At 39.6% G+C, this 108,891-nt stretch overlaps 4 protein-coding genes and 1 long non-coding RNA gene across 11 annotated transcripts; 3 read left to right on the plus strand and 2 right to left on the minus strand.

The window, feature by feature from the left end:
- Positions 1-945: 945 nt before the first annotated feature.
- dip2bb (disco-interacting protein 2 homolog Bb) lies at positions 946-52,849 on the plus strand. Of its 5 annotated transcripts, XM_017720039.2 has the most exons (41): positions 947-1,228; positions 23,121-23,192; positions 24,137-24,292; positions 24,598-24,723; positions 25,920-26,189; positions 27,363-27,380; positions 28,140-28,286; positions 28,862-28,879; positions 30,014-30,133; positions 30,267-30,464; positions 30,717-30,808; positions 31,484-31,594; positions 31,821-31,944; positions 32,322-32,431; positions 32,547-32,649; positions 32,810-32,874; positions 34,192-34,285; positions 34,378-34,497; positions 34,626-34,740; positions 36,054-36,193; positions 36,629-36,765; positions 38,458-38,538; positions 38,625-38,752; positions 38,988-39,102; positions 40,280-40,481; positions 40,945-41,057; positions 41,262-41,285; positions 41,527-41,607; positions 41,799-41,922; positions 42,059-42,180; positions 43,205-43,316; positions 43,479-43,588; positions 43,752-43,882; positions 44,309-44,477; positions 46,126-46,296; positions 46,423-46,484; positions 47,403-47,460; positions 47,563-47,637; positions 47,743-47,917; positions 49,074-49,197; positions 49,315-52,849. In XM_017720039.2, exons 1-41 carry the CDS (start codon positions 1,144-1,146, stop codon positions 49,565-49,567), a joined length of 4,851 nt encoding a protein of 1,616 aa, XP_017575528.1. In that variant the 5' UTR covers positions 947-1,143; the 3' UTR covers positions 49,568-52,849. The 5 variants fall into 5 exon arrangements, with proteins under 5 accessions (XP_017575556.1, XP_017575528.1, XP_017575537.1 ...); XM_017720067.2 differs by lacking the exon at positions 41,262-41,285 and having other exon boundaries at positions 946-1,228; XM_017720048.2 differs by lacking the exon at positions 28,862-28,879.
- A 228-nt stretch (positions 52,850-53,077) lies between these two features.
- atf1 (activating transcription factor 1) lies at positions 53,078-62,399 on the plus strand. Of its 3 annotated transcripts, none has more exons than XM_017720095.2 (8): positions 53,078-53,238; positions 54,941-55,044; positions 55,251-55,370; positions 56,262-56,359; positions 57,237-57,370; positions 58,814-58,990; positions 60,522-60,669; positions 60,789-60,933. In XM_017720095.2, the coding sequence occupies exons 2-8, from the start codon at positions 54,946-54,948 to the stop codon at positions 60,931-60,933; spliced, it is 921 nt and encodes a 306-aa protein (XP_017575584.1). In that variant the 5' UTR covers positions 53,078-53,238; positions 54,941-54,945. The 3 variants fall into 3 exon arrangements, with proteins under 3 accessions (XP_017575584.1, XP_017575588.1, XP_037390954.1); XM_017720099.2 differs by lacking the exon at positions 53,078-53,238 and adding an exon at positions 53,301-54,769; XM_037535057.1 differs by lacking the exon at positions 53,078-53,238 and having other exon boundaries at positions 54,946-55,044; positions 60,789-62,399.
- Positions 62,400-63,984: 1,585 nt separating this feature from the next.
- On the minus strand, positions 63,985-68,090 carry LOC108439999 (methyltransferase-like protein 7A). Its single transcript, XM_017718685.2, has 3 exons — positions 67,515-68,090; positions 65,233-65,318; positions 63,985-64,535 (listed from the first exon to the last, which is right to left on the minus strand). The coding sequence occupies exons 1-3, from the start codon at positions 68,007-68,009 to the stop codon at positions 64,388-64,390; spliced, it is 729 nt and encodes a 242-aa protein (XP_017574174.1). The 5' UTR covers positions 68,010-68,090; the 3' UTR covers positions 63,985-64,387.
- Positions 68,091-79,551: 11,461 nt separating this feature from the next.
- On the plus strand, positions 79,552-93,871 carry LOC108440006. Its single transcript, XR_001858803.2, has 5 exons — positions 79,552-79,687; positions 84,639-84,693; positions 86,075-86,137; positions 86,451-86,484; positions 93,169-93,871. It is a non-coding gene; the product is annotated as an uncharacterized LOC108440006 (long non-coding RNA).
- Positions 93,872-97,539: 3,668 nt separating this feature from the next.
- mettl7a (methyltransferase like 7A) lies at positions 97,540-102,361 on the minus strand. The gene is made up of 3 exons (XM_017720111.2): positions 101,804-102,361; positions 100,493-100,578; positions 97,540-98,753 (listed from the first exon to the last, which is right to left on the minus strand). The coding sequence occupies exons 1-3, from the start codon at positions 102,296-102,298 to the stop codon at positions 98,606-98,608; spliced, it is 729 nt and encodes a 242-aa protein (XP_017575600.1). The 5' UTR covers positions 102,299-102,361; the 3' UTR covers positions 97,540-98,605.
- Between the last annotated feature and the right edge of the window lie 6,530 nt (positions 102,362-108,891).

Genomic DNA, 108,891 nt, shown 5'->3' on the forward strand with positions numbered 1-108,891 from the left:
ACCTTCTCACCTTGTAGCCTATGTAGTTTCTTATGGTCATGAATTTGAATTTAGTCAGATCAACACATCAGACGAGGCCTTACAGCTTGATTTTTTTCTGTGTGTTGAATTTGAATATCATTAATCAAAAGGTTTGCTAATCTCTGTTTAAATGAAAAAATACTTGTTTTTTCTTCATGAAATCTTTTCTTTATGAAATCACAGTGCAAATTGCTTTACTGGATTTTCATTTTATTTTGAGGCACCAAATTGCATTTAAGAGTGGGAAATTTAAATTTAATTCACTGCCTATTTTACATCATAGATTTTCATTCGTAGTTTGCCTGTGATGTGCTTCCATTCCCAGCCTACGCCATGTGTTTATGTATGCCCTGAACAACACAGTAGCGCTGCTCTTGGGTTTACAACGAGTTCATAAACAACTCCTGAAAGTTTCCTAAAATGTTTCTAGCGTTATAAAGGCATTCTTAAAGATTAATAACTTTTCCTGCTTGACGGTATACACGAAAGTTCCTAAAAGGCCTTATTAAAGTTCCATAAATTACACATTCATAAATAATTAATAAACTGTTCGTAGAGGTTCATAAAGGGGACTCACAAAACGCCCTGTTAGACTTTCTGAAAGGATTCAAAAGGAGATCATGAATAGTACCCAATTATTCACAAAGGTCCGTATCGGGGTTTATAATGAGGTTCATAAACGTACGTCAAGCAATTTATAGAGGGGTTCTTAAAATGCCCCATCAAGATTCTTAGTCAGGGCTTTAAAATGAACTTGTGAGAGGGTTTATATAAACCTTACACAACGTTTATAAAGGTTTCCACTAAAGGAACCGGGTTTGTAAAGGGGTTCCTGTGGTGGTACACCCCAGACTCTGAATGCTGAAAGAAGCCCGTGACAGCAGAGGGAGCAGAAACGCTCCTGATGATCCTCAGCAGCGCTCCTCCGGGCTGCGGGTCACGTGACTCTCTCCATCGGTCTGGATCTCTGTCTCTCTCGGTATGGCGGAGATGGAGCGCTTCACTGATGGAGCTCGTCCTGCCGTGTAACAGCCGCTATCTATGCTCGCTGGAAGCGGGGGAGCTGCTGTAGTTCGTGGGGAACCGCTCTGCGCTGTGCTTTAGCCGCCTCTCCGCTCAGGCATGGCGGAGCGAGGTGTGGAGGTGTCCGCTCTGCCCGCGGAGGTCCGGGAGCAGCTCGCCGAGCTAGACCTGGAGCTGTCCGAGGGTAAGCTCACAACATTGACCCGAGGGCCGCAGGCGAGTGCAGGACAGGGACAGGTAGTGTGCGTATGTGTGTGAGAGAGAGAGAGTGGTAAGGTGTGTGAGAGCTCGTTTAACGGAACAGCTCAATGTTGTGTTGAGTCGCTCATGAGAGAGAGAGGGGGGTAGAGATGCTACAGTGCTAACGCTAACGCTGCTGTGAGGCCGAAACACACTGACCTCCTTTTCGTCGAGAATGATTTGTTTTGTGTGTGATATTTACCTCATGTTTTCTCATGTCATCCAGCTCTGCTCACTCACGGGCCACAGCAGAGCTCAGTGATTTATCACGACGCTCGGGTTAACGTGCAGTCGACGCTTACAGTGTGTAAGATAACGTTATAGGCCTATAGGCTGTGGGGATGAGACATTAATTAATTAATTTATTTATTGTGTCACATCACAGGCTACAAAGTTTCCATCAAGGTGGCTTTTTATCAGTTGCTGTTTGTTTTTCATTGGTCTGTTTTAATGCTAAACGTTTAGAAGAGCACGATGACGTAGCCATCACCTTAAACCGCGAGGCGCATTGACAGATGGATGTAGAGGATGATTGTCCTCTTCATCAGTAAGCCGACCAGCAGCGTGGGGGGCTGGTGTTTCTCCCCAGTAGATACTGCACACACACACACACACACACACACACACACACACGTATATCAGCTGGAAAAGCTGCTGTCCCCTGAAATGTAGACCCCTGGGTTGTCTGTCAAAGGGCTCATACCCTGTATTTTTCATATTTCATATATATTCATGCCTGTATATTTTTTACTATAAGGTCAGCTTATGAAGTTTGTGTGTTTTTATGATGATGCTGTTTCAGTCATGAATTATTTTATGACCATTTCCATCCATTCTTTATTTCTTAGAATAAGATTGATTGCTTCTGTTACTATGCCTTTAAGACAGATATATGTAAATGATCTCTGTTCTCATTCAAAAGCAGGTGGAAACAGAATTCTAGTTCTGTGCCTGCACATCTGCGAAATTGTGTGAGTGTCGTGTTCGTATAGGTCAGGGACATCCAGTCTTATCCACAAAGGGCTGGTGTGGGTGCAAGGTTTCATTCCAGACAAGAAGAGCACACCTGATTTCTCTTTTCGAATCAGTCAGTCTCAGTCTTTAAACACCTGAGCATGTGTGCTTCTGTTTTGTAGCAATGAAAACCTGCAGCCACACCGTCCCTTTGCGGACCAGATTGGACACCCCGGTATAGATGTCTGCCAACATGCTTGCACATAACTTGAACCTGTGCACTAGGGGGCACTATCCAAGCCAGACTATATAGAAAATAAAAGTCTAGTAAATAATTAATACTGACTGTACTGTTTTTGCAAAATTGCAAAGACGGGTCATATAAACGTTTTTAGTGCTGCACCTTTTCTACCAGTCGGTCTTTAAACTTCTCCATTTGGTTTTACGTGGGTTGTGTACTGTTCGGGTCTTATCCCCATCCCCAGTGCTACCAGTCAGCGTTTGCTTCAGATGTCCAATGATGTGTAGTTAAGATTTTGAAGGTGTGCACATTATTTCCTCTGCAAGCATCTGCAAGCTACGTTTACCCGAAAACCTCTTCTTTGCTTCTTGGCACAGATACCTTAATGTGCCTATGTGCAGAAGTGTAAATCAGCCTTAATTAGGGTTGAGTGATACAGCAAGAATATGACAATTCTTGTGATGTCCAGTATACAGTATTTTTAAAATACACCATTTGAATCTTAGTATTTAGGTTTTCTAAGGTTTGATAAAAGTGCATTGGGTTTTGTGTGACATTTCACGTGCTGCACTGTACTAAATCAAAGTAAACAGAGCTAAATTTGGTTTCTTCGCAATGAAACATAGGCCTACAGTTAATCAGTGTTCTGGAAAGGGAATTCCAATGATTTATCAAAAATTCCACAGAATTCTTACATCTTTAGGATGTAACCAGTCATGCAGAATGGTTTGATGTGAATTGGTTCACTGTAGAAAAAATTCATGGGTTCAGATTTATTTACAGTGTTGGTGACAGGAACCAGGAGTTGCAATTTAGCCATTTTATTTACTATTCCAAACAGCAGTGAACCTACACATGCATCCTGACTTTTTATATGTTTACAATGGTAAAATAGTGGGTAACCTGAAAAAAAAGTCATCTTTTGGTACTATTTTAGCACTTTCAACACACTGCATGTACCTCTCAACAGTGAATTAAAAATATATATTTTAGGCTGAAACTTCTCTCTGTTCTCAAAAGTAATTTAAATGTTTCAAGCATCACTTTCATTTTCCCGAAGATTTGTTTTCCTGAAGTAGCTTTTAGTGGCATTTAATGCTTCGGATACTGTGAACAGTTCTGACTCAGTCAGTTTCCCTAGAACAGAATATTTCATCAAACCACTGAATGACTTTTGTTTAAATCTACACAATTTTATATACTGACTTTCACTACAATATAATCCAAAAAGCGCGTTGTAGCATAATTTATCATGATAGCGATGTAATATTGTCATATTTCCCACTTCAACATCAACATGAACGAGCAGAGCTTAACTTCTTTAGGTTGAACAGGCCAATATTTATTTAAATGCATTGTTTTTTGTAATTAAAGGTTATCACAATTTCATGAGCAAACAAATTGGTCACTGGTCTGTATGGATTGAAGGCTGTGCTGTGCCCAAAGCAAGAGTGTGCTCATTTTTATGTGATCTGATTAACCACATTTGATCTGAGTATGCACGCTTGTGTGCGTTCATGTGTTCCTGTTATATAACTCTCCTCAGTTGTCTGACTCAAATGCGTCTGGGGTTGCATGTGCGTGTGTTTATGTTTGCATGAATTTTGTGCTGGAGGAATAAGAGGCATGTCTGCTTTCTTCTGTACCACACCACCACCGCATCGTCATAGCGCTTGTTCCATAGAACAGTTGGGTGAAAGCTGAACATTATACATAGCCAATGATGATACATCCCCAGCGGCTGATTTGATAATAATTTGGAGCATGGATTATGAATTATTTGCAGTGGTCTTCCAACCGTTACATGACAGAAATGTGAGTTGTATTGGGGAACTGGGTATGGCCTGTTGTTGGATATTATACAACATGCCTCTTTTACTCCTGGATGCTCTCATATCCTCTCTAACACCCACATATGTGTGTGTGAGTGTGTATGTGTGTTTGTTGTCTTCTAGTGGACTGTATAGGTGTATGTACAATGCTAGCCACACTGGCCATATGTCAGCATTAGTGTGTTGTGTTGCTGAGTTCAGAATGCAGTCCTGGCACTGTCCCCCTCTCCTCCTACAGTCATGATATTTATGGCCCTCAAACAGACGCCTGCAGCCTTTAGAACGCTGCCATCTCTCACCTCCACATTGAAATATATAATCCATTTATGTGTGTCTTTGATTTCTTTCGATGGGTGTTTGTCCTCTGTGTGTGTATGTGCTTAGGTAGGCGGTTCTAAAAGTCTGTTGCTTACACTGATGGCAGCTAACTGAATGAGAAATGTGAAAATATCCATGGCCATTGTGTTTTTCTGAAGAAGTGCTGTGGCTCTAGTGGGCTTGCTCTTTAAAAATCTAACTGGCAGTTTAACTTTTGTAACTGTACTATTTGGCAGTTTAAATTCTATAGGCTGGTTTCCCAGACCCAGATTAAGCCAAAGCATAGGCTCAAAGGAACTTCCAATGGTGATTCAACATTGACACTGCAGTTTAGTTAAAGATGGGGCTTAATCCATGTCCGGATAGGGAAATCGTCCCTACTATCAGGCTATTTCAGTTGATCTACCCTTCCATCCACAGATGCATTCTGGGAACACACTGCTCTTTAGAGACTTTAAAGAAGCATTTTAGCAGTCTGATATGAATGATTTACATCATTTACAAAATTACATATTTTTAGAGTTTGTCTAATCTGTCAACAACAGCTATGAAAGAAAAGAAGAATTTGAAAGAAGCTATGAAAGAAAAGATTTGTGGCCAGAGCAAGAATAAGTAAATCAAACATAACTGTCTAGCATGGCAAATCAAGATCCAGTTAATTCAGGTGCTGCTTCCTTTTCCCCTGGGGGACGGGTTTGGGTATCATTTGTCTCATGTGCTGTTTGTGGCTGGGGTTCATTGAAAGAACAGGTCTGGGTATGTTTATGCTGGTAAAAGAGTGCTCTTTTTTTGTGTAACGATGTGGAAAATAACCTAAAATGTAGGCCATAAAATAGGTGTCTTTTTCAGGAATGGTATCTGCCTGCTGTTCCAAGCTCATTCAACCAGCGCAGCTCAACAGCTGTGCTTCAACAAGAGTCTCATCTGTATTAGGTACAATGAACGTAGTATTAATGTAGGATACCACATCTCCCAGCACATTTAAAAGTTCACTTATATTAATGTTTGGGAATAGGAAATGAAATAGATACATAAATGACTGACCTATTTTTAACCAGTGTTAAGTGAATTTTTACCAACACTGGGGGCTGTTACCATGGTAACTTGGTTAACCGTCACTGAGTTCAGACCTATCTCTGGGGATAGTCAGGTTCCTCTCCCATGTTAATACAGTATGCTGGCCCACCTGACAGCTGCTGTTTATTCAGCTCATCAGTGTTAAACTGAGACCACACAAGCATCAATGTGTTCGTTCAAACTCCAGCACATACCTAAGAAGGTAGAATGTGTAGTAAAAACAGTGAATACAGTGAATACAGTGAATATGTTAAAATTCTGAATTTCTGTTGTTTTCCTGTACTGGATGGAATTATGGAATTGCGTTTACTGTTTAAATATGACCCTCTAATATTGTGTTTCATAATGAACTACATAAACATTTGATCTACATTGGTAAATATTGACAGGTTTGAGTCTGCACTCAAAAGTTTTATTTGTTTTGATGACAAAAATGAGAAAAGCACGTTCAAAACAAAGCATTTATCATTCATAAACAAGTCTGTATGCAATAACTGTGCAACTGAGTGCATGAAAGTCTTTCATAAACAGATTCAGATGATAATATGTTATCCCTTCTTCTACTTAACAAATATTATTCTACTCATTTAAGTGACCAACTAGTTAACAATGATTAATATAACATTACAACACTTAGCAATTCATGTAAATCAGTGCAGGTGATCGGGGCCTAACTTGTGGCATCAGTAACCCAATCAGGAAGGTTTCCATACATCAGCAATATCAGTAAAGTAATGAAACACTGTGATTTTCACACAAAGCAGAACATTACAATAAAAAGCCTGGAGTCAAGACACGATGTATGGAGTCAGTGCAATGTAAAGAAAATAACTGCAATGGCATATGGGACAATAATGTTCCTTAAATGAAGGTACTTAAGGTGTACCTGTGCGGGAACCACCCCAGTGAATGTTTGTCCCCTAAAAGGCACAGTTTTACAAGGTACAGTGTAACAAGATTGTATTTCAAGTCAGGGATGTATTCCAGGTTATTTAGACTTATTTGACTTGGTCCATTTCTCATGAAATGTTCACATAGTTCACGTAGTGCTGGCGATGTATCTACTGTGATGCTGCTTTTCAGTTTTAGCATTATGATTAATGATTAATTTGATAGATTATTCAAGACATAATGACAGTAAATGTGCTGCTGTTGCCAAGAGGTTTGTATTTAGTTCTATGTTGTGCACTTTCATAGTATCCAGGACCCAGTAGTTAACTGCAGTTTAACTGGCTGCTTAAGCTTCTTTTAAATGTAAGTAATAAATAGTTAGTTTATGGAAATGTGGTTTCTGTCTTTTTGATGTTTACGTTCACATCACTCTGTGTAAGACTGCCTTTGGTGAAGTTTAGCATAGTCACAGCACTCAGGAAGTATCAGCTCAATAACTTCATTAATGCGTAGTTAAATATCACCTGATAGTGGGATATCAGAAAATATCCTGAATTAATTTTCTCAATATTTGCTTAGCACTAGTTTACACAGAGAAAGGGGCAGTTGCGGTTTTCAAATGGTCTAAAAAATGATTATGTTAATATAACAGTGATATAATAAAGGGGGTATTGATTGTGATAGATATAGACAGAGTACTTCAGAGAAGTGAGGGGGTGACTGTGCAGGGACAAAGGCAGTTGCTATTAGCAGCTGCACTTTGGATAAAATGCCAGAGGACCATGACTTCACAATCATATGACACTCACTGGTTAAATATAGAAGTGATAATTAACACTGAGTCTAATGAAGGGACCTTATTGAAAGCCTGAGAGAGTATTAACCAGCTGCTACTACAATTCCCACAATCCTCTTGGCCCTTTATTAGGACTTACTGTCATTTTGTCCTGTCCTGAAGAGGGGGTTCCCATAGAGACTGCACAATCAGCACATTCAGGGTGTGCGTGTGTGTGTTCTCACCCACTCTCTCTCTCTATCACACACACACACACACACACACACACACACACACACACACACACACACACACACACACACACAATGAGTTCCATTGAGAGTGTGAGGGCCGAGCTGTCAGGATCTCTGCTGGAATTCAGAGTACACGCCCGCCACCTTTATGCACTTAAGTTTATCAAATGTTTGTGAGAGCGCATGTGTGAGTGTGTGTGTGTGTGTGTGTGTGTGTGTGTGTGTGTGTGTGTGTGTGTGTGTGTGTGATTTGTAACTGGAGAGGCTGGGAGGGTTAGTGTTGTTGAGTGTTTTTGTGTGTAGGGAGATCCTCTGTGGTTTGGTTTTCTTCTTAGTTTGTGGGAGGAGAAGAACGTTTATACAGTGGAGAGAGAGGGGGGAGAAAAAAGAGAGAAAGAAAGAAAGAAAAAGAAGCAGTATGGAGGAGAAGGAGGTAAAGAGGACAGAAAGGGAGAGAAAGGAAGAAATGGGAAGAAAGAAACAGAAACATTGAGGGAGTATGAGGGAAGTAGAGAGAAGACAGAGAGATAGAGAGACAATATCACTGAGAAGGGAGAGAGAGAAGAAAAAAGGAGAGAGACAAACAGAGAGAGAGAGAGAGAGATTACTCTAATCTAGGTCACAGAGCATCAGGAAGCAACATGTTCATTTACCCATGATTCTCAGCGAGCTCACTCTCTTTTATTTTCATCCTTCATTCCTTTTGCTGTTTCTCTTATGTGTGTACTCAGAGTGTGTTTACCATCTCAGCCCTTGAAGGAGTCTTTCCCTTCTTGTCCTCCCTCCATCTCTCTCTTTCTCCCTCCGTCCCACTTCTCTCTCTTCTCTTTCCTCCCTCTCTTGTTCTTTCCTCCTTACTCTCACATCCCTCTCTCTCTCTTTCTTGCTGCCACTTTTATTTTCCTTTTATCTTTCCTGGTTTTCCACTCTGTTCTGTCTCTCTCCCTCTTTGTCTCACACACACACACATGGTGGGACATGTGAATAAGTAATGTCCCCTGCAGTGTGGAATGAGTGCCTCAGAGACTGAATTATTCACCTCTCTCACTCTTTTTATCTCACTCTCTCTGTAAGTGAATGAGAAAAATAGAAAGACTGTGAAAGGGAGAGAGAGAGATACAGTGACCAATTCAGACCATTAGACTTAGTGGCTGTTCATTCAGTGCTGCAGAAATTTCCACCTTCACTTTCTTTCTGTTTCGCTTGTTACTATTTTTTATTCTCTTCCTCCTCTTTCTATCTCTCTTCTCTTCATCTCTCTCTCTCACTCTCTCTCTCTCTCTCTCTCTCTCTCTCTCTCTCTCTCTCTCTCTCTCTCTCTCTCTCTCTCTCTCTCTCTCTCTCTCTCTCTCTCTCTCTCTGGCTCTCTCTCTCAGGTGACTGGGGGAATAGATATGAATAATGGAGTGGTTTGCTTTGTCACTGGAGCGTCTCTCTCTTTAGCTGAGTTGTGCTCTTCCAGGACGCTGACTCGTGAATTCCAGAGGAAGCCCTTAGCGTTTGGAAACACGATCAACAGGCTACAGTGATGGAAATATTTATTCTTTAAGATCCAGCATGTCCCACAGGGATATGTGTGGTGAGGTTTCAGTAAACAGTGCACACTCATACTTTTGAAGATGGTTATACCCATCTCACAATGACAACCGCATCTCGCGGCATCATCAAATTCAGTGGAATACTTGAACTTTAAAACTTGAAAACACATTTAGAACTCGAAAACACATTATTATCCATTCCTACAGTGTCTCTTTAATAGTATCTCTTTTTGTTGCATTCAGAAACTTTCTTTAACTGATCAAAGTCTGCTGCTAGAGTAGTACTGATAAATCAATGTTATGATCAGTTATTAATCTCAGTCTTACTGAATTCCTAAGCGTTGATCAAACTGAACTGTACTCAGTAGTGTTTACGAGTGATAAGCTGAACATCAGTGTCATACTGAACTTGTGCATTCAATTTGTGGCAAGCTACATTAACTGAAAATAGCATACCTTCCCAGTTAATAGCCAAATTTGAAAGATTTTGTTATTGCAACACGTCAAATTGTTTGCTTAGTTTCGGAGATGGGACTGGGATTATTGGTAGCAGCAGTGGACTGAAGCAGGTGATGAGAGCCAAAATACTTTGGAGAATTTTGTAATGAATAATTAATTTCACAAAAGCAGGTGCAGTAGTCTGCATGTCCACTCTGGATATATCAAAATGGATCAGTATGTGGAATTGGAGTGTCCTCTGTGTTTTCTATGACCATATGAAAGAAGCACCTTGAATCTTCATTACTGTTCATTACTCACAGGTTATTTAAATTGCTGGTACAAAATGAGTTCTCAGTGCTTGGTCTCGCTTCCCCAGCATAGAATAGCTGATTTTGGTTTGGTGCCACAAGCCCACACTCTTTATTCAGCATCATTGGCTCAATATGGACAGTGTCTACACAGTTTGTAAAGCTCAGAAATCTAGAGTCATTACTGCCATTTTACTATACATAAAAATAACCAATTACTTTTACACAATAAATGACACTAACATTTATTTTGCATTCTGTGTCAATAAAGTCTTTAAAAAGTATATAAAAAATAAAAGAAGGAAATTGTACACACAGCAATAGTCAAATAAAATGTCTCATCATCTGCTTTCCAGCACAAATGTTAAATTGATTTAAATTGATTAAAAGTAGAATCTGCATTTCTGATGAAATTTCTGTACTTGTTTCAGTGAGTTATGAGTGAGAAACAATTCATAAGAATGCAAAAAGAGGTTTTTCCAAGCCAGTGTTGCAGGTAATGTGGTACAAAATACAAGTACAAAAATACAAAGTAACGTGTTACAGTAATGGTATTTTTTCACTGTAACAAAGTGGTATAATACAGTTTAAATTCTAGTAATCACATCACAGTTAATATTAATTACATGCGATGCAATTACAACATAAATTTCCTCTGTATAGATCCATGCCAGTCCTGGATGCATGCACATGCTACCTGTGTCTGTTTACTGTGTGATTTGACTGCGAATGTGACCAACACAGAGTGAGCATTGAATACAACTTTCTATTGTTGTAAACTTGGCAAGCAATCTGTCAGAGCATCTCATCACGCTAATGTAACTCTAATAGATAAAGATCCCAAGCTGAAGAAGAGAGAGCCCCATAATCAGTTGAGCAGGCCAGACTCTTCCAGGAATCTTCCTTTTCAGAGATGTTTACAGTGATAGACTGTTTCTTTCTGAATAAATTACTGAAATTAGTTTTCCTAATTGTTCAAGTTGGTACAGATGTGTACTGGTTTTAGTAACATAGAAACAGTAAGTAGTGAAATGACAGAAGTAATATTAAAGTAATCCCATTACAGTTTGAGAGACGTAATTGTAGTAGATTACTTTTTTGAGTGACTTCCCCAGCACTGTTCAATGTGTATACCTAGGAGGGTAAGGGGACCTAGCAGGGTTAATGTTTTTGTCTCACACCCATGTAAGTATTATAAGCTGTACTTCATAATAAAGAAAGGAGCGCAGTTGGTGAATCAGGTGTTGCAGGATAGTTAATTTTAAAGAGCAAGCATTTGACAATTGACAAGTGCGGTTTGACTGAGCTCTGTCGAGAAATGCACCAGTATATACTACGCTGCAGCAGACAAAACATTCTGTGTGAATCAAGATGCTTATTAGGAGGGCCAGAACAAGCAACAGCACTTCCACTGAACAGCTGAAGGCAGTGTGCTGCATCATTCACTCACTGTATACACTCACCATCCACTTTATTAGAAACACTTACCTTGGACTATCGTTCGCTGGCCACTTTATGAGCTCCACCACTTTATCCGTCACTATATTATAGGCTGTTGTCCATTTGCAGTCATGCACAATTTGTCAACCACTCTTTATTTGTCATTGGTCATTTTGTGACCACAGGATCACTGTTGTCCCCATTTTATTATTTGGGTGGTGAACCACGCTCAACACAACAGTGACACTGACATGATAATGTGCCTTAGACCTGGGTGATATCTAAAAAGAATTATCACAGTATTTTCTATTTAAAGAAATGTTTATTGATTATATTGATCCCCCTTGCCCCCACCCCAACAAATACATGCAGCCTAGACCTATTTTCTATTCTATTTTTAGTGTATATGCATTTTTCGACATGAACTGTTTTAATGAAAATAAAGCCAGATATTAAATAATACAGTACTGAGTTACCCAGCATCTTTTAAAATCTGCATTCCCTGTTGTTTTAATGTTGTTTAATGGTGTTACTGCAAACGTGTATTCATGAGCTTTTTCTGGTGTAGATTCATGATGACTTGGATACTAATATCATCATTCGCTGGAGAAACTTTACACTGAAATTGATTTCCAACGCCACATCAATGTGCTTTACGTAAAAAACAAGGAACTTTCCATCATTACAGTAGAATTTTCATAATTCAGTTAACCACTGAAATGTGTAAACTGCAAAAATACTGCAAATTTTATTCAGTAAATCACATACAGCAGAGATAGTGGGGAATTTATTCTACTGTAGCCTTATAAAGCCTTTTAAAATAATACCCTAAAGTTTCAACAATAAAAGTAAATAAAACATTATGTATTATATAAAATGATTTGCTACCTTTTTCTGATCCTGTTTCCTGGTTGTAGATGAGAATCAGAAGAACTTTCTCTCCGGGTTAGAGCTAGCTGCACTAGGGCAATACTCAGTCAGTTTAGTATAGTTCTTGTACTGCAGCAAGTTGCGCTGAAATTCCAGAGCATGTTGCTATTTATTTTCATTTCCAAATTTCCATATAAATTTTCTTTCGTTATTACTTGAGTGAATAGTGTTTAATTACAGGTCTAGCTGGGAAGCAACATTGCAGGGCAGCATATTGCTATAAATGTTTTGATATCCAGCATTAAACAGTTCTTTGCAGTTTTCTATGACATGATGTTTATTTCGTAGACATTTTTATTTCAGATAGACTTACTTATATGAGCAGTATCATTAGATGACGAACTGCTATCTATCTGTAAAAATAGACAAAAGTACATTGCATAGCTAAAAACAGCAGCAGCCATCTTAAAGCCTGTATTTGTTCTGTAGTTTTATGAGTTTGCATACAGAGTTGTGCAGAATACTTTAAAAAAGTAATTGCTGAATACTGAATACACTGTACTAAATGTATTCAGTATCATATTACAATGCATAAAAATGAACATATTCAAAATACATTTAGAATACATATTAACAAGGCACATAGGGAAAGCACTGCTGTTGTAATTTTTATTTAATACACACACTCGCTCATACTCGTTGGCGGTTTTGTTCATGTGATTCTCCTGTTAATGTTTTGTGAAATTAATTATTCATTACAAAATTCTCCAAAGTATTTTGGCTCTCATCACCTGCTTCAGTCCACTGTTGCTACCAATAATCCCAGTCCCATCTCCGAAACTAAGCAAACAATTTGACGTGTTGCAATAACAAAATCTTTCAAATTTGGCTATTAACTGGGAAGGTATGCTATTTTCAGTTAATGTAGCTTGCCACAAATTGAATGCAGTATGTCCAGTATGACACTGATGTTCATCTTATCACTCGTAAACATGTCCACTACTGAGTACAGTTCAGTTTGATCAACGCTTAGGAGTTCAGTAAGACTGAGATTAATAACTGATCATAACATTGATTTATCAGTCTACTCAAGCTTTAGCAGAACTCAGTAACTCAGATAAATAACTGATCATAACAATGATTTATTAGTCTACTAAGGCTTAAGCAGAGCTCACTAACACTGAGATTAATAACTGAATGCCACATTGATACACAGACAGCTGTAGTGATGAGTGGCTGTGTGTTGTAAGTGGTTGTACCTGTTTTCAGTATAAACATAGAGAAGTAATTAGAAGGGGCGAGTTTTACTCTCACCTGAATGTTAACATGTTGAGGTGTGTTTTCTGTGTTGTTTTTTTAAAGTGTATGAATGAAGTGTACAATGTTCAGTGGAGCTGCATGTTGCCACCTGCACTGCACCTTTATTCAAACTCCTGTTATCATGACGACAGTGGGACTGGTGGGGTGGTGGAGTGTTAAAGGCGTGTGTGTTTGTGTTTAGTGGCTCTGGCGTCTAGTTAGAGTTCTGTGTGTGTGTGTGTGTGTGCGTGTGTGTGCAGCTTTATGTTCTCTCAGCAGCACAGGAAACCATGTCAAAGGACAGACGGGCAAGCAGTGGAGAAAATTACATCATCCACAGGGAGAGGAAGAGTGTGTGTGTGTGTGTTGTGTGCTTTCATACATTTTCAGGTCAAAAATGTTCTGACTATGCAGGAAAAACAGAAAAATGGGCTGACCTAGGCTTAGATAATTCTTTGTCCAAAAAGAAACTGTATCTACAAAACAGTGACTATTCTTAACTTTTAATGTAAGGTAATGTGATGCATTTCTGTTGGTCCATTCACCACAAACCATTCACACAGTGTAAAGGACAGCTTTGGTGTTTTAATAATGCAGAAAAATCTTTTCTTTTTTTTTTTGGAAAGTTACAATATATGGATCATTGTACCAAGCAAGTACAAAGTTTGAAACACATTTTGGATTTTAAGCTGACTTGGACTAAAACCCTTTGCTTTGAGTGATCTTGTACCTTAATTATGTTTATTTTTGTAAAACAAATGACTAAACTTTAAATTTTTAGATTGAATTTTGTCACTACCAACAGAATAACAACGGTACTGAATCTTTACCAAATGTTTGACTGTATCGGTAGTGACAGTTTTAGGTCTTTAGATCTTTAGATTTAGATCTTTAAATCAAAATCTGAATCTGAACAGCTGGACACACATACAGTCGGAGTATTTTATTGAAACAGAAAAAAGTTTCCTTAGTTGCAGAAATTATGTGTTTTTCTGACTTTAGGACACATTTACTTGAAAACAATGAGATATAACTGCTCACCATGTGGCCATTAGGGACAGGGATGCAGTCTTGCTTCCTGCTCTAAAATACAGGGATGTGGCTAAAATAAGGCTCAGCTTATGGGCTAAAAATGTTTGTATTTCAGTTGTGAAAACATTTGACAGGACGTTTTTTGATTTAAAGCAAAATACCAATACAAAAAAACTAATACAAAAAATGTGTTATTTTTGCAAGTTGAAATTTACTGGTTAGGGTTTTGGATTGCCACCTCTCAGTAGAAACTCCCTATAAATGATCATTTTGTATGTATTTAGCTTATTACCTTATTATCTCAGTTAATACTTCGGTTTTAAATAGATCATAACATCTGTTTAATCCCTTTAAATGTCTAAGGTCTGAATACTTACTGTAATTCCATAGTTTGAAGTAGTTCAGTAGAATGGTCCATCTATAACACATGAAATATGTGCTTGACCTTATGTTCTGACACTGCATAAAATGAGTGAATTTGTGTGTGAAAGGGAGAGGGAAGGAGAGTGAATGAGAGAGCAGTAAGGTAGAGGAATGAAAGAAGACTTTGTAGTGTGAAATGGTGTTGATGGTTACAGAATGGTGAGTCACTGTTTTGTTGGGGCCAGCTGAGGTACTGCTGTGTGTGTGTGTGTCTGTAACAGTGGAAACATTTCAAGATTGCTGTATTTTGTTTTCCTGAGAGACAGTAAGAAATAAGTATTCTCTTAGGTACAGCGTGTGGTGTGGGCAGAGAGAAAGAGAGAGAGAGAGAGAGAGAGAGAGAGAGAATGAGCACAAGAGAGAAAGTGGCTGTGAGAGAGAAAGTGACTGTGTGTGAGAGAGAGAGATTAGAGTAAACCAAAAGCTTGTAACTTGTTTAGAGGTAGTATAAGTAATGTTTCTTTAGCTGTGTACGCAATGTTGTTTTAAGCATGTATGTATGTATGTATGTATGAAATCATGAATCACAATCATATTTATGACAATTAATTGTCAGTTAAAATATGATCGTGTCCATCTTAATTGTCAGTTTTTTGTGTATTTTTGCTCGTCTCATGGAAAACGAGCAGAATATCATTTGTACACATTTGTAATGACAAATGAACTACTATTCTGATTGTCTTAGCTAGCGTGAAAATTCCACTCAGAGCTGATCTAGAACAGCAGGACACAGCATATTTATTTTTATCTGAATATTTTTTTAAATATTTGAAAAAGGTTAATGTGTTTTCTTGCAAACCTTCGTCTGTGAGCAATTTAGCCAAAAGTGTACAGGTGTTGCAGTTTACTCCATAGATGGGGTTTATTGGAACAGATTGAGGGGCTAGTTGGAACAGTCGCTAGAAAGGATAAATTGATGCACTGTTAACACAATCAATTCAATACAAATCCATGTAATTTCCTCCAAATAAGCTTTCTAACCTAAAGACTTCAAATATATATTCAGCAACATAAATATCACTTATAAAAAGAGACTGTGTCAAACATGGTAAACTTATTTTGGACCACAAAGTAACAGCAGAATATAAGCATGATAAAACATATGTAGTATAGTTTGATAAATCTGTAATAAATAAATATGTGTGCGTGCGTGTGTGTGTGTGTGTGTGTGTGTGTGTGTGTGTGTGTGTGTGTGTTATGTATAAATATGTACACCACGACCCTATCTGGACAAAGTGGTTAACGACGATGATGATTTATACAGAGTGAATATTGTGTACTTTAAGAGTTTTAGTTGTAACACTGTCAAAAACAGTTACAGCCACAGAGAAAGTGATTAAAATGATACATGTGTGAATTCTATAACTTGGACATAAAACTTACTTTTGCTACTATTGCATTTAGTTTCTTTCATGGTGCAAAAATAGTAGATGTGCTTCCCTAGTGGTCTGTCATTGGAATGGATAAAACTTGAGGTTACATGTATGACATATCTGTGAGTGTGTGAGTGTGTGTGTGTGTGTGTGTGTGTGTGTGTGTGTGTTGATATGAGGTCAGTTTGGTTAGTTTTAGTGTGCCAGACCTCCCAGCCATGGTCACATTAGAGGGAGGTTCAGCCTCTAAGTCCACTTTTGCTAATCTATCTCCAGTGTTCCTCTGTCCAGTTATTATCAGCCACATCTATGTTGTACAGTCAGTTACCGTTGACAGTAATTTCAATATTTATACTGTAATTAATACTGTATATAGTAAAAGAATACTGTCCATTTCCTCGGTTCCTCTCCTTTCCTCTCTACTCCCTCTGTTCCTTACCCCTCCTTCATCTTCTTCTTCTTCACTATCTTCTCTCCTCTCACTTCCTCACCCAGCCCTCTAAAATCATATCAGTCTGTGAACAAGGCCAAGGAAATCCCCATGTGGCCATGTGTGTGTAATGGAAAGAGTGCTGAGAGAAAGATAAGAGAGGAGATGGAGAAATGAAAGGCAGGGAGAAAGGGAAAAAGATGGACACAGAAAAGGAGTTAGTTAAAGCGAAATAATGTGAAGTTAGAGAAAAAAGGGTGGAAAGATGTTAGGTAAAAAGATGAAAAAAATAAAAGAAAAAGAGTAGATTGGACAGATTGTAGAATTTCCTTACACAGCGAAAATTGAAATTTTTAAATCTTCTATTTTCTTTGAAGATATTTCATTAAAGCCGGATTGTTCAACTGATTGTAATTAGGGCTGAAATGAATGAAAATGTGTGCAGATTAAGATTAAGGGTTGCTGGTGAAGTGGGATTATTGTTTAGGAGTTAAATGGAGTAACGACTAATGGGATAGTAGTACAACTTAACCTTTTACATTGGGCTTCAATGTTTGGGGTATGTGAGACCAGTATGGGTGTCATGATACACATTGTCAGTTCATTTTTGATGCTGAGGTGAAGATTTGATTTGATATTCAGTAGCAAAATAAGCCCCATAAATGACAAAATTTGAACATTTCTTTATAAGCTTTTGTCTTCACTGTGGTCATATTATATGAGTCTGCAGAACATAAAACTACCAATATCCATTTAAAATTCTTTACAAGGGGCAGGCCATCTTCACTGAATATGGCACATTTCAGTTTTTAAAGCTTCTTCTAGGTAAATCTTGGCTAAGCCAATTTAAAATCATTAAGAAAAAAATGTGAGATGTAAATTTCTACATTTTGTGCCTTGATGACACATGGAAAAATGCACAGCTTCAAAAAACAACATACTTAGATGCATGTCCAGAGAGATGACCCTGTTTATCTATACATGGTGGTACATTCCAAACTAAATGTAGTGGTGCTGGTGTGGCTGGGGTTGTGTTCTTGTAATTCTTATGGGAGCTTGCTCTGTGCTGCTTTTACCCCCTTTCTTTATCAGAGAAAAGGCTAGATGTATCAAGCAGCAGCCCCTTTTCTCAGATGAATGTAGGCTTTCTCATGGAGACAGCGCTATCATGTTCTACGTCACAACCTGCAAGTCTCCACTTGGCTTTTTGTTAGGCCTTTGTTGTTACTGATGTTTCTCAAAAGACTATAACCAGGTAACTTAGCTTTTTGAACTGTTCAAAAAATGTCATAGTTTGCGAGACAAATTTCAACCTGTGTTTTTAGTGAGCTGTACTCCATGGAGTGAAAACATGTAATGCTGTATGGGCTAATGTGAGAGTATATGCTTGAATAACTGTACATATAGCTGCAAAAGTCAGTTTATGTATTTGCCCTAGTCTGTTTGTTTGACTTGTTTGTTTGTGTGTAATCTGGTGAGCTTTTGCAGGCTGCCTTCTATCATGATACCAGCAGATTAAAAGTGGCTGAGCACAAAAGCTCATTTGTAATAAAATATCCCTGGCTTCTAACAGTGGTAACAGGTGTCCTAGGTTCTCTGTGAATTAGATCATGCTTGACACTGGCAGTGTTTGGGCTGCAGTTGCCTGCCATTTTCTCTTCTGATATGGTGTGAAAGCGTGTCTTGTTTTTGTCCTTGTGAAGAAGATCTTGTTTGACACGTCATGACTGGCTGTGAGTTGCTGATTTGGTGATCATTGTGCTGTGTGCTGCTGTCCTTTGCTATAAGGACATATTAGACAGTACAGTAAGAAGAGACTCAGGGTGCATGTGGCAAGGCTTGCAGGCCACTACAAACTTTGAAGGCATTATACGTGGACTTTTCTCTGCTGATTGATCCTTACTAGAGTAGCTGAGACCTTTTTTTCCCCACCCTTAGGATCTAACACAGAACCTCTTTTATCAGTGACTTTAAAATGTGTAAAGTTCTAATGCTTAAAAATACAGAGATGTTGTCATTTTGCTATACAATTTACTTGTACTTACTAGGAATGCACCGGTCCAGGAATTGTGTGCCAGTATCCCATATTTTTCATATACTTTCATACACATTTAATATGTGTAAAAATGTAGCATTTTCTTATCATTACAGCGAAATACAACAAGCAGAGTTAAGAAAAAAATGCAGATGATGTAGACCAGTAGCCCTTCAGCTCTTTTCTGCTCTTGCAGAATATAGATGCTACTTCATGAAGAATTGTTTTACCATTTAAATCTAAGCATCTCTCTGATGGCGATATTTTTTGTAGCATACTGATACCAGTATGATTCTGATATCATGCCGACATAACTGTGATATGACACGTATACCATAAAAATACAGTACTGGCCAAAATAAAGAAAAGAACTTGATTCATTTAATTTCCAATCAAAATGGCCATCATTACTTAAAGCTTTCTTTGAGAAATCAAGCTCTGCTTTGGCTTCAGATCTGAAAAAATCACTTCATCATCACATCATGAGTTTGCAAATCATACCACTGTAACTGAACTGGTTTAAGGTGGATAATCTAATATTTTAGTCCTGTAAAAACAACCTGGACATGTCAATATCACTAAAGAACCCATGGCATACTTCAGCAGACCCAGAAGGAGTAATGTCTAATGATCACTAGTGCAGTAAGAAAAGTGGGGAAGGAAGGAATTACATAGACTTTTACAGCAGCACAGATTCTCAACAGCTGCGTTTAAACAAACTAGTGTGTTCACTGGCAAGCGGTGCCACACTTACTAGGGCTAAGACACAGCCTACCAGGATCCAACATTTTCTGTCCCACTTGTTCAGAACAGCCAATTACTCAGTGTAGTTTGCACACTGTACTTTAAATGTGTATATTTATTAATATACTTATTGTTTTGCTTTTATTTTTAGTTTTTCTTATTATCTGTATTATGTGGAACCTATTGTGTTGTACTGAGTATGTCAGAGAGGTTGACGCAACTAAGCATATGTATTTACACGTACAAGAAATGACTCAACTCTTTTTTTTTAAAGACACCAGCATTACAGGTTGAAGAACTTGCTGTTGGTGTTGTTGCTGCGTCTGTTCTCATCATCGCCTCCAGGGTTAGACATGAAAACAGAAACAGTATTAGTGTTTCCCACACGTAGGCTTCATTTGGGCGGGCCGCCAGGGTTTATTAATGGCTGCCTGAGTGTATTTGGGGGAACCATTTTAACAATTTTCTGTTTTCTGAGAGAGAGAGAGAGAGAGAGAGAGAGAGAGGGAAAGAGAATGAATGAGAGAGAGAGCAACTGAGTGAATAATAGTGAATGAGTGAGAGAGAAAATGAATGAGTGAGAGACAGAAGATTCACTGGCAGACAGTAAGTTGTTCTGTGGAAGAAACTGGTGGTGGAAGTGATGCATAATGTTATTGGAATCATGTTAATTTCAGCAGATATTCTCTGAAATATTATTGTTTGAGAGTCTGCCATAGATTTGACTGATATATCAGGTTGATATTTGAAGACGTATCTTACTCTAAAGACTGCTGTGCTGCATTTTATCACTTTATGTATAATCCTATGCTAATCCAGGTAGATATAGTCACATTTAAAGATGTTTACATATTGGCATCGGCTGATATATGTGTGAAAAATGTTGGATGTCTACATTGCCCCAGAATTCTCATATTGGTCACCCCGTTACTGATGCTAACACAGCAAAGTTGGGGCAGGTGGTTAGATATTTGGATTTGTTTACACCTCAGGGTGTCATAGTTAGAAAGTGAGATATTGTGAATATTGAGCTAAATATTGTAAATATTGTAAAATATGTATTTGTATATTTCATTAGAATAGTTCACTGTAGATGGTCACAAAATGTATGTTGCAGTGGTTCCCAGCACTGATTCTGCAGGCCCCCCTGCCTCACACATTTTGGTGTTTTTCCTGTTCCCAACAAAGCTCATCCAAGCAATTGGCTAATAAACAAGCCTTTTCTGGGTTGAAGTGGCTGTATTAGAGCAGATAATTGCTAAAATGTGTGGGGCAGGGGGCACTCCAGGACCAAGGTTGGGAGCCACTCATCAATTAAGTCCGGTGTAACTTTTTCTTAACACTAAATCTGACACTCAGTAACTTTAAACCAAACCTAAGTCCAAAACCTAAACCTAGCCCAACTTTAACCCTACTTCTAAGTCTCACATTGTCAATGAACTCACATTTTCCAGTTTTGTTAAAAAAAATTAAGCGTCTTGCTGTATAGAAAAGCCAAAGACGACCGGTCATCAAAATAAAAATAAAATAAAGCTTAAAAATAACTCTTGTCTTTTCTACTGTCTTCTGCAGTGCTACCCATGTTTATTTTTGGTGATTATAATTATTTTCTAGATGACGAAAGTAAGTGTAAATGTGAGATCGGTGTGTGAATGTATAAAGGAACAGGAGCTGCTGCGCTGCACTCAGACTGCAGTTTTGAATATTTCACAGAATTTCTAATGAATTTTCAGACAGAACACTCACTCCAGACTTCTCACCCTCAAAGGCTTTATAGAGATGGTTAGACTGTATGTGAGTGTGTGTGTGTGTGTGGATATGTGTGCATGTGTGTTTCGAACTGCACATCCTGTTCAAAGTGAATATATACATTTGAAATGCAGCTACGAGCTTGCAAGGCCTAACACCTTTTTGTAATTGCTGAAATAGCACCATGGCAGTCTTACACTGACTCTGAGAGATCACAGTTCAAATTGCTGTTCATACTGTACATTTTAGGGAAATCTGTCTTGTAGTGCTGGTGCTTGTCAAAGGGTTTTTTTAGGTTTTTTGGGCAAAGCTTCTAAAGTGGGTGCTGATTGTAGCTTTAATAAACTATAAGTGTGTGAGATAAAACTGATTGCTTTTTAAGGGACTGTCAGCATATCTGTTGCTTTAAGCTATAATATTCTACAATAATGTACTATTGATTCCCAAAACAAAGAACAATATTCATAATTTTTATTGAGAGATTTTTGCCCTTTTGTGTTTTCTTGTTGTTGGCAGACACCAACATCAAGTGTTGTCTCGAAACGGTCATAATTAGGATAGGCGTGTTGTCAGTGGCTCCTTACCACACACTCTCTTTGGGTGCCTGACCAACTAGCAGAGAACGAGCTAGAATGGATGCAGTTTAGGACCACTCTTAACTGTGGTAAAATGACTGTAATACACTCCTCCTTAAAAGGTTATAAGTTGCACATCTCTGTTTCTGGAAAGTAGCTTCTTGATAGAGCTCTCCCTTCCTTTCTTTACTCCTTGTGCTACTGGATGCCTGAGTTGCTGGGTGAAGTGTGAATATTAAGTGTATGATTTAATGTTTGTCTGATTTAACTTAGCTGATGATATATGCAAATATTAATTTCTTTGTTCAGATTGCACAAAAGAGACTGCTATGATGTTGGATGTTACAGGGGATGTGATGAATGCAGATGCAATCCCACTAATTGCATAAAGTAAACCTTTTCTTTTACTTAGATTTTATGAGTATGCTGGTGTGTTTTTATACTATGACCATTTTCCTAAAATTAGATTTAAAAGATTGCAAAATTTCTTACTTACAGTGTCACAATAGATCAAAGTGTATTGAATCATGATCCCTGTATCATGATACATATCGTCTCGCCAGGTTCTTGCAGTCTGACACGGTGCAGTGCAATGTTGTCTTAAGTGAAGGCAAATGGAATTTGGATGATTGACCAAATTCCTGCTTATATTAGGCACATTCACCACATAGTCATTCCTGTTTAAGCATGACTTCACACACAGATTCAAAGTCTGCCAGAAAATAAAAAAGAGCTAAAAAAGAGAAGACAATGCCTGCTCTTGTGGAGTTCATTTTGCCTTTGCTACAGCCCTGTCAGTCAGTCAAGAAAGAGTTTTTATTACTTTTCACTCTGTTTGAAATATTGTTTAAGATGTACTCTACTGGGCAAAAAATGGGCCAAGCCCAAAATGCTAAAACAATAGGCTTTTAATTGTCTTAACGAATCATTTAAACCAATAGATACAGGAACTTAAAATTGAACACCCTTTTCCTTTGATTTCTTTAAAGTTTGAATTTTTGTGTGTAAATTTGCAGACAACATTTTACAGAAAGAAGAGTCAGATTTTTCAATGGCTTCAAATGGTCGCTGAGCGAGTGTGTGGTTAATGTGAGACCAAATGCTCTCTATAGGGTTTAAATATGAGCTCTGACCAGGCCAAAACCTGATGTTAAATAACAAAATATTTTGGGTTTGGCCATGAATTTATATAGATGGTAACTGCATATGTATTAACCATATTGTTTTCCATTTGTAGGTGACATCACGCAAAAAGGATATGAGAAGAAGAGGGCTAAGCTACTTGCTCCTTACATCATCCAAGCACAAAGTATGACACTGAGGATATTTTCTCTCTCCCTTTTCCATTTTCTCATCTTGCTCCTTCTTTTCTCTGTGGCCTGTGCTATTTTGGTTTGTGCTTTGTGCTTGTGTGTTCCTCTGCTGTCCCCTGACTCATATGATGATATGGTTATGAAACATCCCTTTAGCATATTCCTTTCCACTCGTGCTCATCAGGGGAGCCAGGCCAAATTCTCACTCCATGCTTCCCTCTAGTGGTCAAAGTACTTGCTGCATGACTTTCCTTGGTCATTGCTAAACTCAGTAAAATATTAAAGGAATAGTTCTAAAAAAAACAAATTTACTGTTTTCTGCTTCCCTTAAGGTAGTCCAGTCAGCCAAGACAAGTTTGGTGTCCAGTGTTTGGATAATGCAACTAACTAGTAAAGGCTATCCCCACCATTTAACATTGTGCACACTGCATATCTAGATCAGATGCTTTTGACAATTTTTAGATAACAGCATATCACACAGTATCAGAGGTGGGGTATAGGGTTCCATTAATTAGACGTTACATTATTTTTGTACTGAAGCTGTGTGGTTAAAGAAATAAACTTCAGATACCAAACATATCTTGGCTGATTGACTACAATTTGAGCAAGGGGACAATAGGCACATTTGCACTTAAGTCTTCCTTTAAACTGATACCAAATATCAGTTTACGTTTGACTTCTATATAGAATTCTATATACATTTGACTTACATATAGACTTCTATATAATATGACTTATATAGTAGTGGTTTTCTAATCACAGATAGATTATATTGTGTCCCATTCATCCCATATCAAAGGGAATTTCTACCTGAAAATATTGCGTTTTTAGAGCTGAATGAAATGAATCAGCATGACTTTGCTTGATCCCTGCCTGTCATGTCTTTCCTCCTCTGTACTTAGTTGTGGTTTTTTTTGTCACTCATTTTTATATTTTACAGATTTGGCTCCGCCCCCACAGCAGGATGGACAGGAGCCTGGCCCAAGCTCTGCCACTGCACCTAGTAACGCTTCCTCAAGCTCCTCATCCTCTCGCCATCGCCGCACACGCCGACCGCACCGCAGTGGTGGAACCAGAGATGAACGCTATAGATCAGGTAATGAAGTGGAGTAGGCAATCAGATGATAATGTTTGAAGTCCAATAATGGATCATGAGGACATTGCAGCTGCACTGCATAATGTTTTCACCTTGTTACCTTCATTACAGTGAGTTAAAGCGCTCCTGTAAGGATCTGTTATCTGAAGAGTAACCAATGACGTCAGAATTCAGCTGGAGCGTTACAAAAGATCAAGATGATGATTGAAAAGATAGGAATCTTTTGGCTGTATATTGTTTTGATGCAAATTGTCTCTCTTTCTCTTTCCCCTTCTTTCTCTCTCTTTCACTTTCTCTATCCTTAGATATCCATACTGAGGCTGTACAGGCTGCCTTAGCCAAACATAAAGAGGAGAAGATGGCGCTGCCTATGCCGACCAAACGGCGCTCAACATATGTGCAGTCACCCATCGACAACTGCACCCCACCAGGTACACACACATTTCCATTATCACAGATTAAGCACAGGTTCTGTTGTTGCACATGGCCACAACTTGACAATTGGTAGAAAAAAACATGACAATCAGAGTTAGGCCTTCAGTTCAGTGTAATATCCAAAAATACCCAGCCATAAATATCAAAAATGTCACGAACAAAGAGGAAACACCTACAATAATTACAATTTATGCTAGCACACATTTGAGATTTCATTAATTTGTTAGCATTAAGGTCACGGTGATTCATGTGAATATTTTTGTGTTCTAGATTAAACACAAAGGTTGTAAAAGACATTCCACATTTTATTTGAAGCTTGTAGCAGACATATTAACATATATTTTACCCTGGAGCAGTTCTACAGTGACTCTTTCAGAGCCTCTGACTGAAGTGCACTGTTCAGGCTACCACTTATACTGGCAGTCAGTGACATATCTAGGACTTAAATGACTTATTTTCTCCCAAAATTGGTCCCCACCCATTGGAAATCAAAACATGACTAGTCTAATTATATTACATGTAAAGACTTCAGTTCATCTTCTGAAGTTTTACTGAAGTGGAGAGCTCACTTGACTGTATACCAAGATATATAATGCAGAGAAAACAAGTCCAAACTAGATAAAATTTCCTTTCAGCATTTGAAAAATTTAACTGTTTTGTGGTGAACCAAAGACTGGCATGAAATATTATTATGAAATAAGAGAATTATATAACAATAACTAATAATAATTAATAATAACAACTATAATGATAAGCAAAAATGACAACAGACATATATTTTTTATGTCATAGAAACCATTAGGCTTTTTCTAAAGACCACTGAATATGGCCAGCTGTTAGAGCCCACATTTGTATTTAGAGCCTTTTGTAGTACTAGCTGTATGCACTACTTTTATGGTTCTGAGTATCTATTAATGTGTTCTAACTCACGGAGGTGGGGCATGCTGAAGATCTGGACATGAACTAATCTGTAGCATTTTATTATTAAGATTGCATGTCATAAGCAGCTGAGTGCCTGTAGTTATATTAAGTCAGTGTAGCATGTGATCACTCTTTGATTAACCGCATTCAGGCACTCAATTAGGGATCATTACACCCACTGGCAATTCTCATAATTGGCTGGAAAATACTAGCGTAAGGACATCAATTTTTCATCCTCCCCCACTCTCTTTTCTTTCACTGTTCCTTTTAGACTCCTCCTCTTCCTCGGATGATGAAGGTGGGGTGAGTGGTGAAAGTGGCGAACAGCAGCAGTCTCCTGACTCCTGGATGAACAGCTCCATCCATGGCTCGTCCACTTCCTCATCCTCAGCCTCCTCCACAATGTCCCATGGCGAGTCTCGCCCACCGCAAGCCCCGCAGCCCCAGAGCCAGCAGCAGCTTCCCCCACAGTACCCCCCACCACCCCACTCACACTCACAGCCCTCTGCCCTTGCCGAGGCCTTCGCTCACGCACGCATCGGTGAGTACAGGCAAACAGCCATACACAAATACTGGTGGATGGAGAATAGGAAAGCCCTAATTCCAAGTTTCCTAAAGAGACACAGGCCCACAAAGATTGTGCCTTTTTGTAGAGATTATTAATAAAAACATTTTTATTCATAAAATAATAACAAATTTTTTTTTATATATACAGTGCCAACAGCACTGTAGGGCTGCCTTCTGTCACCCCTACAATACCCTTCTGTTCTGTGTAAACATTCAGTGGTTTAGCCTGGTGACAGTTTGTTAGAAGAAAGAGACATTTGTTTCTTTAATTCAAATAAAGATGCCACCAAAGGAATCTGGTGTCAAAAACAGCTGGAAAAAATGAGATCGGGACCCTCAATAATGGGGCATAACAATTTCAACATTACAAATTCAGCCAGTTACATGGAGTAAAGTTTTAATGGATCCAAATGTTCCTTCTGATGCCTCTGAGTCCTATTTTAGATGACTGTGAGTTTGATCCATAGCTATGTCACAACCATCAGTAGCCGGGAGTCGATATAACTGGCCTTGCTCTTCTCTCTCCCCTCATCACTCAGCATGATGCTGGACAACATGGGCATCTGTTAACTGATGTAACAGAATTGACAGTTAGCGCTGTTCAATGAGGTTGTGGTGGCAGCAGATCAAACAGATGCAGTGGCGGGTTTCACATGTCTCAGAGGAAACATGCGCTGGTCCTCCCAGCTTGATATTATCATTTTTTACGTTAATGGCATTTGGCTGACGCTCTTATCCAGAGCGACTTACAGTTTGATCATTTTACACAAGTAGGCGAAGGTAGTGTTAGGAATCTTGCCCAAGGTCTCTTATTGGTATAGTGTAGGGTGCTTACCTTAGTCTACAGTGTAGAAGGCAGAGGTGTTAACCACTACACTACACCAACCACTTTTCATCATATGACTGGGGGAGACCTAGCTAGCAGATGGAACCAGCAGTGACTAAACTGGGGGAAAAGGGGGGAAAAAGAAGTCTTGTTTGGAGTTCATGTAGTTTCTAAATGATTATGAATGATGAAATTTTTTTGTACATCAGCTTCTTTTCATGTCTGTGAATTTCATGCTGGTATTTTGGGGGTTTTTTTTGTGTTGTTTGTTTGCTTCTCATTTGTTCTCTTTTTTATCATTTATCTGTATTAAACTCTCAGTGACAAGAACAGGACGAGGTAAACTCATAAATTTGCATACCTAAATGTGTGTTTACAGTAGTTTGCTGTGTGTTTGAGTTTGTTGTAGTTTCTTTAATCCCAACAGAGACAGTCCATGAACACTGAATTGCATATATCTGTAAAATCCACAGACACACCTCTTTAGAGTCACATGATTGATTGAGCCAGATCTTCACACAGATTGTGACTGTACAACCGTTTAGTGGCAATCTGAGAATGTGAAATGAATAAAGGCAAGGACGACTACAGTCATTTCTGTGTGAAAGTAGAAATGTTTTTGTTCTTATTCATTTGATCATTCATTGGGCTTTAATACACACTTGTTCCAAGTCTGTTTGTGATGGAATTGTATATTTCACCTTTATATCACCCTCTGACCACTTCACTGTGTACATTTTGAGGGTTTGGTTAAATAGCTTAGTAAATTACAGTCTTCCTGTTTACTTTTGCGGTTAACAATTTGCACATTTGGTTGTAGCTATGATCAGTGCCTTGACTTTTGTTAAAGGTAGTTTGCAGCTTGGTTACCTTAAAAAGTAAAAACTAACTATTCAAAACAGAGCAAGTATTTTACCTTAAATTTTACCCTTAATTATTCAGTAACTACAATGAGGCTAATATGGGCCCCATATGGGCTTCTAGAGTTTAAGGGGTTAAGTCATATTTGTATCTATGTCTCTCTTCAGTGTACTTTTGAGCCTACACAAGTGTATATGGTAGGCACAGCTGACTTTGAGTCTGGTGTTTGTGTGTTAGATCCTCCAGCAGGTGCTCTGGGGCCTGATGGCGCTCCACAGGCTCAAGCCAGGGCGAGAGGCTCGCGTGTGGACCTGCCTTCCAACGTTGTGGTGAGAGGAATGAGCCGCGGACAGAGCAGATCAAGCATGATGGAGACTGCTGACGGTACTGATAGAGAGAGAGAGAGAGAGAGAGAGAGAGAGAGCGAGAGAGAGAGAGAAAGAGAGAGAGAGAGAGAGAGAGAGAGAGAGAGAGAGAGACTGGACAAACTAACTAAAATTAAATTTTTAAATTTTGAATGTAAAAAAGTTTCCTTTGAGCCCCAGCCTTCCTAAAACGTTTGTGCACGGGCCTGGCATGTAAATGTAGGAGTTAATACTGGAGGCCACTCAGAGTCTGTTGAGTGAGTGTGTGTGTGTGTGTGTGTGTGTTGGTTTTTCATGTTGATGTGGCAGAGGGAGTGAATGAAGAGAGTGAATGAGAGAACCTATTTGTAAAAGTATGTGTATACTAAGTATGTGTATATGTATTACATTTTAAGCTGTAAATCCAGAAAGCAATACATTACTTCCACATGTTCAAAATGATGCAAATGATTAATTGATTTAATCATGACTAAATGTTTATTTTAATTTGTTTGCTTTATTAATCAAATCCAATTTCTTTTTTGCTTTTTTGTTTTTCCTTTCCACTTTTTCTCCACGTGTGTTGTGTTGCTTTTCATTGCTTTTCTCTGTTAGTGAGAAGAGTGGGGAAAGGTAACGATTAGCTCTAGAAATGCCCTACAGTTAAGCTGTACCCCCTGGCCCACTGTGTGTGTGTGTGTGTGTGTGTGTGTGTGTGTGTACAGATGTATGGTGAAACCTTCCACACCTGTACAGTCAGTCACTTGCTGTTAAATACTATTCAGGTGGAATTAGTTTTACATGGGGAATTGGGGTAATGTATTTGTGTGAGGGTATGGGATATGAAATGTATGTCATTTTAATGCAGGTTGTCTGTAATGTTTATTACCGGAGTAAGAAATATCGATATAAATATCAGAAATGTAATTGGCGACTTCCTTCGCCTTTACTCCACAAAAGAATAGAAAACATGGCAAAACATTTAATTTAGCCCTTATTTTAGCAAAGTGTCCTTATTGTCATTAGCTTGGGAATTTAAAGCGAACATCATCTCCACATAAAATATTTTCATAATTATAAAAGCTTTTGTTCAGTCAAACACAAAGTAGGACAATGCTTTTTTAAGGTAATCAAATACAAGGCAACTGTGCATTAATAATTGCAGGAAATATTTTTTTAGTTGTTTGCTGCAGAGGTTGCGTTTGTTTCTTTTCACTTCAGAAATCAACAAACTATGCAGTTTGAAGAGGGGTGCCTAAACGTATCTATACAATTGTACACATTGGTTCCATTAGCGGCACAGGAAATCCAAGAAAATGCTTCTTTGAGTGCCTCCATACCTAAAAAGTACCCGAAAACCTTTCTACCGGTTGTAATAGCATTTTTACCGACATGCCAATTCACTCAGGATTAATATTACCACAACTCCCCATGTAAAACTAAAGCTGTGTGATTAGTATCTCTGTTAGTGTTAGTCTGTTAGTGTTCTCATAGACAGTTTACTGTTCCCTTCATCTCTACTTACAGTTGTTTACTTCTTAGTCCTGGTCTCCAGCTCTCTAGACACTTGTGTGAATTTGACAAATATATTTTTTTAATATGTGGGCACCTCTTGACCAGGACTGAAAGCCTACTGTAAAAGAGAAGAACATGTTTTCTCCAGTCGTGCCCCTGTTGAGCCAGAATGGTGTGCATGTCTATGTATATATATGTGTGTGTGCTTGTCCGTCTCACCCCCTCACCTGCCTGGCCCCGGTCCTGGTCTAGGTGTTCCAGTGTCCAGCCGCGTGTCCACTAAGATCCAGCAGTTGCTCAACACACTGAAAAGGCCCAAACGACCCCCACTCAGCGAGTTTTTTATGGACGACCAGGAGGAGATTGTAGAAGGTGCCCATCCTAACCTGTACATCATTACTGGACCAATTTAACCTTCTACTTTCTTTCACTTAGTCACATAGAATTACAAAGGCATGCCCATGTCATATGCTTTGTCTGCTCTGTGTCTCTGCTTCTTTTGTAGTTCCTCGGCCAGATCCTAACACCCCAAAGCCAGAGGGCCGGCAGATAATTCCAGTAAAAGGGGAGCCACTGGGTGTGGTCAGTAATTGGCCTCCTGCCCTCCAGGCTGCATTGACCCGATGGGGAGCCACTCAGGGCAAAAGCCCTGCCCTCACAGCCCTTGACATTACAGGAAAACCACTCTACACACTCACATATGGTAAAAGAGGACATTTAATTTCAATTGATACATATAGGAAAGAAAGATCTGCATGCTGCTTATCACTGTTAGTAGATTAGACCTAGTCTTATACATTAGCAGAATTAACAAGATCATCTTAGATTGAGATTAAGGGCCCAGATGGAATCGAGAGCTTCCTGGGGTGCTTCGTCTTCTGTGACTGATGTGTTTTTCCCCTTGGCAGACATGCTTTGTCAGATTGTAACTGATTAATTGGTGTGTGGTTGCCAGGGAAACTGTGGAGTCGTAGTGTTAAGCTGGCCTACACACTCCTTAACAAGCTGGGGACCAAGAACGAACAGATCCTCAAACCAGGAGACCGGGTGAGCAAAAAACACAGTGGCCCTGTGTGTCCTTTACAGAAAGAAAAAGAAAAAACAAACATACAGTATCAGTCAAACATTTGGTCACACCTACTCATAGAAGATGTTTCATAGATCGTCTACTCTAAACTTTTGGCCTTCGACTCAATAGGCTCCTTTGACTCACCTCACTTAAAAACTGACTGGCTCAAACTTTAAATATGTAAAAATCAGTTTTAGGCGGCTCGCACACATAATAATTAGGATAATTTAATTTTGCTTCACTTCACGCCTCCAAATTTCACAGTTTGAAGCCTAAATGAATTATTTTTTGATATTTAAATGTTCCCGCGACCCTGACGGAGAAGCGGCTTAGAAAATGGATGGATGGATGGATGGATATTTAAATGTTTAGATTCGGAAACAAAAATTCACAGTAATCATTTACGACTTTACTTTTCTAACTTCTAATCTTGCACACAAATTTCAAGCACTGAACGTATTTTAAGATTGCAAAAAACATACAATCAACAGCAGTGTCCCAAATATGTAACTGATAATTGATATAAATCCATTTACACATTATTGGTAAATAAATATTTTGGGAACTGGACAGGCTGAAGATTATGATGTAAAATTTTAAGGTTTTAGTGTCTGTGACATCCATTGATAACAGTGATTTGCTTTTAAACCCAGGTGGCACTGGTGTACCCCAACAGTGACCCAGGGATGTTCTGGGTGGCGTTTTATGGCTGTCTGCTTGCAGAGGTGATTCCTGTGCCCATAGAAGTGCCATTGTCCCGCAAGGTAACTGCAGAATATCCCTAAACCACCAACAGTCCCCTACAATTCACACTAGAACATTTTAATTTCCACATCTAGAGTGGTGTTCACTTTCACAAGATGTTAAATAAATGACCGATGTGTTTTGAAGTTTTTGATGGTCATATCTCACGAAATGCTATTGTATCACAACAAAGGATACCATATGTTTTCAACACCTCACTTTATTTGTTCTTGTGTGCTTCTATAGGATGCAGGCAGTAGTCAGATTGGCTTCTTATTGGGCAGCTGTGGGGTTAGTCTGGCCCTGACCAGTGAGATTTGCCTAAAGGGTTTACCGAAAACCCCCACTGGAGAAATACTGCAGTTCAAAGGTTAGACTTTCTTCTTCTTCTCTCTGATGTTTATATAAAGAGATTTGAACTGAGGTTTCACAAATTGTTTCATTTTACAATAAACAGAAGGATATTCACTGTCGTTGATGCACTGTTCAGATATGAAAATGATACAAAATATTGTTCTAACTGAGTAATACGAGAAACTCTTTGCCAAGTGAAGGCTTACAGGTATCACACACACATGCATTTATTTGATAAATTAGGCCTACTGAATAAACTAAGTTGTCGTTCATTGTTTTTTTGCCCCTCCCCACACTGTATCTTTATATTAAATGAATTAAATAGTATTTTGAACATATATGCCATTAAACTAAACCTGAATTAACCTGTTGTTGTTCTTTTCATTTTTAAAGGCTGGCCAAGACTAAAATGGGTAATTACTGACTCTAAATACCTCACAAAACCTTCAAAAGACTGGCAGCCACATATCCCGACTGCTAATACAGACACTGCATATATAGAGGTATGGTTATTTCTTTCGATGTGGTCAATATTGGATGTAACTGTAACATGTTTATTTCTCTTTCTCTCTTCATCGCTACACCTAAATCTCACTCACTCTCTCTTGTATCTCTCAGTATAAGGCGAGTAAGGAGGGGACAGTGATGGGTGTTGCTGTGTCGAAGGTCGCCATGCTAACACATTGTCAGGCCCTCACACAGGCCTGTAACTACTGTGAGGGTGAGTTCTGTTTCCATGGAAACACAGCTTCCCTCATTTGAGTGCAATTAAGCTGTTTGTTCACTCTGTACTCAAGAGTGTTAAACACAGCAGATATGAAGTTTTATCAGAAGCACCAGTCCCCGCAACTAAAACTCTGTGTGTGTGTGTGCACTCTCAGGTGAAACACTGGTGAATGTTCTGGACTTTAAGAAGGACATGGGTCTGTGGCATGGAGTTCTCACAGTGAGTATCCTGTTGTTTCTTGCGTAAAAATGTCAATATGTGTGACTGCATGTTTTTCATGTCATTCACATTAGAAAGCTGATCATTATGAGCTCTGAATGAAATCATTCAGCCTTTGAGGTGTTAGTAGCCTCTACATTGTCAGAGAGTCTGAGGCATTTTTCTCAATTAATGTGGCCAAGGAACGTCAACTTTACAAAGATTTAATTTGACTGCCAAAATAAGCAGTCACACAGTGCTGTATTAGTGTGATATTTTAGGGCAGGTGATTTTGAAAACAGAGCTACAGCCAAAAAAGCCTACAGATAACAAATGTGTGAGAAAACTCATGAGGATATCTCATAAAAGCTGCAAAGAAAACTCTTAAATAACTTCACAGATGTCATACCTCGAGCTTCACAAATCTTTTTGTAATCCAGCCTATATCTCACCCCAAAAGGCTTAGCCGCAGCGCTCAGAGTAGGTAACTACTTGTACTTCCCATCAGACTGATAAATCCTGCTGCTCAGAAGTGCAAGTACGCACGCACGCAGGTAGCCAGTTAGAATAGAACAGACAGAATCAGTAGTGGTGGCGAGCTTAATGTGCAGAAGCTATCATATGCTCCATTTGCAGATTGGAATGGGTGTCTGAGGTTGAGACTAAGGAGATGGTGTTCCAGCCGTGTTTTTTAAAATTTCCCCAGTTTTTCAACATTGCTGTATAATTTAATCATTGAGATGTAAACAAAGTAATTCATAGTTGTTTGGTGTGAACAAGAGAAACGTACCAGCTCAGAACCAGAGGGCTGCTGCGTCCAATATTAATATAATTTATATAGACGTTTTATTTGCTAGTCAGTACAATCAGTGAACCTACACATTTTCTGAGTTTTGATATGTAATGTAGCCAATGATAAAATAATGGTAAACTTGTCTTTGTAGGGTATTATTTTGCCCTACACTGCCCTCCCTGCACCTCTCCACCATGAATGAGTGGTTTAGGACAAATCTTGTCTTGGTACTATGGTACAACATTTTCTCAGACATCATGCAGCATACTTCTAACTGTTTTGTGTAATAGCTATCTCTAAGGTAGCTCTTACAAGTATTCAGATTCAGCTGTTTGGTTACTTGTACCATCACTGTGAACAACTTTATCTTGATAAGTTTCTGTAGAAACCATATAGAACCATAAAGTTTGAAATTATGCAGAAATTTAGAAAAACTTCCAGAACAATTAACATAATTACATAAGTATAAAGCAAATTATACAATCATTCTGTAGTTTATTTTTGTATTTGGAAAATCAAATATGTATATTGTGCATGTGTTTTAGAGTGTGATGAACCGGATTCACACCATCAGTGTTCCTTATGCAGTAATGAAAGCCTGTCCTCTGTCCTGGGTCCAGCGGGTTCACATACACAAAGGTACCAGTGATAAAGCCGTCCCCTCCTTCTAAAAAATGTTCACAACCTCAAACAGCTCTCATTTAAAAAGCGTTATTGCTGTGTGTCCACAGCGCGTATTGCCTTGGTGAAGTGTCGTGACCTACACTGGGCCATGATGGCACACAGAGAGCAGAGAGACATTAGCCTGGCCTCCCTGCGTATGCTGATTGTCGCTGATGGAGCCAATCCCTGTGAGACCTGCTAATTTGGCTGCCACTAAAGCTCATGTCATTTTAAGGACAGCTGCAGAAGCCTGTTGCAATAAAATTGTTTTTTTCTTCCCTCTCTCCCTTTCCCTCTATCTGCCCATCTGTCTCAGGGTCCGTATCATCATGTGATGCTTTTTTGAACGTGTTCCAGGCTCACGGTCTGAAGCCAGAGGTCATCTGTCCATGTGCTACCTCCCCTGAGGCCATGACTGTGGCCATTCGCAGGTGTGTATCGAAGATTAAGGATTTTTGTTTGATTAATTAAAAACAAAGGTAATTGTAGCATGTACAAAAGTTTGGACAGCCTTCCAGTTGTAAGGTCACAGAAGTTAATTAACTCATTAGGCTTTAATTGACTTGTTAGTACTGGTCAAGTATGTCAAGAATTGTTATTAGAAACGTCAGGGATGATAGTTCAAGAGTGTAATAAATTCTCTGACTCTTCAAACTTTGTGCTAACACTTAACAACCATGCACTCCTCTAAGCAACTGGCTGAGGATGCGTACAAAACAGGTGAAGGCTGTGCACAGATTTCACGGAAGATATCACTGGAAGTTATCACTTCCAGCTCTCAATTTCCACTGTGTACATTTTCATTAAGACAGAAGGGTAACTCTGGATGTCTAGGCAAGATCAGGACCAAGATAACTCTCAGACACAACTAATTGTCTGCTGGTCAGAAGGGCAAAGCAAAACCCCCACATGGGGCCAGTCATGGGCTGGAGGTTAGGGAACCAGCATTGTGATCAGAAGGTCGCCGGTTCGATCCCCAGAGCTGACAGCACATGACTGAGGTGTCCTTAAGTAAGACTCCTAACCCCCAACTGCTCCCCGGGCGCTGCGGATTGGGCTGCCCACCGCTCTGGGCAAGTGTGCTCACTGCCCCCTAGTGTGTGTGTTCTCACTAGAGTTTATGTGGTGTTTCACTTCATGGATGGGTTAAATCTGGAGGTGAAATTTCCCTGTTGTGGGACTAATAAGGGTCTATTATTATTATTATGACAGCAGAGGACCTGCAGGAAGGTTTAGCTGGCACAAGATTTGTAGTGCACTATTCTACTGTGAAGCATTGCTTGCACAAACATGATCTGCATGTAAGAATCAATAGAAGGAAACCATATCTATGACCTCATCACAAAAGTCAGTGTTTGATGTCTGAAGACTGAAGCCAGCTATTAAGTCTAGGGGTACATTTCTTATGCTTCAGATCTAATTGGAAGCCAGTGGCATGGGAAATATTGCACATGTAGGTGGAAGAAAGGATTCTACTAAATGTTTTCCATTCTAGAAACAAATGCAACACATTCTGTCAAGAGCGTGTGAAAATTCCTAAAACAAGAACACCAAGCATTTGCAAGCTATGATATCTGCCAAAGGGTGTTTTACTAAATATTGACTTAATAGAGTGTCCACATTTTTGCAAATGTAAAAATTACTTTTATTTATTTGTTTTAAATTAATCAAATACAATTAACTGTGCATTAACATTTGCTAAATCTAGGGTGGTAATTGCACACTATACTTTCTCTTTCTTCAGGCCTGGAGTTCCTGGCGCTCCTCTCCCAGCACGGGCCATCCTCTCAATGACCGGCCTGAGCCATGGGGTTATCAGGGTCAACACAGAGGACAAAAACTCTGCCCTCACTGTCCAGGACGTGGGCCATGTCATGCCTGGAGGTGAGTGGCTTCTCTCAGCAGGTTTTCTGTGTCTTTATTAACAAATGCAACAGTAACAAAGCATTGTTACACACTATTGAAGCACAGAACCCATGACGTCATAGAAGTTGGCAGTTCAAGCAAGGACTTTTGTCATTCTCTCACAGTTGTGTTAAATTTGCTGATATAATGTATATGTTACCTGACACACCAAATCTATGAGGAATCTGAAATAAGAAAATATTGTCTTGATTATTATGAACATAATGAGATGTTTTTAGGTTTTGCGTCCAACATGTGGAGATCATGCTTTAAAGACGTGCCGTTAAATTTACAATGAAAATGTTTGTTCTATACACATCAGTCCTCTTGTAGAATGATAACTTACTGTAATACCCTATTTAACCAACACTTTCATCATGCCTATGAGACATATAATGCGTATGCATGTTTCAGCTTTGATGTGCATCGTGAAGCCGGATGGGCCGCCCATGCTGTGTAAGACTGATGAGATAGGAGAGATTGTGGTGAACTCTCGTGCTGGGGGGACCATGTACTACGGACTGTCTGGAGTCACCAAAAACACATTTGAGGTCTGACCGTGTACATGCACATGTTTACATATACACCCATAAAAACCCATAATATCTGATATCAGCACTTAATCAGGTGGTATACAACATTAAGGCTTCCCCTGGATTTCTTGTACACCCTTATTCAGATTTTTTTTGGTAAACACTAAACACTTCCTTCAATGCCATAAGTGCAAAATTGTGCCAAATTACTGCATTATTTGCAAATGGAGCCATATAAGCTTGCAAATAAGTATTTACCAGTAAAGAGGCTCCATGATAAAAAGAAAACTGTGACAAGAAATATCAAACTTACATCTCATGCAGCACTTTATTGGTTTATTGTTTATTGGTGAGTTGCTAAGCAACAGAAGAGATGCATGTAGTGCATTTAGAAAGAAATCTGATCTTTAATTGACTCATGTAGACCTGAAGTTTTCTTAATATCAGATAACTAAAGTGCTTGTGAACATGTTGAACAAATCATTGTCAAAATCTGATTTTCTGCATATTTTTGTATGTATACACATACTTGTTCACTCGTACACTTCATGGACAAAAGTATTGGGATACCTACACATCAGACCTACAGGAGCTTTTCTGACATCCCATTCTGAATCCATAGGCATTAATATGGAGTTTTACAGCTTTAGAGCTGTAAAGGCTTCCACTTTTCTGGGAAGCTTTCTGTAAGATTTTGGAATGTCTCTGAGGGGATTTTTGCCCATTCATCCTCTGGCTCTGTATGGGCCAGTCAAGTTCTAACTCACCCAGCCATGTCTTTATGAACCTTGTTTTGTGGACTGGGCCTCAGTCATGCTGGAATAGAAAAGGACCTTCCCTAAACTCTTCTCACAAAGCTGGAAGCACACAATTGCCCAAAATGTCTTGATATGCTGAAGCATTAAGATTTCCCTTCACTGGAACTAAGTGGCTTAGGCCAACTACTGATAAACAACCTCATAACATCATCCCTCCTCCACCAAACATTACAGTTGGCATAATGCAGTCAGGCAGGTATTGTTCTGCCATTTGCAAAACCCAGGCTCATCCATCAGAGTGCCAGATAGAAAAGTATCAATTATCACTCCAAAGATAATATTTCCACTGCTCCAGAGTTAAGTGGTGGAGTGATTTACACCATCCATTGCTTATCATTGTGCTTGGCTTGCCTGCAGTTGCGTGGCCAGAGAAACACATGTCATGAAGCTTCCAGTTATTGAGTCAGCAGAATATTAGTTACTTTTTTGCACTATGCGACTCAGCTTTCTGTGCCCCCCCCGTAACCTTTTGTGGTCTGCCACTTCATGGCTGAGTTGCTATGGTTCCTAAATGCTTCCACTTTTCAATAATTCCACTCACAGTTGATCGTGGAATATCTAGGAGGGAAGAAATTTCATAAACTGATTGTTGCAACAGTGACATCCTATTACAGTATCACATCCGAATTCAGTGAGCTCTTAAGAACAACCCATTATTTCGCAAATGTTTGTAAAGGCAGACTGCATGGCTAGGTGCTTGATTTTATCCACCTATGGCAATGGGACTGAATGAAACATCTGAATTGTGTGTCCCAAAACATTTGTCCATATAATGTACATGCATATGCACTGCCCTTCCTTTATACACTACCAAAAAAGGTATACTTCGTTGCATTTTTCAGTATTTTGAAGTATTTGTTGGCTGAAATGCTATGCCTTCTTAAACATGCAGGTTATTCCAGTTAATGCTAGTGGCGCCCCTATTGGAGAAATCCCATTTGTGCGCTCTGGACTGCTGGGATTTGTAGGACCGGTAAGACTGACACCCCTTTGATGATGGTCAATTTGTTCACATTGATACTTAAGAGAGGTTTAACTATACATGTATCTGTGTCTCAGGGAAGTTTGATATTTGTGGTGGGGAAGAACGAGGGCTTGTTGACGGTCAGTGGCCGTCGACACAATGCTGATGACCTGGTGGCTACAGCTCTAGCAGTGGAGCCGGTAAAGACTGTGTACAGAGGCAGGTGCGTGAATTAGCTGCAGATGTGTCAGAAATGTTTGTACTTCCACAGAATGATAAATGGAGAGAACTTCCGATCTTAAACATCATTTCTCCTTTGGGTTCATGTCACATGATGAGTAAGTGAATGCATGTGCGCATTTAAGAGGCTAAATGACTTTCTGACTTCCTGAAGAAGTCACTTGATTTTATTATGACCACAGTGAACCTTGATTTATGTATATGTTTGTGTGTGTTAGGATTGCTGTGTTCTCAGTGACAGTGTTCTATGATGAGCGAATAGTAATAGTGGCGGAGCAGCGGCCTGATGCCAGTGAAGAGGACAGCTTCCAGTGGATGAGCCGAGTACTGCAGGTAAATCACTCTAATGCTAATGCAGTACATGCCAGAATGACAGAGTTTGGTCTGAGGCCTTAACCTTCACTACTATTCTCTAACCTCCTGAGCACATTTTCTGCGTTTTCTACCATGCCACATGTGTACAGTCACTTTTAAAAAGACAGTAAATACACAAAAAAATCAAGACTTCTTGGTTCTATCTCACATTAACCTGTATTTAAAAGACTAAGGTACAGAAAACTGGCAATATTGAAGTGGGCAAGCATTAAGAGTCTTAAAAAGGCATGAAAGAAACCTTTTTCAGCCCTACAATGAAGGTGCAAATATGCAGTATGTTTTCAGCTCTATTGTTTACAGTGGCAAAAGTAACTGTTTGCAGGATCACTTTTTGTTTATTCTAGATTAGACACAGACATGTATTTTGAGGCTTGTAAAAGATATTTTGCATGTTTTAAATGAAGCTTGCAACAGACAAAAACATATTTTACAACATATGGAACAATTTTATAGTGACTCTTTCAGTAAAGAGGCCTGGCCCAGTTGAACACAAACCTGTTTGAAACCTGGTTAGAGGGCTTGTAAAGCAACAGTGTCCAATTTTATTCACAAAGGGCTGGTGACGCTGCAGGTTTTCTTTCTAAACCAACAGGACCACACTTTATTCCACCTGTTAATTGGTTGGGCTCTGCAATCAGGTGATCATGTGTGCTCCTGCTTTTTTACCATGTTAAACTGTAGCCTCACTGGCCCTTTGCAGATAAAATTGGATGCCCCTGTCCTAGAGTGACATCTTATTTCACTCAATTGCACCCCCCAAAATCCCCCACCCCCCCTTTGTAAATCAAAATGGATTGGTTGATTCCACTGTTAGTTTCAGATTAGGTTGATAGTTGTTTAATGTAACATGTAAGACCTTGAGTAAAGCTTCTGAAGTTCTTAACAATGGGATGACTTATTTGGCTATGTACCACAGAGAAAGAAAATCCAGTTTTTAGTTCTGTTTAAATGATTTAAACCCTATTGTTTGCAACCAAAACTTAACAATGATAGAGAATTTCTACAAACAACTTCTAATGAGGCCTACAAGGCCAAGAGGGTTCCTCAATACTTACTAGTTTGTGAAAAGCATGGTTGGAGGAGCAAATTGTAACCACAGGTTGTAACTCTTTCGATTTTTTTTTTTGTGCTCTAGGCCATAGACAGCATCCATCAGGTGGGCCTGTATTGCTTAGCATTGGTTCCTGCCAACACGCTGCCAAAGACTCCTCTGGGGGGCATACACATTTCTGAGACTAAACAGCTGTTTCTGGAGGGCTCACTGCACCCCTGCAACATCCTCATGTGCCCCCACACCTGCGTCACCAACATGCCCAAACCACGGCAGAAACAGCCAGGTGTGTGTGTGTGTGTGTGTTTATTCATTTTAAAAAACTATATGTTAATATAAGTTAATTGTTGGGCTGTTAATTTTTTTAAATAATGCATTATAATTAATTACATTGTTCTGTGAAGTTAACTGTCATTTTGCCAGCTTTATTGGTTTGTGGTTTGGTTTTATCAAAAGAGCCATCAGTGGAACTTGCCTTTTAAAAACTGTAGGCGAAAGACAGAGTGTAATAGCAACATCGCAAGCACCTGGGCTACTTATAGTTCACAGGGTCAAAACTCAGAAAATGCTTTAACAGTGTGAGGAAAAAATAAGTGCTAACAATTTAATGTGTAAATAACATGTTAACTTTGACAGCATTTGTTCATTACCAAAACACCTTTGATGTTGTTATTTTGAGAAATTTGTGTCATGCTATATGTGATTGCACTGTAACATGTATACAGTAGTATAATGGCCTCTTTGTGCAGTTGGTGTGGGTCCTGCCTCTATTATGGTGGGTAACCTGGTTGCTGGGAAGAGAATTGCTCAGGCAGCAGGCAGAGATTTGGGAATGATAGAGGATCAAGACCTCGTCAGAAAGGTAGGAACACACACTCAGTGCTGGTACAGTCCTGTACCTGACTATTATTGTACGATAATCAGTCATTCATTCAGTTATTAAATATGGCTGTAGCATTTTGAGGCACAAACACAGTGCATCTTCTGAGAGTCTTATACTTACTGCTCATTGAGACTGATGTAAACAAGTTGTTCGTTGTGTGTTAATGCTTTCAAATGGATGTAGCTGTGCATGTGGCCTACTATGATGGTAAGATATGTTCACAATGTAGCAGTCATTCTGCTCACTTGCTCTGTGTTAGTACATTTATAACTGACTCAACATTCTGCTCTCTTTTAAACATGTTGATATGGTCTTGATGGTCTATGTTTGTCAATTTGTTTTAGTGTTCAGTTTGTAGATTGCAGCCTGTACTGTATATGCACACTTTCCAATATTTACAGCCATTTGTGACTGAGTCTCAAGTAATCTTTTCATTTTCTCTTTTCAGCACCAGTTCCTCACAGAGGCTTTGCAGTGGAGAGCACAAACAGACCCTGATCATGTGCTCTATGTGCTGCTAAATGCAAAGGTAGCACTAACGTAAACATGCATGTGCAGAATCACACAGATTTAAATCACAGACAAAACTGAGAAATAAGTGAATAACGTGCAAGTGTAACATGTGGTCAACATATTTATAGATTTACCCTGAATGTAGCATTAATTTGGTCTACTTAAATTTAATTGCTTGTCTTTACTCACCCTTCATTCTCTGTGCAGGGTGTAGCAGTATGTACGGCTACATGTGTTCAGCTTCACAAAAGAGCAGAAAAGATTGCGGCTGCGCTCATGGAAAGAAGCGGCATTAACACTGGAGAGAATGTTGTGTTGTTATACCCACCAGGTGAGCAATACGCACACACACACGCACGCACACACGCGCACACACACACACACACACACACACAACCATAAGATATTACCATGCCTACAGGAGCTACTGTGGTGTAAACTTGTTCTGTGTGTATATGTGTGTGCAGGAATTGATCTGATTGCTGCATTTTATGGCTGTTTGTATGCTGGTTGTATTCCTGTCACCGTGAGACCACCACATCCACAGAACCTCTCAGCCACACTTCCCACAGTCCGCATGATCATTGACGTAAGTGTGTTAGCAGAGAAAGATCTATATACAAATGTTTTAGGCACATGTGATGTGTTTTTTTTTTTAAGTTATTTGATTTGGACAGTGTTTTTTGCTCAGAAAAAACACTAATATTAGAATAAATGCTAATAGTATTATCACAATAAGTTGGAATTTTATGAATGTCAGTGAGTATGTTTAGTGATTTTTTTCTAAGTCACAAGATGTCAGCCAAGATGTAGTTCCTGTTACTTTTTACTGAATTACATATACAGATCATGCTTCAGTTATTTAATTTCTGGTCAGAACAGCCAAGTATACATTTATTCTTTTTTCATGCAGTATTTCTGAGGAGATGAGAGAGAATATAATCCACATGCTTAAGAAAGTAGAAAGTCAAAGAACAATATGTCATAAAAATGCAAGACTTTCCAAAACTAGAGGTAAGAAATATTAAAAGATACAAAGAAAACAGGACTCCTAATAACTATACAAGACCTGCTAGACCACCAAAACTCACCATCCAACAAACAGTACTTTGTGCCTTCTTCTTTGAGAGATAAAGCTCCACACTGTATATCCTTTGACTGTTAGAAGACAAGTCAACACTCTTGGTCTTAAGGATTGTGTAGCTGTCAAGAACCCCTTAATGAGAAAAGAAAATGGACAAAAAGTGAAAATTTACAAATCAAAGAAAGCAGCTGCTGACCACTCCAGAGCCCAGACCTCCGCATCACTGAATGTGTTTGGTATTACTTGGAAAGTTCAGTCTAAGACTGAAGGTGTGGAAAAACATCCCTGCAGATTTCTTTAAAAAACTGAAAACAAGCCTGCTGAAAAGAGAGGAAACTGTATTGAAGGCAAAGTATGGACATAGTAAATACTGAAAAAAACAAATATTTTTAGTTTTTGGATGATTTTATATGCATATATCTTTGACTTTCTTATTCCATGTCATCTGTTTATGTCACGTTCTTTTTGCTCCTTTTTCTTCTTCCTCTCTCTCTCTCTCTCTCTCTCTGTCTCTGTCTCTCTCTTTCAGGTCAGTAAGGCTGCTTGCATCCTCACTACTCAGGTTCTAATGAAGATTCTTAGATCGAAAGAAGCAGCCGCTTCTGTCAACATAAAAACATGGCCCATCATAATAGACACAGGTACAAAAATACACAGACACTTTCCACTGAGGTTAATTGTCACATCAGTTAATCATCACAGGATAACTACTCAAACTCTAGCTGCCCAAAATTAAATACACACTAGATTTTACTACAGTGAGTCTGCGTGCTATTAAACTGATGAAGTCTCTCTCCTCATAGATGACCTTCCACGCAAGCGCCCCCCCTCCATCTACAAACCTCCATCCGCAGAGATGATTGCGTACCTGGACTTCAGTGTCTCCACCACAGGCATGCTTACAGGGGTCAAGGTAGGGCACTGGGGTTGGCTGTTTGCAATGGTCAAAAATTATTAATAAAATGTGTTAGTAGTGATAGAAAAAGTTTAATTGCCTCCATGGTCATTATGTGTATCAGACAACACTAGCTGATTACCTAAGCTTCTGTTTGGCCTTATGTTTGGCTGTTTGTCAGATTTCTCATGCGGCAGTGAGTGCTCTGTGTCGCTCCATAAAGCTGCAGTGTGAGCTCTACTCCTCACGCCAGATCGCCATCTGCCTCGACCCTTACTGTGGACTCGGCTTTGTGCTCTGGTGCCTTGCGAGGTAACACAACACAACACAGTACTGTTGAGTACTTGAAGAAATGTTCAGCCGGACTTCCTTAGAATCTCATTAAATTTAATAATGAAGAAAACAAATAAAAGGATAAAAGAATTAAGGATTCCATTTTCTGAAATCTTTTTTGAAGTCTTACCCAGATACGTGTCCTATGTTGAAAATATAATTCTGTTTATTTACTTTCTGTTAGTGTGCAATGATGTTTTATATTTTATAAATCAGGAGGACAATAAAAATTGCAAGGTACATCAATGAAAACAGTTTCACTTTAAGGCAAAACATGTTTTTGGCCAGAACTAATCATAGCACTGTTTATTCTGAGATCTTTCCCAGGGTTTAATTGGTCCTGATCACTGCATCAGTTACTAAGTGTCATAAAAGGTGTGATGATTTTTATTTTACGTTTTGCAGTGTGTACTCAGGTCATCAATCAATCCTGATTCCTCCTCTGGAGCTGGAGAGCTCACTGTCTCTGTGGCTGAGCACGCTCAGTCAGTACCGCATCAGAGACACCTTCTGCTCCTACTCTGTCATGGAACTCTGCACTAAGGGCCTCGGAGGACAGACTGAGATCCTCAAGGTACACACACACACACACACACACACACAATCAGTTCCACACATACTCATATGTCAACATACACATCAGTGCAGGGGCGTTTCAGTAAGCTCTTGAACTTTTAAATCCTTAAGTTCCTGGGTACTTCTTGTTAGTAACTTGGGTAGTTAGCAACCCAGCATCTACACTACCATTCAATATTTGAATGCTGAATTTGTTTTTCATAATCTTGATGACATTTTGACTGTAATACATTTTAAGATAAGGACTTTTGTAAAGACAAATGTAAATATAGAAGTTTATTAATTTACGGTTTATTTATTTATTTATTGCCAAAACAAAACTTTTGAATTAAATATATGTTTATTTAGTGGTTTTCATGTAGCCAATATATCATCACTGACAGAGCAAAATCTCTAAAATGGTAATTTTACAAGAGAAGGAAAAAATATTTTTAATGTTTTTTGGTTACTGTATAATTCTATACATGTTATAATTCCTCTTAGATGTCTTCACTGTCATTATGTAATGCAGAAAATAGTTCCACATTCCCCACAGAGTATGTCTAAATATTTGACTGATGGTGAATACCTTACACAAACTGATCTACAGACTGCTATAATAATGTAAATCTGTCTAATAGCAATAACAGAATAATAAAATGAGATACACTTTGTTGTAGTTTGACATTTAATTTGAAAAACTGGGTGAGGTAGACGGGACACAGTGTAATGTCTCAACCTCCTTTTTGGCCATTCCCAGCCATCAGTGGAAGAAAGAGGACTGAGCCCTGCTGATGAAGGCTGGCTGATGTCAGCTTTTTATCACCTTGTTTTGAGCTCACAATGCAGCTCTCTGCTCAGTCTAGAGTTCAAGCCTCCATGTGCAAGTTCTTTCGACCAAGCTGGTATTGTTCTCTTTCTTGTGTTCTAGGTGTGTGATCCTTGGTCTCTACTGAGTAAAAGATCTCAGCATTAGTATTTAAAAAGCTAGAAGAGAAAGCTAAGGGAAATGAAAAAGTAAAGAGAAGAAAAAACCTCTTGAGTGTTTCTGTTGACCATCTCTCCCTATCTTTCAGAAATTTTCGTCTCTTTAAAAATTCTGAATTGACATTTATTATTTTTGCCACTTGTTTATTTTTCTACCTTTTCTCTCCTTTTGTTTATTTCCCCCTTCACTTAGCTTTAGTTATTTGTGGTAGTGTAGTGGCAACGCACTCGTCCTGGCGTTTCAAGGTTGCAAGTTCAGTCCTTGCTTGGTGTAGCTTTCATTTATATTTCCCACATTTTGAGCCTCTACTGCTCTGTACTTGAGTCCACCCATGTTTGGTCAGTGGATTACCCCATAGCGCTCTAGGCTCCAAACATGGGGACTACTGGCTTGATGGTATTTAAGTGCCTTATTCAAGGGCACAATTGCCAAAATGGGGAAGGCCAGCAGAGCTGGCTGTTTAAGTTTAAGTTTAAACTTAAAAGTTTAAACTTAAGCAGAGCTGGCTGTTTCTGGTACTACAACCAGGCTTTTGATTAGTGTACAATATCCCTTAACTACTGAGCCACTGCTGTCCAGATTTCCAATTACTTCAGTAGGTATGATAACAAAAGTATACTCATGGTGCACATCATGAACCTCTCATGAAACCACTGTCATCCATCCGCATCTTCGGCAGACTCGGGGATTGAACCTGTCATGTGTGAGGAGTTGTGTGGTTGTTGCTGAGGAGCGTCCACGTCTGGCTCTCACACAGTCCTTCTCTAAACTCTTCAAAGACCTAGGACTTTCTTCAAGAGCAGTCAGCACCGCCTTTGGATCTAGAGTTAACCTGGCCATCTGTCTGCAGGTAGTCAAGCAGGACCAAACTGTTCCTGTGGGTGGGAGAGGGTGACAACTTTCATATAGATTTAATTAAAAATGTGTTTATGTGGAACCAAATTAAATATTTAAAATGTGCATCAATGTATCTCAGGGTACCACTGGACCAGACCCTTCTACTGTGTTTGTGGACATGAAGTCCCTACGACATGATAGGTATGTTGTATATGAATATACCAAGGCACACACACGTAGAGCTAGTAGTGTCACGGTTTATGTCTTAACTATTTTATTTCCAGGCCTGTTATTTCCTGAGGCCACGAGTGTGTGTGTGTGTGTGTGTGTGTGTGTGTGTGTGTGTGTGTGTGTGTGTGTAATAGCGTGTAATGGGGGTCCATTTTGAGAGGTCCGTTGACTCACTGAACTGTTGCTATAATGAATGCCCAAAAGACTTTCTTGTCATGTAGCTTTACAATATAATGTAGTTTAAAAAGCTGTACTGGTGTAGTTCTGGAACTAGCAGGTTCTTTTGTGAATAGTTGGGTAAGTGTGTAAGTGTTGGGGATTTCCACCTCTCTGGTGGAAATATGTAGTTGCATGCAACGTGCATAAGAACATTTAGTAATGTTGGTGGTGCTTCGGATCACTTCCCCAAGCAAATGAATCTCATACTTCAATCATAGTAAAAGAATATTCAAAGAGAAGTGAAGTCATAACTTGGTCAAGTATGTCTTGCGAGGATGTGAATAAATTGTTGTCATCATACTTTCATCAGTATAATGTTGATTTGCATTTGAGACCTAAAAATCAAGTTGGAACTTTTTTTTGTGCCTGTGCATGTAATGTGTGTGTATGTGTATGACTTTGTATGTGGTGCCTCTGACTTTATATTTCTGCTTCACTTACTATTACAGCAGCACGCATACACCATATTTTAGCATGATTTTTTTCTCCTATATCAGTAGTGAAATTTCTTTAAATTTTAACAAAAACTTACAAAGTGTTGCTTTAATGAAGAGTTTACTTTCAGAGGCTCATCACTGGAAAACAAATACCATAAGTTTCTTTGGACAACTGAAATGATTTGTTTTTATTGCTGAAACTTTGTTGAAATTACCATATTGTGCTTGTTAGGGTAAGACTGGTTGAAAGAGGAGCACCTCAGTCTCTTCCTCTGATGGAGTCTGGAACAGTGAGTATAAGATCCACTTTAACAGTAGTGAGACTGAAAAATTTCATTTGCAAAATGAAAAATGTTTCCTCTCTTCTATTATTTCCCTCCCCTTTTTTTCAGATCCTTCCTGGAGTGAGGGTGATAATAGTGAATCCAGAAACCAGGGGGCCGCTAGGGGATTCTCATCTGGGAGAGGTGTGTATGTGTGCTGAGAAAGTGTTTGCAGGTGTGTGTGTTGCAGTGTGGCAATACAGAAAGCATCAGTGTTATTGTAGTAATATGGCTCTCCCTCTGTTTTAGATTTGGGTGAACAGTCCTCACACAGCGACAGGCTACTACACCATCTACGGAGAGGAGAGCCTGCAGGCTGACCACTTCAACACCAAACTCAGCTTTGGAGATCCACAAACACTCTGGGCCAGGACTGGATACCTCGGCTTTATTAAAAGGACTGAACTCACAGACTCCAGTGGAGGTGAAAGAGAAAGAGAAAGACATTCCAATATCATACCATTCTTTCCCTCCCCCTCCACATCCAGCGCTTTCTGTACTACCAGGATTTCACTTCCCTCCTCTAGTGCAGGTGCTGGAGGTGTTGTCCTCCACAACTGCATGTTGACTGGTGTCCAGGGACTGTATTGACAAAGCTTCTCAGAGTATGAGTACTGATCTAGAATGAGATTCCTTTCTTACTATGACTTTTGTAACAGGAACAGATCCTAGATTGGCACCTCTGCTGTGAGAAGCTTTGTGAATACCAATCTGACTCCATGTTGGTTTGAAATACCCATTTCCAGTTCTTCAGGCAAATCACAGTGGATATTGCATGTCTCACCCATAATTATTTCTCACCCATATGTCCTGTTTCATTTGGTGATACATAGCGTTAAAGAAGACAAATGTGTTTCACTTTCCAGTTCACATTAACTTTAACACATTACAGGGTTTCCACCTGTTGTAGAAAAAATGGAAATATAGAGAATTGTAAAATTGAAAATTGGCAAAAATGTCCTGGAAATATTACTGAAGTCCTAGAAAAGTGTCAAGATGGGCCATTTAGCTACAAATTTTGCACATTTTAGTATATTTTAGCTGGTCAAACCCATTTTGAGTCTCCATTCTTACCTACTGTAGCTTGGAATGCAATAGCATTTCATGTGGGCAGATATGTAGACACTGTGTTGGAACGGCTGGTACAACGGGACTAAAACATGCCAGCTTATAATGTTTTAGTAACTTGTGATCATGATTGGTGTCATTTTCATGGGCAACAGCTGTTGTGCATGTCATGGAAATGATCATAGAATTTGTTCTGTAAAAAAACCTGGAAATGTTAATGAGAGTCACAATGATATGTTATTAAAAATTTTTTGTTTCACAAATAATAACATGTAATAAAGAATAACACTGGATGCTTTTAGATATGGAAGTAACCATAACAGCAGTAAAAAGCAAAGATTGAAAAAAGGGAAAAAGGACAAATTTTATTTTGTTAGCTCAAAATGAAAACATATGAATACAGATAAATAGCTGTGCATTCCAGTTAGATTCTGTCTGTATGTAAATTCAGTGCATTTGTATGTTATAAGAAAATTGTTTCTTGTTTTTAAGTTTACTTTTTCCTTTCCTAGACCGTCATGATGCTTTGTTTGTGGTGGGATCTCTGGATGAAACCCTGGAACTTAGGGGTCTGCGCTACCACCCTATCGACATAGAAACAAGCGTATGTCGGGCTCATCGCAGTATCGGTGAAAGGTAAGATTTCATGTAATGGATACACCAAGAAACTGCATATTTTTGTTTAAGTGATAAACTTTTGTCAGTGATGCTGTTCTCATGCCACAAACTCTCTTTTATTCTTTCTCATCTCAGTGCTGTGTTTACCTGGACTAATCTGCTTGTGGTCGTGTCAGAACTGTGCGGATCAGAGCAGGACGCGCTGGACTTGGTCCCTTTGATTACTAACGTGGTGCTAGAGGAGCATCACCTGATCGTAGGCGTGGTGGTGATTGTTGATCCTGGGGTCATCCCTATCAACTCTCGTGGTGAGAAACAGAGAATGCACCTGAGAGACTCTTTCCTGGCCGATCAGTTAGACCCCATCTATGTGGCCTACAACATGTGAGTCAGCCCAAATCCAGGCTTTGGAGTTAAAGAGCAGGCTGGAGAAGATCTACAGATCTGCATAAAGATTGAGACTTCTGCCTTATGGCACATATGCTGGGTTTGAGTCTTCATGATGTGTAGAAGACTTCGTTGTTGCTTCACTATGGGCAGAGTATCAACTATAAGTAAAAAAAAACCATAATGACAGACACTCAGAGGGTAGGAGAAGGTCAACATACTGTTTTTTTTCCTTTTGAAACAGAGTGTTTATTTATTTTCTCCCCAATATCAGCATTCCCAGTACCAACATCTTCAGCAAAATTAATTATTTTAAAAATCTGATCTAGTTTTTGCACCACTGCTACTTCAACCCTCTTCTAGCACTCAGTTAGTTTAAGCACTTTTAAGAGGGATAAACTCTGTGTTTTGTACTGGGACATGTTTTGAATGATCTAGTAAGTGATCGTATTGATGAACTCTTGGTTTTATTGACTGTTTGCTTCCTGTCAACCTGTAAGTGAAAAACTAACTAACCTAATCATTTCAGTGTGTGGAATTAGGTATTTACTTTTACTTCTGCGAACATTAAACAGTCCTTTGGTTAAAGGACTGTATCCACCACAACTGCAATATAGTTTTTATTACATTTTTGGATTATGTTTTGTTTTATTTGATGGAACTCAAAATGGCTCAGTGAGCTGAATTGAATACAGCGTTTTGTTACAGACACTGAACTTTTATTTACAATGGTATTAGGTCTGATGTGTAGAATTGCAATTCGTTTAAAATGTTATTTTTAGTCATTTTCTTTCTATTTGTGTATCAATGCAAATCTCAAAGGGAACTCAAATGTAGGCTAAAAATGGCTAATGGTGTTTGTGATGCTATGAAAGTAGAGAAATACTTAGCCATTGACTCTTCTTAAGATGGGTAAGGAAGGTTTTTTTTTTATTAATCATTATTTGAAATGTTTGTGTCATACACATGGTGTCATGTAGTTTGAATGGAAGATGAAAGACATATATACATCTCTTCAGTTCTTACTTCAAAACGGAATGACAAGAACCAAAATTATATACATTACTGGCACTTTCCAGCCCACTACTTCAGCATTAGGACAAGTTTTTTTTCCTTTCTTGATCCATTTATGCACTTTATGAAAGGCATGAGGACTATTAACAGCAAATCAAAAGGGCATTTTTGTCACAGTGCTGTGATATTATCTTAAAAATAGTTCTTATTCACAGCATAATATAAATAATGTAGGTACTGACAGACATCACTAACATGCTTGTATGTGCAGCACAGTCTGTACACATGAAAAATCTTTGAAAAATAGACATAGTACCAGTCAAAAGTTTGGACACACCCACAGGATTTTTGTTCATTTTTAACTACATTACCAGATTCCAGCAGTCCTTAAGAAGTTCGAATGTGCATACTTGGAGGACATTTAAGACTATTTTTATTACATTTTTTATAGCAATTTCTAAGCATCAACTTCACCATTTATATTGAATTAAAAACTAATTTTAAGTACTTAAGCATAACCCTTTAGTTAAAACTGTCAAATGTCATGCATTCAATCACTTTTGACTGGTACTGTATGTTACATGGATATGTAAATAAATACATTTACATATCTGCCATCTGCCATTCTCACATACATATTCAAGGAGATTTGATGCTTTCACCACTGAGGTACAAGGAGATGACATCATACAAGTGCATCATACAAGCGCACACAGTCATACACCCACTGGCTTACCAAATAACCCACAGTCAAACCTAACAGCCATGGTCTCTGGGACATTCTGCTCCTTTTCTTCTCTCATCTTAAGGTGCTTAGGAACATCAGGACAAACTTTTCTGACTTCTAACTGGCAGGAATGAAACCAGGAATCTGTACATGTAACCACTTTTACTGTAAAATAGCAAACTGTACAAAGGCAGAGATTTTACATGCTCAAGTATCATTTCAGAAGGACAGTGGACACTTTCTGTACTGCACAGAGATTTGTATTGGGGTGCAGCTCAGACACCTGTGAACCACAGACTCTGTACAGATGAAGATATGTACTGTACTGTAATGTCCTTTGCTGTTCTCTGTCACATTCTTGGTTGGTATGAGTTTGAATAACTGCTGTCAGTCATGATTTTGAGATGCCCTCGGCTGGTCGAATGGGAATTTAAAGTGTAACTGATTCATTGTAAATAGCTTGCTCTGTTTCTTTTCCTTTGTTAACACTTTGTGTGGCCTGCATTTAGTTCTGTTCTGTTCCAGCTTCTTTTGATGTTTAAGAGCAGAAACTTGCATGAAAAATCCAAGCACTGTGGGAGATGGAAAGAAACTATGTTGTAATAACTCACCCATGTAGAATCATGATTTTATTCAACCATTATTCTTCATGGCGTGTGTGTGTGTGAGTGTGTGTATGTCTGAGAGTTTATGTGAGCATGCCTGTGTGGATGTTCAGGCGTGTCAATTTTGGTTGTGGAGGAACAACAATTATGTGACTGTGAGTACACAGCTGAATGGCATTACTTTTCTAATTATGTTTTCACTGTGTTTATCCCAAAATCAGTTACACTATTATGAATGGCATTGTTTGGTTGCTATTCTCATAGTGAGGTGGAATGTGTGGCTTTAGGTTCAAGCACAAATCAGAGGATGAACGTTTATGTGGAAATATTCAGGGAAACAGTGCTTTCCAACTGTAAAGGGGTTTACTGTATATTCACTAAGATACTTAGGGTAAAGTAAACAGGCTTTTTTGAAAAATTGCTTTGCTTGCTGATGTCTGCCTGCTGTGAATAAGAATGGGAATATGAGAGAATGGCCAGGTAGAGGACTGCATCTAATAGGTACACTTTTCTCACTATGCAAGCAGCTGTTCCACAGTCACAGTCCACAGTGCACACACATACACACACTCACACCTCTACAGCCTGACAAAAGCACTCAAGAGGGAAAAAAAACACCCATTTGGGGAACAGGCCTAATGTAGATTGGGAACATTCATAACCATGACCAGAGAATGCACTCCTCTCTTGTGTTGGTATATACTTTTAGTAAGTTTCAATTAATAATAATTACAGTAATAATGACAATGTCATGTTATAGTTAAAAAGGGGTTGATTTTGTGATACTTTAACGTCATGTATAAATATTAATGGAGCAACGTCATTATTATGCAACCCTGTCCCCATTAACTTTCACCTGTTTGATTTTGTACATTGGTTAATTACTGTTTTATATTTAAATGGCAAAAAAAGAATTAAAAGCTTTTATTTTGCAGCACTGATGCGTTCAAGCGCTTTACTGTGTGCTGACATTCTACTTCTACTGCAACACCATTCACAAGTTTATTGATTTGTTGGTTAAACGATCATATGCATTTTGATGTGTTTAATCAGCCTGTATGTCTGATTATTAAAGCTCATTCATTAGTGAAGTTCTGGCCATGTTCTAGACACAGTGACCAATCACGAAGCTCAGCAGGGGTGACATCACATATCCTTCGAGTGGGAGGGGCAATACAGCAGAAAAAAAACAAGCCAGCTTTTTTCAATGGAAACCGCCCTGGTTTATTTATAACGTTTGTTGGCGTTTTAACCGTTGAATTTCAAAAAACGGACGTCCACGTTGCATCCGCGGCTGTTTGAAGAAGCTGTTAACGCGGTTTAAAGGTACGTGTTGGCTTAATTCGGCTGCAGCTGCAGCGCTTGTGCTGCTGTACGCGGGAGAGCTGTCGGCCATGGCGCCCGTCCGTCCGGTTATGGTTATGGTCGCCTCGTCGTCGTTGTCGTCGGAGGGGAAGGTGGTTCAATGGCTCCCCGTATCGCTGACGTGTTTTGACGCGGGTACTTGCGTGCCAGTGACTAGCCAGAAACTTTCGTCGAGCGTCGCATAAGTCGCCCGTTGACTTATAAACACTGTACAATCTGACAGCACAAAGCGGTGATGGGAAGTGTTAGCGCCCATAAGCGCGAGATTCCGCTGAAGTAGCAGCCGTGTGTTAATGCTAATGCTAATGCTGAAATGAAATTTGCCTTGAATATTAACCTCCGAAATTATGAAACAACACGCAGCGCTGCCTTTACAGTTCCGCTGCAGCTTGTAAGCTAAATATCCGTCTGTTCGTGGAACCTCCTAAGTTAATCGAAACGGGTCTAGATATAAAATGTGTTGAGGAACATTTGCTAAAAACAGTTAAACGAATGTTAAATAGACTCGCTTGGACTGAGGCGGTTTACAGTCAACGTTACTTAACTTAGGCTAGCTGGCTAGGTTAGCTCATGTTAGCTTCTTCTCATTATGCTTCGCTTTAACCCACTTGGTAAAGCTAGCATAGCTAAGCTAACAAGTCAGTTATGAGCCTTATTAGCTGGCATTTACGTTAACTAACTACCTCTAATGAGAACAATAAACGGGGCCAGACAGCTTAACAGAGTGGCTAGTTACCTAAGTTAACTTAGCTTTTATGAGATTGTTCAGCGATGGGTGTTTCATAACTTCTGCTGTTGCTGGTGTTTTCCACCGTCAGCGCTTGTTATAAATGAATATGTAGGTGTTTTGAGTAGGAATCTCAGGCTTAAAATAATGTGCCTCTCAGCCGTGAAAATCAGTCGTAATCTGTCTTGGAGAAATGCCAGTTGAAGTAATAAAAATAAGAACAGCTATTAAATGTACACTGGAAGCCTTCGAGCGTTTAATAACGGAGGGAACAGGTCTCTCTAGGGAGATGGACAACATCTTGGGCTATTGCCACAAAACTTTAAACTGTAGCTTAATTACCAAAGCATTCAAAAGTGGTAGATTCGCCCAGTCCTTTCAGCTGGTGCCTAAAAAAAAAAACAAAAAAAACACCTAGCCCACTTGGGGCCTTGATGTGTTAATGGTATTACTAAATCTTCTGAAGAACATGGAAACACCGCTTCTGTTTTTAATCTGGAGATAGGACAGTGGGTGCTAGACAGCCCACGTTTTATCCCTTCAACAGATTTTTATCACCATCAGCAGTGACACAGGGTCTGGCTGGCCACTGTGCAGTATTGAGATTTAGGAGTGTATGAGCAATGCGCTCACTGTGTGAGTCAGAGTGTGAGTGAAGTCTGTTCCGGCGCTGTGAGAGAAGTAGATTCAGTGCCGGAGGGGCTGAGTGGAAATACTGACTAAAACTATGCTCTTAAGGCAGAAGAACTGTGCTACCATCCCACTGTGAGTGCACAAACACTCTCATCACCCTGTACAGAACATGAATCAAAAACCTTCCCTGTTTTTTTTTTTTTCTTTTTTTTTTTCTTATGAACATCTTATGAACATCTAGACACTCTTTTAAAATAGCTTGGTGAAACTGCTAATGGACTGTGATCATGTTTACATTTGCAGTGGCAATGGAGGAGGTTCACCAGAACAGCACTAATGGCACTGAGTCACAAACTGTTACCATCCCTACAACTATTACAGCTTCTCAGTTATCACAATTACAACAGGTATATTGTGTGCATGTACATGAGTAAGAAGCATAGTTTATACTCTGGTTATCCTTTGATAATGGCTGTTAGTATTTGATTATTGTTATTGTTATTATTATTATTATTATTAATAATATATTTTTTTATTATTAATACATAATTCTGTAAAGTTGTTTACTTGTAGAGTGCATTAATGCTTGTGCTGTGTGCAATAAATTGCACAGATGTCTCTGGGAGGTTCTCCAGTCACTGTGTTGCAGCTGCCTGGTGGTCAGATTCAAGTTCAAGGAGTGATCCAGTCTGCCCAGTCATCAGTTATTCAGTCACCACCAGCACAAGTACAGGTAACTTATGAGGCCTTCCTTGTCTCCCTCCATGAGACCACATTGTGAAGTGTTTCAGATGGACACTAACATAAACAGGAGTTATCAGGAGACAACAACATTAAAAAAAGAGAAAAACGGCAGCAGTGGTACATTTGAATCAGTTTGTTTTCATTATTATCCATTCTAAGGGATACGCATCTAAATATTCCAGAGCCCTAAAGACTGTTTAGACATGCTGATGAGAGAAAAAAAGTTGAGGTTACATAAAAATATCTCACAGAACAGAAGAGAGGCTAATTATCTCTCATGCTGCAGACAGCATGCATACGTCCACAAGCAATACTGTTTAACTCAAATATTTTGCTCATATTTCACGCTCCTATGATTACAGTCCCACTAAATGAAGAAAAACTGAGAAAATGCATTTTACTCTTCTTGCAGTCCATAACATATGATGTAATTGTTGGTATTTTAAGGAACTGATGGTAAGTTGCCAGAGGACCAATAACTTCAATATCTTTCAGTGTAACACCAATATCTTTGTTTTTGAAGTATGATCATATATCCAGTATCAACACATTTTTTTTTGATTGTACACAATCAGTTCTATAGTCCAACTTGGATTAATGGTAGGCCTTGAGTCTGGTGTCCTCATGTGCTGATAGTGAGATACCTTATCTATATGTTGTTTGTGTGTGTACGGTAGTGTTTTGGAGTATGATGTCATTATACCAGGTTGTGCAATATGTGTGAGTTTGACACAATAGTGATGTGCTAGCATTAGTCAGCAATTGGGGTTTTTAATGCGGTTAGCCAGACAATGAACTGTCTACTATTTAAACCTCTACTTGTAATGCACAGTGTGCAACAGTTGTTTATTAACAGGGGTGTGTACATTCATCTTCCCAGGGTCATCGGTCTGACAGTGAAGATTCTCAGGACTCAACAGACAGTGGAGCTTCTAACCAGAAAACAAGGGAAATTCTGGCCAGGCGCCCATCTTACAGGTTCATATGCACATCCACATGGACTCTAATGACAGAGTATCTGTCAGGAAGATTCTCTGCGCACAATTTGATTTGATGAACATTAAACAAATTCAGTGCTATCTATAGATAATAGGTAGTCAGGGGGACATGGCATGGTGCATGGAGTGTGTTATATCACAATTACCTACATTGCCTCTACATTTTTTCCACTTGGTATGTTTTTTGTTTGTACCTGCTTTTTGCTGTCTGTTTCATTATCCTTTTTATACGTTTACACACAATTGTCTTTCTCCATTTGTGATTTGTTTAATATAGTAATTGGCAGTTCACATCATGTTAATTGATTGTTCAAGTCGTTGACTAGAGCAGTACTATGTAAGTACTGCATATCCCAACATATGTTTTGCAAAGAGGACATTTAATGCTTTCCATACACCTTGAACATTTGTATTGTTCAGGTTAATAGTTTAAATTCAAGAACACTGACATGAGGTTTACTTAAAAAGAAGCAATAAGTTTAAATTTTTCTGTACTGAATAAGCATGAGCCATTTTTTTCCCCGGCCATTCATTAAAAAGCTGGAATGTCCTAACTAACAGAAACTTTCCCTCGCAATCACTAAAACACTGAACAGCTGCATTCACAGTACAGGAAGCTATACACAATGCTTTGCTAGCTAGCACCCTTTTTGGCCTCCCAAGCTTCCAAAAATAAAGTTGTGTTAATCAGTGGACAACATGCATTTGTATATTCATAGACCAAACACATGATTTTCTGCGTTCAGGTCTCGTACTAGTGACACAGAGTTGCAGTGCCACTGAAAACTAAAACTCTGCTTAAATGTCCTCCTTTCCCAAGATTTATACCTGGACCTTTGTTCTTTTTTGTGTTGCAGGAAGATTTTAAATGACCTCTCAGGTGAAGAGGTTGTGAGTCGTAATGAAGGAGAGGAAGAGACTTCTGCTTCGTCTGCTATGACAACCGTGTCTCTCCCCACACCAATCTATCAGACTAGCAGTGGACAGTACAGTAAGACCTGTATTATTTATATCATAGCTGGCCAAAGTGTGGCTTGTGGGTGAAAGCTGGCCTGTGAGGATGTTTGATTTGGCCTGCCAGAAAGTTACCCAAACCCCACCTTCACCCAATAAAAACATACCTTTATTTCATGTACAATTTATTCAGTTCTTAGTTTCGTACAAAATTCGTTTTCTTTAATATTTAGTGAAAAAATTTAGTGTATTGATATTAAAATGTATATTTAAAATTTTGAAACCTATCTACCTTCTTTATTTGCATATTGTCTATTTGGCCCTCTGCCGACCATAAACATTGCATTTTGGGCCCCTCCAAGACAAAATTTTGGGCACCCTTGCTTTATATAGTTAGAAACATTGTACAGACCTGTATATGTAACTGGTAAAACATTTATTATTTTTAATTTTGTTCATTTGTTGTGTCCATTCTTTGCAGTGCATAAAGTATGGGAGGCAAATCCTGCCGAAAAGGAAATGAAAACAATAAAATGTAAATGCAAACCTCTTTTTGCCATTTCATTTTCCAAACATCTGCACAAATATCCTGCCAACATTGAAAATGAAATGCCTTCCATTTGCAATTAAATTTTTCACATGAGCACAAGCCGTTTGTGATAAACATAAATTGAAAACGCTGATTTGTCATTTCATTTTAGTCGTTATTCTGGTTTTTCACGGCCCAATCTAAAATGAAAAAGCTAACGGATAAAAGAAAACACAAACTTCACTTTGGCTTTTCTCCATGAAATGCAGAATACGTGTCAAAACTAAAATCAAAATGCAAAGTTTACCACCTTATTTCTTTTTCAAAGCGATCGGCTGCAAATCTGACAAAATTAAAATGAAATGACAAACAGCTTGTGCAAAAAATGAAATTGCAAAAGGCATTTCATTTTCAATTTTGGCAGGATATTTGCGCAGATGTTTGGAAAAAGAAATGGCAAAAAGAGGTTTGCATTTACATTTTATTGTTTTCATTTTCTTCTTCGGCAGGATTTGCCTCCCATAATAAAGTAGAGCTTTAATCGGGCGTGAAATTTTGGTACTAGCCTGATAATTGCCTAAGAATTTTCTCTCTGAGTCTGTCTGGAACCACAGCAAGTTTTGAGTTCAGACTTGGCCTGAGCTCATAAAAAAAATCTGTCCAAACAATCTTGATCTTAACCACATCAAGTTTTTATTCTGAAACTGACCTGAGCCAGCTGAATATAATCTCAATTGTGCAGTGAAAAAAATGTCAGTCGTTAGATCATGGACAAATAAAATAAAAATGTAACAAAATAATCAACTGTACATGTGTAGATTTTAATACTGCTTTGGTATTAAGTCATTGCTTGTTGTGTGAATGTTGTCAAAGATACTGTGTTTGCTACCATATTTCAAAAAAGGAATACATAAGTGACCCTTAACAATGTGTTTGTTGCCCATTTTACAGTTGCGATCGCATCAAACGGCTCTCTGCAGTTGGCTAGTGCTGCCGCTGAGGGTGTACAGGGCCTGCAAACACTTACTATGACCAATTCCAACCCTAGCCAGCCTACTATATTACAATATGCACAGACTGCTGATGGACAACAGATACTGCTTCCCAGCAACCAGGTGGTGCTACAAGGTTAGTGTACACACACACACACGCACAAAGATAATGCTGCCAAGCAACCAGTTGGTGTTAGCTCAGATACACAGTTGAGTATACCAGCAAATTCAGTGTGGATTGGTTTATTGTGCTATAAAAACCACTTAACCAGTCATATGCAACAGCTCCATATGACATGTTTTATATAAGGTAATAAAGTAACAATTTGAAAATAAGGTAACAAATCCCCTACAGATAATTAACTTCCATATAGCATTGGTCTATACATTTTAGTGGAGAACTTTTATACATTTTCTGAGTGCAAAAATGGGGGCGGGGGTTAATTATAAAATGCACAGGCCACATTTTTCTATCTGTTTTATGAATTACAAAGTAAACATCAACTGTGGAGTAAAAACCTCTGCATATTTTAAATGTCATTTTTTTTTCAGGTCAGACGAATATTTGCATGCTGTTTTATGCTGGAATGATGTTTTGCTTGGCAGACTGGGGTGGTGGTGCCTCTTTTTAAAAAGGGGGACCAGAGGGTGTGTTCCAACTACAGGGGAATCACACTCCTCAGCCTCCCTGGTAAGGTCTATGCTGGGGTACTGGAGAAGAGAGTCCAGCTTATAGTCAAAAGTCAGCTTCAGTAGGAGCAGTGTGGGTTCCGCCCTGGTCGTGGAACACTGGACCAACTCTTTACCCTCTCCAGGATTCTGGAGGGTTCAAGGGAGTTTGCCCAACAAGTCCACATGTGCTTTGTGGATTTGGAGAAGGCATTCGACTGTGTTCCCTGGGTTATTCTGTGAGAGGTGCTTCGTGAGTACTGGGTACATTGCTCTTTGCTACGAGCCGTTCAGGCTCTGTACAAACAAAGCAGGAGTTTGGTTCGCATGGCCGGCAGTAAGTCAGACTCGTTCCCAGTGAGAGTTGGACACCGTAAGGGCTGCCCTTTGTCGCCGATTCTATTCATAATTTTTATGGATTGAATTTCTAGGCGCAGTCAGGGGATGGAGGGTGTCCGGGTTGGTGACCTCAAGGTGACATTTGCTGTCACCATGAACTTCAGCTTTCGCTGGATCGGTTTGCAGCCGAGTGTGAAGCGGCCTTAGAGATAGGGTGAGAAGTTCGGTCATCCGGGAGGCACTCGGAGTAGAGCCGCTGCTTCTCCACGTCGAGAGGAGCCAGCTAAGGTGGTTCGGGCATCTGGTTAGGATGCCTCCTGGACGCCTCACTTGGGAGGTGTCACAGGCAAGTCCACCCAGGAGGAGACCCCAGGGAAGACGCAGGACATGCTGGCGTGATTATATCGCCCAGCTGGCCTGGGAGCGCCTCGGGAACCCCCCCCAGGGAGCTAGTGCAAGTGGCTTGGGAAAGGGAGGTCTGGGCCTCATTGCTTAGGATGCTGCCCCCGCGGTCCGAACCCCGGAGAAGCGGAAGATGATGGATGGATGGATGGATGGATGATGTTTTGTTAAGACAGAAGTGGCCTGTCAGAATTCTTTGTCTTTCTCTCTCATACATGCAGACACACATTAATTTGTTGTGTAACGTTATGTTGTAGGTGCAGGAGGTGAAATGCAGGCCTATCAGATTCGCTCATCATCTTCAGCTCTGCCTCAGACCGTAGTCATGACGTCACCGGTCATTAGCTCTCAGGGCAAGACAGACGACCCTCAGTTAAAGCGAGAGATCCGCCTAGCTAAAAACAGGTGTGTATGTCTATTGTTTGAGCATGACTGCAGTAATGAGTTCAATGTTTTATAGGACAACCTGCTTTCCTGTCATCTCACTATTTCCATCATTAAATGACACCTGTGCTTATGTGTAGGGAGGCAGCTCGTGAGTGTCGCAGAAAGAAAAAGGAGTATGTGAAGTGCTTGGAGAACCGTGTGGCTGTGCTGGAGAATCAAAACAAAACGCTGATCGAGGAGCTCAAGACATTAAAGGACCTTTACTGTGTCAAAACGGGCTAGCACAGCTGCACCGAGACAGTGCTAAGTGGACAGTACTTGCAGTTCTGCCTATACACACACGTGTACACACACACGCGCACACACACACACATAAACACACAATTCTGGGCCACAAGGAATTGGTCATTTCCTTGTTTTTATACTACTCATTTTTAACTAACATCTTAGGATTGGCAGGCCAAAGAGGAAAAACAAAATGGGTGTTTATGGATGTGGAGGAATGAATTGTGGATTCTTTTTCCTTTACATGTTTTTAATAAGATGAGCAGATGTATATTTGTGTATGTAACTTGTGTGTGTGTATGTATGCACACCAACACCGGGAATGTTTGCTTTACCAGTGACCAGTTCATTTACCAGGGAATTTCTGTGTTTTTGTTTTTCCAGAAGTGCTTGCTGAAACGATTTAAAAAAAAAAAAAAACAAACAATAGAAAAAAATAGTGCAGATAAGCGCCTGCCATTTATACCCTGCCTCTCAGATGCAGCTGAACTGTTTTTGAATATTGTGAAATGACTGTGTTTTTCATGGAGTCTTCTTGTATTTTTCTTTCTTTTTGGTTATTTTCTTTCCTCCCCATTTGACCAAATTTTCCAGTATTCCTATCATGCTCAAGTTTATCATAATGGGTTCATGGGAATGATTGACAACACTGCAGAGAATCAAGAAACTGACCAGCGAAACATCATCTAAAATGTGTAGGATTTTGTCGGTTATGATAAAACTAAAATAGCTTTGTTTTCATTAGTCTATGGCTAATTTTTATGTGCTTGTGTTTTTTTATATTAAGATTATCATCAAACCCTGTGTGGGACTGAAAAGATTTTTAACAAAGAATCTTAATTCAGTTTTGGCTTTTTAGTTCAGATCTTTCCTTAGTGTGTCTGAGGAAATACTCCTTAAACCATTTAAAAAGAAAAGAAAGAAAAACTTGCTTGAGTTTCAGCAGAGTACAGCACCAGAAGACCACTACTGGCTACTGAAGTGTTTGAAATTTACTTCAAAACTGGATTTATTGGAAACATTAAATTTACTAATTACATTTATAGCTGTAGCTTCTCGTTTTAGAGCTGATTTCCAGTCACATCAACTTGCTCACCCATCACGTTTAGAAAAGAGGAAAAAACGCTATCATGTATCTCTGTAATCTTCCCAACACCCCAGATTCACTGCCCAGATGGTAAAGGATGATTAGGGTGACTCTTGATATAGCAGTAATTTGACTGAGGAATTGAACAACTCAATACGTGTTTACTCTTACAAAGTGCACCTTTGAAGCGGGGTAAAGCCCAGGGGTGGGAGGGATATTTTTTGTTTTGTTGTCTTGGCTAAAGCTGTTACTGGGACAGTTGAATCAGGGAGCACACCTGCGCTTGAGAACACAGGTGGCATTGTTTAAGAAAATGGAAAAAATGAGATCAATTGTTATTAAGTAAATCTAAATAAATATTTTTCCAACCTCTGTATACTTTGTAGGGTTTGTTTTGTTAGTTTATTTATTTACATGAGTACCTGTGCCCTGTAAAAAGTACAAACTGCCAGTCTGTGCCTAACCAATGAAAAGCCTGTTACATTTTGTCCTTTGTACATACAAACTCAATTCCAAAAAGGTTGGGACAGTATGGCTGTATCCAAAACTGCATACTACCTTATTAAATAGTAGGGCTGCATGATGTTGACATAAAATGCAATGTTTGATAAAGCTGTTGGATATCATGATGATATGAGAAGCGATAAATTACTATTAAAATAATGTGTCTCTGGCTGAATGTAATGCAAGTTCATACATTTTTTGGGATGTGTAAACAAAAATCTGACCTCTCTTTAAACAAATCCCAAAATACAAAATTACAAAAGTATTTACTATTCTGCAAAATAAAAATAAATGCAATACTAACTACTTGCATCAGAGCTGCAAGCACATTTTTATGGTGTTAAAAAAGCTGAGAAACAGCATTACCACAATAGCTTTTTCTATGATGTCTACAAAACCAAATAAATATTTATTTTTACATAGGCACACAATAATAACAACATATCCGGGTAGTATTTAATTTCGTTAGTTGAACAATGTTCATGCTTTTCGTTGAGGGTTTGCACATCCATCAAGTTCTTAGTTGGTCTGGGGGTCTTATTTTGAAGGACTCCGGGAGGTGTAAGGAAGCAAACTTGACAGCCCAGCTGGCTAGCAGCCGACCCTCCAGCTGAAATGGACTTGGTAATGGTTCTTCCTCTCTGAGTTTGATTGGCTGTCCGTGCCTGTCAGTCAGTGGGCTTTGTGGTTAGTGTTAAGAGGTTTTTTTTTTTTTTTTTAATGTCATCAAATAACACCAACTGAAATCAAGTCAGTCTCAAGTCAAGTCTCAGTATTTTTGAAAAGTGCTGGATTAAATGCCAGCTCAGCCTGCCAGCCTTGGTAACAGAACTGTGGTCTTTCTCCTGCCATGTTGGGTTAACAAAAAGTACAAAGATGCAGCTAAAGAACCGTAGAATGTAAACATAAATACATTCAGGGTTTGACATAAGCAATGGCCCAAGTTAGTTATTCGCAGCTTCCAATTCGTTTGGCTCCTTATTCGCAGCTGCTCGTTCAGTGAACATCAGTAAAATAAAAGGAGTACTCACAATCACATATATGCTGCTCAATTTTCATTTTGACAGACTCAGAGACTAATAATGGAGACATAATATTGAAAGTGTTAAGGATGTGTGTATATATATTTTTTTTTCTTACACTTCAGTCACTAGGTGCGACAGCAATATCAAAGGAAGAGCATGAGAAGGTGCTTTCATTGAAACGTAGCTAAGTGATTCAAGGTTACAGTCCATAACTCAGCTTTACTGAAGCTTTCCTCCCCCACCACTCCACTTATTAAGTTAAGTGATACTTTTTTGATCCCACAACCGGGGAAATTCCACCTCCGCATTTAACCCATCCGTGAAGTGAAACACCACATACACACTAGTGAACACACACACACTAGGGGGCAGTGAGCACACTTGCCCGGAGCGGTGGGCAGCCCTATTCACAGCACCCGGGGAGCAATTGGGGGTTAGGTGTCTTGCTCAAGGACACGTCAGTTATGGACTGTCGGCCCTGGGGATTGAACCGGCAACCTTCCGGTCATAAATTAAAAATTTATATTGTTCTTTAAAATGCCCAAAAAAGAAAATTAGTCAGCTCTTTGTTGTTTTGACAATCATTGCAGTGTATGTACAATTAATAAATTAACAGGTTTATAAAAAAAGTGTCATTTTTTCTTTTGCCTTCACCCATAAAATATACAAAAGGCCAGTAAAAAAAAAGGTGGCCAGTGTGAAAAAAATGTTACATCTGACACTAATGCATTGCTTTACAAGTTCATTTGTTACTAAATCATCTCACAGAAGTAAAACATATTTGATACAAAAATATGCGTTAATCCACTGTGTTAGTGGTCCGACTGTGCCATCATTATTTCACAGCATAACCCAAGATATGTGGTCTGACAAGAAAGAAAAGTGGTGCCTGGAAGTGGCGAAGCTGCAAGTCAGAGAAACCAGCTGCCTCTAGGTGCTTCCAGGTGGCACGAGTAGTCTCACAGCCATCACCAACATAGTACCTACAACACACAACCAAAACAGGCATCTCATCCACACGCTCACACCCAGATGCTACAGTAACTTTATGCTCTAAGAAAAGCAGTAAAATCTAACTCAGTACAAATATTAGGACAGTGTATTGTTTGTTCAAACAGAGACATGGCAAAGGTCTTTCTTATAGGCTTGCAAGGGGTTAAACTGGGATCTAGAGTTAGGGAAGTTACATCTTTTATGGGTGCCAATAATGTAGAACATAAATGCCCAATCTTAACCACAAAGGGTCGGTCTACATTCTAACCAAGGAAGAGCACACCTACCTGTGTTTAATTAGATGGTCTCCGTCTTTAAACAGTTAATCTTGTGTGTTCCTGGTTGGCTGGAATGAAAACCTGCAGCCACAATGACCCTTTGTGGATAAGACTGTATGTCTGTGTGATGAAAATGTGATTAAAACTGCTTGACTTTCACATAAAACCAAGGCCCAATTTAGTCCCTACGTATAGCCTAATGCCAGTGTTGCTTAATGTTTAAGCAGCTGCAAGTGGTGCATAGTAAATACTTCCTGTGTAGGTAATGTCTGAAGCTATCTAAGAGACTGAGACTTTAAAGACTGTAACGGAACGCTATAGGCTGCATTTCTGTATGGTTTGTTTGTGTGTGTGTGTGTGTGTGTGTGTGTGTGTGTGTGTGTGTGTGTGCGCGCATGTGCATGTGTACATTAAAGGCTTGAAAACATGCTGAAAGAAGTATGTCCAGGTCGAGGGGTCAGCCTCCACATGCTCCAAGAAAAAGAACGCTCCACCCTGTAAAACAAAACATTGTTTTAGTTATAGTGCAATGCTGTGTATTCATTAGCCTAATGTATTTGTAATATGGTGAATACTTGTTCAGAGAAGTGCTGCAACATGGAATTAGGTAAGCTGTACCTTGTACACTGACCAACACTCAATGTTCACTGCCTTTTCAGAGTCTTATCTCCAACCTGGGCTAAGTTCATAACAAACAAGCTGTGTATAGTACTGTGATCTCCCTGATGAGATGTAAAATTCAGCATATATATAGGCCACATAAACAAATATTTAGTTAATCTAATCTGATCAAACTTTACCGTCAATCTCTATGTTTACATGTATGCTAATTTTCCAGTATAAATCTGATGAAGCCAGTTAGTTCGAACAGTGATTTGATGATTTGTAGGTGAATGAGGCCAGAGTAAACACTGCCTGATTAAAACATGTGGTCCAAGCTGATGTTAATGGGCAATTTGAAGATAAATGTAGCCCACAACTGTAGAGGTGTGACTGTCTGCAGTGCTCGTGGGTTGATTGTGCTGGGTCTTGAATGGGAGGGTTGGTGGCGTGACTGAATCCTTAATGTCTATACTGGACCCCTGACATCACTCCTTATGTAATTATACATCTGTGACTTTTAATAATAACTTCATAAAATACTTCACACCAGAGGTGGGCGATATGGCAAAAGTATAATGTTGCGATATTTCAAGAAATGTTCATGATACACAATATATAACGATATTTAATTTTTAAAACATCTGATCCTGTAGAACAGAGAACGAAGAAACAGCAGTGCTAATTTTACTACCCAAAACTGTGAATACTGTCAATAAGCTTGTTATGTTCAGAAAGCATATTCTATTATTATGACATAATTTATCACAATAACAATATACATTTTCATACTGCCCAGCCTTGCCTCACACAGTGGCCTACCCTACAGCACCAATGTGGTTAAAACATTGCAATAGAGAGCAAGAAACAAATCATCATACATTCATCTTTTTTTTACACTGGGGCATAAGATCCTAATTAAACCTCTTGTATAATGCATATATACACGTGTGTGCATACATCTGCACCAATACATACTGTATGTCGTCTATATGTACAGGCACTGTGCCAGAGTGCACTATGCACGTTAACTTGATGCGCTTTCATTTCTCATCCTGCTGCATTTAGCCAGCCTAACGATGAGAAATGTGAGTGTTTACATTTTAGAATTTCATAAATGTTTCATTATAAATTTTCTACACATTTAAAAGTCACATCAGGAAGATCAGACAATATCTACCCTAGACATCAGCAAGCTTCTGTGCCTGAAGAAAGCAAAACGTCAGGCACAATAACACATTTTTGTAGAATATTAAGACACACACTATACATGTATCAGTCAGAATAATATGTTTCATTTTGTCCATTACACATAATACTTTTATATTGCAAAGCTGCTGGAAGAATTCTATCACACCTTGTGCCTGTTCTGTTGTGCTAAACAGATACGGTGTTCCATTTCTAGGCTATTCCTACTCAGGCTTCATTTGGACAGTGGTCATCATGGCTTTCTGGATAAAAAATTGAAAGATGGTTATTCTCCTGTAAGGTTTTGGTCATTTTATCATAGTTTACTGTTATTGTGGAGTCAAACTGGGGTGATTCATTCTCATGGTAAATTGCCTATGCCAGGTCCTGTCTTTAAACGTTAATTACGTTATATTAGCTATAAATTAGAATGATGTTGTGACTAGGTTGTGTCTTAATATTCTACAAAAATGTGTTATTGTGCCTGACGTTTTGCTTTCTTCAGGAAAAGAAACTTGCTGTTGTCTGGGGTAGATACCGTCTGACCTTCCTGATGTGACTTTTAAATGTGCATGAAATCTGTAATGAAAATATTCATATATTTATGTAATTCACCCATTTCTCATCGTTAGGCAGGCTGAATGCAGCAGAACGAGAAATGAAAGCGCGTCGGCGCAAGTTAGCTTACGCAGTCTGCGTAAAGCGCTCGTGTGAACTGCGAAATTACGCCATCTATGATCGGACACATTGATGGTCACAGAATTTGGCGCAACAATCTGAGCCAAGCAGTCCGAACACATCTAGAGCCCGTGCTCTAAACAAGTTTAACAACCAGAACTAAGATCAGGACCGGGTATTTAATCGGTTTGAGGGGGATTTAGCAGAGGACAATAACCTGCTTACCGGTCTCAGGACTCTTGTGGCCTCCTGGATAACCTTAGGAGTGTTTTTAACCGAGCACAGAACGAGCGTGCAGACCACCACGTCCATAGAGTTGTCCTCTACGACCCTCAGGTCCTCCCCAGGTGCCACTACGAAGTTCTCGTACACCAGGTGGTCGTTCTTGTCCATGCTTTTCTGCAGGTAGTCCTTGAAGTGAGGGTTAGGGTCGGTGCAGGTGATCTTGCAGCCGCTCGGGTAGTGCTGGAAGTTGGCCCCGCTGCCGCAGCCCACCTCCAGCAGACGCAGCGGCCCATCGCGCGGAGAGAAGCGCAGCAGCTCGCGGAACAGCTCGCGCTTCTTCTCGTCCATCTTTCGGTTGTATGAAAAGCTAACGTAATACGTGAGCATCGGAAACACGCGCTTGTAGAATCGGTACAAACCCAGTAGCTCTGACAGTTGCAGCGGCAGGATGAGGATTTTTACCACCAAAGTGCAGGCGTGCATTAAGACCGACATCTCGGCCACCGGCGCCGATAAGCGGCTCAACAAACGAGCGTAGCCTGCTGAGCCTTATCAACACACAGCGCTACAAGAGGAGTGACGAGCTTGCTGCGATGGGATTGGCTAAAACCGACTGTGCCTTGTAGCTCAGACTCTCAGCCCATCGCTCTGAATGTTTTTGTTTTTATTTCTTTCTCTCCATTTTTTTTTTACAATTTCTGTAAAGTGACATTTTCCCAGTCAGCCTTCCTGGTCTTTTTATTTCTAAATTCTCGCTGTCATCCCGTTATTAATCTGCTGGCTTTCGATTCAGTAACCACCAGAGTGTGAAAGGGGTAAAAATGACAAAAAATTATAACATTAAGCACAAAATGTCACACAATGTTAAAGCCCTCATCCACCGAGGACTGTACAACTTACTTTGTGACTGTGTCAAGACTACATTAGGCTACATAGTCACTCACTGTTAAGAGAAAGATTTAAGTATTTAGTGAAACATGTAAGGGTTAAAACAAAATTGTAGCCTACATGTTTACCGTATTTATGTCACCAATTAACATGTAAATCTGAACAGTACTGTAGAATGATCGAGTGATGGTTTAATTCTATAAAGTGTCTTTATTTAGCAGAACAACAGTAACAAGGCTGGCATGGCATGGGCATAACACACGGTGCACTCAGCTCGCGGGTTTCATCTACCATAAAGCAGTCTAGCGCCTTAAAGCAATACAGTGTCGTAAAGTTGTAGTACACGGTAGCAGCTCACAGTGCGCTCTTACTCTTATTACTTATATATATATATATATATATATATATATATATATATATATATATATATATATATATATATATATATATATATATGACATCTCCCCGCCCTTTTTGCGTTACTTCCCCATATCAAAAGTGTGTTCAAACAGTATCAGATCAACACAATTCCTGTTAATTAGCATAAATCACAACCATACTGGATTATTATTATTCAAACGTAGACTATGTAATTTGCTTTCCTAGCATTTGTGAACAGATCTTGTAAACATATATGTGCAATCCACAAAACAGGGTTAACTCTCAACAACAAAATGCAGTACCAAGTATCACCTTCAAACTTAAAGCTTTTTTTTTTCTTTTAACATAAAACCCATTTAAAGTATAACACAGTACAGGTATCAAGATACTCTATTATTATCAACTAATTACTCTACAGTCAAGCATCTCAAGAACAGCATATTAACATGTAAAGTCTCTCTTTCACCCACCCCCCAAAGGCCACAGAGCAGACGGCATAAAGTCTAAAGGTCCAGTCTCATAACCGGTTTGCACACACGTCCAGATCTGGTACGAACTTGCACCGGTGAGTCCATAGATGTGTGCGTGACATCCTGACTAGTGTTAGAGGGGGCAGTCTCAGGAGCGAGGGTACCTGCGGACTGAGACGGTCCCACCGCAGTACACTCAGCTGGAGGAGGAAGGGAAGCAGTGGCAGGCAGTGGGGAATACTCCTGACGAAGATGGCGGCGATTCCTCCGGGAACACTGCTCCCTGCGGTGTGCAGATGAGGTAAGATCTTGGGGTAACACATTCCGCGGAAACAACTGCAGGTGTCACCCAAGTTTTCTCCTGATCCAGCTTGGTGACAACTGCGCCACCTGGTCGTAGTGGAGGAAGTAGTCTGGCCCCGTGGCGGCGATTGTAGTAGAAAGCCTGTTTGGCCTTTTCCACGGCATCCTTTTGCATGACAGCCTTTCTGTTGGGCCATTTAGGCTGAAGATTTTTCTCCAGGATAGGGAGAGTTGTTCTGATCTTTCTCCCCATGAGGAGTTCAGCTGGACTGACTCCTGTTGTAGTACAGGGCGTTGACCGATGACACATAAGAGCCAGGAGTGGATCTTCCTGTTTAAGGATTCTCTTAGCGGTCTGTACTGCTCTCTCCGCATGACCATTTCCCTGAGGATGGTGAGGACTTGAGGTTAGATGTTTAAAGTCCATTTGTTGTGCTAGTTCTTTGAATTCAGCACTGGAAAACTGAGGTCCATTGTCACTCACCACCTCATCAGGGATCCCAAATCTAGCGAAGGTTGTTTTCAGTCGCTGAATAACCTGAGCACTTGTTGTGGAAGGCAAGTGCAGTATCTCTAGGAAACGAGAGTAGTAGTCTGATACTATGAGGTAGTCATTCTTGTTGTATTCACAGAGATCTAGCGCAATACGTTTCCAGGGTCGACCAGGCAGAGGTGTTGAGATGAGTGGCTCTTTTTGCTGTGTCCGTCTTAGCTCTTGGCAAGTGTGGCATTGCATTACAGTCTCTTTGAGCTCAGCGGAGAGCCCCGGCCACCATACAGAGGAGTTTGCCCGGTCCCTGCACTTTGTAAGTCCTTGGTGTCCATCATGTATTTTCTTGAGAATCTCTGCTCTTAGTGATTTTGGAATGACAATTCTGCATCCTCGTATGACTAGGCCATTTGTCTCTGATAGTTCATTTTTCACTTTCACATATGCTCTGACATCTAGTGGAACTTTATCTCTGTATTCTGGCCATCCGTTTCTTATGTACCTTATGACGGTTTGTAGTTCACAATCTGTTGTGGTGGCTGCTTTGATACTGTCCATTCGGCTCTGAGAAGCTGGGATGCTTTGCATTACAGTGGCTATGTAATGCTCTACCACGCTATGTGTGTCAGTCTTTTCTTCGGTGTGAATCTGTGGACTACGTGACAAGGCATCAGCTACTACAAGGGTTTTACCTGGAACGTAGACAGCCTCTGGTTTGTATCTCATGAGCCGCATTAGGAGACGCTGGCACCTCAGGGGAACATTGTCTAAGCTCCGGCTGTTAACGAGTGGCCCTAGCGGTCTGTGATCAGTCTCCAGTCTGAACTGATCTAAGCCACACAGGTACTTATCGAACTTTTCGCACGCCCATACACTCGCCAGACACTCTTTCTCTATCTGGGCGTATCTTGTCTCGGCCTCAGTGAGACGTCTGGAGCAGTAGGCGACTGGTTTCCACTGTTCTCCATGGAGTTGGAGTAACACAGCTCCTAAACCATAGCTACTGGCGTCGGCAGACACTGTAGTTGGCTTTGCGATGTCATAAAATGTGAGAACTGGTGCTGTTGTTAGCCTTCTTTTAACGTTCTCAAAGGCTGACTGTTGAGAGTGGCCCCAGGTCCATACGTTTTTAGTCCTGAGCAGTTCGTACAAGGGTTGGCCAACTGTGGCAAGGTCAGGGATGTATTTGCCAAGATAATTGACCATGCCTAGCAGTCTTTTTAGCTCTTGCACGTTTTGTGGTGAGGGCAACTGTTTGATGGCCTCAACTTTCTCAGGGTCTGGCCTTACTCCAGAGCGATCATTTAGATGACCTAGGAACCTTAATTGACTCTGCCTCAAGGAGCACTTTTCTTTGTTAAGCTTGAGGCCAGTAGACTCTATACGACTTAGCACTTTGTCCAATCGAGCATCGTGTTCTTGCATGGTGGCCCCATAGACCAAGATGTCATCCATGAAGACTTCCACACCCTCCAAGCCTTCCAGGGTCTCCAGCATCTTTCGCTGAAAGATTTCAGGTGCACTTGTAATACCGAAAGGTAGTTTTTTAAAACAATATCTGCCAAACGGTGTTATAAAAGTTGTCAGTAAGCAACTGTTGGGATGGAGGGGAATCTGCCAGAATCCGCTGGCAGCATCAAGGGAAGAGAACACTGTTGCACCACTTAGTTTGGAGGTTATCTCATCCGAAGTAGGTAGGATATAGCGCTCTCTTTTGACTGATTTGTTTAGCTTTGTGAGGTCAACACAGATTCTTGCTTGGCCTGTGTGTCTTTTTAGGACAGGGACCATGGGAGCACACCATTCAGTGGGTTGTGTCACCCTTTCAATGACACCATTTTCTTCCATTCTGAGTAGTTCGTCTTTTACCTTTTGCAACATGGGAAAAGGCACACGGCGTGCAGTGTGCACCACATAAGGCACTGCATCCTCTCTTAGCTGTATCTCAACTGGTTCTGTTTTTAGCGTGCCATGTTCCCCATAAGGCTGCTTGTGCCTGCTTAGGTTTGGTGTAACCTCATCTACTCGCCTCACAAGATTCATCTCAACTGACAAGGAGCAACTGAGTAGGTTATTGACTTTGTGCCCACGGACTACATACATTTTGGATAGATATTCTTTGCCTTTGTAGCTTACAGTCACATTAAAGCATCCGAGGCACAACAGCTCTCCACCTGGGCTGTTAAGAGGGAGATCTGATGGTTTTAATGGTCTTTCAGGGGTAATTTTGTGGAATGTGTCTTCATTTATGACGTTAACATCAGCTCCCGTGTCAATTTTAAATTCCACTGGAACAGAATCTACATTAAGTACCACAGTCCACGCCTCACTTTTCTCTTTTGCATTGCACACTGAGCCTAGAAAATATGAGGTCTGCTCACCTTTGTCAGTCTCTGTGACTTCATTCACGTACCTGCGGTTACGACACACCTTGGCCCAATGTCCCATTTTGTGACAGTTATGACATGTAGCTTTTGAAGCTGGGCACTTTTCATCTCCCCTGTGTTGTGTTTTGCCACATTTACCACAGTTTTTTCTCTCTCCCCATGTTCTGCCTGTTTGTGACTTGCCTTGTTGTCGTTGTTGAGGTTTCCAGTTTGTGTGTTTTTGTTTGGTCCGCACCTCCTGCACGGACGCCGCTGGGTCCCCTTGCAAACTCACTTGCGCCGCTACCTCCTCCGATTGCCTCACGGTCTGAATTGTGAGCGCCAGTGTGAGGTTCGACATTAGCTGCAGTCTGCGCGAGAGTTCCCTATCCAGTATCCCGACCACGATCCGGTCGCGGATGTGCTCCTCTCTGGAAGCCCCGAACTCACAGTGTTCGGATAACTCATACAGGGCTCGTATAAAGCTTTCTGCTCTCTCGCCTGGCCGCTGGACTCGCTGATGAAAGCATACTCTTTCATGTATAACATTCCTCCGCGGGAAAAAGTAGTCATCGAACTTCGCCATTACTACGGTCATGTCATTTCGGTCCTCTCCCTCCGCAAACGTCAGTGACTTAAAAATGTTCTCGGCGTCATTGCCCATGGCATAAATGAGGCAGCTCACCTGCACCTCTCCGTCTTCTTTGTTAAGCTTAGTAGCGATCCTGTAGCGCTGAAAACGCTGTTTCCACTCCGGCCAGTCTGTTGGCTTGTCGAAAGGAAAGTTCGTGGGAGGATTAAACTTTGCCATGGCTCCGAGTCCGCTTATACTTCTTTGTAATTGGCGACTGTCAGGTCCGGGTCACTTCTGACACCATGTAGAATGATCGAGTGATGGTTTAATTCTATAAAGTGTCTTTATTTAGCAGAACAACAGTAACAAGGCTGGCATGGCATGGGCATAACACACGGTGCACTCAGCTCGCGGGTTTCATCTACCATAAAGCAGTCTAGCGCCTTAAAGCAATACAGTGTCGTAAAGTTGTAGTACACGGTAGCAGCTCACAGTGCGCTCTTACTCTTATTACTTATATATATATATATATATATATATATATATATATATATATATATATATATATATATATATATATATATATATATATATATATGACAAGTACCATATGAATGTTGACACTTCGTTTATGTGCATTTATTAAATGATAAAGACCGAGTGGTAGATAATAGCTAATAGGGCTAATTAGCTAATAGCTAATAGACATGTCATCATTCTGCACTCAACATCATGACCATATTAGGAACACTGGGTCTTGGCCATCATTCTCTATGGAAAACATGAGTGTTTTTGGTGTCATTGTGTACTGCGGTAAACAACCACGTTCTCAGTCTGATATGTGTTGTCTTTTGTTCATCCCCCATGCCCAATCCCCTCCAGTGGAACTAGTTTCTCTGAACTACGAGATCATTTAGCAGTCAAAATACGATTACAAACAATGCTACATTCATGCTACAAGCAAGCTTAAACTCCTGTGCACTGGAATGATGTTGCATGAAAGAAAGACCACAGCGGTAAAATAAACCCTATGTTGATTGTTTTGAGCACTAAATTGCAAAAAATAGAAGACTACAGAGCGTTCTCCTGCCTTTTTCCACTGTAAACAATTACAATACACACTGCTAAAGCTTTCATTTATTTAACCATCTGTTAATGCTGTCACCATGTCAGCGTGTGCATGTTTTCATGATGCCGTCTGTCGTGTACTACTATGAGGCACCTTTTTTTTTTTATGCAAACGTGAGCACACAGACTGTTTTTGTTTTGGCATCAACTAAAAATATGCATTCCTGACTAATACAATAGGTTTGTTATCATTGTACACTACATTACACTTAAACATTACTTTTCCAGTACTTACCAGAAACAGAAAAAAAAGAGAGTACATGTCAGATGAATATACAGTGGTGCTTGAAATTTTGTGAACTCTAGAATTTTCTATATTTCTGCATAAATTTTACCTTAAACATCAGATTTCCACACAAGGCCTAATAGTAGATAAAGAGAACGAAATTATCCATCCATCCATCCATCCATTATCTAAGCCGCTTCTCCGTCAGGGTCGCGGGGGGGGTGCTGAGAACGAAATTAAATGAGACAAAAATATAAGACTTGGTCATTTATTCAATGAGGAAAATCATCCAATATTACATATCTGTGAGTAGCAAAAGTTCCGGGAACTGTTGATTAGTCCTGCACATTGGCTTGGTGGAACTTCAGCCAATTCCTCCATACAAAACAGCTTCAACTCTTATGTTCATGGGTTTCCTCCCATGAACTGCTCACTTCAGGTCGTTCCACAACATTCTATAGGATTATGGTCAGAACTTTGACAACCATTCCATAACATTAACTTTACTCTTTAAACATTCTTTGGTAGAATGACTTGTATGGTTAGAGTTGTCTTGCTGCATGACCCACGTTCTCTGGAGTTTCAGCTCACAGACAGATGTCCTGACATTTTCCTTTAGAATTTGCTGGTATAAATCAATTCATTGTTCAATCAATGATGGCAAGCCATCCTGGCTTCACAGATGGGATAAGGTGTTTATGTTGGAATGCAGTGTTTCCCTTTCTCCAAAAATAAAACTGCTCATTTAAACCAAAAAGATCTGTTTTGGTTTTGTCTGCCCACAAAACCTTGTTCCAGCCTCCTGGCTTGTCCATGTGATCTTTAGCAACCACACACACACCACAGTGGATATATCCAATGTGAGACAGGCCTTTAGTTGCCTAAAAGTTACCCTGGATTCCTTTGTGACCTCATGGACTTTTAAATGCCTTGCTCTTGGTGTGATCTTCGTTGGTCAATCACTGCTGGGCAGCATAACAAATGTCTTGAATTTCCTCCATTTGTACATAATCTGTCTGACTATGGATTGGTGAAGCCCTTTAGAGATGGCCTTGTAATCTTTTCCAGCCTGATGCATATTAACAACTCTTCTTCTGAGGTCCTCAGAAATCTCCTTTGTTTTACAAATATGTGTTGGGAAGATCAGACTGTGATAGATCCCTGCTCTTTAAATAAAACAGGGTGGTCACTTACACCTGATTGCCGTCCCATTGATTTAAAACACCTGACTAATTTCAACATCAAATGATCTGTTCATCGTAAAGGCTCACATATACTTTTGCCATTCAGATAAATAAATAAATGGCCAAGTCTAATATTTTTGTCTCATTTGTTTAAATTGGTACTTTTTATCCACTATTTTGGACTGTGAAAATATGATGAAATTGTAGGTCAGATTTATGCAGAAATATAAGTCTAAAGGGTTCACAAACTTTCATGCACCACGCTATCCCATCTGCAGTAAGATGTGGGTCACAGCTTCTGGAGCAAAGTACACGTTATTAAGTGTTTTCAGTATTAGATCTCTCACAAACAAGTCCTACTTGCTTTATGATTGTCTAACAACCAATGGGCTTGATTTCATGCTCTTAACAGAATGTAGTGCTGAAATTGTATTATCAAGTCGACTCCACCAAACTAAATTTGTCTCACATGCTGGCAAGAAAGGTGGAGGTGCAGCTGGTCTTTTTGAGGACTTATCAATGCATGCAACTGGGTGATTTCACATCCTTTGATTATCTTTGTGTGGTTCTGAAAGGGGCATAAAAATATTACTAGTAATTGTCTACAGGCCTCCTAAGAACAATGCTAATTTTAATAATGAATTTACAAATACGTTATCTTTTATTTACATTGATTTTGATCTTTTTGTTAGTTTGTTGTTTTTGCTGGTGATTGTAACACACATATTCCCAATTCCAGTGACAATAATGGGCTCTTTCAGACTCTCTCAGCATGTGACCAGGAGCACACACTGTAATGGTCACACTCTGGATGTGGTTATCTCAAAGGGTCTTGACATATTAGCCACTGTTAAGGGTGTCGCTTTGTCAGATCATTACTGTGTTTTCTTTGAAATATGGACCTCACTAAAAATCAAGACCAGACACATTTAGGGTTTATGTAAGACAGCACAGCTACACAATTATCTTATTTAATAAAAATTTGTTTTAATGAATCAATATTTTATTCATTCATATTGGCATAATGTATTGTTTGTTCAAACAGAGACATGGCAAAAGTCTCTCTTATAGGCTTGCAAGGGGTTAAAGTGGGATCTAGAGGTAGGGGGATTACACATCTTTTACAGGTGACAACAACATGGGAACAAAGTAGAACATCAGGGTCGGTCTGCATTCTAACCAAAGAGCTCACCTATCTGTAATTAGGTGGTCTCAGTCGTCAAAAGGTTGATCTTGTGTGCTCCTGCTTGGTTGGAATGAAAACCCACAGCCACACAGACCCTTTGTGGATCTTCTTCTTCTTCTTCTTTCGGCTGCTCCCTTTAGGGGTCACCACAGCAGATCATCTGCCTCCATCTTGCCCTATCCACTGCCTCCTCGACTTTTACACCACCATCTCCATGTCCACCATCACTACATCCATAAACCTTCTCTGAGGTCTATCTCTTCTCCTTCTACCCGGCAGCTTCATCTCCAACATTCTTTGACCAATATACCCACTGTTCCTCCTCAACACATGTCCAAACCATCTCAACCTGGCCTCTCTGGCTTCAATCTATCTCCAAACTGCTTCACCTTCACTGTCCCTCTGATCTGCTCATTTCTAATCTTGTCCATCCTTGTCACTCCCAACGAAAATCTCAGCATCTTCATCTCCGCCCCCTCCAGCTCAGCCTCCTGTCTTTTAGACAGAGCCACAGTCTCCAAACCATACATCATAGCAGGATGCACTACTGTCTTGTAAACCTTCCCTTTCACTCTTGCTACTATCCTTCTGTCACACATCAGCCCTGACACCCGTCTCCACCCACTCCATCCTGCCTGCACCCTCTTCTTCACCTCTTTTCTACACTGTCCATTGCTCTGGATGGTTGACCCAAGATATTTGAAGTCATCCACCTTTACGACCTTCTTCGTCTGAATACTCTCCTGGACTTCCTCATTCCCCCACCAACTTTCCTTGTCTTCTTTCCTCTGACCAAACGAAACACCCAACACATTTTTGCCAGTTTCTCTCACCACCTTAGCTGTAGTTTCCCAGTCCTCAGGTAGCTCCTCACTGCCCCCAAGGGCCTGTTGCAATTTCCCCTGAACTGCCTGCAACCATCCTCCTCCTTCAGCTTCCACCATCTAATCTTTGGCTCTGTCTTCACTCTCTTCCTCTTCTTTGTTTCTAATCTCATTCTACAGACAACCACCCTATGCTGCCTTGCTACACTTTCCCCTGGTATCACTTTACAATCTCCAATCTCCTTTAGGTGGCATCTCCTGCTAAGGATATAATCCACCTGTGTGCACCTCCCTCCACTCTTGTGTGTCACCCTGTGTTCTTCCCTTTTCTGAAAACGTGTTCACCACAGCCATTTCCATTCTCTTTGCAAAATCTACAACCATCTGACCTTCTGCATTTCTGTCTTTCACACCATACATACATACCTGGCCTTGCTTCCTTTCCATCTGGTCTCCTGGACACATAGAATATCTACCTTCCTTCTCTCCATCATGTCTGCAAGCTCTCTGCCTTTACCAGTCATTGTCCCTATGTTCAGAGTCCCTACTCTAACCTCCACACTCCTGCCTTTCCTTCTCTCTCGCTGCCTTCTAACCCATCTTCCTCCTCTCCTCTTTGATGGTTTTCGACCTACAGTAGTCCAATTTCCAGCACCCCGCTGGTCAACAGCACCGGAGGCGGTCGTTGTTAATGGGACCGATGTTCTACTTGCCGGAGCACCTTCAACCACACCCGGGCCTCGACCAATTCAGTATGGCAATCATATTTGTGATCCGCATGATAGTTTTGTCACAAGTTTTACGCCGGATGCCCTTCAACTCTCACCATTTATCCGGGCTTGGGACAGGCACCAGAAGTACACAAAGTACACCCCTAATGGCTGGTTTCTGACCCTTTGTGGATAAGAATGTGTATTATACTATGTGATGGAAATGTGATTAAAACTGCTTGATTTTCACATAAACCAAATGCTCTGGCCCAATGTAGCCCCTACTATATAGCCTAATGTCAGAGCTGCTGTTAGATATCATGTTTTAAGGAGCTGCAAGTGGTGCATAGTAAATGTTTACTGGTAGGGCTTGGAAGTACCGTCTGAAACCATCTAAGAGAAGACGATTACGTCATTAAGAAGTAATGTTGGTAGGCAAGTTGTCTGACTTGCCTACCATAGCTTATATATAGCATCTATTACTTGTATCATCACTCTTACTGCAGCTACAACCTTGCAGGTGCATAAAAACCATTCAAATAGACCAGAATGACCACGAAAAGGATGAAATTATATGTAGACGCCCCTGCGACCCTGAGGGACAAGCGGCTTAGAAAATGGATGGATATGGATATGTAGATGCTTTAGATGCTGTCTCCATATGTGGAAAATTGCAGTGGCTGATATTTTATAAAAATAAAAAATAAAAAAATAAACACTAATAAAAGTGGCTACCAAAGCTCTTAAATAATAAAACGCTCAAATCCGCTTATTCGCTTCTACACAGTCAGCTTCACATTTGAATGTTCCGTTCCACCTTGTGCTGCAGTTACACTGAGGCCAATAAATTACCTCAATAAAAACAGGAATTTAGCTCAATGAACGAATTAAATTACCCATAATTAAGTTAAAATAAATTATTAATTATTAAATACCTCAAACTTTCACTTAGAGATGTTTACTTGAGCAGCTAACATGCAACCAAGCAAAGCTATAATCAGCCATGGACTAACGCTGCTTCCCAAGCCACACACGTCTGCACTTCACTTTAACTATTACACTCATGAATAAACTTCTAATGTTATATGCGCAGTTGTTTGTATACCGTTTTTATGCCAGTATGCAGTTTGGGACACGAAAATAAATCTGCCGTTTAGACTATATCTTTCATTGCTTCATTACAACAACAGATTAAATGACATCAAGTCAGTACACTACATACGCTTTCCCAGCCAACACGGTGGACTCAGTTCCGTTTTAGATGCGGGGATTCGTCATTAATTCGGATTATTAGCTATATGGGCCTAGTGTGGTTGAAGGTGCTCCGGCAAGTAGAACATCGGTCCCATTACATTTCGCCAGACCACGGCCGAGTACTGGAGTCTGGGCCGAGTGAGGCTCCCAGTTAGGGCGGGTGTCCTATGGAAATGGAAGAAAACCGAGGTAAGAAGACCGTCGTCTCTTTAGAAATAGCGTTGAGTAAGAAGAGAAATAATGTGTTTCTACAGCTAGATAATTCACCTATGTGTTTGATGGAACTCGGCTCTCGTTAGAACTACGTGGGTTAACTTGCAAACTAATAGTTAATGCATGCTAACCTAGCGTTAGCTTTCCCTGTTCATTTTAACAGGGTAAGATAACTTGTGTAACCACGCTAATCAGTGTCAATCACGGTAACCGAAGCTTTTTCCTACCCTCAAATTATCGTGTAAACTACCGCTGGGTAACGTTAACCCTAGCCCTGTAAGCTAAGTCGGCTAACGCTAGCTAGGTAGTTAACTAGCTAGTTAGACTAGTTACGTTTGTTGGTGATTGAGGTAAAAGTAAACATTAAGATATACGCACAAAAGTACTCTGTATTCATAATTTAATCTCACATTTACCTCCTCCTAAAATAAAGTGCATTAAGTATTAACCTAGATGACGTTTTAGCCTAGGAACATGAAGTAAAATTAGTTGTTATATAACAACAAAAACATCCACAATAAATACTATTTAAAACCACATGAGACTTTTTATTGTGGATGTTTTTGTTGTTATATATGTGTATGTATATGTGTATGTATATATATATATGTATATATATATATATATATATATAAATATATATATATATATATATATATATATATATATATATAACAATAAATACTATTTAATACTATTTAAAAATACTATTTAATAAATACTATTTAAAACCACATGAGACTTTTTTTTAAATAGTATTTATTGTGGATGTCTTTCTCTCCGTTCAGTTTTCATCCCAAATTTTTGTCAAGCTCACCTTCCAGTATAAAATCTTATGGATTTTTTTTCTAAGATTTCTTTTTCATTAATAATTTTAATTAAAGTTCAGCTATGCTCATTGCTTTTGTATATTACAGTTTTCTTCTGTTTCAGTGTGCTAACTATGAATCTGTTGCTTATTTGAATGATTTGTGTAAGTTTCACTTTACAAATTGAAATACAGCTCAGTATGGTGACTGGATGCCATATATATATATATATATATATATATATATATATATATATATATATATATATATATATACACACCTCTCCTTGGATCACCACCTTATCGTGGTGGAGGGGTTTGCGTGCTTGAATGATCTTAGGAGCTATGTTGTCTGGAGCAAAAGCTCCTGGTATGGTCTCCCATGGCAAACTGGTCCTAGGTGACAGGTCAGACAAAGTGTGATCCATAATAACCCCTATGAAGACACAAAAACTGGACTTGTGGACCCTGGAGCCAGGCCTGGGGGAGGGGCTCGCCAGCGAGCGTCTGGTGGCCGGGCATTTACTCATGGTGCCCGGCCGGGCCCAGCCCGAAGGAGTTACATGAGTCCCCCCTCCCATCGACCCACCACCAATGGGAGGGGCAGTAGTAGGGGTTCGGTGCGTTGTGGATCGGGCAGTGTCCGAAGGCGTGGGCCTTGGCGTTCTGATCCTCGGTTGTTGAAACTGGCTTTTGGAACTTGGAACGTTACCTCACTGGCGGGGAAAGAGCCTGAGTTGGTGCGTGAGGTTGAGAGATACCGGCTAGATATAGTCGGGCTCACCTCAACACACAGCTTGGGCTCAGGGTCCAATCTCCTTGAGAGGGGCTGGACTTTATTCTTTTCAGGAGTTGCCCATGGTGAGAGGTGGCGGGCAGGTGTGGGCTTTCTCATAGCCCCTCGACTCGGTGCCTGTATGTTGGGGTTTTCTCCGGTGGACGAGAGGGTAGCTTCCCTACGCCTTCGACTTGGGGAACGGGTCCTGACTGTTGTCTGTGCTTATGCACCGAACAGCAGTTCAGAGTACCCAGCCTTCTTAGAGTCCTTGGCAAGGGTGCTTGAAAGTGCTCCTCCTGGAGACTCTATTGTCCTACTGGGGGACTTCAACGCTCACGTGGGCAATGACAGTGAGACCTGGAGGGGTGTGATTGGGAGGAATGGCCTCTCTGATCTGAACCCGAGTGGTGTTCAGTTTTTGGACTTCTGCGCAAACCACAGTTTGTCCATCATGAACACCATGTTTGAACACAAGGATGTCCATAAGTGCACATGGCACCAGGACACCCTAGGCCGCAGTTCAATGATTGACTTTGTAGTCGTGTCATCGGACTTGCGGCCATGTGTTTTGGACACTCGGGTAAAGAGAGGAGCTGAGCTGTCAACTGATCACCACCTGGTGGTGAGTTGGATCAGGTGGTGGGGGAAGATGCCGGTCAGACCAGGCAAGCCCAAACGTATAGTGAGGGTTTGCTGGGAATGTCTAGCAGAAGAACCTGTCAGATTGATCTTCAACTCACACCTCCGTCAGAACTTTGACCAGATATCGGGGGAGGTGGGGGACATTGACTCAGAATGGGCCATGTTCCGTTCCTGACTGTAGCTGTGGCCGTAAGGTAGTTGGTGCCTGTCGGGGCGGTAATCATCGAACCCGGTGGTGGACACCCCAGGTGAGAGATGCCGTCAAGCTGAAGAAGGAGTCCTACCGGGCATGGTTGGCCTGTGGGACACCAGAGGCAGCTGGCAGGTATCGACAGGCCAAGCGATCTGCGGCTTCAGTTGTCGCCAAGGCAAAAACCCGTGTATGGGAGGAGTTTGGTGAGGCCTTGGAAAGTGACTTTAAGTCGGCTCCGAAAAGATTCTGGCAAACCGTCAGGCGACTCAGAAGGGGAAAGCAGTGTGCCACTAGCACTGTATATAGTGGAGATGGTGTGCTGCTGACTTCGACTGAAGACGTCATTGGGCGGTGGAAGGAATACTTTGAGGACCTTCTCAATCCCACCGACACGTTCTCCAGTGAGGAGGCTGAGTCTGGGGACATGGGAATAGGCTTGTCCATTACTGAGGCCGAAGTCACTAAGGTAGTTAAGAAGTTCCTTGGTGGCAAGGCTCCAGGGGTGGATGAGATCCGCCCTGAGTTCCTCAAGGCTCTGGATGTTGTGGGGCTGTCTTGGCTGACACGCCTTTTCAACATTGCGTGGACATTGGGGGCGGTGCCACTGGATTGGCAGACTGGGGTGGTGGTGCCTCTTTTTAAAAAAGGGGACCGGAGGGTGTGTTCCAACTACAGGGGAATCACACTCCTCAGCCTCCCTGGCAAGGTCTATGCAGGGGTACTGGAGAAGAGAGTCCGGCTTATAGTCGAACCTCGGATCCAGGAGGAACAGTGCGGGTTCCGCCCTGGTCGTGGAACACTGGACCAACTCTTCACCCTCTCCAGGATTCTGGAGGGTTCATGGGAGTTTGCCCAACCAGTCCACATGTGCTTTGTGGATCTGGAGAAGGCATTCGACTGTGTTCCCCTTGGTATTCTGTGAGAGGTGCTTCGGGAGTACGGGGTACATGGCTCTTTGCTACGAGCCATTCAGGCCCTGTACAAACAAAGCTGGAGTTTGGTTCGCATAGCCGGCAGTAAGTCAGACTCGTTCCCAGTGAGAGTTGGACTCCGTCAGGGCTGCCCTTTGTCACCGATTCTATTCATAATTTTTATGGATAGAATTTCTAGGCGCAGTCAAGGGATGGAGGGTGTCCGGTTTAGTGACCTCAGGGTCACATCGCTGCTGTTTGCAGATGATGTGGTCCTATTGGGGACATCAGGCCGCGAACTTCAGCTTTCGCTGGATCGGTTTGCAGCCGAGTGTGAAGCGGCTGGGATGAGAATCAGTACCTCTAAATCCGAGACCATGGTTCTCAGGCGGAAAAGGGTGGAGAGCCCTCTCTGGGTCGGGGATAGGCTCTTGCCTCAAGTGGAGGAGTTCAAGTATCTCGGGGTCTTGTTCACGAGTGATGGTACAAGGGAGCGGGAGATTGACAGGCGGATTGGTGCTGGGTCAGCAGTGATGCGGGCTCTTTACCGGTCTGTTGTGGTAAAGAAAGAGCTGAGCCATAAGGCAAGGCTCTCGATTTACCAGTCGATCTACGTTCCCACCCTCACCTATGGTCATGAGCTTTGGGTAATGACCGAAAGAATAAGATCGCGAATACAAGCGGCCGAAATGAGTTTCCTCCGCAGGGTGTCTGGACTCTGCCTTAGAGATAGGATGAGAAGTTCAGTCATCCGGGAGGGACTCTGAGTAGAGCCGCTGCTTCTTCACGTCGAGAGGAGCCAGCTGAGGTGGTTCGGGCATCTGGTTAGGATGCCTCCTGGACGCCTCCCTCGGGAGGTGTCACAGGCGAGTCCACCTGGGAGGAGACCCCGGGGAAGACCCAGGACACGCTGGCGCGACTATATCGCCCAGCTAGCCTGGGAGCGCCTCGGAATCCCCCTTGGAGAGCTGGTGGAAGTGGCTGGGGAAAGGGAGGTCTGGGCTTCATTGCTTAGGATGCTGCCCCCGCGACCCGAACCCCGGAGAAATGGAAGATAATGGATGGATGGATGGATGGATATATATATATATATATATATATATATATATATATATATATATATATATAAAATCACAAAGTCTTTTATGATGTTCAGGTGTGTCCATTGTGAATCATGTGTTTCTCTATGTTCAGTTTTCAACCCATGTTGCTTCCAACTTCTGTTTTAACTGCAAAATCTCATTTAACTGTAATTGATCCTTTAAAGATCATTTCACTTCATGTAGGAATCATTGAAAATAATTTGGACTTCACAAATGAAATCAAATTATAGCTTTGTTTGAGTGCTGTATTTGATGCTAAAGTATTTTTAGATGTTGAAATATATGCATCATGTCTTTCTCTCTGTTCAGGTTTTAGCCCAGGTTACTTGCAAGATCTGTTTTCACTGAAACATCTTGTGCAAGTATTCCTTTAAAAACGATTCCATGCTTTGTATGAAGAAATGAAATTAGAACACAGCTTTGTTCTAATTCTAAAGTCTCTTGTGATGTAGAAATGCATTCATTGTGAATCACAGCTTTCTCTCTGTTCAGAGTTCAGCTCAGGTTGGTCCCAAGTTCTGTTTCCACCATAAAAACATGTGGAACTGTAAGTATTCCTTTTACAGACTTTTCCAAGATATACGTGAAGAAATTAAACGAAGTCCCATCTTTGAGTGCTGTATATGATAGTATAGTAGATAGATAGATAGATAGATAGATAGATAGATAGATAGATAGATAGATAGATAGATAGATAGATAGATAGATAGATAGATAGATAGATAGATAGATAGATAGATAGATAGTAAGTCTCCTGTGGTGTTGAAGTGCATTCATTGTGAATCAGGGCTTTCTCTCTGTTCAGTTTTCAAACGGTGTTGCTTCCAAGTTCTGCTTCCACTACGAAATATTGTGGAACTGTAAATATTCTTAATTCCACCCCATATATGAATGATTTGTCATCATAAGATTTGATCATCAAAAATGAAATTAAATCTCAGCTTTGCTTATGAGTTAAGTATGTGATGGTAAAGTGTCCTATAATGTTAAATGCCTTGATTATGTTTTCTTTTTCTTAAAATAAATGCCCTTCAGAGGTTAAATCTTATTTTTAGTGTGATTTTGAGCTAATGAACCACAAAGACATTATTTCATTACCTTTTTACCCATTCTTTCCAAGAGTGGCAATAATAATACAACTGACTCTAGGGCTCTGGTTCTCAGGTTAAGCCTAGTCTTCGACTATAAAGCATTCTGATGGAAATTCTTCATTGTAAGGAAACTGTAGTACAGGAGTAGGCTTTATGCTTCATAACCCTAGATGTTATTGCAAGGTATGGCTACACAAAATTGCATTACTTTAAACCAAACTGCGCAAATTATTTGGGTTTTTTTTTTTTCTAGGACTGGTCCAAGTCATTTGAATACTCAAGTATCCTTTCGTTACATTGGCTTCTCTGTTTAGTATTTGAAAGTTTTGTCTTTTTAAAGGCACAAGCTAGCCAAATAAATGACTAGATAAATAAAAAACTAGCTAAAACAAACTAAAACTTAAAACGTGATGGTAATAAAGGATGATTCCAATTCTTTATATTCTTAGCGTCTAGATACATGACTCATAAAACTATAAAAAATGATTTATAGCATGTACATGATGAAACAAACACATGAAAGTTGTGTTGAAGGCTACAGTCATGAATGTTGCCATCTTTTGGATATATGTTGAAGTGCAGTTATGAACATACTTGAAACGATGGTTAATTACAATATGAGCATGAGTATCCTGGTACTTATTTGGAAATACCCATGAGTATTAAAAGTCAGTAAAATGCTGTTTGGGGAAGCCCCAGTTTTTTCTCATACTGAATTTAGTTGTTTGACATGAATGGGTTAATATAGACTTGATTACATGAATTACATGAATATTTTTGGATGTGTTAATTATTTACACCCAAAAAACACTGTTCTGATGATCACATTTCCCACAGGAAAAGTGGGGGCGGGGGGCTGTGTGCCAATGCAGCAAGCAGATATCTTGCCTATACAGAAAGGTACTTATTTTATGTCATGCATATTAAGATCATCCTCATAACACAGTGTTATGATAAGGTTCATACATCAGACAAAACAGCTTTTGGTCTTGGGAAAACATGTCCTGTCACAGCAATTGTAAAAATGGACATCAGCCAAAACAGCTCTTTGACAAAAGGCATCAAGCAAAATGGCCTGGGACCATAAAGTTAATGTGACATTCACAGTTTTATTTTTTCTTACTGCAATAATTACATTTTGCAATATTGAGCTGTGCATTTGTTTTATTTGACATAAATTAAGCTTCACTGTTTGCGTCCATGTCTGTTTCAGTGTTGGGGGCGATCAGAAAAAACCAGAAGAAAAGGTGAGTAAGCACTTTGTAGAAAGCAAAGACAAAAGTTCTCCATGGTTGTTTTCCATTCTGTTACAAGCACAGGCCAGGTCTGTGTTTTAAAATACCTTAATGTTAGAGTTGTGTATGTAGGATGTTATAAAGTAGGACCCAAAGAAAATAACCTTTGCCACTATTTTACCATTATCAACATTTTATATAAAATTCAGAAGACACATGTAGGTCACCTGAAGCAGATAAAATGGTAATTGAAAATATATACATATATTAAATATATAAATGTATAGGTATAACTTATTGCATTGAACTTTTCATGTGTTGACTGTATGTACAGTTTCACATAAAAGTTTTTGAAGTCTTGGAACTACCTGGATTCTGCAGGAATGGGTCCTACAATATTAAATCATTTCCATAATAATTTTTATATCATATATCAAAAACAAAGGACTTTCTAACAGCATAAACGCAGATTTAAATGACTATATCTACAAGGAAGAAATGGTTGAAACAGTCAAGGTCACTGATGAAAATGAGCCAAAAAGCCATTACGTAAGCCGGATCACATTTTACGTAGATTTTATGCGCTAGCCCAGTGTCATAGACAGAAATAACACTTCTGTATCTCAGAAATATCATTTATGAAACACAGGAAATGCTCAGCTTTTATGCATACATTGATTGTTTTTTTTTTAAATAGATATGTTTATTTGTCAAGCTCTTTGAGCCTTTTTAAATGTACTTACTGTTTAGTATATAGGAGAGTAAAATCCATTAAAATAATTAAAAAAAACAATATTATCCCCAAATTCATAGAACATCACACACTGTTACTCCGAAATACACATTAGATTCTACTTTGAACAAAAAAAATCCTGAATTGATTGCATTTTGTAATGCATAAGTGTGTATGTGTACTAAGTATAATATATGTAAACAACCCTATTTCCAAAAAAGTTGGGATGCTGTGCCAATAAAAATAGAGTGCAATGATATGCAAATCATGTAAACCATATTTTTAAAGGAAAATACTACAGACAACATATTAAATGTTGAAACTGAAATTGTATTGTTCTTTGAAAAATATATGCCCATTTTGAATTTAGTTCAGCAACACATTCCAAAAAAGTTGGAAGTTTACCACAGTTTAGCACCTGGACTTTTATAATATGAAGTAATGTTGTTGTAATACAGGCAGAATGTGGTTGCCATTGTCTTGCTGAAATAAACAAGGCCTTCCCTGAAAAAGATGTCATCTGGATGGTGGCGAATGTTGCCAAAACATGTATATATAATTTAGCATTAATGATGCCTTCACAGATGTGCACGTCACCCATGCCTTGTGCACTAACGCACCCCTCTACCATCATTAATACTGGCTTTTGAACTGTGCACTGATAACAAGCTGATAGCTCTTTTGCCTGGAGGACACAGTGTCCATGATTTCCAAAACAAAATTCATATGTTGATTTATCAGACCACAGGACACTTTTCCACCCCCTGCAGTCCATATTAAATGAGCTCAGGCCCAGAGAAGGTGGCGGCGTTTCTGAGTTCTGTTTATATATGATTTCTTCTTTGTGTTTTGGAGTTTTAATTTGCTTTTGTGGATGTGGAGACAAACTGTTTTTACAGACAATGGTTTTCAGAAGTGTTTCTGAGCCCATGAGATTTCCTCTAGAGAATCGAGTCTGTTTTTAATGCAGTGCTGCATGAGGGGCCAAAACATGTAGCATGTAAAGGTTGTCTATCCTATTGCATCACTCACTCAAAACTGCCTCTGGAAGCAGCATCAGCAAAGTGAACTGTTGGTCAGGAGATTCCTGAGATGGGTTTCCATGGCTGAGCAGCTGCACGCAAGCCTAAACTCACTATGTGCAATGCCAAGAGTCAGCTGGTGTGAAGCACGCTGCCACTAGTCTCTGGAGCAGTAGAAATCTGTTTTTGTTGCTTTTTTACATTGAATCAAATCCTTGATGTCCAAACCACAGTGTGAACTGAGCCATGTCTTCTGTGTACTGTTACACCCCTAATAACTGCTGGTTGTTGTCCAATATAATAATAGTAATAATAGTACTTAGCAAACTGTTATGCACTTTACTGAATGAACAAATCTGGGAAATGGAGCTCACTGATTTCATATTCATATATTCAAGCAGGGACAAAATGTTGATTGTTTGGTCTGAATAGAGTGTCACTGTGCTAACTAGGTTAAAAAGTTTTGAAAAACTGAAAATGCTTTCTAGCAATCATAGAAAAACTGTAAAAGAATCACAAAACAGTTAATGATCAAATAGTATTCTAATTTTCATGTAGCAGCTCAGTAATGCTCATATTATATCAGCAAACAAAACTGAAGCACTGAATACAGGTATGAAAGAGAAGGTTGCATTGATGTTACTTTTTAGGAGAAAATAAAATCTAGAGTGCCTTTTACCTCAGGATACTTTTAGGCCTGTGGTACCCTACTTTTGTTTATAAGACCTTTCTCAGCACGATTCTATCTTATCTCTGTTCCGGTTTGTCACCTAGTATTGATTTACCACACATCTTTTACAAGGTCTGTCAAAAATTCATAAATGGGCTTTCAGCTTCTCTTACTGGTACAAAACTTGAATCAATCACATTTCATAAATTCATAAGGAGTAATAATAAGGAGACTTGGTTTAACTGTGCTGCTTATATTTACAAATACCTTTGTTGGAAGGATGTAGGGTATTATGTTTTACTTTTACTCTCATCAGTTTATGGTTATAGCTATGTACTGATTGGCCAAGTTATTCTTGGAAAAAGGTTTTTAACCTCAAGGGTCTAACATAGTAAAGTAAAGGTTTAATAATAAAAAAAAAACTTAATCATTCTACCTGTTTAAATATTTACTATATTATTCCTTGCCACCCTTAAATTCTGTATTGATATGATGAGGTTTGTATGAGTAGCACTGCATTACATACAGTAAGCACAGCATTTCATCAAAGGTATTTAAGTTTGTGTGCTGTGCTTTGTTGCAGCGGTTATCTGGAAATATTTCGGAGAAAAGTTCATGGCAATATGACTCTCATAATTTCTCACATATCAAAATAGATAACCTCAGACTTGACTTCATGGTATTTCTGGTTTCAGTAAAACACATTATAAATCTTATGTATACATGAATGAATACGTGTTTCGTGATACTAGCTGCCTCTATGTGCTTCCAGGTGGCACGAGTAGTCTCCCAGCCATGACTGACGTAGTAACTACAACACACAATCAAAACATGCATCTCATAAGCACTTTCACATGAAATGCTACAGTATCTTCATGTTTACAAACTTCCGGAGGCACAGCGGGTAGCAAAACGGTGCTTTTTTTAGCTATATTTGTTTACTGTCTGTCGTGTAACCTGACCAAAACTGAATATCATGACTGCTTCAACCAGCACCAGCGTCTACCAATACCAGAGTTTGCTACAGCTGAGAAATCAGCCACAATCTCTACTCACAAATGAACTGTGGGAAAAGCTGTGTGAACTAGGCCTGCTACGATCCACGGCGCTGCATGACAACTTGGCGACTTTTCAGACCCTCTAGTGACTTTTTTTTTTTTTTTTTTTAAAGCGACTAGCGACAAAACTAGCGACTTTGAAGGCTGATTTAGCGACTTTTTTAAGGCTGATTTCTATGCCAAACTTTGTGGTATAAAAAAACACATGCCTACTCAAAAACATACTCAAAGGGCAAAGCCTTATAACAGTTCTATCCAAAGCAACCTGCTGTTTATGAGTGAAAAAATTGACTCTGCAAAAAAGGCTGAAGCCACCATGGCATTAGCTGTTGCTGAACACTGCTGGCATGTGATCACATTGGTGAAGCATGTAAAGCTGCTTTCTCAGACTCCACTGCTGCTACTCACTTCAAAATGCACAGAACAAAGTGCACAGAAATGATTAATGGTGTTCTGGCACCATACTTTCTAAAAAAAAGTTGGTCGCAGATGTGGGTGGCCAGAGTTTCAGCCTCCTCCTTAATGAGTCCACAGATGTAAGTGTTTCTAAGTACCTGGGGGTTGTGATAAGGTACTTTAGTGACACCAAGCACACAATTGTCTCAACATTTCTGGGGCTTGTTGAGTTGGAGGGAGGAGATGCAAGATCTACAGCCAGAGCTGTTGTGGCTTTCCTGGAGAAGTGTTGTCTTAAAAAAGAGAAACTCCTGGGGATAGGGACTATCCAGTGTGGGTTTCCGTTTTGACTCTGTGTTCCTCTGTGTTCTTTCCTGAGGAGGAAAAGAGCCAACACTTAAAATAAAGACTGTACAGTGACATCATAGTTGTCTTACTTTTGTGTAAATATATGATTGCCACTGTATGTTCTGAATACTTTACTAACTGTAATGCTTCATTGTTGTATTTCTGTTAGTCAAGAAGAGTCTGACATATGCCTGATGTCGAGTTAAGCAAAAACTGACAGTAATGCTGCATTTACATGTTGGTGGTAAAGGTGAGACAGCACATTCCATTGTTTTCAATAGAACTGCAGCAGAAAAAACACCGTTGCCTGTTGAAAACAATGGTGAGAAAGCAGTTTGTTGATTTTTTTTTGAGTGCTGTAGAATAAAAAATAAGAGTTCAGTGTTCTCCTGCCTTTTCCCACCAGCATTGCTGAAGCTTTCCTTTTATAATCAACCATTTTTACTGGTAATGCTGTCACCATGTCAACATTTCCATGCCTTCCTGCTGTCTCTGTCATGTACCACTATTAGGCACAGAATCTTTTTTCAAAGTTCAAACATGAAAGCATAATGACATCACGGTCATTTTGTCCTTAACTAAACATGCATGATTACCACCACACATCTCTTAATATGTATTCTTGACTAATGAGGTTTGTCATCATTGTACACTACATCTGGTGCTTTCCCACCAATAACAGTTGGCCAATATTTGCTGCGTGCATGTTTCCCTGGGGTAACCTGAAGTGAGAGAGGAATGTGCCCATGTAATGAGTCTATTGGGGAACTGGCTTGGGATGTACAGCTTTTCAGGGGGCCACTGACTGCATACCTGGCCCTCCCTTAATACTTCTTCAATTTCATCATCTATCTCCCAATGTATAGATGTTATGTTTACATGTTGAGGAAGAATGGGTTTGTTTTTAGACTGGTCTGTCAATACTCTAGGTAAATACTCTAGATTCTTATGATCCATGAGAACCACAAAAGGATGATGAGCTCCCTCCAACCAGTGCCTCCATTCTTCTAATGCTAGCTTGACCGCCAGCAACTCTCCTATGCCATAATTCTTTTCTGTGGGTGAGAGCTTGTATGAATAGAAGGCCACTGGTTGGAGTTTACGTGGGTTGCCAGACCTCTGAGAAAACACGGCCCCGATCCCAGTCTCAGAAGCATCTACCTCCACTACAAACGGTTCAGAAGGGGTGCTTTAAAATAGGAGCAGTAGTGAAGGCATCTTTCAATTTTACAAAAGCTTCTTCTGCTTGCACAGTCCATGTCAGTTTCCTACGGCTACCCTTGAGTAAAGCTGTCATAGGGAAAGAAATACTGCTAAAATTTCTGATAAAGTGGTGATAAAAATTAGCAAACCCCAAGAATCTTTGCAATTCTTTAACAGGCCAAGGAGTAAGCCTGCTTCTACTTTATTGAGGCCCATTACCAACCCATTGGTGCTAATGACATCCCAAAAAGGTCACTGATTGCAAGTGAAAAAACGTGACCTTTTACGAACAGATTGTGTAGGAGTGTTTTTAGTACAGAATGAACATGTTTTACGTGTGTCTTGAAGTCAGAGGAGTAGATGAGTATGTCATCTAGATACGCTATAGTGTATTTCCCCATCTTGTCTCTCAGAACATCTTTAATGAAAGCATGGAAGACGGAAGGGGGCTACAGAGAGGCAGAAAGGCATAACCAGGTACTCATAGTGCCTCCTAGTGTTCACTAAGGCAGTTTTCCACTCATCACCCTCCCTAATTCTGATCAGGTTGTAGGTGCTCCTGAGATTTAATTCCATTAAATACTTGTCTCCTTTTAACTGTTGTAATGCAACAGGAATGAGGGGATCTGATTGAGACCTCTATAATTTATACATGGGTGCAAACCTGTCTTCTTTACTTCTTTCTTTTTCTTTACAAAAAAGAAACCTGATGCTGCGGGCGAAGTGGAGGGTCGAATGAAACCTTGGTCTAGGGCTTCTTGAATATCAGTTGTTCTTCACCCATCACTTGTTCTTTTTCCATCACTCATTTTTCTTATCTCAAGGGGTAAACTCGGGATTTGGGCAGGACGGAATTTTCAACTAAATCAACAGCACAATCATAGGGGCGGAGGAGGTAATTTGGTGGCATTGTTTTTACTAAATACCTCCTGTAAATCAGAGTATTCTGGAGGAATGTTAAGAGATATATCAGCATTGGGACTTTCTACTAAAGTGGATCTAACCACTATCATAGGGGTTGTAATACAGTCTTGGAAACATTGCTCAGACCATTTTAAAATGGCATGTTCAGGCCAGGAAATTGTGGGATCATGTTTCTCTAACCTTGGCAATCCTAGAATGATGTCAAATTCAGATTGGTCCAGAAGCAAAAAGGAGATGAGTTCACTGTGAAGAGTGCTGGTCCCCAGAAGTACCAGTTCAGTCCTTGTGGTGATAGCAGCCCTGGATGGAGGTCCTTATAATGGGTGTGTAATGTCTTCACAGGAATTTGTAGTTGTTCGACCAGATGAGAATGGATGGAGTTACCTTCAGCACCGCAATCTATAAGGGCTGAAACGACTAAAGAATCCTGGTGACAGCCAACAATGACGGGCAAGAAAAGTTATTTCGAAACCAACCCCTTTGTGCTCTGCAGTCATGGAGGAGATGACCAGCACCACAACAGTACAGACACAGGCCCTTTGTCAGCTGACGAAGCCTCTCCTCCTTGGACAGATGTGAACTGCATGTCACACTTCCCTGGGCAGAATATGTTGGAAATTCCCTGTTACATTCCTTTACAGGTCTGTCACCTTTTCGAAGTGTGGTGGGCTATCAACCCCCATCTGTCAGGTGTAATACTTGCCTTCGTCACCAGAGGTCAGCCTCCCCTGAGTACTCACTTGCTTCCTAGTGACACCTTGACCTCTCTCACCTGCAGCTCATTAACCTCCCTTTATAAGGACCTTCACTTACACTGGATCTCTGTGAAGTATTACCAGTTCATCTGTGTACCAAGCCTTATTTCTTCTCATCTGTTGGATTTTTATTTTGAATTGCCTGGAGCTTTTTTCTGAACACTGCTTTTTTGAACTCCCTTAGGTACCTTTGCTGTGTTGTGATGTATTCTGTTTTTTCCTTTTTGGACTGTCTCTGATTGTGATTTTTGATGTGTTTTGAGTAAACAGGAATTAAGGATTCAAACCCATCTGGAGACCCTTCGTCAGTGTCATTCAGTCGGATGCAGAGCATCATGCATTTATATATTTCTAATAACAAAATAACTGGATGCAGTTCCTATGAGAGGTGCACTTTCTTTTTTATCTTAAACCTAAAGTTGGAGGACTGTATAAAATTACTGTAATTCTTTATTGATAAAGTACATACCATGAAATTATGAAGTTAAAGTATAGCATGTCAGCTTTAGTCACTGTTTCATTTCATATACAAAATTCAACTTCAAATCTGGGGCACAGAGCCCTAGTCAGCTATAGTAAGCACACTTTCCAGCTCACTGCTGCACTTGCATTCTTCTGAAGCAGCAAAGGATCGCGTCTTTCACTGCAATTCATCTTTGCATTTCATTAGTTTATTCATTCATTCATCTTCTAAGCCACTTTATCCTCCTGGGTTGCAGGGGTGCTGGAGCCTATCCCAGCTCTCTTTGGGTGGAAGGCAGGAACCCTTGACAGGCCATCACAGGGCAGACATACTTCACTAACATATTATTTAAAAGTTGCATATATATCTATGTGCAAGGGTAATTGCAACAAGTTTTTATAATTAACTGGTAAAGTTATTTAACATTATCTAATAGCATGCTAGCTTAATTATTACATTTATAGTTAGTTTAAACTGACACTCCACAGAAAAATACATTAAAACAAGGCTTAAGTATTCAGACCTTAGATGCCTTAAAACCTGAGGAATTAATTGGGCTAGTAATAGGTTCATTACACACAAAAATGTTATATATATATATATATATATATATGTTGGAGATTCATCCTGAGTTTAATTTTTAAATAAAAACTTTATTCAAAATACTCTCACACATATACAACACAGTTTTAGTCTATAGTAATCCTAAGTAACCTTATTTTAGCCACACCCCCACATTTTAAAGCAGGAAGTAAGACTTCAAGCCAATAGGACATTTTAAATGTATTTTACAGTTATATACAACATCTTATGTTTAATTCTAGGAAACGTTTACAGTTCAGGCAGATTATACTGTATCAAACACCTTATTGTTATAATTTTGTAAAAATATTGTAGGAATAATTCAAAACAGAAAGTATTGTCAGCTGTCCTGTAGTGCCAAAAGCACTCTTGTGAAACAGCAAAGGATCATCGTCTTTCACTGCAGTTCATCTTTGTATTTCATTTTATTTATTCATTCATTCATCTTTTAAGCCACTTTATCCTCTTGGGTTGCGTAAAGGATTTCTGTAATTTATATAATAATGTAATGTGTTCAAGCGAATGTGGAACTTTAAATGTATTTTACAGTTATATACAGTATCCTGTTTAATTCTGGGCAGCACAGGCAGGTTTATTGTATAGCTATTATTATATTATGCATTGTCACTATACCTGAAAATGGAGTATTCAGGCTTTCTGTTTTAGACACTGAATTCACTTGAACATTTTATAACCTTCACTGATCAAACTTTACCGTCAATCTCTATGTTTACATGTACAGTATTCCAATATGAATTGCATGAATTCAGTTAGTTCAACAGTGATTTGATGATTTGTAGGTGAATGAGGACAGAGTAAATAATTGCCTGATTTAAAACATGTGGTCCAAGCTGATATTAATGGGCAATTTGAAGATAAATGTAGCCCACAATTGTAGAGGTATAACTACCTGCAGTGCTGTTGGGTTGATAATACTGGGTCTTGAGTTAGAGGGTTGGTGGGGTGACTGCACTCCTAATGGCTTTGCTGAATCCCTGACATTACTACCAATGCAATTTCATATCTATGACTTTTAATAATAACTTTATATACCTCTCAGTGGAGGTGGGCGATATGGTAAAAATTATAATACTGCGATAAATTTTCATGATACACAATATGTAACGATATTTGTTTTTTCAGACATCGGATCACATTGATAACAAGCATGATATGTTCAGAAAAGTATATCGCTGCTGTCGGAAGAAAATCTCATCTTCAGTTTTGTAGTTTTTCAGTTTTTGACATAATTTGAAAATTCCCATTGCCCTTTACATTGTGTGTAAATTTAATGAAGAATAGACCAAATGAAATGGCCCAAAATGTCATGGAAAAAAGTCTGGTTCCATTGACGTAACATTAAAAGGAAAGTACGTTTTTTTCGTTGTCCTATAAAGTTATCATTTTAGAGATAACTGAGGTTTTCTTTGGACAACAGCCATATTGTATTCTATTATGACATAATTTATCTCAATAACAATATACATTTTCATATTGCCCAGCCCTGCCTCACACAGTAGCCTAGCCTACAGCACCAACTTGGTTGAAACATAGCAATTGAGCAATTTCATCTATTTTTTTTTTTGCACTGGGGCCCATGAGATCCTAGTTAGACCTCTGTTATAAACACATGTATATGTGTGCTTAGACATATGTCCCAATACATACTGTATCTTGTCTATATGTGTAGGCATAGAGTATATGTAAGCAGGACTATGATTGATACGGTTTCTTATGTAACTCATGTAAACCTCTTAATCAGACTAATGTGCTAGATACAGTAGATACACTAAAGCTATGTGGACCCCCCTCCTAATTATTTAGTTCAGGGGTTTTAGCTACACCCATTGCTAGCATGTGTATAGAATCAAGCACATAAACATGCAATGGCTCTGTTATAAGATGCCACCTTTGCCACAAGTTAATTTGTGAAATTCTTGCCCTGCTAGATCTGTGCCGGTCAACTTCAAGTGCTATTATTGTGAAATGGAAGTGCCTGAGAGCAACAACAGCTCAGGAATGAAGCAATAGACCATTAAAGCTGGTTGATACAATCAAAAACTCAGAGTAGGGCTGCAGAGTGACAAAGCGCATAGCATGTAAAAGTTGTCTGTTCTCTGTTGCAACATCAGCAAGTGAACTGTGGGTCAAGAAATTCATGAGATATATTTCCTTGTTCTCTGGAGTGATGAATCACATTTCACTATCTGGCAGTCTGATGGACAAATCTGGGTTATGGGTGCCAAGAGAACATTACCTATTGAAAGGCATAGTGCCAACAGTAATGTTTGGTGGAGGAGGGATAATGGTCTGGGGATGTTTTTGACAGTTTGGGATTTTAATTGCACTGAAGTGTGATGTTAATGCTACAGCATACAAAGACATTTAGACTATTTGTGGCAACAGTTTGGGACAGGCCCTTTCCTGTTCCAGCATGACTGTGTCCTTGTGCTCAAAGTGAGGTCCATAAAGACATAGTTTGATGAGTTTGGCGTGGAGGAACTTTAGTGGGCTGCACAGAACCCTGACTCCAACTCCACTGAACACCTTTGGGCTCAACTGGAACGCTGATTACAAGCCAGGCTTTCTCATCCATTCTCTGACCTCATAAGGGCTCATTTGATGGAATGGACACACAGCTCCCACAGAAACACTCCAAAACTTTGTGAAAAGCCTTGCCAGAAAAGAGGATTATTTCATAAGGGGAGAGGGTTGTTGAGCATGCCTTGGATTTTGAAATGGGATGTCCATCAAGCTCATTTAGGTAAAATGGTCAGGTGTCCACATACTTTTGGACATATTGTGTACTTCGTCACTCACCTTCTATCTGGAAATATAGTTATTTACTATTTTATGTAATAATAATACTTAGAAAGCTGATATGCAGTTTATTGCATGAAAGAATCTGGGAAATGGAGTTGTATATTTTATTCAAGCAGAGAGAAGAGTTAATGGTTTAGTCCAAATAGAGTGGTGCTGTGCTGTGTTGAAAAAGTGAAAATGTTTGCGAGCAATCATAAAAAACTGTAAAAGGCTTATAAAAAATGATCAAATTATATTTTATCTAACTTCTAGTTTTCAGGAAGCAGCACAGTACTGCACTTATTAAAGCAGCAAACAGTACTGAAGCACTGAATATAGGTATTAAAGAGAGGACTGCACTGATGTTACTAGTCTTTTAGGGTTGTGTTTGTAACTGTATGTGCTGATTGGCCACATTGATCTTGGAAAAGAGTTTTTAACCTCAGGGGTCTAACAAGGTAAAATAAATGTTTAATTCAATGAAAAATGTAAACATTTCGTCTGCTTACATGTTTACCAAATTATTCCTTGCTACACTTAAAAGCTGTACTGATTTAATGAGGGATCACTATCTGTGGTGAGCATCTGTAAAAATAGCACTGCCTTACATACAGTAAGCACAGCATTCCATCAAAGGTATTTAAATTTGTGTGCTGTTCTTTGCTGCAACAGTTATCTGGAAGTTCACAGTTATGCCTCCTGGGCACTAGATGGCACTATGACTCTTTCATAATCTCTCACACACCAAAACAGATTTCAAAACTTCAGACTGGACTTGGTGGTATTTCCGGTTTCAAAATTAAGTGAAATGCATTACAAATCTTGAATACATGCCTCAAGTAAGGCTTATAAGGGAAATGCTTTTACACAAATCCCATGAAATACTACATATTAGTAGTCGATCACGCAGACATCTTAGTCTTTCAAGCTTCCATGAAATGCATTACAAATCTTGAATACATGTTTCAGGGCCTATAAGGGTAATACTTTTACATAAATCTCATGAAATACCTTAGTTTATTATATAATTGCATAAGAAAGTGTCACATTTATAAAGACATTTTTACTGATTCAAGTTATAAATATTACTTTAGAAGTACTCTTGTGACTAAAATAGATGTGATATAAAAATATCTGATAATCCACTCAGCCATGGCACTGAAGGTTTGTGCTGCCATTATTTCACACCATAACCAACAATGTGTGGTCTGATGAGGGCGAACACTGGAGCCTGAAAGTGGCGAAGCTGCAAGTCGGAGAAGCCAGCTGCCTCTAGGTGCTTCCAGGTGGCACGAGTAGTCTCACAGCCATCACCAAAGTAGTACCTAAACACACAATCAAAACAGGCATCTCATAAACACATTCAGATTCAAATGCTACAGTATCTTCATGTTTAAAAAAGGCAAAACTTGGCTGTACAAATGTTGGGCTAGTGGTCTGTTTATTCACACAAATACGTGGCATAATTCTCCCTTGTAAGCTAGACTGGGGTCAAACCAAACTGGGATTTTCCGTTTATTATTGTTATATGACGCCTATTCTTTAAATACTGGTATTGTTACTGTTAGATTCCCTACATATGAAGAAGACTATATGTCTACCCTAGTGGTCCAGAAATTTCTTCTTGTCCATATGCAACTGCTTGTTATGACCATTATTTAATGTTTTATTAACTTACAACAAGTAGCATATACATTGTGGTTAGTGACGTCTCTGGGTCATAGATTTTAGTATTTAAAGTAAGAAGTTTACGCCCCCCAAAAAATCCCAGGCTTTTTCATACTAAGACTTATTATTCACTAACTACAAGGACTCAGTGCAAACTGTCTGAGCTATTCTTAGGTCACAGAAGTGTGCAATAAACTTTGGGCCTGCGGACAAGCCCTGGCCATTTAAGGGGTTAAATAAAAATGTTCTCTCATTAAGTGAGGGGCTGGGGGAGATAGGCCCACTGGCCTTACTTTGGGTAGCACAGGACTATATGATGACTAGCACAAATTGTGAATAGAAAAAGATGCAACTTTACCTCTGCATGGTTTACCAACAAAGTAATTGTGTCCAATAAAATGGACAAGAAGTGTACACAGTGTTTAAAGCTCCAGCAACATGGCTGCGTCTAATACAGTCACACCAGTGCAACACATGTTTACATGATACCACCCAAATAATCTATCAAAATGCTTCTTTTCCATTGAAGATGGGTGACAAATTGTGCTTCGTTGCTTTAGATGAGCTACAATGAGTAATTGTATATCTACAAAGCACACCTATATGTTAACCTCATGAAATGGCTAGTGATGTAGGTATGAGATGGACAGCAACTCAGGATAAAGCAAAGGTGACAGAGATCTGTTCTGACCCAATTTAACCCCTGCTTATAGCCTATTTTTAGAGCCGCTGTGCAAGCTCATGAAACCCTGATGGAGCTATAGTAGAACATATAAAATAACAAGAAACTAAAATGTATATGACCACTGCCCCCAAAAAACAGGTATCTCCATTTTTTTTATTTTCACTTTTCAACATCATTTGAGCACAGAAGCTGCCCTTTACATTGTGTAAAAAAATCATAAAAAAGACCAAAGAAATGCTCCAAAATTACTTAGAAAAAAATATCTTTACATTAACTTCCATTAAAAGTAAATGTTTTGCCATCTCTTGCAAAGTGGCCATTTTGGAGATACTTGTTTTTCTTTGGGCAGCGACAATATGTAAATTATAATGAGTGTAAATATTTAAATAATAATAATAAAAAAAATAAAAAATATCAAAACTAAACAAAAACTGAATATACTAAACGGTGTTAATATTTAAAACTGGATCTTGGTTTCTTCTTAATGTATTTTGTTTATGTCATTCATGGAAACCACTGTCAAAGATTCTTAGTGAATCTCGGGGCTGCGATTATCAGGCATATTTTGTTTGTGAAAAATCTAATCAAATCTTGACCTCAGATGTACAATTCATATAGATCCATTACCTATGTGTAATATAGCACTATATGCATCTGTGTATTGTAGGTCTTTCACTGAGCTGTGTAGCTGTGTGTATGTGCGTTCAGTACATGAAAGGCTGGAAAACATGCTGAAAGAAGTATATCCAGGTCGAGGAGTCGGCCTCCACATGCTCCAAGAAGAAGAACGCTCCACCCTGTAAAACAAAACAGTAACGTCACTGTGCTCTGCTGCCGTTTTGTAACCTTTACTGGTTACATTTTGCTCTCAATCTCATGGTTTCCATGTACACTAGTATTACAGAATGAATCTGGTTAAGTCAGTTTGTTCAAATAGGCCACGATCCCAGTCTTATTTGGAGTAAACACAGTCTGATTAAAAGTTTCAGGCTGATATTGATGGGCTATTTCACATTTAATGTAGCAGTGTTAACACTTTAATCACACCAGGAATAAGGCTGAGGTTTGGTGAGATGGCAAGCAACTTTACTTTATCACTCCTGTCTTTAGGTAAACATCAGTGGCAAATCTGTATTATCTATACAATCAGTGGCAAATCTATATGATCAGTACAAACACTATGATTAGAATTTTAACAGCATTATGTGAGTGGATGCAACTACAGTCATAACAGACATATATGTATATATATATATATATATATATATATATATATATATATATATATATATATATATATATAGTTATATACCAACATGTATATGGTGAATATATGTACATGTGTATATTAAGCTTTCTGTTGCATCCATTTAATATTGGGATTGTGCATGTAACTGGACTATGGACTGATAGTTTATTTTGTAGCTTATGTAAACATTTGAATCAGACTTCTGTGTGCATGGAAATGTATCCCAGAGATCTGGGCCAAACTGCCTGAACATACCCAGAGCCAGTGCTGTAAACAAGTTGAAACAGCAACAACTACATGCTCAAAAAGAGATGGTTCTCCAAGGGTTCTTTAGTAAAGGCAATGGTTCTACTTAAGTTCTGATTGATATAGAATATACTGTATATGGTTCTATATAGCACAATAACGGGTTCTTCCATTATAAGCTTGAAATCATAACAATAGAAGACGCTTTTTGGTGCTAAATAGAACCCCCTTTAAAAGGTCCTATATAGAACCATATAAAACGTTTTTGAAGAGAATTCTATATAGCACTAAAAATGTGCTATATAGAACCATTTATAGAACCCATTCTTCAATATATACAACCGTTTCACCAGGCAAAGAACCATTTAAGCATCAAGTGGTTCTATATGGAACTCACTGTACTAAACAGAACCATTGCCTTTTCTGAAGAACGCATGAAGAACCATATTTTTTAAAAAGCGTAACACTAAGAACCTGGTATTTAATCGGTTTGAGGGGGATTTAGCAGAGGACAATAACCTGCTTACCGGTCTCAGGACTCTTGTGGCCTCCTTGATAACCTTAGGAGTGTTTTTAACCGAGCACAGAACGAGCGTGCAGACCACCACGTCCATAGAGTTGTCCTCTACGACACTCAGGTCCTCCCCAGGTGCCACTACGAAGTTCTCGTACACCAGGTGGTCGTTCTTGTCCATGCTTTTCTGCAGGTATTCCTTGAAGTGAGGGTTAGGGTCGGTGCAGGTGATCTTGCAGCCGCTCGGGTAGTGCTGGAAGTTGGCCCCGCTGCCGCAGCCCACCTCCAGCAGACGCAGCGGCCCGTCGCGCGGAGAGAAGCGCAGCAGCTCGCGGAACAGCTCGCGCTTCTTCTCGTTCATCTTGCTGTTGTACGAGAAACTAATATTGTACATGAGGACAGGAAACACGCGCTTGTAGAATCGGTACAGACCCAGCAGGTCCACCAGATGCAGCGGCAGGATGAGGATTTTTACCACCAAAGTGCAGGCGTGCATTAAGACCGACATCTCGGCCACCGACGCGGAAAAGCAGCTGGGCGAACGAGCCTAGCCTGCTGAGCCTTATCAACCCACAGAGCTACAAGAGGAGTGACGGAGGAGGGGCTTCCTGCGATGGGATTGGCTAAAACCGACTGTGCCCTGTAGCTCAGACTCTCAGCCCATCGCTCTGAATGTTTTTGTTTTTATTTTGTTGTATTTTACAATATCTGTCCTGGAACGTTTTCCCTGTCCACCGTCCTGGACTTTTTCTTCTAAATTCTTGCTGTTATTCCGTTATTAATCTTCTGGCCTTCGAATGGGATTGTTAAAAATAACAAATAAATCATTTTAACATTAAACACCAAATGTCTGTTTGATGTCTGAAAGACACGTCATACAGTGTTAAAGCCCTGCCCACCGAGGACTGTACCATCGACGTCTCAACTCTACATTAGCCTAATCACTCACTGTGAAGAGGCAGATTTATATGGCGCCGCATGCCTGATGCGAAGTTAAGCAAAAACTGACAGTAATGCTGCGTCTACATGTTGGCGGTGAAGGGGAGACAGCACATTCCGCGGTTTTCAATGGAGCTGCAGCAGAAAATTCTGCCACCACCATCGACATTCTGTCAAGAGTTCAAGTTTTCACACCCTTGGCTGTTGACCACAGTGGTGAAATAAACTGGATGTTGGTTGTTTTGAGAGCTATACCATACAAAAAATAAAAGCTTTCCTTTGATAATCATTTGTTTTTACTGGTAATGCTGTCACCATGGCAACATTTGCTTTTGGCTTCATGCCATCGTTTTCCACTCTGAGTCATGGAACCTTTTTTTCATATACAGCATAATGACAGCACAGGGACATCATAGGTGTTTTGTCCTTAACTAACTTAGCTCATGTTAGCTCAGTTTGTTAGAGTGTGGCGCTAATAATGCCAAGGTCTCGGGTTCGAAGGGGCAGTCATGGGTTAGGGAACTGGCCCTGTGACTGGAAGCTTGTGGTTCGATCCCCAGCGCCAACGGTCCATGACTCAGGTGTCCTGAGCAAGACACCTAACCCCTAATTGCTCCCTGGGCACCGTGGATAGGGCTGCCCACTGCTCCGGGCAAGTGTGCTCATTGCCCCTAGTGTGTGTGTGTGCTCACTAGTGTGTATGTGGTGTTTCACTTCACAGATGGGTTAAATGCAGAGGTGAAATTTCCCCTTTGTGTGCATTAAAAAGTGTCAATTAACTTAATGGTTACCACCATAACCCTCTCAATATGCATTCCTGACTAACAAAGTAAGTCTGTAATCATTGTACACTACGAATATTACAATAAGTAAGCAATAACACCAAATGCATGTTTAACATTTGTTCACTAGAGCACACATCTGTGTTGTAATATGTACCTAGAATCTCTGCATAGTCAGTGTTACTGTGCAACTGACAATGTGGCAACTGTAATACATTAATCAGTAACTACTATGATTGTGATTGTGTGTGTAAGTATGTAAGCATGTATGATACATAGCGATCAGAGTGAAGAACTGAAGTCTGGACCTGTCAATTAAGTCTTTAGATATTAAAGGCTTTAAAATATATACAGTAAACCACCTGTCTGTTTTAAACTTCCACTTAAGTGTCAGGAAAGTGATCCTGAAAGTGAAATATGACTGAAGCATTATCGGAGGAAATACATTTTGAACCCTTGCAAATGATCACTTTTATCAAAGTAAGTTTTTAATAATCTCAGTCTTTGCACCTGTTGCAGATTTGCACAACTCACAGCACTTTGCAAAAGTCAGAGACCACCGTTTGCAAATCAAACAAAGAAGCTGCTGGTGTTCTCAGAACAATGGACTGACCATCCCATAGTCAAGTTCTCAACATCATTGAATGTGTTGGAGATGTGAAAAGCAGTAAATGCAACCAACCTCTAAGACTGAACTTTGAAGGTGGGGAAAACTATCTCTGCATATTTCTTTAATCAACTGAAAGCAAGTTAAAACGAATTTAAGCTATAATAAAGGAAAATGGTGGACACTCAAAATACTGTAAAACATGAAATTATGTTTAGTTGTTTTCTGTATACATACATACATGCTTACATATATACCGTTTTTGATTGGAAATTAAATGAATGTTGTGGTCTCTGTCTTTTCCACAGTTATTGTTTTTGATTTGTAAATGGCACAATGTGTTTGTGATAATAAATATTTATGTATCAAAAGGCAGAACAATCCTTTCACTCAAGATATCTGTGCTTTGTTAAGGTCTTGTGAAATAGCTGTTAGGAATTCTATAAAGGCAGAGTGTCATTCAGTCGGATGCAGAGCATCATGTATTTATGTATTTCTAAGGTCAGACAATATCTGTATGTAGTTCCTATCATTGCTGTTCATTTTTGATCAGAGGTGCACTTTCTTTTTTATCTTAAACCTACATTTGGTAGACTGTATAAAATGACTGTAATTCTTTATTGATATGGAAATATATACCGTCAAATTAAAGCTGTAATGTTGTACTTTAACCTCATAATCATTGTTTCACTTTAAATCCAAAGTTCAACTTCAAATCCGGGGCACAGAGCCATAGCAATCAAAATATTGTGTCACTGATCAACTACATTAATTATTCTTTCCTGTTCACTGCTTCACGTGTGGAGATGCTGTGTGATTTTGGAGGTGAGTAGTGGAGGCAATGCTGTCTGGAGAAAAGTAAGAAATAAAGGTTATTAAATAGTAATATCAAGCTGGTAAGCTATTGCTCTGAGTAGGTACAGGATTGGCATATCTGTCCACCTAGGTGAACACCCATGGAATGTGTTAAGCAATATCGCCACAAATGACTGTTTATGTGTATAATGTGTAACTCAGAGCATCCGATTCATAGCTTTTAAGCTCATGATCAAACCACCAACAGAGTGCAGTTTGAATGATGGCATGGAATTTAAAATGTAAAGTAATTGAGACTTTATTGGCCCTGCTCACCTAAAAACTACCAGGAGAATAGACCCTCACACACCATAGTGTAAAGAATTTCTGTAATTTATACAGTAATGTAATGTGTTCAAGCCAATACGACACTTTAAATGTGTTTTCCAGTTATATCCAACATCTTATGTTTAATTCTAGGAAACATTTACAATTCAGGCAGATTATACTCTATCAAACACCTTATTGTTATAATATTGTAAAAATGTAGGAATAATTCAAAACATCAGCTGTCCTGTAGTGCCAAAATCATTCTTCTGAAGCAGCAAAGGATCGTCGTCTTTCACTGCAATTCATCTTTGCATTTCATTAGTTTATTCATTCATTCATCTTCTAAGCCACTTTATCCTCCTGGGTTGCAGGGGTGCTGGAGCCTATCCCAGCTCTCTTTGGGTGGAAGGCAGGAACCCTTGACAGGCCATCACAGGGCAGACATACTTCACTAACATATTATTTAAAAGTTGCATATATATCTATGTGCAAGGGTAATTGCAACAAGTTTTTATAATTAACTGGTAAAGTTATTTAACATTATCTAATAGCATGCTAGCTTAATTATTACATTTATAGTTAGTTTAAACTGAGACTCCACAGAAAAATACATTAAAACAAGGCTTAAGTATTCAGACCTTAGATGCCTTAAAACCTGAGGAATTAATTGTGCTAGTAATAGGCTCATTACACACAAAAATGATCATTTATAGTGTACTTTCTATTGGAGATTCATCCTGAGTTTAATTTTTAAATAAAAACTTTATTCAAAATACTGTCACACATATACAACACAGTTTTAGTCTATAGTAAGCCTAAGTAACCTTATTTTAGCCACACTCCCACATTTTAAAGCAGGAAGTAGGACTGCGTCCTTGTCCCTCACAGCAGTCCGGTTAAGCCAACCGCCTTTCACCAAAACACAGTTAAATTAGCCACACGTATCATTGGAGTGCACAAATACTACACACTTATCACAACACATGCAAACCTGAGAACTTTAGTTTGTATTAGATGTCAAATTCAAATTAAAAATGGTCATTTCAAATACACTGTTGATAAAAACAACACATCACTTTAGAGGTTATCATACAATGTACACATGAATTATGAAGTTATTCTTCTGTGCAATCTTTAAGTAACTGGCAGAGATTCATATTTATGAGCATCTACATTATCTGTGTGATTTAACTAATAATATAAAAAATTTCAACTGCACTTTGCAGTGAAGATAACAAGCAGCAGCATGAAATGTAAAATCAAACGTTCACCAAAATCAGACCATGGCATACAGCGTAACATCTTATTTAATTAAAAAATGAAATATTTTAATAAATCATTCTTTCATTCATTCATTTGTCATGTTGAGATAGTGTATGTTTGTTCAAACAGAGGCATAACCAAATCCTCTCTTATAGATTTGCCAGGGGTTAAATTGGAATCCAGAGGTAGTGGGGCTGCATCTTTTATAGGTGTGCTATCTAACAAAGGACATACACCAGGGGTCACCAACCTTTTTGAAACTGAGAGCTACTTCTTGGGTACCGATTAATGTGAAAGGCTACCAGTTTGATACACACTTCTGAAATAACAAATTTCCTCAATTTACATTTAATTATATGTTATTATTAATGATTAATGATATTCATCTGTGTGAAGACAGTTATCATTTTAATAATTTCTCACAATAATGATCAACAATGATTTAACCAGGTAGGAAACAAATAAATATCAATGTTTAACACTTTATTTCTATAAATCTCTGCAAGTATTTACATTTTCAAATGATCACTTCTACAACATTTTCACTAGCCACTAACAATTGTTAACAAATCATGCACTACGTTGCATTGCATTGCATACAGATTATCAATTATGTAACATACAAAAATCAACTTTCAGATTTTACCAAATGTATCACCAAATCTGCAGCATTTTTCACAAAATTATCATATGTTACATTTAACAAACACATTTGTCACAATTTTTCAATAATTTAATTAAACTTTGCCATGGCACTGCCATGTTGCCACTGAGAACATCTGGTATCTGTTTCTTTGTTAGTGGGAAGCCTGGCATTGCGTGCTGTTCACCAGTGTATTGTAATATGGGGTGTAACTTGACACTGCAACTCTGAGTGAGATGCAGATGTGCATCAGTGAGGTGTGTTCTGTGTTTGTTCTTGATGAAGCTCATGTCAGAAAAGGCTGATTCACAAAGATAGGTTGAACCAAACAGGCTGGCAACCTTCATAGCTGCTGTGCATACACCACTTTACTTTTCTGTGTCAACAAGGCAACCAAAAGTTTGGTGCAGCCTGATAGGCTTTGAAGTGGAGGTCATTTTGCAGTGTTACAATTTCAAGTTTCCACCTGTCCAGCATCCAAGCCGGACGCTGCACTTAGCTGCTCAGCAATGCATCTTTGAGAACATCCCCGTCTTAAAAGGCCTTCCTTTTCTTAATCACAAAATGTGTAGCTCTAAATAACCGAGGCTTCGGTTGCTTTTTGGGAATTTTTCACCGGTCTCATGAAAAAAGACTGCTGTTTGCACAAAGCTGCCTTTAACTCGTGGGCTTTTTCCACTCTTAGTGCGCTCCCCAGTGGGTAGTTAGCATGGTAGCTTGTGTGACACGTCCTAAAATGTCTCTCCACATTGTGCCGCTTTGCCGTCGCCACAGTAAATGAGACACACGCAGGAATCTTTCACAGTCATAAAAAAGAACTCTTCCTCCCATTCATTGTGAAAATGATATGTTTTCTTTCTTTTTCTGCCGTGTTTTCGGGGGTAAATCACCTGCGCCCGCTAGCTAGCTCTAATCTAATATGAAACATTTCTTAAAGTTTTTATTTATTTATTTTCTAATATTGTCATTTTCAAATTTACATTTTAAGTGTGATTTGAAAAAAATAGAAACAAAAAAAAATTGATGCAGCTCACTGGTAAGTGGCACTATAGTGAGCTATTTTTAGAACAGGCCCGTGGCGACTCGTGGTCCTTGCGGTGACCCCTGATGTACACAGCTATCTGTGTTTAATCAGATGGTCTCAGTCTTCAAACGGTTGATCTTGGTTTAGCTGGAACAAAAACCTGCAGCCACACCGACCCTTTGTGGATAAGACTGTGTATGTCTATGTGATGGAAATGTGATTAAAACTGCTTGCCTTTCACATAAAACAAAGGCATTTTCTGGCCCACTTCAGATCCCCTACTTATAGCCTAATGTCAGAGTTGTTGTAAACTATGTGTGTATTCATGAAAGGCTGGAAAACACACTGAAAGAAGTATGTCCAAGTCGAGGGTCAGCCTCTACTCATTAGCCTAATGTATTTGTATTATTGAACACTTGTTCAGAGTATTGCTGTAAGTTGAGACTCACAAAGCTGTCCTTTGCACACTGACCAACGCTCTGTCACTGCCAAGGTTTTACTCTTATCTCCAACCTGGTCTAGGTTCATTAAAACAAGTTTTGTATACCACTATGATCTTCTGGATAATGTGTAAAATTCCCAAATATATATGTATCTTATATGTAGGCAGCATAAGCAAATACGGGTTAAAAGAATTTCTTTTACTATGTGTGATTTTGGAAGCAGGAAGGATTATGTAGCAAGCAGAATGGCAGGAACTAAGATGCACTGTTACTAA

The sequence above is a fragment of the Pygocentrus nattereri genome, chromosome 26 (assembly GCF_015220715.1).
Source record: "Pygocentrus nattereri isolate fPygNat1 chromosome 26, fPygNat1.pri, whole genome shotgun sequence".
Lineage (NCBI taxonomy): Eukaryota > Metazoa > Chordata > Actinopteri > Characiformes > Serrasalmidae > Pygocentrus > Pygocentrus nattereri.

Excerpts from the sequence above, each read along its gene's own strand:
- atf1 (XM_017720095.2), top strand. The coding sequence starts at position 54,946 with ATGGAGGAGGTTCACCAGAACAGCACTAATGGCACTGAGTCACAAACT. Across the intron at positions 55,045-55,250 it reads AGTTATCACAATTACAACAG|ATGTCTCTGGGAGGTTCTCC; the intron begins GTATATTGTGTG and ends TAAATTGCACAG. Across the intron at positions 57,371-58,813 it reads GACTAGCAGTGGACAGTACA|TTGCGATCGCATCAAACGGC; the intron begins GTAAGACCTGTA and ends CCCATTTTACAG.
- dip2bb (XM_017720039.2), top strand. The coding sequence starts at position 1,144 with ATGGCGGAGCGAGGTGTGGAGGTGTCCGCTCTGCCCGCGGAGGTCCGG. Across the intron at positions 41,286-41,526 it reads GCATGTGGCCTACTATGATG|CACCAGTTCCTCACAGAGGC; the intron begins GTAAGATATGTT and ends TTCTCTTTTCAG. Across the intron at positions 47,461-47,562 it reads CTCTGATGGAGTCTGGAACA|ATCCTTCCTGGAGTGAGGGT; the intron begins GTGAGTATAAGA and ends CCTTTTTTTCAG.
- LOC108439999 (XM_017718685.2), bottom strand. The coding sequence starts at position 68,009 with ATGTCGGTCTTAATGCACGCCTGCACTTTGGTGGTAAAAATCCTCATC. Across the intron at positions 65,319-67,514 it reads CCACAAGAGTCCTGAGACCG|GGTGGAGCGTTCTTTTTCTT; the intron begins GTAAGCAGGTTA and ends TTTGTTTTACAG. Across the intron at positions 64,536-65,232 it reads CATGTTTTCAAGCCTTTAAT|GTACTATGTTGGTGATGGCT; the intron begins GTACACATGCAC and ends TGTGTGTTGTAG.
- mettl7a (XM_017720111.2), bottom strand. The coding sequence starts at position 102,298 with ATGTCGGTCTTAATGCACGCCTGCACTTTGGTGGTAAAAATCCTCATC. Across the intron at positions 100,579-101,803 it reads CCACAAGAGTCCTGAGACCG|GGTGGAGCGTTCTTCTTCTT; the intron begins GTAAGCAGGTTA and ends TTTGTTTTACAG. Across the intron at positions 98,754-100,492 it reads CATGTTTTCCAGCCTTTCAT|GTACTACTTTGGTGATGGCT; the intron begins GTACTGAACGCA and ends TTGTGTGTTTAG.